This window comes from Carcharhinus amblyrhynchos, chromosome 14, assembly GCF_965287045.1.
Source record: "Carcharhinus amblyrhynchos chromosome 14, sCarAmb.v2.hapA, whole genome shotgun sequence".
Lineage (NCBI taxonomy): Eukaryota > Metazoa > Chordata > Chondrichthyes > Carcharhiniformes > Carcharhinidae > Carcharhinus > Carcharhinus amblyrhynchos.
Window position 1 is genome coordinate 31,261,741 of NC_137337.1, and position 120,215 is coordinate 31,381,955.

At 45.5% G+C, this 120,215-nt stretch overlaps 1 protein-coding gene across 4 annotated transcripts; it reads left to right on the forward strand.

The window, feature by feature from the left end:
- Positions 1-15,086: 15,086 nt before the first annotated feature.
- LOC145352554 (tumor necrosis factor alpha-induced protein 2-like) lies at positions 15,087-79,666 on the forward strand. Of its 4 annotated transcripts, none has more exons than XM_080202557.1 (13): positions 15,087-15,109; positions 47,772-47,877; positions 49,197-49,352; positions 55,933-56,578; positions 58,522-58,633; positions 58,823-58,945; positions 61,038-61,138; positions 67,094-67,192; positions 68,384-68,510; positions 69,249-69,371; positions 70,562-70,717; positions 73,673-73,794; positions 76,615-79,666. In XM_080202557.1, exons 2-13 carry the CDS (start codon positions 47,853-47,855, stop codon positions 76,769-76,771), a joined length of 1,947 nt encoding a protein of 648 aa, XP_080058683.1. In that variant the 5' UTR covers positions 15,087-15,109; positions 47,772-47,852; the 3' UTR covers positions 76,772-79,666. The 4 variants fall into 4 exon arrangements, with proteins under 4 accessions (XP_080058683.1, XP_080058680.1, XP_080058681.1 ...); XM_080202554.1 differs by lacking the exon at positions 15,087-15,109 and adding an exon at positions 45,958-46,153; XM_080202555.1 differs by lacking the exon at positions 15,087-15,109 and adding an exon at positions 45,958-46,094.
- The last annotated feature ends 40,549 nt before the right edge of the window (positions 79,667-120,215 follow it).

The window sequence follows — 120,215 nt, forward strand, 5'->3', positions numbered from 1 at the left end:
TTACAGTAGTTACAAACTTGACATTTTTCTTTAATGCCTAAATAACATACGTTTCTGCTATATCCTCACCATGAAGTTGATAATTGTTCAGACAACTGTGACTAGATTGAGTGATTGTTGCACATCTTTGAACTTGCTGTGAACCAGTATTTTAGCACTTGAAGGCACAACTCAAGAACTCCCTTCCTGGTAGTCTGGCTCAGGCAACTGAAGTTAACTTTTTTAAAAGCAATATCCAAACTCACCAAATGTGCAGGTGCTGTGACTGTATTTAAAGCAACAGTGTAAAGCTCTTGAACATATTTGCAAAGGTTACAACACACCAAGAACATTTAATTCAGAAGATCTTGATAGCAAAATATGAACTTTAACAAAAACAGAAAATGCTGGAAATACCCAGGCTAATCATCTACTAGAAACATGGAATTGCTTTCTCTCTCGCCAGATGCTGCCTGACCTCCTGAGTGCTTCCAGCATTTTCTGTTATTTCAGATTTTCAACACTTATTGTGTTTCAGGTTTTTGCAAGTGTACAAAAGCAAATGACAGCTTTGACAATGGGTCTGGTATCTCTCCTGCTGAAAATTTCCAGTATTACTTGCTTTTATTTTGTAAATATATACTGTATTTCAGGCATGTTATTCAATAGAAGTGTGTCACATGCAAGCTGGGACTCTGCCCTTTTTTTTGTCTGATCAGTTCTGTCCTTCAAATTGCAGTATTTTTAATACAATAATTATAATCCTACAAGAGTGATTGAACTGACTACGTCCACATTAACAACATGGAAGTAGTGTGCTCCTTGTTCTTCTTAATCGGTGCATGGCATGTAGTGTAGTGGGAAATTTTAAGAAAATGCGTTGCCATTTCATTTCTAGACTTAGCAAGCATGTGAACACCACTTGAAACTGCTATCCAGATTTAGCAATTCTTCCAAATTAATCAGCATTGCTGTTTGTTCAGTTTGAATTTGGTCATTCAACTTAAACTATTATGTTGTTTTCCTATATATTAATCATTTTGAGAGCCAAAAATCAATAAAAGCTATGCTTTTTAAGAGAAAAATATTCCAATAGGCAGTGATAGGCACATTATTTTGAACTATGTGGTATTTTGAATCATTAGTCTATGGTGTAGCTAGAATTTTATTATGCAACATTTTGGATAACATCCATTATTCAAATCCACATGCCAATCATTTCTGGGATTTCAGATCATTTAACTTTTTTAATACGGCAAATAGAACTAGACATACTTACATTACTCTTATCCTCGGCTAGCTCTAATCTGAAATAAATAAAATGGTTAGAAAAGTATGATGTTTCACTGAATAATAAATGCAGCATACCTGAAATAAGTTGCATCTCGTGGCACATTGTTCTTCACCAAGAGTTTGTCAGCTGGACGTGCTTGATAATTATCCAAGAGCGACATGATTTTACAGCTTTCTTTCGAGTCCACGGCAGCATGGTGGTTAGCACTGCTGCCTCACAGCACTAGGGACTCGGGTTCAATTCCGGCCTCGAGTAACTGTATGTGTGGAGTTTGCACGTTCTCCCTGTATCTGCATGGGTTTCTTCTAGGTCTCTTGTTACCTTCCGCAGTCCAAAGATGTACGGGTTAGGGTGATTGGTCATGCTCATTGCCCCTTTGTGGCAGGGAGATGAACAGGGGTTGCGAGGATAGGGCCTGTGTGGGATTATTGTCAATGCAAGCTCAATGGGCCAAATGGTCTTTTTCTGCACTATAGGGATTCTATGATTCTATTCTGCGATTCTACCTGAGAATGCGCACGTGGCTCTTGTTCAAAGTGGATGTGAAACCAATCAAAAAACATGCCCCTAGTTACTCAGGCCCTATTAAAATAGCGCTCAGGTAATGTCCAGATACTCTTGAAGCTCCTGGGACATTTTCCCCTCCCAATCACAGCCAACTTTATTTGTGTATGCCAGCTGCATTGAGAAAACCAAGGCCAGTCAAAGTATACTTTGCATCCTTGAGAGCTATTGGTGCACTCTGCTTAACTTAGGGTCAAATCGCCAGAACAGACTCGTTTCATCAGCATTGTAAATTTGTTCAGGTGAAAAGTTTTCATCTGAAGCTAACATAGCAAACTCATAAACTCATTTTCCAGTGGCATTGTGGTCTGCAGAGACTTTATCATCACAAGCTTTCAAAAACCTGATACCATGACACTTTTTGGGTTTCTCCAACCAAGCTTCAGAATAATTTCCACAATGGGTCCGGTTGCAGACTCATGCTGGAGAGAGAGGGGCCAGTCTTGTCCTCAAGTCAAAGAACAAAGAATAGAGAAAAGTACAAAACAGGAACATGCCTTTTGGTCTTCCAAGCCTGTGCTGAGCATGATGCCCTTACTAAACTAAAAAAAAAATTTCTGCCCTTACTCAGTCCATATCCTTCTATTCCCTCCCTATTCATGTATGCATCCAGATGCCTCTTCAATGTTGCTAATGTGCCTGCTTCCTCCACCTCTTCTGGCAGCACATTCGAGGCACCCACTAATCTGCATGAAAAACTTCCCCCGCACATCTCCCTTAAACTTTTCCCCTCCTACTTTGAACCTGTGCCTCCTTGTAATTGACACTTCCATCTGGGAAAAAGCCTCTGCCTATCCATCCTGTCTATGCCTCTACCAGGTCTCCCCTCATGCTCCATCTTTCCAGTGAAAACAATCCTAGTTTACTCAACCTCTCCTCATAGCCAACACCCTCGAAACCAGGCAACTAGCAAGTGTGAGGTTATCCACTTTGGCTGAAATAACAGTAGGAGGGATTATTATTTAAAAGGCGAAAAGCTGCAACATGCTACGGTGCAGAGGAACCTGGGGGTCCTTGTGCACGAGTCGCAGAAACCCAGTCTGCATTGCAGCAGGTGATCAAGAGGGCGAATGGGATGTTGGCCTTTATAGCGAGGGGGATAGAATATAAAAGGGAGGTCTTGCTGCAACTGTACAGGGTACTGGTGAGGCCGCAGCTGGAGTACTGTGTGCAGTTTTGGTCGCTGCACTTGCGCAAGGATATATTGGCCTTGGAGCAAGTGCAGAGGAGGTTCACTAGGCTGATACTGGAGATGAGGGGGTTAGCCTATGAAGAGAGACTAAATAGACTAGGTCTGTACTCATTGGCGTTTAGAAGGATGAGGGGGGATCTTATAGAGACGTTCAAGATAATGAAGGGGATAGATAGCGTAGAGGTAGAGAGATTCTTCCTGCTTAGAAAGGATAGCAGGACTAGAGGGCACAGCCTCAAGATAATGGGGGGAGGGGGGGGGAGGGGTGGCAGTTTAGATCAGAGTTGAGGAGGAACTTCTTCACTCAGAGGGTGGTGAATCTCTGGAATTTTCTGCCCGTTGAAGTGGTGGAGGCTACCTTGCTAAATATATTTGAGTCACGGATAGATAGGTTTCTGATAGACAGGGGAATTAAGGGTTATGGGGAGAAAGTGGGAAAGTGGAGCTGATCCACTTCAGATCAGCCATGATCTCATTGAATGGCGGGGCAGGCTCGAAGGGCTAGATGGCCTACTCCTGCTCCTATTTCTTATGTTCTTAACATCCTGGTGAACTTTTTTTGCACTTTCTCCAAAGCTTCCACATCCTTTTGATAGTGTGGTGACTAGAACAGCACTCAATACTCCAAATGCAGCTGAACCAATATTTTATATAATCCTCTGCTAATCAGTGACATTGCAGCCAGTTTGTGACATTTGCTGTTGGAGCCCAATGCATCAAGAGAGAGGGCTCATGTAGTCTGATAAAGATGCTGACACCCGGATTATGAGAATTCTTGAGCATCTTGATTGAAGTTCATTTGATTGGAGCCTCACTCATACTCTGCAGTGCTGGTTGGAATCAGATGTGTGCAGCTTAGTAATGGTCGTAAATACCAGGCAATGCTTGTTCAGCTTCCTCCACATAATCTCTGAATGCATTGTTTACAGAAGTGGCTGACAATTTAAACGCTTGCAGAGAGAAGCTATTGATGATTCTTAATAAGCTGATGGCATTTCAAATGCCCAACAGCCTTTGTCAAGAAGGTGGAATTAATGAATCAGAGGTAGTTGGATTGGCTTGCAGAGCACCTTTCACTGTCATGGCTCTGAACATTAAATTTTCTAGATCAGTCTGTCTGCATACACAATCTTGCATTTCCCACAAGCACTCTGAGAGCAGGCCAAGTTCATGTAATGTGTCACATACATCAGGGCTAAGTCATAAGAGAAACTGTTTTGAGGAAATTCTTTTCAACAGACTCTCTGTCCAAGTTTCCCTGTCCAAATCCGAATTGTGTTATCTTTAATTACCAATTCAAAATGAGCTCATGATGCTCCATTGTTGAGCCACACGGTTCAAAATTCAGCTTGAAATGAGCTTGCACGGTGGCACAGTGGTCAGCACTGTTGCTTCACAGTGCCAGGGACCTGGATACAATTCCAGCCTTGTGTGACTGTCTGTGCAGAGTTTGTATGTTCTCCCCTTGTCTGCAGGAGGTGGTGGGATGCTCTTTTGGAGAGCCAATATGGGCCAGATGACCTCCTTCTGCACTATGGGGATTCTATGATTCTATCTGGTGTTTAAAATATGGCTTATTTTGAATGTTTGTGAGTATGATACTGATTTAACTTAAAGATAGCAGGGTACTAATATTTGTAAGTTATCAATGGTAAACAGCGTTTGTAAGCACTGATTTAAATAAAGGGGGAATAGGGTTCCGATGTCTGTGGGGTACTGATGTCTCTATGTTTATCAATGTCACAATAAATTATTACAGAGAAGAGCAGTGAGTGTTGACCATTTTTTCCACTAGGACATGTCCAGGCCGAAGCTTAGAGTTAGGAGTATCGGCAGGGGTTCACCTCCATACAAACTAACATAATGGAATCAATTAGTAATCTATTTTATCAAGGTCATAATGTGAAATATTAAGGGGTTGGGGGGGTTGCAAAATAAGGGTAAAAACTATTGGGACTGTTAAACTCCCTACTCAATACAACAGACACTTAACTAAAGATAAGAGGCAGAAATCTTCATCCACAAAGCTGCATGTGCATTAGGTAACATCAGAAAATTGAGTATATTATCCTTGGTTTTCCATCTATTAAATTGAGTTTGCAATTACCACGTGCAAGGTTTTACTGATGGAGCAAGGGCTTAAAAAATTCCACACATGCAAAGCATAACCTGTATGCTCAAATCATACAATGGTTACAGCACGGAAGGAGGCCTTTCAGCCTGTTGTGTCCATTGAGTCTGCACAGACCACAATCCCACCCAGGCCCTACCCCCACTACTCCCTCTAACCTACACATCTCAGGACACTAAGGGGCAACTTAAGCATGACCAGTCAACCTAACTCACACATCTTTGGACTGTGGGAGAAAACTGGAGCACCCGGAGGAAACTCACACAGCCACAAGGAGAATGTGCAAACTCCACACAGACAGTGACCCAAGCTGGGAATCAAACCCAGGTTCCTGGAGCTGTGAAGCAGCAGTGCTAACCACTGTGCTACTGTGCTGCCCACATGTCTAAATGGAACCTCTCACAAAAGAGCAGTTCCCTCTTACATCAGTACTGGTAGCAGTACCAGTAGCCCACGCAACAAAACCCTGCTTCTCACACTACTCCTTTGGCTGTACATTTAACCTCTATTTACCACTATGCCAATTCATTCTTGATTCAAATAGTCCAGAGACTGAGGTTCTCATTTTTAATTTGGAAAAAATTCCTCAAGCTTTCTCAGCATGCCTGCTAATACTGCCAATGTAGTTGGTTCCTACTCAGACCATGACCACTGAATTCTCCATCTCCCACTCCAAGTTCACCTCCAGTGGAACATTCTCTCACCCTCGCAGGTGGCAGGCAGCACAACTTCAGAACTGCCGGTCGGATAATCACATTCCTTTTCACTCCCCCCATTTGGATAGCCGACTTCACCTTGATGCTTGGTCAGTTTACCCAATCAGCCTGCAGCCCTTGTTTCACCCACACCCACAATACAAGGTAGTATACCTTGTACCTATTGGCCACAGTTAGAAGCCAAGACTCCTCCTTCACTACATCCTGTATCCCTGCATTTGCCTGACTTGGAGCTACACCCACCAGTCCCTGACCATTGACCAACTCTCTAATGTTCTACTCAACCTTAGAAGTGTGACTGTCTCCTGAACAAAGTGTTCAAGTCACCCCACCCCCTCAGTGATGCCATGCAATTTTTGCAGCTCGGACTCCAATTCAATAACTCTGAGTCAAAATCCCCTGAGCTGCACCTGGTATGGGAATGCCAGATTCAGGTTTGCTTTAAAGGTGGAAAAGTAGATTGCTGCATTGGAAATTCTTACAAGATGAACACCAGGCCACACAGAGGAATCAACACTACCAGGTACATCGCTGGAGCCATTGATGATGCAGGTGGGCTGGAGTAGAGATGCCACGATCTCTAGAAGTGATGAAATGTGACAGGAGACCATTAATCATCAGCAGGAGGGAGTGGGAGCAGGTGAACAGGATGTTATACAGCTGGAGTCTGGACCCAAGTACCTGACAGCAATGCCATTAGTGTGTGATGACTTCACAAGAGTGGTCGATGTCTGTAAGCATATCTTCACATGACATCTCCTTCTCATTACTACATCAGCCTTTCTTATGTTCGATACATCATCCTACACATCTTACACCATCTTGCACTTCCTGGCAATCAAGAGTCACTCCTAACATCCATATACTCCACTTTTCCCTCATGCATCTACTAATCTTCTCTTCCACTCATGCACGTTATGCTTGTACGTACCTCCAGCCTTCAGCAATGGCATGCACCTCATCCAGATACAGGACACGTAATCACTGACATTTTGCCCTCTCTGGAGGGACGAAGTGATACACGAATAGAATGGGGCTGAGCAAAGCTGGCAGTGGACAAAGATGTCTGCATTTCCTGAACCTTATGGAAGAGGTAGATATCCGCATTACAGAACTGACTGTGATAGTGCCCATAGGGTGAGCACATTGAAGGCAATTTATTGATGTCAGACACACAAGAACTGTCATACAGGAGTCCAAGCAAGAAAAGACGGAAAAGCACAGCACTAATGAAGAAAGCCTCATCACTTAATCTGGCATTTACAGCCACTAGCTCAGATACAGACATTGCACACACTTTGGAGATTGGTATAAAATTGGGATCAACATGTGGTGAGTCATCTGGCACCAGTTGATTGAGGAAGCATTAATGCCCTCAGCAAATGGACCAGAACAATTACAAAACACACCAGTGTACTTTCATTTCCTAGTAAAAAAATTCCATATATATAACTTAACCACTGTCTCGATACCTGGCCCTTTAAGCAACATCACTGTGAGACCTATCTTGTTGTTTTGCCTTTAACAACATTATTGAATATTAGTATTCAGGTGTTACATCAACCAGTTAGGCTGCATGATCAGAATAGCACCATTTCAACAAGGGACATATCTGCATGTTAACCCATATCAATGATTAGAAACATGAGGAACACACAGGTAGGCCCCGCCAAGCTTTTGTGAAGCGAAGGTTAGCCTTGATTTAATCTGCAGTGATGAACTTTGTGTGTTTGAATTCATGTGGGGGACCAAATATGAAGTCAAATATTGTTTCAAGCGTCATAAAACATCAAAATGAAATATAAAAATGTCAGTATTTGGTAACCTTGAGAGGAATTGAGGCTGGCCAGGCAAAAATGAAGCAAAATTCACCTCATGGTAGAGAATCAAAATGGATTCCGAGAAGAAAGGTTAAGTAGTATAGTATCCTATTAACATGCAATATTTCCCTTGTCCACTGTTTCACTGGCTGGTAAAGTGGATGTACAGTTATATGAAACCTGCATGAGGCCTGTGAGAGATTTTAGGGCACCAACCCCAAAGGACGAGAATTACTAAATTCCAGGTGTCAAATAGTGAACAGATTCAGTGTACACAGTCTACAGAGACCAGGAACAGTTGCACAACAAGACTGCAGAGTTTAAAGAATTTTGCCTGTTAATGCTATCCAATTGTACCATATATGAGGTACAACCCAAGACTACATCCCACGTGATATTGCGTGTCAAACTTGTGTAGTTACTTCTCACCCATGCCATATCATCACACAAACCAACAGATCTTGTCTTGTATCTCATACAAATGCAGACTTAAGTAGGCACACCTCTTATACAATTGAAAGCCTTACTACACTTCCAAGGACACCACAGTTCGATTTTAACACAAGCTCAACTGTTGGCTGCATGTTGCTGATCAAGAGTTCCTGCCATGGTTCAGTGGTAGGTAGTGCTTGCTACACAAGGTTGTGGATTTAAATCTTACTTGAGACTTGAGATATATTCTAAGCTGGTCTTTCAGTGCAGTACTGAAGGGAGTGTTGAACTATTGAGGATGCAGAGTGGAATTTTATTATTCCGTAACTAAGTGTTGACTCAGGTGAGAAAGGCAGTGTGCTGCCTGCCAGCTCCACTGGTGGCTTTTCCCTCCAATTTTTTGACACCTTGGGCGGAATTTTACCGGCACGTCAGCCCAAGTTTTGTGCGTTCCCGCCTGAGGCCAACGGAGAATGCTATTCTCCGAACTGAGCCCGTCCCCGGAATCGGGGCTGGCATGCCGGTAAAATTCCAATACTAGTTAAAAAATATTCTGGATGCAGAATCCAAGACATTACTCTTGTGGGTGGGCTCTGAATAAGCCTGCCTTGCCAGCAATGTTGGCTTTCAAGAGAAAAAGAGTACCCAGATCTACAATATAATTTAAGAAAAGATCCCCCTCATGGATGTAGAAACCCCCTATCGTGGATACAGGAAACCCCCACATGGACATGGCAAATCTCCCCCCACGAACAGAGGCAACCACTTCCCACAGACACTAGGGTTGCCCCATCAAAATGGGGAATCTCCTACACTGAGACGGGGGAATCTCTCCCAATGGACATGGGGTACTACCCAATGGACATTCCCCAATGGAAAACCCCCTCACCAGCAGTGTCCTCAGCACTGCCTCCTGTGCCAGGGGGCTGTGCCAATCGTCAGAATCCAGGCAATACTAGGGTACTGCTGAGTCATAACCCTCTCCCTCCGTTGTACTTACCTGTGCAACCCTGGAGGGGGGGTTCTCTTCACCAGGACCCTGTTTGCCAGGACCTGTTGTAAACCCCACCAGCATGGCATCACATCAGCTCGGGTTGTGGGGATTATCCAGTGAGGGGGTTATACGGTGGGGAAGCCTGCTAATTAGATGTAAAAGTCTGGTAATAGGGTTCCTGGCTTTTCATTGGTGGGGGGTCTGGAACAATTGGAATGGGAAATGTTGCCTACATAAAAGCTCTTTGGGAACTCCCAATGGAATCTCTAATCCAACCGGCTTTCCTGCCTGTCAAAAACAGGAGTGGAGAATCACGACTGCTGTGTTGGATCAGACATCAAGGACAAGGTTTTACTAAAAAATGGTAGAATGTTGTTTCTAGTGAGAAAACTGTGCATTTCTCTCCAGAGGAACAGGCCAATTTTCTCTCCAGATCGTATGACACTCTTCCTAGGAACTATCAAGGGGGTGTGTTTCACACCATCTTGTAAGGACAGAGCCTTAGCACACTGGCAGAACCCGGCTGCACAGAGATCTTTAAATGGCACCCTGATCAGAATCTGAGTAAACCTTCCCACCTTGGAGGTCTCAGGGGCTCTCCAATCTCAATCACTGTCGCCACTTCTCTCCTCCCCCCTCTAATCATAAACATCGGCCCCTTTCTCTCCACCGTTCCATCTGAATCACCACCACACCTTCCCCCCATCCTCCAACACCCATTTCCAGCAGCTCCTGCTCCTCCATCCACTCCAGCCCACATCCAAATCTAACCGATGCCCCTGCCCACCATGAAACCCCCATTGGGCCCCACCCATTGGCACTGCTAGAGTGGTACAGTGCCAACCTGGCAGTACCAACATGTGCCAAGGAGCACTGCCTGACCATGACCCTCTCCGCAGGGGGCTATGCTCATCATTATGTCCCCAGGGAGATCTCACAAATGCTTCATGTCGAGGTGAACCTATTGTAAACTGGGCCAACATGATGTCACATCAGCATGCCATCAATATATGGCAGGAGAGTAAATATATGGCAAGGGGGCAGCTAAATTATATTGAAGTCTATTTAAATTCATGCAAAGCAAGTTCACGATGACTTCGCAGGTGAGGGGCAGGGAAAATCTGAAATCGCAATCTCACCGGCAAGATTCCCGACCTCCAGAGCTTTAGCCACTACTAGTATTCCTGTGGATGGCAGTAGTGGGCTCAAGGTTGACCCCCCCCCCCATCAGCCATTTCAGTTAAGTGTGAAATGACATCTTGGCAATATTTCTCTTGGTGCCCTGACATGTATCCCTCAGTGAATGCTTAAAGAACAGGTTACCAGGCCATTTATTTTATTGCTATTTGTGTGACCTTGTTGTGCAGCAAGTGGTGGTTGTGTTTTGTTTACATTACAGCAGTGACTTCGTGTGGACAAAATATTTCAAGAGCCAAAATGCAATTTGGGCTATCTTACGGTTATGGAAGATACGACATAAATGCAAATCTGTCTTTTATTTTTATGCATGTCTTTTATTATGTACATACCTCTTTAATTTTCGGTATCTCATGTTTTCCTTTTGCCTGTACAAGATGGCATAGGGAGCACAATCCCAACCTACGTCCTAGTAAAGCTTAGGCATTGAAGGCATCTCCTTTAATGTGCCAAAGAAACTCTGCAGGTGTCAAGGAAACTCACCCACTTGAGTTACAACAGCTTTGTGAAGATTGTCCAGTGCAGCAAACATCAAATTTATCATTCTCCTGCATATCATCCTCATTCTTCAGATGGCAAGTGCAGAGGAAAGTCCAATCTACCAGATAAAAGCAAATTACTGTGGATACTGGAATCTACCAGAGTTGAGTGTTTGATTTAACTTTAGAACTTTGCAATGGAGAGAGGTGAAAAAAGAAAATACAACACAATAATACAAATGGTAACAGACCACAAAAAAAATCTAACAAACTAAATGTTGTCCATGTAAAGCCAAGAAGTGGAAAAAGGATTAATGCCACTCAGTCCCAATGCAGCTTAACACCAATTTGGGATTTTTGCCTTTGGTATTCTCTCTGCCAGGGTAATGATGTAAGTCATTCCTGTAAGTGGTCTGAATCTCTTACAATTAAACGGCGTTCCCATACTGTCCAATATCTATGATAATGTAACCCAATATATTACAGAAATATTCCCTTGCCATCTGAACTAGATATTCATTTGAAAGATCATGAGATAAATTCAGCAAACTGTGAAGTAGATTGACTTCATTATACAACCAAGCTTATTTTCATTTCCATTCCACTGAGTTCAATGATTAACTTGACAGTTTTAAATTTTAAACAATTCATTATTTCTTTCAGAGAACAGGTCAGACTGGGACAGAGAACTGAAACAAAAGAGATTGCAGAACTTGCTTGGCAGTACAGAGCTTGAGTCTTACTGAAAAAAAGAGACCAGCTGTCAAAGAATTTCATCTTGCATTCATCTGGACAGATGTCCTGATTTCAAAATTTCGAAAGGAACAGCAATTTGTAGTGCACAAGAAGAGGGATGCTGATAGGTTGGCAAGTCAGTCCTGTTTGGTCAAGATGTTGCCATGGGAAATGCACAAGGGAAATATTATCCTCCATGCCTTTGTTTATTCAATAAAAGTGCAAGGTCTGGACTTCTTTGCCTACGGAGGACAAGTCCCCTGAATAATATATGTAGCTTCCAGCAAGTCTAAGTGAGCTACATTGTAAGCCTGAATGATAATCTTAAATTGAATGGTATCATTCAGTATAGTTTATGTCATTTATTTATCAAGGTTATGTATTTATTATGTACTTGATATAATATTTGTAAAGGGCTAGTATTTTGCTCCCATAGAGTGAAATGGAAATTTATCCATGTGTGTGTTTTTAAGGAGCAGTGAGAAGAGATCAGGTAGAAATTGTTGAAATAGCTTAATTCACAACAAGTAAACAAATAAAGCAAGCATTGTGATTGCAGACAATTGAATTTCATCAGTGTAACTTTTCTTATGTAACAATGAATATGCTACACTCACCCACATTAATGAATCACATTGTTACAAGCCCAGTTGGTATTAACGATCGACAAGTCAAATCCCAGAGATGCTAACTTTTTTTTAGAAACTGTGGAGTAAAGTTACTGAACAAATTCACAGGAGTCTGCTGGTGAACTTTTAACACAAAAATAAAATACGTATTTAAATAAGAAAGGTGAACTAATTTACACCAGACCTAGAAAGGATGAAAAAAAATTGAAATATTCACTATTCTTTCATTCTAGCAATTTCTGTACAGATACAATCAAATTCAGAAAGATAAAACACTTTACAATATCTATCTTATACTCCAATATTCAGGGTAGGTATGAAGAACATATGAACTAGCAGAGTGAACTGTGGTCAGATACACCTTACTCCAAAATAAATCACAGGTACGACAAAAGCAGATTCCATGGATTTCTCAACATCCCACACAGACAGTTGTCACATTGTGAGCCAAATCTGCATCTCGCAGAGTCTCAATCTCGCCTTCTGAGATTTCTTTCCCCTGGATCTCTGAGTATGCTCAAACATCACCTTTCAAGCACAATTTCAGATCCGTGGCCATGTCAAGCAGAACACCACTACTCCAAAATCCCACCAACTTTCAGTTGCCTCCTCTGACCTTCAAGGATACTCTCCACATTGCTTCAAGTTGGCTTCTTGCAGCTATCTTTGTAACTTGGAGCCTATTGCTCTGTTTCTTTCTTGTAACTTGACTTGATGGGCCTTGATTCTTCATTGGAGGGATTCTACAGATCCTTTCTAGGACCTCTCCTTATCCCTCTCCATGCCTTGCTCCTTGGGACACCTTCCTCAGTAATGGCACTTAGGTTCAGGTCAGCAGAACTGACATTTCACCCCAATTCTTTCCTTTCTTGTTTCTGCGCAGATGCACAGGGTCTAAAGATGGTAAAATAAAGCAGAAACTGCGTATGCATAAGAACATAAGAAATAGGAGCAGGAGTAGGCCATCTAGCCCTTCGAGCCTGCCCCGCCATTCAATAAGATCATGGCTGATCTGAAGTGGATCAGTTCCACTTTCCTGCTTTCTCCTCATAACCCTTAATCCCCTTGCCTACCAAAAACCTATCTACTCGCGTCTTAAATATATTTAGCGAGGAATATATATATGCACACCACTTCCCAACCAATACATGCACAGGAGGCCTGAGGCCCACTGTTAATTGGTGATCCCCACCTCCAAGGAGTGTATCTGAGTTTCCTAACAACTTTGCTTGTCAATTGTTAGCTGCATTTTACTTATAGATTCGTACAATTTTACAGCAGAGAAAGGGGTAATTTGGCCAAAATTACCTTTTCGGGCTGAGCTGTTCTGGGCAGCACGGTAGCACAGTGGTTTGCACTGTTGCCTCACCACTGCAGGGATCTGTGTTCGATTCCTGGCTTGGGTCACTGCCTGTGTGGAGTTTGCACATTCTCCCTGTATCTGTGTGGGTTTCCTCTGGGTGTACCAGTTTCCTCCCACAGTCCAAAGATGTGCGGGTTAGGTTGATTGTGTCCCAGGATGCATATCTTAGAGGGATTAGCAGGGTTATGGGGATAGGAGGTGGGTGGGATTGTTGTCAGTGCAAACTCGATGGGCCGAATGACCTTCTTCTGCACTATAGTACTTCTAGGATTTCTCTGGACTCTTCTGCATCAAAGCAGGCCAAACTGAAAAGTACCAAGTAGCTGTCTCAAGATATATTAATGTAACCTTGGTTTTCCCCTGAGTTCCCTAACTACCCTCCCATCTCACTGCTCATGTGCATGTTTTCCCTTCTGTCAAAATAAAGCAATACTTTTGGCAGAATTATACAGTATGGAATTAAATCAATCTTATTTTCTATAACTGGCATCTTCTAAATGTTCCTGTGAACATATTAAGATGACATATTTACATTCTCTAAAGATAATGTTTACCGTATGTAGATGAGGAACATCTGAAGATAACGTTTACTGTCAACTCACAAAGTCACAATGTGTTTACCGTCAACTCACAAAATGTCCCTTCAACTCTCACCGCTCCTTCTCCATTCCATATTTGACTTCCTTTCTGAAAGAAAAACAATAAATTGCTTTTATTTAAATATTCTGTCAAACATAAGCTTTGTACAAAAATTAATTTTGAAATTGCAAGCTGACGTCTTTGTGAAAATCAGTAACAGATTGTTTACAGTTTAAACATGAAACAGCTGCTGAAAAAATGCAAATAATCAACACAGTATCATAGTTTCCTTCTCTCTGTCTCTCACATAGACAAGTAGAGAACCTCATTATTTAAAACACTCAACATAAGCTCAATTTGTACAAATCTTTTAAAATTTGATCTCTATAATTTATTGAAATAATTCCGAGGAAATAAAGTGAGCAAAACTGTTGGAAGTTGACTCGCTACATCTTGTGGTTGTTTTGACTAAATGCCACCAATGCCGCCTGGAAAATATTTCAGATTAAATGGAGTTGTTCTTAAAGTAAAATCTTGCATGTTTCACTTGAGGGAGATACAAAATCAGTCAGCGCTTCTGGTTATAATTTATTCTTCAGCACACAAAGCAATTTACAAAGTATTATCAGCAGATAGAGTACAATTAAACGTCCGTGGAGTGGGAGAGACGGGCTGTTCACTTAATCTTCTGTCTCAGTGAAATCGGGGAATGTGAGACATGCCGTGCTTACAGCGTAATTAATATCTAAAATTTACACACAAAGACTAAAGTATTTCGGACTGTGGAGCTTAGGGCCTCTATTGAGTAAATGGATTATCTGGTACGTTTGTATGTTTTTATTTCCTTTTGGACGAGTGCCATATTAGTCTACAGCCCGGCTTTACTTTTGGTTTTCTTTGGTTGTTTATACCTGTAAAGAATTGTCTGATTATATGGCTGTTGTAACCTGCACCAAGTTTGAGTGGCGGGAGTGAATGAAAGAGAGAATGCACTTGCTGTAACAGGTATTTCAATCACCCTTCTCATTTACCATCTCATTAGAAGTTTTAATTGCTACGGTATTTTGCCGAGCTATTGTAACGAGCCTTCTAATGATTTGGGTGTAAACTCAGCTGAATTTTCTTGAAAACCACAGTTTGTGTAGTAAGCCGTGCCTAGATGGACTGAGTTACTACCTTAAGCTTAAATGTTGGCGACCTTAATCTATTTACGGTCGAAAGTGGTAACAGAGCGCTTCACATTTCGAACTTTGCAATGTGTTCTGTCCCATCTACCTCAAATCTCTGCCTGTATACAAACACGGCAACGTTGTATTGTGTACGATCGTATTGGCTTGTTCCTACAATCCTGTTTTTCTCCCAAAGATCCTGAATACTTCAGAGGAGCTCGAAAGTTGTTCTTATAGGCACAAAATCATGATGAATCTCGTTTCAGGGGTATTTCTTGCCTTTTTAAAAAAATACATTGTGTGGTTAATATATAGACGAAAATATACAGGCTCTGTTGATCTTTAAACGCTTTATAATGTCACGAAAGTCTCATTGCTTTATAAGTCTGACGTGAGGTTAAGTGCAGTTTATTGATTGGCTACGGTGTGTTGAACAATAAAAGGTTTAAAGAAAATCAGTAAACAGGATCCTCACACAATAAATCTTTCAAATTTATTGCTTTTGGCTAAAATGTGAAAAGGAACAGAAGGGTGGTGTTTCTCCTGTAATTGTAACATTTATTTGTTTTTCAAGATGAGAAAATTAGCCTGATGCAGAGAATGTCTCAGTTATTCTTGCATTCATTTAGGTTGTAGGACTACGATCCCTTGTTAGCAAAAATTAAACCGCACGTTAACGTTTTTAACCAAGGTACCAATTTTGAGAATTTCAATCCCTGGCAATTTCAACTCTTAAGATAAGTAGTAAGATTTCTTGAATATCAAGAAGGAATTGTGGAGGAGTAGATTTACATGATGCAAATATATAAACAGAAATTCCTCCAAAGCCTGTGGATAAAATATTAACTTTGGGTTTCAGAACTCATCTTGAAAACAAATCTCCAAAATAAGGTGGCACAGTAGTGAAAAATAATTAGTATTGCTGCCTCACAGCTCCAGGGACCTGGGTTCAATTTCAGCCTTGGGTGGCTGTACATGGAGTATGTTGTCAGACAAACAAACTATGTATCCTGCCTAGCGGATCTAATTTTGAGGGATTAGTGTTGGCAGGTCAGCTGGGCAGGTTGGTTTGGGAGAGGATGGGGCTGTTGGATCTTACTTGCCAGTAGATTTTGAGGATCTTGTGAAAGTGCTGCTCGCGATGTCTCCCTGGTGCTTTTGGTTCCCTGATGGAGGTTGGCCAAGTCGCTTAAAATATATAGGAGTTGGGGATCTGCTGCTTGGTAAACATGACATTAATATGGGTTTGAGATCCTGGTCCTCAATTATTGGTCCTCAGTCAGCTGAAGGCTGATGTGGCACATTACAGGCCTTCTAAATTGTACTCCCTAAGAGGTCTCACAACACCAGGTTAAAGTCCAAAAGGTTTATTTGATAGTGTGAGCTTTTGGAGTGCTGCTCCTTCATCAAGTGAGTGAGCAGTGTGCCTGAATGATTATCGTCTGGTGGCTCTGACATCCATCATTAACAACTGTTTCGAAAGGTTAGCCATGGCATGAATCAATTCCGACCTCTTTGGTTGCCTGGATCCACAACAGTTTGTCCATCGCTGCAACAAGCCCACAGCAGCCTGGTGGGGGAGCAGCGCTCCAAAAGCTTGTGCTACTAAATAGACCTGGTGTTGTGAGACTTCTTACTGTGCCCATTCCAGTCCAACTCCAGTCATCTCTGTTAACGCGCAAATAAGTGCGGCGTGCAGGAATGGAACGGCGATAATTATGGGGGATTTCAATCTACATATTGATTGGTCGACCCATGTTGGACGCGGTGGGCTCGAGGAGGAGTTCTCGGAATGCTGCCGGGATAGTTTCCTTGAACAGTGTGTGTTGGAGCTGATGAGGGAGCGAGCTATCTTGGATCTGGTGCTATGTAACGAGGCGGGTAGAATTAGGGACCTTGTGGTGAAGGATCCTCTTGGGGAGAGTGATCATTGTATGGTGGAGTTTCTGGTGCAGATGGAGGAGGAGAAAGTGGGTTCCCGGACACGCGTCCTTTGTTTGAATAGAGGGGAGTGCGGTAGGATGAGAGAAGAATTGGTGAATGTGGACTGGGGGAGCGCGTTGGAAGGTAGGTCTGCTGAGGAGCAGTGGAGGATCTTTAAGGAGATCTTTCTTGGTGCTCAGCAGAAATTTATTCCGATGGTTAAAAAGGACCGTAGGAGGAGAGGTAATAAGACGTGGATAACGAAGGAGGTGAAGGAAAGTGTTAAATTAAAAGCGGAGGTGTTTAGAGTAGCTAAGAGTAGTGGGCGAGAAGAGGATTGGGAGAGGTTTAAATGTCAACAAAGATTGACAAAGAAGTTGATAAACAAGGGTAGGAGAAACTATGAAGCTGGGCTAGTGCTTAATATAAAAAGGATAGCAAGAGTTTTTATAAATATATAAAAAGGAAGAGGCTGGCTAGGGTGAACGTTGGACCCTTAGAGGATGAGAGGGGGGACTTAGTGGTAGGGGATGGGGAAATGGCTGAGGCCTTGAATAACTTTTTTGTTTCGGTCTTCACGGAGGAGGACGTAAATAATTTGCCGGGTGTTAGAGATGGAAAGGTGGTAGGACTGGAGGGCCTGAATGATATTATTGTTACTAGAGAGGCGCTGCTCGACAGACTAGAGGGACTGATTGTGGACAAGTCCCCAGGACCGGATGGAATGCATCCAAGGGTTCTGAAAGAAATGGCGGAGGTGATAGTGGATGCCTTGGTGGTTATTTTCCAAACGTTGCTGGATTCCGGGGAAGTGCCGGAAGATTGGAAAATGGCTAATGTTACGCCGTTGTTTAAGAAGGGTGGTAGGCAAAAGGCAGGGAATTATAGGCCGGTTAGTTTAACGTCTGTTGTAGGTAAAATGTTAGAATCCGTCATCAAGGAGGAAATAGCGAGGCATCTTGAGGGGAATTGCTTGATAGAGCAGACGCAGCACGGTTTCGTTAAGGGGAAGTCGTGTCTGACGAATTTATTGGAGTTCTATGAGGATGTGTCTAGGGCGGTGGATAGAGGAGAGCCGGTGGATGTGGTCTTTCTTGATTTTCAGAAGGCGTTTGACAAGGTACCTCACAAGAGGTTATTGCAGAAGGTAAGGGGGCATGGAGTTGGGGGTAGGGTGTTAGCGTGGATAGAGGATTGGTTGTCAAATAGGAGGCAAAGAGTGGGGGTTAATGGATGCTATTCGGATTGGAGATTGGTGACTACTGGAGTGCCCCAGGGGTCGGTGCTGGGGCCTCAGCTATTTACCATTTATATAGATGATCTGGAGGAGGGAACCGAGTGTATGGTGTCGAAATTTGCTGATGACACCAAGATTGGAGGAACGGCAAATTGCACAGAGGGTGTGGAGAGTCTGCAGAAGGATCTAGATAGGCTGGGCGAATGGGCCAGGAAATGGCAAATGGAATTTAATGTTGGCAAGTGCGAGGTGGTCCACTTTGGTAGGAATAATGGTAGGAAGGACTATTACTTACGGGGCGAAAAACTGCAGCAGGCGACGGTGCAGAGGGACCTCGGGGTCCTTGTGCATGAGTTGCAAAAACCCAGCCTGCAGGTGCAGCAGGTGGTCAGGAAGGCTAATGGGATGCTGGCCTTCATAGCGAGGGGGATTGAATATAAAAGTAGGGAGGTCTTGCTGCAGCTCTATAGGGCATTGGTGAGGCCGCAGCTGGAGTACTGTGTGCAGTTTTGGTCGCCACACTTGCGCAAGGATATTTTGGCCTTGGAGGGAGTGCAGAGGAGGTTTACTAGGCTGATACCAGAGTTGAGGGGGTTGAGCTATGAGGAGAGGCTGAATAAACTAGGCTTGTACTCATTAGAGTTTAGAAGAATGAGGGGAGATCTCATTGAGACGTATAAGATGATGAATGGGATGGATAGGATAGAGGTGGAGAGACTCTTCCCGCTCAGAAAGGACAGTAGGACTAGGGGGCACAGCCTCAAGATAAAGGGGGGGCGGTTTAGAACGGAGTTGAGGAGGAACTTCTTCACTCAAAGGGTGGTGAATCTCTGGAATTCTCTGCCCGTTGAAGTGGTGGAGGCTGCCTCGATAAATATTTTTAAGACGCAGGTTGATGGGTTTTTGATAAGCGAGGGGATTAAGGGTTATGGGGAGAGGGCGGGAATGTGGAACTGAGCCAAGACAGATCAGCCATGATCTTATTGAATGGCGGGGCAGGCTCGAAGGGCTGGATGGCCTACTCCTGCTCCTATTTATTATGTTATTATGTAAGAGAACATTATTCTCATTGTACTGACTAAAAGGATTTTTCTTCTCATGTAGTATTTTTATCTCAGCAGGGTAGAACTTTCTTTTCTCTTTGCTGTTTGGCTACTTTACCGTGCATTGCTTTATATGGTAATCTCTAGCCTAAGCCTTTCTGATGTAGCAACTGTTTACAGCTTTGACAAAGGGTCATCTGAACTCGAAACATCACCTCTTTCTTCTCCTTACAGATGCTGCCAGACCTGTTGAGATCTTCCAGTATTTTCTCTTTTGGTTGCAACTGTTTACATTGTGAATCATTCTATCAATTAGCTCTGAATAAGCTAACTGATCATACTAATTTTACCTTTCCACTAGGCTAATCTTTTACTCACCCTGCTTCTCTCCACAACTGGGCTCTGGGCAAAAATAACATCTTAAATTTTCCACTTCAATTACACTGTCTCCCAAGCATAACTTGAAGGGATCTGGTTGCTAAATTTTTTGGGAGCCAAGTTGCATGATTGCTACTGTCCCCTGTCCTTCCTGGGATTGCCACCAGAACTGATGGATATGTGCATGTAACAAAAATACATCATCTGATGTACTTTCAATATTTTACATTTTAGCAATGCCCTGTGCTACAATGTGTAACAGGAGAGGATTTTAAAAGTGCAAAAACCAGAAAGCCTACAATTGCAACTTTATTTATCACACTAACTCTGCTACACTTATTATTAAACTGAAAAATCCCAAATTTGCTATGAACACCATCACAACATTACAACAGATCTTCAAGGCCTGCTGCAGTCAATCGTTTTTTAAGCTTTTATTAATTTATTTGTGTCACAAGTAAGCTTACATTAACACTGCATTACGTGACTGTGAAATCCCCTAGTTGCCATATTCTGACACCGGTTCAGGTACACTGAGGGAGAACTTAGCACGGACAATGCACCTAACCAGCACATCTTTCAGACTCTGAGAGGAAATGGAGCACCCAGAGGAAACCCACACGGACATGGGGAGAAGGGCAGGCTCTGCACAGACAATGACCCAAGCCGGGAATCAAACCTGGGAGCCTGTGAGCTCGGACAGAGCCCCATGTGACCTCCTGCCCACTGAGTAAGTCTGCCCCTGTTCAGCTTGGTTGGGGAGTCTTTGACAGGGCCCTCGTAGTCTGCAAAACAGAGAGGATATCTGTTAAGGCCAGGGTAGCAGAGCAAACAACACACAGTCAGTTCTATTAAAATCATGTGGAAGTGAGAGAAAGCAGAAGAGAAAAACATTTTAATTGCATGGGAGAATTCACTTGAGTGTTTCCTACCATGCCTTTGTTGTTTCGTTTGCGAAATTATATGGGGAAAGTATTTTTTACAGAACTCTCTATTGTCACATTCTCATTTCCCATTCAACAAAAGGACAACTGGGGGAAGTCTACAGCAAGCAGGTGGGTTGTCAATTCAAGTGTTGGGGGCAGGGGGAGGGGGATGAAATTGGGTAGTCAGGGAGTGGAGGAAATGAGGGGCCTGGAGACATTGTGGCGGGGGGATTGGGAGCTATTTGGTTCACTGACTGCTGTGGCTTGGTGGGGGAGGGGCGGGGTGGTGGTGGATGGTAGGGGTCATCATTGAGGTTGCCAATCATGGAAGTTCCTCAAACATGTGGATCAATGCGGGAGGTATAAAGGCAAATCCCTCCAGCATCCACCTTTTAGCTACAGTCAAAGCCAAAGGTAGTTGAATTTGATTCATGTTTCTCAAATTCACCCCAATCTAAACCCCACCTATTTTGTAGATTAATATTGCCCACTTTTGTTGCTGCACTCAGCGGGGATGATCTGCTTGCGATTACCCTGCCATTCTCTTCCATTTTTGCTGACAAAGCTCCACTCAGCCCTCAGGGAACAGAAAAAGGAGTGGACACAATTACAGAACTGAAATTGTTACATGACCTCAGAATTGGGGCACCATGAGACTAGGTGGTAGAGTCATAAAGGTTTACAGCATGGAAACAGGCCCTTCGGCCCAACTTGTTCATGCCACCCTTTTTTTTAAAACCCCTAAACTAATCCGCGTTTGGCCTATATCCCTCTATATCCATCATACCCATATAACTATCTAAATGCTTTTTAAAAGATAAAAACCCACCTCTACTACTACTTCTGGCAGCTTGTTCCAGATACTCACCACCCTCTGAAAAAATTGCCCCTCTGGGCACCTTTGTATCTCTCCCCTCTCACCTTAAACCTATGCCCTCTAGTTTTAGACTCCCCTATCTTTGGGAAAACATATTGACCATCTTACTGGTCTATGCTCCTCATTCTTTGATGGACCTCTATAAGGTCACCCCTCAGCCTCCTACGCTCCAGAGAAAAATGTCCCAGTCTATCCAGCCTCTTCTTATAACTCAATCCATCAAGTCCCTGTAGCATCCTAGTAATTCTTTTCTGCACTCTTTCTAGTTTAATAATATCCTTTCTAGAATAGGGTGACCAGAATTGCAACAGTATTCCAAGTGTGGCCTTACCAATGTCTTGTACAACTTTAACAAGACGTCCCAACTTCCGTATTTAATGTTCTGACCAACGACGCCAAGCATGCCGAATGCCTCCTTCACCACTCTGTCCACCTGTGACTCCACTTTCAAGGAGCTATGAACACATACCCCTAGATCCCTTTGTTCTGTAACTCTCCTCAATGTCCTACCATTAACTGAGTAAGTCCTACCCTGGTTCAACCTACCTTGTATTTGTCTAAATTAAACTGCATCTGCCAATCGTCAGCCCACTGGTCCAATTGATCAAGATGCTGTTACAATTGGAGATAACTTTCTTCACTGTCCGCTATGCCACTAATCTTGGTGTCATCTGCAAACTTACTAATCATGCCCCCTATATTCTCATCCAAATCATTAATATAAATGACAAATAACAGTGGACCCAGCACTGATCCCTGAGGCAACAACTCTCTATAACCACCCTCTGGCTTCTGTCAAGAAGCCAATTTTGTATCCATTTAGATACCTCACCCTGGATCCTGTGAGATTTAACATTATGCAACAACCTACCATGAAGTACTTTGCCAAAGGCCTTGCTGAAGTCCATGTAAACAACATCAACTGCACTGTCCTCATCTACCTTACCCCTTCAAAAAACTCAATCAGATTTGTGAGACGTGATTTTCCACTCACAAGGCAATGCTGACTGGCCCTAATTAGTCCTTGCATCTCTAAATGCCTGTAGATCCTGTCTCTCAAAATACCTTCCAACAATTTACCCACCACAGATGTGAGGCTCACTGGCCTGTAGATCCCAGGCTTTTCGCTGCAGCCCTTGTTTAAAATCCAATCTTCAGTCACCTCACCTGTGACTATCGATGATTCAAATATCTCGGCTAGGGAACCCGCAGTTTCCTCCCTAGCCTTCCACAACGTCCTGGGATACACCTCATCAGGTCCTGCAGATTTATCTACATTGATGCGCTTTAAGATTTCCAGCACCTCCTCCTCTGTAATATGTACACTCCAATATGTATTTCCCCAAGTTCCCTAACATTCATGTTTTTCTCAACAGTAAATACTGATGAGAAACATTCATTTAGGATCTCACCCATTTCTTGTGGATCCACACATAGATGATCTTGTTGATACTTAAGAGGCCCTACTCTTTCCCTTGTTACTCTTTTGCCCTTTATGTAATTGTAGAAGCTCTTTAGATTCTCCTTTGCCTTATCTGCCAAAACAATTTCAGGTACCCTTTTTGGCCTTCTGATTTCTCTCTTAACTCTATTCCTACACCCTCTATACTCTTCAAGAGATTCACTTGATCCCAGCTGCCTATGCATGTCATGTGCCTCTTTCTTCTTCTTGACCAGGGCCTGAATATCCCCGAGTCATCCAGGGTTCCTGACTTCTGTCAGCCTTGCCCTTCGCTCTAAGAGGAATGTGTTTACCCTGAATGCTGGTTAACATACTTTTGAAAGCATGCCACTTACCAGACGTCCCTTTTCCTTCCCATAGATTTTCCCAATTAACTTTTGAAAGTTCCTGCCTGATACCATGAAAATTGGCCTTGCCCCAATTTAGAATTTTAACTTTTGGGACAGACCTATCATTCTCCATAGCTATCTTAAAACTAGTAGAATTATGGTCACTGGTCCCAAAATGATCCCTCACTAACAATGTTACGAAGATATTGCAGAGGCTTCTGTTTTACATTCAGGTTGTTCTCTGTATGGGCAAAAAGCCATGTCAATCTGCTGTTGTTAGCTTGAATCTACACGTGCAAACCACATCCTTTCTCATTGTTTAAAACCCCTAACATAGTTTGAGCATTACAGTTCTAATCTGCTTAAATGCTGCATCACTTTCCTTTGTTCCATGTTCTCCTTCTCCATCTTCTTTTCCTTCTGCATGAAAATTGTATATGGTTATTAACTAATTACAATTCTAATCAATTACAATACTAACAGCACTATGGTTGTACCTCCACAACATGAACTGCAGCAGTTCAAGAAGGCAGCTCATCACCACTTTTTCAAGGGCCATTAGGAATTGGCAATGAATGCTGCTGGACATCACATCCCACGAATGAATATAAAAAAAACTAAGATATTCACAGAAGAGTCATACTCTTCCTTAGTGCATCACAAAGTGGGGAAGAAGAGGATTAAAATTGTTCACTCTCCCACAGGCAATCAGAAACAAATCCAATGTTCTGAAGACTGAATTCCAACATAAAGTGTTCCAACAAACTTTCTCCAGGTACAGTAAGCACTACTTAAACTTCCAGCAATCTTCAGGTTGAAGAAGTAAACCTTATGATGATTTTTAAAATAGCTGGGATTCATATTTCTCATTCTCAATGAGTCGATTGTGAGTCTCGAGCTGCAGCGTGAGTCTTGTTTCAGTCAGTATCACAGGGGCTTAGTGAACAAATAATAGAGTCAAATCACATTGGAAAATTCAGCTGATTAATTTCTGGGTGAAAAACAATGGAAATGGTTTCCCTGCCAACTCACTGTCCAATCGCGATAGCTTTAGATCCCAGAAATGTTGAAGATGTCACGGACATTTTAGGGCTAATAGCAAATGTGTCCCTGAAATTACAGAGTTGTAACGTTGGATTGTGTGTGGTTGTTTGAGCCTAATTTATTTCCGGGGGCAGCAGGGAGAAATCTATTGAGTTGCTTCACTTCAAGGTGTAACTAGTGGCAATCACCCTTAATAAATTAAGCATGTGATGGGAAGTGAGAATTCGTGCAGAAGAATTTGAAAAAAAAGACTAAATTACCAATATAATTTTTTTTTTCATTTTTTTACATGTTCAGTTACAGGAATTTTTAACTAACTGGTAGGCACATGCCAAATATAAAGTAAAAACAGAAGAACCATTTCCTAAACAGCCCTTAAAGTTTCCTAAATGGTCATTGTTACTTATATTTTGAGTTCATAACTTATGAATCTACAGGTTTCATTTCCTTAAAGTGGAAAACATAGTTCCTCAAGAGATTTTTGAAAATTAGAACTTCAAGAGGACCAAAATTTGGGAGGTTGCAAAGTGCCGAATTGAAAGATGTGATGCTGTTCCTTACGCCTATCTTGAGCTTCACCTGAACAGTACATCAGAGTGAGGACAGAGATGTCAGCATGTGTAACCAGGGGGAGAAATGAAATGGCAGCCCCTGGAAGCTACTGGGCATGCCTGTGGACTGAAAGGAAGCCTTCTGCAAAGCGGTCACCCAACCTGTGTTTGGTCTCCCTGGTGTAGAGGGGCCCACATTGTGAACAGTGAATAATACATCAGGCTAAATTGAAAGAAGTGCACGTGAATTGCTTCTTCACCTGGAAGGAGCCTTGGACCGAGAGGACAAAGGACACAAAAGCGCAGGTGTTACATCTCCTGCATTTGCTTGGAATGCTGAAAATAAAGGGGAGGGGAAAATGTGTTTTGTGGTGGTGGAAATGACAGTAAATAATCTGTAAATCATCTCTAATTGAATCCATTCTGTAAGAGTTCAGAAACAGAAAGAGCATGATCAAACTGCAGGTAACATTCTTCCTGTCTCCAAAAGGACTCACCTGATGAAGGAGCAGTGCTCCGAAAGCTCGTGATTCCAAATAAACCTGTTGGACTTTAACTTGGCGTTGTGAGATTTCTTACTGTCTCCAAAAAGGGGCATAGAGGGTCAAATCTGGAGGGAAATTGCAGAGATGTGAAAGAATCATAGAATCCCTACAGTGCGGAAAGAGGCCATTTGGCCCATCGAGTCTGCACTGACCACAATTCCACCCAGGCCCTATTCCTGTAACCCCACTTGTTTACCCTGCTAATCCCTCTGACACTAGAGTCAATTTAGCATGGCCAATCAACCTAACCCACACATCTTTGGACTATGGGAGGAAACCAGAGCACCCAGAGGAAACCCACGCAGACACGGGGAGAATGTGCTAACTCCACACAGACAGTGACTTGAGGACAGAATCGAACCTGGCTCCATGGCACTGAGAGGCAGCAGTGCTAACCACTGTGCCACCTTGCCGCCCAGTACTGTGGAATGGTGATACTGTAAAAAGTCTGACAACACCAGGTTTAAATCCAACCAATTTATTTGATAGTAAACTCACTAGCTTTCGGGATTAGTCCCCTCTTCAGGTGAATGGAGAGTTCTGGCCTCAGACAGAGCATATAAAGCACAGACAGTTTACAGATTACTGATTAGAATGCGAATCTTTACACCTAACCTGCTGTTCAAGTCCTAAAGTGGCCGACAATGTGAGTGGAAGGAGCACTGATCACAGGTTAAAGAGATGTGTATTGTCTCCAGACAGCACAGTGAGTGAGGTTTTGCAAACCCAGGCAAGTCACGGGGGTTACAGATAGTGCAACATGAACCCAAGATCCCTGTTGAGACCGTCCTCATGTGTGCGGAACTTGGCTATCAGTCTCTGCTCAGCGACTCTGCGCTGTCGTGTGTCGTGAAGGTCGCCTTGGAGAATGCTTACCCGAAGGCCAGAGGCTGAATGCCCGTGACCACTGAAGTGTTCGCCAACAGGAAGGGAACAGTCTTGCATGGTGATTGTCGCGCGATGTTCATTCATCCGTTGTCGTAGCGTCTGCATGGTCTCCCCAATGTACCACGCTTCGGGACATCCTTTCTTGCAACGTATCAGGTAGACAATGTTGGCCGAGTTGCAAGAGTATTTACCATGTACCTGGTGGATGGTATTCTCACGTGTGATGATGGTATCCATGTCGATGATCCGGCATGTCTTGCAGAGGTTGCTGTGACAGGGTTGTGTGGTATTGTGGTCACTGTTCTCCTGAGGGCTGGGTAGTTTGCTGCGAACAATGGTCTGTTTGAGGTTGCGTGGTTGTCTGAAAGCAAGAAGTGGGGGTGTGGGGATGGCCCTGGCGAGATGTTCGTCTTCATCAATGATATGTTGAAGACTCCGGAGAAGATGTCGTAGCTTCTCCGCTCTGGGGAAGTACTGGACGACGAAGGGTGCTCTGTCCACCGTGTCCCGTGTTTGTCTTCTGAGGAGATTGGTGCGGTTTTTTGCTGTGGCGCATCGGAACTGTCGATCTATGAGTCGAGCGCCATATCCTGTTCTTATGACGGCATCTTTCAGCGTCTGGAGGTGTCTGTCACAATCCCCCTCATCTGAGCAAATCCTGTGTATACGGAGGGCTTGTCCATAGGGGATGGCTTCTTTAACATGTTTAGGGTGGAAACTGGAGAAGTGGAGCATTGTGAGATTGTCTGTGGGCTTGCGGTACAGTGAGGTGCTGAGGTGACCGTCCTTAATGGAGATGCGTGTGTCCAAGAATGCAACTGATTCTGGGGAATAGTCCATGGTGAGTCTGATGGTGGGGTGGAATTTGTTGACATCATCATATAGTTGTTTCAGTGATTGTTCACCATGAAGCCAAAGGAAGAAAATGTCATCGATGTATCTAGTGTATAGCATCGGTTGAAGATTCTGTGCGGTGAAGAAGTCTTGTTCGAACATGTGCATGAAGATGTTGGCATTTTGAGGTGCGAATTTGGTCCCCATGGCTGTTCCATGTGTCTGGATGAAAAACTGGTTGTTGAAGGTGAAGACATTGTGGTCCAGGATAAAGCGGATGAGTTGTAAAATTGCATCTGGAAACTGGCAGTTGTCAGCATTGAGCACTGAGGCAGTCGCAGCAATGCTATTGTTGTGGGGATGTTGGTGTAGAGCGCTGAGACATCCATTGTGACGAGGAGTGTCCCTGGTTCAACTGCTCCGTGTGTGCTGAGTTTCAGTAGGAAGTCCGTAGTGTCGCGACAAAAGCTGGGGGTTCTTTGTACAATGGGTTTCAGGATGCCCTCGACGTAGCCAGAGAGGTTCTCACACAGAGTCCCATTGCCTGATACGATGGGACGGCCGGGTGTGTTTGCCTTGCATCTTTGGGAGACAGTAGAGATCTCCAATGCGGGGAGTACGTGGAACTATTCCCCAGAATCGGTTGCATTCTTGGACACACACATCTCCATCAAGGACGGTCACCTCAGCACCTCACTGTACCGCAAGCCCACAGACAATCTCACAATGCTCCACTTCGCCAGCTTCCACCCTAAACATGTTAAAGAAGCCATCCCCTATGGACAAGCTCTCCATATACACAGGATTTGCTCAGATGAGGAGGATCATTACAGACACCTCCTGACACTGAAAGATGCCTTCATAAGAACAGGATATGGTGCTCGGCTCATAGATCGACAGTTCCGATGCGCCACAGCAAAAAACCGCACCAACCTCCTCAGAAGACAAACACGGGACACGGTGGACAGAGTACCCTTCGTCGTCCAGTACTTCCCCGGAGCGGAGAAGCTACGACATCTTCTCCGGAGTCTTCAACATATCATTGACGAAGACGAACATCTCACCAGGACCATCCCCACACCCCGACTTCTTGCTTTCAGACAACCACGCAACCTCAAACAGACCATTGTTCGCAGCAAACTACCCAGCCCTCAGGAGAACAGTGACCACAATACCACACAACCCTGCCACAGCAACCTCTGCAAGACATGCAGGATCATCGACATGGATACCATCATCACACGTGAGAATACCATCCACCAGGTACACGGTAAATACTCTTGCAATTCGGCCAACGTTGTCTACCTGATACGTTGCAAGAAAGGATGTCCCGAAGCATGGTACATTGGGGAGACCATGCAAATGCTACGACAACGGATGAATGAACATCGCACAACAATCACCAGGCAAGACTGTTCCCTTCCTGTTGGCGAACACTTCAGTGGTCACGGGCATTCAGCCTCTGACCTTCGGGTAAGCATTCTCCAAGGCGGCCTTCACGACACACGACAGCGCAGAGTCGCTGAACAGAGACTGATAGCCAAGTTCCGCACACATGAGGACGGTCTCAACAGGGATCTTGGGCTCATGTCGCACTATCTGTAACCCCCGTGACTTGCCTGGGTTTGCAAAACCTCACTTACTGTACTGTCTGGAGACAATACACATCTCTTTAATCTGTGATCAGTGCTCCTTCCACTCACATTGTCGGCCACTTTAGGACTTGAACAGCAGATTAGGTATAAAGATTTGCGTTCTAATCAGTAATCTGTAAACTGTGCTTTATATGCTGTCTGAGGCTAGAACTCTCCAATCACCTGACGAAGGGACTAACCCGAAAGCTAGTGAGTTTACTATCAAATAAATCGGTTGGATTTAAACCTGGTGTTGTCAGACTTTTTACTGTGTTTACCCCAGTCCAATGCCAGCATATCCACATCACAAGTGGGGATACTGGCACACTTAAATCACACAATTATCAATTGAAATGATGTTAGAATAATGAGAAAAGGGGGAATGGAATTTCTAAAATGTGTTATGAAGGATTGTGGGGTAAAAGGTCAGGACACAGGGGAGCCTATCGTGGGAAGGAGGATGAGGGGTGAAAGCGGAGATGCAGGAAAAGAAATGAACATGGTTGAGGACATTATCAACCACAATGGAGGGAATCCTCGGGTGAGAAAAAAAGAAATCTAAAAAAGTGCTGGCATGGAAATTTGCAGGTTTGAAATAGATGTGATGGAAACAGAGGAAATGGAAGAATTGAACAGGTGAAGGGTATAAGATGTAAGGAAGTGTAGCCGAGATAGCAATGGGAATTAGAACATAAGAACATAAGAAATAGGAGAAGGAGTAGGCCATCTAGCCCTTCGAGCCTGCCCCGCCATTCAATAAGATCATGGCTGATCTGTCGTGGCTCAGTTCCACATTCCCGCCCTCTCCCCATAACCCTTAATCCCCTCGCTTATCAAAAACCCATCAACCCGTGTCTTAAAAATATTGAGCAAGGCAGCCTCCACCACTTCAATGGGCAGAGAATTCCAGAGATTCACCACCCTTTGAGTGAAGAAGTTCCTCCTCAACTCCGTTCTAAACCACCCCCCCTTTATCTTGAGGCTGTGCCCCCTAGTCCTACTGTCCTTTCTGAGCGGGAAGAGTCTCTCCACCTCTATCCTATCCATCCCATTCATCATCTTATACGTCTCAATGAGATCTCCCCTCATTCTTCTAAACTCTAACGAGTACAAGCCTAGTTTATTCAGCCTCTCCTCATGGCTCAACCCCCTCAACTCCAGTATCAGCCTAGTAAACCTCCTCTGCACTCCCTCCAAGGCCAAAATATCCTTGCGTAAGTGCAGTGACCACAACTGCACACAGTACTCCAGCTGCGGCCTCACCAATGCCCTACACAACTGCAGCAAGACCTCCCTATTTTTATATTCAATCCCCCTCGCTATGAAGGCCAGCATCCCATTAGCCTTCCTGACCACCTGCTGCACCTGCAGGCTGGGTTTTTGCGACTCATGCACAAGGACCCCGAGGTCCCTCTGCACCGTCGCCTGCTGCAGTTTTTTGCCACGTAAGTAATAGTCCTTCCTACCATTATTCCTACCAAAGTGGACCACCTCGCACTTGCCAACATTAAATTCCATTTGCCAGTTCCTGGCCCATTTGCCCAGCCTATCTAGATCCTTCTGCAGACTCTCCACACCCTCCGCGCAATTTGCCGTTCCACCAATCTTGGTGTCATCTGCAAATTTCGACACCATACACTCGGTTCCCTCCTCCAGATCATCTATATAAATGGTAAATAGCTGAGGCCCCAGCACCGACCCCTGGGGCACTCCAGTCGTCACCAACCGCCAATCCGAATAGCACCCATTAACCCCCACTTTCAGTGGGCTTTTAATAAACATTGAGCATGTCTGATAGCCTCTATTGGGAAGAGGGGATATTCTTGAGGAGGCAAGAACAGAATCCATTCAGTTACAGTTCGAAAACAAAAAGGGCATGATCACATTATTGGTTCCTTTGGTCTCCGAAGAGAGAGATAGAGGAGCAAATCTGCAGGGAAATTGCAGAATTATAGAGTTGTGATATGGGGAGACTAAAACTACACAATTAGCAATTGAAATTATGTTAGAATAATGGGAAAGGGGGGGATGGAATTTCTAAAATGGGTTCAGGGGATCATTAAACAGTATGTTTTTAGTGCATCTAATGAGGAGGCATTGCTAGATCTGGTGCTGTGGATCAAGTAGACCAAGGCTGGGATTTAATGAAGCAGGATTGATGATGGGAGAGCTGGGAAAATCAGCAGGAAGTACCCACCTCCAATGCTGGCATCGGGAAAATTGTCCCCAATTTAATGGGGAGGGCAGGAATGGGAATCCCAGCTGCTGGTGGCAGTCTGTCATTTAGGTTCACTAATGAGTCATTTAAAACCAATCAACCTGGAGCTCTTTGGAAGTTAATGGTGGCCTCAGGCATTTAATGGGAGTTGCAAGAATCTCTGGTAGCTCCCAAACGTCGCCCAGCAAACTCCATTGAGCATTCTCTGCCACTCAGTACAATCATGGGCTTCATCCACTTTTCTGTCTACTCCCAGTAACCCTTCATCATCCGACAGACTCAAGATGTGTCTATCTAAGTCTTAAGTGTGTTCAATGATGGCACGTCCAAGATTTTCAGGGGTAGAGAATTCCAAAGAAACAAAATCCTTTGACTGAAATAATTTCTCCTCATCTCAGTCCCTAACAATAGACCCATTATCCTGAGTCTGTGCCCCCATGTTTTAGACTCCCCGACCAGCAGAAATAATTTCTCACCATCAACCCTATCCAATCCCTTCAGAATCTTGTTGGTTTTGACAAGATCACCTTTCATTCGTCTAAAGCCCAGAGATAATAAGCCCCGACTTACTCAGCCCCTCACAGCCCCTTCATCCCAGGGACAAATTTAATGAACCTTCACTGTACTACCTTCAGTGCAAATATATACTTCTTTTAATGCAGTACCATAGTGCAATTGTTAGTGGACTGGTAGTCCAGGAACCCAGGGCAATTCTCTGGGGACCCAAGTTCAAACCCCCCACAACAGACAGTGTAATTTGAATTCAGTGTTTAAAAATCTGGCACTAAAAGCCAGATGACTATGAAACGGCTGTCATAATAACCATCCGGTTCACTTAAGTCCTTTAGGGAAGGAAATTCGCTGTCCTCACATGGTCTAGCCTGCATGTGACTTCAGATCCACAGCAATGTGTCTGACTCTTCAATGTCCTCTGAAATGCCAACCAAACCATCCAATTCAATGAGTGGATAATATATTCAGGATGGGCAATAAATGCAGGCGTAGCCTGTGATGCCCATTTCCTGCAAAGGAATAAAAAAGTAAATTGTCAAACAAGATTTCCCTGTTGTCAAACCATATTAACATATTCTTATCATACTGTACTTCTCCATGTGTATTGTGAAGACTTCCTTAATAATAGATTTCCCAACACATGATGTTGTGCCATCTGGCCTGTAGTTCTCTGTTTTAACTCTTTCTCCTTCCTCAAAAAGCAATGTTACATTTTTTCAAATTCCAATCCTTTGGAGTTTCCTAGTGTATTTCCAGATCTACGCAATTTTGGAAAATCATAGCTAGTGTATGCAGCACCTCACAGCTATGTTTTTTAGAACCACAAGGTGTAGATCACTAGATCCAAGGCATTTGTCAGATTTTAGACCCTTAAATTAATCCAGTTTCACTGCTGATATTAATTTCCTTAATTTCTTTGAAGTTTATTTATTAGTGTCACAAGTAAGCTTACATTAACACAGCAATGAAGTTACTGTGCAAATCTCCTAGTCGCCACACTCCAGTGCCTGTTCGGGTACATTGAGGGAGAATTTATCATGGCCAATGTATTTAACCAGCACATCTTTTGGACTGTGGGAGGAAACTGGAGCACCCAGAGAAAACCCAGGCAGACACAGGGAGAATGTGCAAACTTCGCACAGACAGTGACCCAAGCCAGGAATCGAACCTGGGTCCCTGGTGCTCTGAGGCAGCAGTGATAACCACTATGCCTTCATGCCACCCATGCCGCACTCCTTTTAGCCACTAGGTTATCTTCTTTTTCTGTTTTGCAACTTGTGTCTTCCACTGTGAAAACAATGAATTTTCCATGTTTCAGACTGATGGGTGGGATAGTTGGTCTGTGTGGGATCTTCACATTCTCACCGTATCTGTGTGGGTTTCCTCCGGGTGCTCCAGTTTCCTTCCACATTCTGAAAGACACGCTGGTTAGGCACATTAAGCCAAGGTACTGGGGATTTTCACGGTAACTTCATTGCAATGTTAATGTAACCCTGACTTGTGACTAATAAATAAACTTTTACTTTACTTTTTATTCAGGAAGTGGTAATTCATTGAAATCATAACATGGTCAGATGGATCGGCCGTGCTAAATTCTCCCAAACTAGTGCCAGAGTGTGGTGACAAGGGAATTTTCATAGTAACTTCATTACAGCGTTAATGTAAGCCCACTTGGGACTAATAAGTAAACTTAACAATCAGGCGGATTTGAAACAGTTTTCTAAACAGGAAATCATTTTTGGCAGATGCTTATATTTGGCACAATAAAGGAGAACTGTTTCATGTGCTATATCTCCTTTTTAGGTGACTTGTGGTAGGAAACACAGTTCTCTATCAGATGAAATGGCTCATGAGATTGGGGTTAATATTTTAGAATTGATAGAGGATTGGTTGAAAGAACAGAAGGAATACATAAGTCGTTTTCAGGTTGGCAGGTTGTTAGTTGTGATTTCTCACCACTGCCAAGCGAGAAGATAGTGCCCTCGTTACTCTACCTCCAGCAAAAGCACTTGGTGGTGAATGAATGTCAGATGAATTACTTTCACCTCCTCAGGGCTGTGAAAATTCACCCTAACACTCTGAGAATGGATATAGATAGACAAAGTGAGTGGACAAGAAGATGGCAGATGAGAATAGTGAGGGGAAATCTGAGATTATTGAGGAACTATTAAAATTAGGTTTCTGAGAGATTTGGGTGTCCTCGTACACGAAACGCAATGGATGAGATTTTCCATCTGTTCACATTTGTGGGATCTTCCAATCCCACTGATGGTGACCCCCTACTGTGGGTTCCCCAGTGGCGGAGGGTGCAAACAATGGGAAAGCCCAATAACAGTAAGTGAACTGGAAGATCACGCCACCAGCCGGCTGCCTCCCACACCACAGAACATGCCATACTGATAGGGTTGGTGGGGGTGAGGTGGTGGTTGGGGGAGGGGAATGGGAAATCTGCCCAGTAAGTTGATATACAGGTAGAACAAGCAGGTGGAAAGGCAAAAGGGGTCTGTTGGCCTTTATTGCAAAGCGATTAGGATGCAAGACTAAAGAAGTCTTGCTGCATACGTTCAGAACTTTGGTGAGACCATGCTTAAAGCACAGTGCATATATTTGGTGTCTGGATCAAGGGAAATGTCCGAGCATTCCCCTGTTCGGACGGAATTTCACATTGGCTCGAAGCCGAGACCCCCCTCCCCGGGTCAGGTGCCCCACAGCGTGAGCTGCCTCGCGGAAATGTCCTCCGTGCCTTTTTCCAGCGCGCGGAGGCGTTTCCTGTACGGGCTGCTGCTGCACACCTTCCACTACCGCGTCCTCGCCCATCGCCCGGATACAACTTGGCGGGCCTTGTTGCTGCCGGGCGGTGGAGGTCCCCGATGGAGGTCCCTCTACGGAGGGATCTCCCCCAATTACCTCGGGGACCTGGGGTGGAGGGTGCTACACGCGGCAGTTCCGCACAACAGCAGGATTCACTGGTTCGCGGGCTCCCGAGACTGCTCTTTCTGTGGCCTTGTGGAATCCGTGGACCACGTCTACGTTTTGTGTTATAGACTGCACACCCTTGTTGATTTTCTGAAGAACCTTTTATTGATGTTCTGTTGCATTTCAGTCCCACGCTCCTGATCTACGGACACCCAGTGCGGAGAGGGGAGGTTCGGGATGCCGATCTCCTCGTGAACCTGCTCCTGGGCCTGGCGAAACGCGCCATCAACAGGTCCAGGCAGCGGGCGATCGACGGGGCCGTCCGTCCCGACTGCCTGCCCCTCTACCACGGCTACATTCGCGGCCGGGTGTCCCTGGAGAGGGAGTACGCGGTGTCCGCGAGCACAGTCGAGGCCTTCCGTGCCCGTTGGGCACCGCAGGGGCTGAGGTGCCTTATAGATTCCAATAATCACATTTTGATTTGACTTGTCCTAAGTTTCCTTTGTACTTTTTGTTTCCGTTCGGGCCGTTCCCCCTCCTTTTGGGGAGCCGCCCCTTTTTCTTTATCCGAACGTAATTTAAGTTTGTTTACTTGGTTCGACCCGCAAGAACAAGGGAAAGATATACTTGCCTTATAGGAGGCGCAACAAAAGTTCACTAGATTGATTCCTCTGATGAGAGAGTTGTCCTTTGAGAAGAGATTGAGTAGAATAGGTGTATACTTCCTGGAACTTAGAAGAATGAGAGATGAGCTCAGTGAAACATATAAGATTCTGAAAGACTACTTGGCAGGGTAGATGCTAACAGGCTGTTCCCCTGATTGGTAAGTCTGAAACTAGGGGGAATAACCTTAGGTTAAGGAATGGCCATTTTGGGCTGGCATGAAGACTCTTCAGAGGGTTGTGAATCTTTGGAATTCTCTACCTCTGCAGGCTGTGGATGCTGTACTCGAGAGTGATGCTGATGGATTACTGAATCCTAAAGTAGTCAAGGAGTGTGGTTCTGATGAAAGGTCATTATATCTGAAACATTGGTTGGGATTTTCCATCTGTGTGCATCCCAAAACCAGAAATTCCCGCCTGAGGTCAATGGATTTGACATGGTCCACTGAATTTACTGTCCAGCTGGCTACAATTTCCACAGGGACAGAACTTTTTGCCCATTAACTCTGTTTCTCCCTCCATAGCTGCTGTCTAACCTGCTGAGTGCGTTCAGCATCTTCTGTTCTGTACGCGCAGCACTGATGCCTCACAGTGCCAGAGACCCAGGTTCGATTCCCAGGGCCACTGTCTGTGTGGAGTCTGCACGTTCTCCCTGTGTCTGTGCAAGTTTCCTGCGGGCTTCCTTTCGCAGTCTAAGAGACACGCTGGTTAGGTGCATTGGTCATGCTAAATCCTCCCTCAGTGTACCCAAACAGGCACCGAAATAGGGGATTTTCACTGGCGTCAGTGTTAATGTAAACCTACTTGTGACTAATAAATAAACGTAAACCTATTTTAATGAATATGAGGACTGGGCAGCAAGTGGAGTTGAGGTTGAGGATCAGCAATGAACTTATTAAATGGCAGAACAGGCTCGAGGGACTGTATGTCATATTCCAGCTTCTATGTTTCACATTCTAATGTTCTGATGTCCTAACTGCTCATTTTTGAACAAATATTAATAGAAATTATTATTCATAGAAAATGCAATCATGGGAGCTATAGCAAAGCTAAGGCCTCGCATGCAAAGCCAAGATCAATCTGAATAAACAACACTATTGTCATGAAATTTATCACAGAAATATCAAGGGTAGTTTTCCAGCTCAAAAGAATTGGTGGAGCCTGGGATAGCAGTGAATACAATTAATTTGTGAAGATAACAATCCCAGACTGTCGTAATCTATCAATTCAATCAAATGATTGCTTTTGGAGAAGTGTTACTAAGAATAGTTTCATTATGTCTACTCATCATTGAGGAATTTCCAAGATTACATAATAAACCTAGATTACCATCTCTGGCACTAACAAAACCACAGTATAAATAATTGAATTTTGTGCTCTTGATGTTTTCCTCCAATCTCTCAGTGATTCATTTTGAAATTGCGCCGACTACAGATAAAGAATATTCCAGGTTTGTCTGTGTTGAATCAGCCAAAATTGCTGCCATGGGTTCTACATTTGGCCTCATTGTCCCCAGACAAGGAAATAGTTCATTTTCGAAATCAGCCCAAATTATTATACAATAGGTCAGGTCTCCCACCCTGTGGATCATTGGAAACTGGATGTATGATCCAAGATATCTGCTAGGATCCTGCAGAATTCCTGATGCGCTGACACCTATGGGAATTGAATGGGAAGCTTGAACTTCTGATCGACAACTTCCTTGTTCCCTGGGAACAAAATTGTTTGACTCTGAGTTGGAGTCAGAGACTTTGAGCAGTTCCGATGTACTTTTCCACAGAGTTACACAGTAAATGTGAGACAGAAAGATCGTAGTCCAACGTCTGACCCCTGAAATCACTCATGCTGCCCAGCCAAAACCCTGACTACCCCCATACTTCCAAATAACCACAAAGTTTCCCAACTCCCCCAAGCCAAACACACTCAAAAGCCCATTGTAACTACGTGCCATCCTAACACCTCACCAGTTTGCCATCTAAGCACCTTGGCAACTCACTCAATTGCCACCCTTTTCTACCTGGCACACTATCATCTCATCCACCTACCACTGAACCCACCAGTCACCTTATTCACTGCCACCCTAACACCTCGCCAAACTATCAGCTACCCACCTGCTACCCTAACACCTCACCCATCTACCCACCCTACCCATTCACCCATATATACACTGGACATGCAAACTTATCTTGGCAGCTAGTGTCAAAGGGTACATATCTTCAACACTGATTTTCTTTGTTGCTCCTTATGTGGATTTCTGTGCTGAGAGTGTCTTTCTGCATTATGGATTGGAAGCCTGGTCTTTATACAGGTTTTCAGGTAAGTGGATGGGTTTCTGTCCAATTGCATCAGACATAGTGGTTCCCACTCTAATCGGAAGATTTGGGCCTTTGTCACATGCCAAAAAGACAATGTCTTTACATGTGGGGATCCAATTAGCTTTGACTGTGTTGCCCCCCATGTTATCCTGGCATCATATGCCATAGCGGGTCACATTAAAAGAATAACTGGTGGGCCTGTGCCAGACAGTGGCTGGATCTTTTGGAATGACATCCCAGCATTCCTTCAGGAGCAGAGGCCAGAAAAATTGGAGAGGGAAGCATCTTAAAATCAAAAAAAGTTAACTTTTCATCAGAACTGGGATCATATCTGAGGAGATTAATTTATTTTTCTCTTTCACATACTGAATAACCTGTAATGCATTCCTAACATTCGCTGCTTTTATCTAGATCTCTACATTTGACCTCTGAGTGCTTCAATACAGGGCCAATTATTCATCTGAATGTATTAAATTTCAGTCTACTCTGATGCAATTCAAGGCCCTATGTTTGCTCATTGCATCTTGTTTAGTGTAGTTGGATTAGCTGATAATAAAATTAAATTTAGATTTAGATCATAAAATTATACTTTTAGGATGGAGAATGCAACCACTGTACAGTACTAAAAACAGCAAACACTGGAAATCTCTGGCAGCATCTGTGAAGAGAAAAACATAGTTGACGTTTCAGATCTGTGACTTTTCTTCATCGATTCTAATAGAAGCATTTTCTATTTCAGATTTCCGGTATCCACAGCATTGAGCTTTTGTTCTGTACAATTCTGTTAATCCATTACTAAGAGTGTGTCATTCCCAGAGAAACTTGAAGAGGTATACTCTCATTAGCATTTAGAAAAGCTTTAGGAGGCTTTGGGAAAATTATGAGATTGCATCATATTTGATGAAGCAATCAAATGATGTTAGAACTGTTACAGCAATAACAATATTGTCAGAAAGATACTGAACATACTTGATCATTTCCAATGTGAGACAGATGAAGACAAGACTGATATAAAATTGTTTTACTGGGTTAGGACACAGTTGCGTTGAAGAGGTAAATGAGAACTCTGAACACTATGGCCCTGAACTTCCACAGGCTATAATCCCTGTATTTCCACCAACACTGCACTCCATGGCTTGTGAACAGAACTCCCACTCACCTGATGAAAGAGCAGCGCTCTGAAAGCTTGTGGCTTGTGCTACCAAATAAACCTATTGGACGTTAACCTGATGTTATGAGACTTCTTACTGTGCTTACCCGAGTCCAACGTCGGCATCTCCACATTATGTAGAATCAATGCTTGGTTCAGGTTTCCCTGGTTCAAGTTGATCCTACACTTCATCTTCCACTGAGGCTGGCTTGGCTTTGGGTTCCTATTTTCTTTCAATTCCTTAATTCTGGGACATAGTTCATAGAATCATAGAACCCTACAGTGCAAAGAGAGGCCATTCAGCCCATCGACTCTGCACTGACCACAATCCCACCCAGGCCCTATCCTCATACCCCTACATATTTTACCCACTAATCCCTCTAACCTACACATCTCAAGACATTAAGGGGCAATTTTAGCATGGCCAATCAACCTAACCCACACATTTTTGGACTGTGGGAGGAAACCAGAGTACCTGGAGGAAACCTGTGCAGACACAAGGAGAATGTGCAAACTCCACACAGACAGTGACCAAGCCGGGAATCGAACCCAGGTCTCTGGGGTTGTGAAGCAGCACTGCTAACCCCTGTTCTACGGTACCACCCTATAAAAGTTTCAGTTCTCTGTGTTTCACTTCCTCATTGTCCTTATTGTTGTCCTCTTTAAGCTATTTATTCTCTGGCTCTCCTTCGTCTTGGTTTCGGTTCCGCAACTGCCATTCTCTCGATATGCTCAGTGCTCCTTCCACCTGTGTGCCTCCTCCTGAGGTTTCTCTGCTCCATCCGCCATGTTCCTGCATTGTGTTGACATAAAAGATCCAAAGGCACTAAAAGAGAAAATGCTGGAAAATCTCAGCAGGTCTGGCAGCATCTGCAAGGAAAGGAAAGAGCTGATGTTTTGAGTCCAGGTGACCCTTTGTCAAAGCTTAAGCTTGCTTTGGATCTTGGATGCTGAGTATCGAAAAGGTAAAGGGACAGATGTTACACCTTCTGTGATCGCATGGGGAGGTGCTATAAGTGACAGGAGATGTGTTGAGTATAGTAGAGGAGTGGACTAGGTTATCCCAGAGGGAATGGTTTCTGTGGAGTGCTGACAGAGGGGGTGAAGGGAAGAAATGTTTGGTGGTGGCATCACGCTAGAATTGGCAAAAATGGCGGAGGATTATGCTTTGTATGCCAGGGTTGGTGGGGTGAAATGTGAGAGCGTAGAAATGTCCTTCTATCCTTGTTCTGGGAGGGAGGAGAGGGGATGAGAGTCATGGCGTGGGAGATGGACTGCACACCGTTGAGGGCCCTGTCAACCACTGTAAATGGCAATCAACGATCGAGGAAAAAGGAGCACATATTAGAAGCACCACTTTGGAAAGTGGCATCATTGGAACAAATGCGACGGAGGCGAAGGAGCTGAGAGAAAGGGATGGAGTCCTTACAGGATGTGGGCTGTGAAGAGCTGGATAACTGTGGGAGTCAGCGGGCTTGCAATAGATACTGGTAGATAGTCTATTGCCAGAAATGGAAACAGAAAGGTCAAGGAAGAGAAGGGAAATGTCTGAGATGAACCAAGCGAAGGTGATGGAGGGGTGGAAACTGGAAGCAAATTTGATGAATTTTTCCAGGTCTGGACGAGAGCATGAAGTGGCACCAAAATAGTCATCGATGTACCGGTAAAGGATTTGTGGGAGGGGATCTGGGTAGGCTTGGAACAAGGAATGTTCCACAAACCCTAAAAATACAAGTGTTGTTAGAACCTATGCGGGTACCCTTTGCTACTCTTTTGATTTGGAGAAAGTGGGAGGAGTTAAAGGAGAAGTTGCTGAGAGATAGAACGGGTTCAGCCAGGAGGAGGAGAGTGGTGGTGGATATGAATTGTTCAGGTCTCTTTTCAAGAAAGAAGTGAAGAGCTCTCATGCCATCCTGGTGTGCGATGGAGGTGTAGAGAGATTGCACATCCATAGTGAATAGGAAGTGGTTAGGACCTGCGAACTGGAAGTCAATTTGAGGCAGGGCATCAGAGGAATCCCGGATGTAGATGGGGAGGGAATGGATCAGGGGAGTGAGGATGGAGTCAAGATAAGAGGAAATAAGTTCAGTGGAGCAGGAGCATGCTGACACAATGGGCCTACCAGGGCAGTCCTTTTAGAGGATTTTGAGAAGTAGGTAGAAGCAGACTGATGTGGTTGGGAGATAATGAGGTTCGAAGCTGTGGGGAGAAGGCATCTGGAGGATAGTGTCGGAGATAATGGTGTTCAATGGTGTGGATGGCCCAGCGGAGGTAGGAGGACGTATCTGAGAGTTGGTGCTCAGCCTCTGCAAGATAGAGGTCAGTACGCCAGACAACGACAACTCATTTGTTGGCAGGTTTGATGCCACTGTCAGGGTTGGACCTGAGGGAGCGAAGGGCAGAAGGTTCGGAAGGAGAGAGGTTGGAGTGGGTGAAAATTGAGACGGCCATCGTCCCGTCGACAGTTTCCAATGAAAAGATCGAAGGCAGGTAATTGTCCCGGTGGGGATGTCCATTTGGAGGCAGAATGTTGGAGGCACGTGAAAGGATCTGTGGAAGACGGGGGAGGACTTTTGCCCACAGAAGTGGGCACAGAGACGTAGGCAACAGAAGAAGAGTTCAACATCATGTCGAGCCCATAATTCATTGAGATGGGGATGTTAGGGTACAAAACTGAGTCCTTTGCTGAGAGCAGCACGCTCAACCTCCGAGGGGGGAAGATACTATTTTCAAGGTGAGGTGGAGATGCCGGTGCTGCACTGGGGTGGGGCACAGTAAGAAGTCTCACAATACTAGGTTAAAGTCCATCAGATTTACTTGGAATCACAAGCTTTTGGAGCACTGCTTCTTCCTCAGGTGAGTTTTGTTTCTTTTTACATTCAACAAATAAGAGCAAAACCCTGATAAAACTGAAGAATTATACATGGTAGGCCTCCACACCTTAGCTACAACATGGAGCTTTTAAATAGAGTTTCAATCAGAGACAGGATATCTGGAATATTTATTGAGACAGAAAAGAAAAATCTTTTACACAAACTAAAACTGTCACTGAAAACTTGAAATAACGTATGAGAAATGTGGCATGGTGTTAATGTTACAGTAATCCAGTGGCCCAGAGTCTAATGCTCTAGAGTGATGGGTACAAATATTTCAAGTGACGCAGTTTCCCTTCCCACCTGCCTGTGTGTCTGCCTGTCAGCAAAAGTTGTTTTTTGTTTTGAAAACAGGCTGTGTCACTTATTCCAAAAACCCTTTGTTTTTGTGTAGTCATTTTTTATAAATGACTTACAGCAAATTACCTTAGGGTTAAATTTAATTGGGAGAGGGTGATCACACACAAGTGTACAGTAAGGTGATAAAAAAGTGCTATGTATGACGTATAACCTCAGAAATTCTTATAAATTCTTGTGATTCCAGAGGAGTTCCATCATGGAGAAGTCCCAGTTTGGGTGAACCCCTGTCTAAAGACTAGAGTGCAGGATTTCTTTAAGATGATGGTGCTGCAGTGAGATGAGAGTGTTATTTAGAGGCTTGGACGGTTTTGGCTGGTGATGACCAGTGTCTTCTAGGTAAACAAGCTTAAAGGAGGACTTGTTATGTGCTGCTCAATCAGTCTGTCTGCAGGTTGGAAATAAATCAGCAAGCTGCTCTGTTTCTGCTTTCTCCACTCTACATTGAGATTTCAAAATGGTCACTGGAGTTATGTGACTTCCTTCCAGAATGAATTCATCAAAGAATATTTAACCTGTATCTGACTTTTGTTTGGTGGCTTGCAAGTCCCATCCATTACCCTCTGAAAGTGTACCTATTCATATTGATGACCTTTTTCCAGGTAACTATTGTCTTGGTAGACCCTCAAAACCCACTAGAGAGCTAAGCTTATAAACATATTAAAAATGTCAATTTCCTTTCAATAATTCTTTTTTGGAATGGACGTTGAGTGTCCCAGGTGCAAGATTCCGTGAGCAACAGTCAGGGCATTTCTCCAGTGTAATCCAGATCATTAGTGGTCAACTTATAATTCCAGACATCATGTGATACCATCTTTTAGTTCCATAAAGTTCATTTTCAAATAAGTGAAAAAAAGGTTAATGTATATGGATTATGATTTCTTTCATGTCTTCAGGATATGTCACTGCAAACCCAGGGAAGCTACAACATATGACTAAATGCAGGCTAAACAACAGAAATAGATAAAGCTAAACAATTTCACAACTAATAGAGCAGATCAAAAATCAGCAATCCTACCACATCCATTTATGAACGGTGGTGGACAATTAGGCAACCAGAAATGCCAAGTTATTGATCCATCTTCACCTCAAGAAGTCCCCAGCATCATGGATGCCAGTCTTCAGCCAATTCAATCCATTCCATAATACATCAAGAAACAGCTGAAATCACTGGTTACTGCAAAAGCCATGGGTCCCGACAATATCCCAGCAGTAGTACTGTGCTCCAAACTAGCCACACGCCTATACCAATATAACTACAAAACTAGTACCTACTCAACCATGTAGGAAATAGCCCAGGTATGTCCTGTCCACAAAAAGCAGGGCAAATCACAGCCCCATGAGTCTACTCACAATATTAGCAAAGTGTGGGAAGATGTTGTTGATAGTGCTACTAAGTGCTGCTTACTCAGCAATAAGTGCTCAGTTTGGATTCTGCTTCAGATCGTAATGTAGCCTTGCTCCTAACATGAATTCTGGAGATGGGATGAGAGAAACTCCCTTTGACATTATGACGGCATTTATCCAAGCACGGGATCAAGGATTAAAACCTTGAAATTTTAAGCCAATGCAAATCAGGAAAAAAGTTCCTCACCGGTTGGACTCATACCTAGCAAAAAGGAAGATGGTTGTAGTTGTTGGAGGTGAATCATCTCAGCCTGGAACATCACTGCAGGGGTTTCTCAGGGTATTGTCTGAAACCTAACCATCACCAATTGTTTCATCAGTGACCTTCCCTCCATTGTAAGATCAGAATGATGATTACACAATATTCAGTACCATTCACAACTCATGGAATCATAGAATCCCTACAGTGCAGAAGGAGGTCATTCAGTCCATCGAGCCTGAACCAATAACAATCCCAACCAGGCGCTATCCTGTAACCCCATGTATTTACCCTGCTAGTTCTCCTGATACTAAGAAGCAATTTACCATGGCCAATCACCTAATCTGCACATCTTTGAACTGTTGGAGAAACAAGAGCACCTGGAGGAAACCCACATGGACACAGGAAGAATGTGCTAACTCCACACAGTCATCCAAGGCCAAAATTGAACCCAGGTCCCTGGTGCTGTGAGGCAACAGTGCTCACTACTGTGCCCTTAGTACTCCTTAGGTACGAAAACAGTTACTTGTCACTTATCAGATCCAGGTTAAATATTGTCCAGGTCATGTTGCATGTGACATGAACTGTTTGGAGGAATGATGTTGAATAGGAATAACTGTCATTAAACAAAAAAATGTTATTTTTAATCCATGTTTTTAAACAAAAAAGTTATTAATTTGCCTTGGATTAAAAGGAGGATACAGGTAAAATAGAAATGGTGCTAAGTTTCCAGTGGTGATAGATAGAGATGCAGAGCTCAGGTAGATTAAGGTGGGACCCTGGCAGTGCCCACCAGGCACTCTGGCACTGCCCACTGGGCATCAGGCAGTGCATGGGGAATCACACACTCTACAATTGAGGATCGCTGGCAGGTGGATGGGAGAGGGCGACCGGGGAAGGGGAGAATCTGAGATGGCAATCAGTTGGGATGGGAATAAGGTTCGGCAAATACTCAGGAGTGTCACAATTGGGGAGGCCACCATCAGTGTGGCTGCAATCGGGGGCAATCAGGAGTTGAGGGAAGTGATGTTCATAGGCACTGGGCAATCAGGTGCATTTACAATAGCACCCTCTAAAAATCACCAGCCGAATTCCAAGCTTAAATCGACTCCAACCATTCCCCTGAATGGTTAGAATCATATTTTGCCACATTTCTTTTCTGGAAGCATGATAAGATTTGGATTTTTCACTTGCTGGTTACTGTAAAAGCCATGGATCCCAACAATATCCTAGCAGTAGCACTGTGCTCCAAACTAGCCACACACCTATACCAGAATAGCTACAAAATTAGTATCTACGCAACCATATAGCAAATAGCCCAGGTATGTCCTGTCCACAAAAAGCAGGGCTGAAGACTGGCATCCGTGATGCTGGGGACCTCGAGGTGAAGATGGATCAATAACATCGCATTTCTGGTTATCTAATTGTCCACTACTATTCATAAATGGATGTGGGTGCATTTTTCTCCCATTTTCAGGCTCATTTACTGTTTAAATTTTTTTGGTAAGATCACCTCCAATGTTTTGAGTCTGGGTGACTCTTTTTCAAATCTCCAAGGACTCCAAAACGTTAGCTCTATTCTCTCTTCGCACAGGAGCAATATAATGTTCCCACTTCTCATTCTCTACCCTTAAGGCAGAGGGGCTGTGTAACCCCCACCTATTCACACCGGGAAGGTCATTCAATAATCGGGGCGGAGAGGGAGGGGGGGCTGCTAACTGTGTCACATAACTCTTCCTTTTGTTGGACACATCTGGGCACTTTGCAGTTTGGTTTGTGGCTAATATCACCTTATTAAAACTCTTAAACCGGCCACTCTCCTCTGGCAACAAGCCACCATCCTCTCAAAGAATAAAAGCAAATTACTGCGGATGCTGGAATCTGAAACCAAGAGAGAAAATGCTGGAAAACCTCAGCAGGTCTGGCAGTGTCTGTAAGGAGGGAAAAGAGCTGACTTTCCAATCCGGGGGACCGTTTGTCAAAGCTTTGATGCTGCCAGACCTGCGAAGATTTTCCACCAGCATTTCCTCTTTTGGTGCCACCCTCTCAACCCCATTATAAAACGCACATTTACCGAAGGATTTTGTCAAGACAAATTCACAGCTTTCAGCAATACAGCTTTCAACAGTCACAGCTTTGCCCTGGGGCTCAGTGTGTGTAACATTGTGGATTTTCAGTCTGGGAAGAATTCGCTGCTATACAAAGGATTCCCTGCCGCTGAAATATTTATATTCTTTTATTAACGGGTCCCTGCGAGGTCATATGTTTTGTCGGAATCGCGGTTCCGGATTCCCCGCGTAATTTCCCAATGCAAAGAGATTCACACTCCACCCTTTTGCTGCAGCGTGGCGGGGTATAAATAAAAAATCAGACTGCGGGTAGATTCAGTCTGCGCTCATCTGCCAAAGCCATCTATTTGCCAGGATCTGCGGACGACTTCCGTCTGTTCCGTAAAGCAACAAAATCCCTTCCAGGTGGGAATGAGCGGATTCGTCCTTGTGGGGAGTCGGTGAGAATTAGTGAGCACTTCACCTCCATCGGTTTGTTCAGTGAGCTCTGGATTTGCGGGGGGAGTTGGGGAAACGGCGTCGGTATATCGGTTAGTGATTGCAAGATTTATATATATATAAAGCACACACAGGGACAATGGAAATCCGACCTCAAAATAGGACAATCAGTGTGAAAAAAAAGCAAACCCCTAAACCAGAATTAGAAAATGCTGCAAATACACAGCAGGTCTGGCAGTTATCTGTGGAGAGAGAAACAGGGGGAATGTTCCAGGGCGATATTACTATTATCAGCATTGATAACCCCAAACCATCCAGATGATACCTTCTAACTTCTTACATATTAACAAGAAGCGACAGATAAGAAAAGTTAATTTTGCATAACTGGTCAGTTTTCTTTGTAGTTGGCAGAAAGGTTCTGGCGGCTATATGGTGCAATCGGATTAATAGTAAAGGAACAAGGATTGTTATATACAAAAATCAATAATCAATATCAGCAACCCGATATTCCTTTGGATTCTGGATTCAGAGTTCTGTCCATCGACTGAAGGATTACTGACGTGGGGGTGGGGGGAGGTGGTCGCTGGGTAAGGGAATGAGTTTGAGCGTAGATGAGTGAATATGGAAGCGAGTACGTGACTGTGAGAATAAGGCAATGAGACTGTAAAAAGCGCTGTTCAGTTTCTGAGTGAAAGTGTGAGGAAGTGATTGCGAGATTGTGTTAGAGAATGATTAAGAGTGAAAGTGTGATCATGGGCTCTTAAATGAAAGACTGCTGGAGTGAAAGATTGTTGCGAGTGGGTTTGGAGTAAGTATCTGTGCGAGTAGAAATGTAAGTGAGAATGAGCGAACGTATGTGACTGAATGAGAAATTGAGTGAGAAAGTACAGTAAGAGTACCCGAGGAGCCAGTGAGAGTGAGAGCGTCTGTGAGAGTCCAGTTGAATGTGTGTGGGTCAGTGAATTAGTGGGAGTCTCGGGGGACATGTACCTACCTAAAACATACTGGAGCCCCAGCACTCACTTTCTCACCTGCCCCACACCCTCCCGCAGGCATGCTTGAGGCGAGAGAAAGAGAAAACAAGATTGAGTTCTTAAAAACTGTGAAGTGCTGCCAAAACTACTATCTCCTAATTTCACCTGATTACTCATGTGAAGAACCTTGCGTGTTTGACCATGTGGAAGCAGATATGCGTGGTGTAAACTGTGGTTAGAAATACTTACAGTACTTGAAATATGATCGGAATTTACCAGATAATAAAAAAATCATGGGATATTTAAATAATTATTCATATAATTACACAGGGAGGCTGCACATTCTCCCCGTGTGGGTTGCCTCCTGGTACTCCAGTGTCCTCCCACGGTCCAAAGATGTGCGGGTTAGGTGGATTGGCCATGTTAAATTGCTCCCTAGTGTCAACAGGACTCGCTAGGGCGAAATGCATGGGGTTATAGGGCTTGGGTGGGATTGTGGTTGACTCGATGGGCCGAATGGCCTCCTTCTGCACTGTAGGATCCTGTGATTCTGTAAATTGACTGCAATATCGCAGTCGTTATCTTTGTGTTGCTGAACCTCAATGCTGTTCATTTTTAGACATTTTAAACGCTTAAATAAATTGACCAGTTAGAAAAACTGCCAAGAAGCATCTTTCTATAATGATGCTTGAATTTATTCCAGTAAAGTACTTTTTTCTGCGTTCTCGTCAATTAGGCTCACAGCAAAGTACGAATCTTTCGGACTGTAGTTTTCTGGACTGAAGTTGAGCCAAGTTCGCTATCATTGGTTGGAATCATGAAGAAAATTAAGAGGTTCTTAGGTAAGATCACTTTCTCCTCTAACTTTTATGGCTCATTTTCTTATGTTCTTATATTATGTTCATTTTACCAATGTATATTAGACTTTTTAAGTCCTAAATGAGTTTATTATTAACAACCTTCCTGTTCGCTTGGGTAGCAACAAAAATAGTCAATGCTCGGACGCTCCGTTTATTTCTTCCTTCAGCAAGGAAAGCAATTTGATTTGATTTATTATTGTCACATGTATTGGTATGCAGTGAAAAGTATTGTTTCTTGCACGCTATACAGACAAGACCATAGAATACCGCCCATAGAGCACATAGGGGAGAAGGGAACGATAAAGTGCAGAACAAAGTGTGTCAAATTTGTAAGAGACTTCAAAAGAACGTTATTAACAAGTTTAGAAGAGTTAGAATTCAGTTTTTAAAGTGCAGAACGAGAGTAAAAGACGAAATTAGAGGGCATGCTGTGGACAGCTCGCAAGGCGTCACCTCGCTCCGGCAACATTTTCTTTTACAAAATTTGTAAGTTGAATATTGTTGACAGGTAGGGCGCATTTAAATGCGAGCATGTGATCATTCTTGTGTTTGTCAATCAAAGGAAAAATTTTTTTTATGCACTATTCTTATCCAACTGTGAATGGCACTGTCTTAACAGCATTTTCTTGCTTAATTCTAAGTGAACTTTGGTATGTTTATCCATAGCACATAAATTTATAGTTTTTTTGCAACAGAAAATGTAAAACCAAAAGTGTCTGTTGTGGATAAGGTTCAGTTAAAAAGCTTCACAACATCAGGTTAAAGTTTAACAGGTTTATTTGGTACTGGCACTGCTCCTAAAGTTCGTGACATCACATAAACCTGTAGAATTTGAACCTGGTGTTGTGAGACTTTTTACTGTGCCCAACCTAGTCCAACGCCGGTTTCGCCACATTGAGGATAAAATTTGATTGTGTAGAATGTTTGATTGCCAAGATTACAAGTTTTGTCTCCAGTCCTGAATTTTTGAACAAACTTTGTTTTTGCTCGTTCGTTCATCTCTCTCTTTCTCTCTCTCTGATGGTTCTAGGTTAGGATAACTGCTATAATGCCTCAATACAGAGATATAAAAAAGAGATAAATGAGAATAGGCGGCAGTGTTTACCTCAGATTTGGGATGCTAATGATGATTCCAGCTCAAACAAAGTTTGAAAGATACTAAATAGTTATCCCTTTCCTCCTCCCCCCGCTCTCCATTTTATGATCAATTTCTAATTTAATTTGTGTTTTGAAACTTCATGTACTATAAAGACCCACCAGTAGTTTTAATTCATGTCTTACGAAATTTGATCATATTACAGCGAGAGACAACAAGGTTGTTGCCAAGAATGATCTGTCATCACAGAAAGCGAATCCTCCAGGCAAAAGTTCAAAACATGCACTGGATTCAACAGACGACCCTATGGATATTTTAGAAATCAACGGCAAACACTGGCATTCAGTCAAACTGCTATCAGGTAGGCTTTCTTAATTCACATTAAAGGAAGGGTTACTATTGAAAATACCTTTGTGACTATTAAAGCTTTAAAGTTGCGAAGGTTCAGGGTACCACACCAGCTTCTTAAAAAGTTAAAACGGCTGGAATGTATCATTGCTAAGAAATATTTGGAATTTTCCTATATCTTGTTGGAATTATACACTTCCATTATTTTGAAAAATTACCAGTGAGGAGTCTGTTCACATTTGGTTATCCGACTATTAAACTTGATCAAAACTCTATTGGATGAGCATTTGAAATATCATAACATTCAAAGATATGGGACAATTGCAGGAAAATGGGATCAGTGCACCTTTAGTGATAATGTGGCAACTAGGGGATTTTCCCAGTAATTTCATTGCAGCGTTGGTATAAGCCTAGTTGCGACTAATAAATAAACTTTACTTTGTCAGTGCAGACTTGATAAGCTGAAGGACCTTTTCTTCACTGTATGACTCTATGACTACCTCATGGTTTATAATGGACAGCACTGTAGGCATTAATGTTTTGGATTTTCACCACGACAGACAGTTTTTCTGATATGGCGGAAGAGGACAGAATGCGGAAGTTCCACCCCTGAACATGGCACCTATTAGTTTCACGGGGACAGGAATGGGTCCATGTCAGGATTTGCACGTGAGCATTTCACAGTGTGAATAGTGTCTGAAACCCCACATGTGAAGCTTAGATCTGGTAGGAGCAGGTCTGAACTTTGTAGATTCATTTGGATAGCCAGTGTTCCTGTGGCGAGGTAAGGTACCCCTTTAGATATGGATCAGGGTCATCTTTGGGGGAAATAAATTGTTGTTTGAGTGAGGTAAGCTGCACTTTGAAATTGACAAAATTAGGCATGAATATGTGTAAAAAGTGCTTAAACTCATCGGAACAATCAAAAACAATTGTCAAGATAAACTGCCAAGTGGAGCTGTCAAAACACTTGTCAAAAGTGTCAAAAGGAACTGTTAAAGGGAGCTTTCATGATGTCAAAATAGTTAAAACTCCTGCCCTTTAATTCTTTGAACATATTGCCTGGACTGTTAAAAAAAAAGATTGCTTGCTATTTTACTCTGCTGACATGAATCTTGGGGTTACTATTACTGAATTAGTGCTGCACTATTTCACAGTTTGATTGACAGGCCCCAATCATTATGGATTCTTTGAAATGGGACTATGAAATGCAATGCTTGTTGTTAGTGTTTGTGTAATGGAATGAAAATTTTGTTCTTATCAAGGATGACGTGATTGAAGGAACATAAAAGTATTAAATGTTTTTTATAAATGAGTGCATTTTAAAAAGGATAAAGTCTGCAATAGACACTTGGTTATATATTTTGTTTAATCTCATCATGGGTCCTGAAGACTGTACATTGTGAGTACTGGGTGCATTGGTACCATAACCATATGGACAAAGGATGGCGGGTGTAAGCCTTCTATCAACATAAGTTGGCAATAAGCTGGCTTGGGGTAATAAAGGGCCATGGGGGTTGGGTGGGGACATAAGTTGGGTCACATAGGTTGGCATGCATGGGGCATGGGGAGTTTGTGGGGGGAATTGTGAGGGGTGAGGGCAGAAAGGGTGTTTTATGCTTTTTCAAAGACTCCAATACAGTGCTGATGCACAGAACTGGTCAAATCTTGCCTCCTCAGGGGCTTCCTCCACACTCACCAGGGTCATCTGGCCCAACCCTTAATATAGTCTGCCACCCCAGAATGAAAATCTGATAATTGGTCAGATATTTTAGGAAGTTGAGTTAGTAGTGCCAGGAATTTTCCCAATTCTGCAAGCTGACACATGGACGGAGATCAAGCCTTTAAAGCATAGGGCCAAAACTTTCCATTATGTTGACTATGTGTCATTTTGAGCAAGGAAATCAGAGAGCAGTCTGCTGGTGGTGTTGGCAAGATATCTCACCTTATTTTCAGTTACTTAGGAAGAAAAAAAATTTCATGAATTTTACGCCATGCCGATGGTGTGCTGATTCTGATTCACCCACCCCATTATCATGTGAGCTCTTCAATCGGGGATTCTCTATTTAAACACCACCCCCACATTCACTCCAAATCCAATCAAGAGGATAACTGCAAGGAAGACAGCACCAAGGTTTTCAGAGGGACCACTGACCAGAATGCTGGATTGGGTGGAACAGAGGCAGGACCTTCTCTACCCTCAAGTGGGCAGAAGACCAACAAATAAGGGCACCAACACGGCTTGGGAGGTTGTGGCAACACTGACAAGTGCAAGATCACTGCACAAGAGGACAGGCATCCAGTGTCAGAATAAGATGAATGATTCCCTTTGTGCAGCCAGGGTAAGTCATTCTTCCCATCTCTCAACACCCACCCACTCATGCACCCATCACTCTTCCATTGGAAGCTCACTCACTGCCACCTCACCAGGCCCCAATACTCGCCTTCCCACACGTCTCCTTATCTTTCCTGTGGCTCTTCTCCTATCGCATCATAGCTCCCACTCACCAATCATGCATGCCAGGCGTCCCTACCATCTGAACCATCACACATCCTGTTTACACTCTTGCCATCTGTCTCCTTACTGGACAAGCTGTCTCACAAAGAAAGGAATGAACACACGTGGGGCTATGCCCAATTTAAAATCTTCATTCCATTTGAGGAGTGAGCCCTGGAGCTTGCTGGGAGGAACAGGACTGTTCCTGCACTGAGGGCAAGATGGGCAGCAGAGGAAAAATTGAGGACCCTCAAGACATTCATCTACCCTGCCAGCCCCACATGAGTTACATCTCTCCTATCCTTATACCCCTGCCATGCACGAATACCATCTCCCTTCCTTTGCAGTTAAATCTGTCCAGCAGCCCAGCTCATCCTCCAGTAGGGTGTTGGAGACCATGGAGCAGAACTTCTCCGACAATGAATTTTCGGTCATCTGCACGGAAGGTGTCACTGCTGTCCCCCACACCCTCCACCAGCACAAAGTCACATCTCAGTGGGCATGAGCAGTAAACATGCTTCTGGGTCACTCACAGATGATGATCCACAGCAGGCAGAGGCAGCTACGTCCCAGGGATCCAACACTCGGAGGAATGCTGGAGCCCCAGACCCTGCTGAACCCCATTCAGATGATATACCTCTGGACCCAGTCATCCCTCAGCTGCCGGAAATACAAAGGCAAAGTCATGAACATCAGGAATGGATGTTAGCTTCACTCCTCAGATTGCAAAGCCAACTGGAAGAGTCCCAGCGCCTTCTGTCGGAGGAGATCATGCTGACAATCGGAGGCAAACTGGCCAGCATTATTATAGTGGCATCCGCAGTGGAGACCTTGATGCAGAACATTCAATCCAAGATGGGGGATGACCACTGCATGTTTCAGACCATGAAATCCATGGTTCAGGGAATCAACTACATGGTGTAGGCACCTTGGGCATCCATGAGTACCAGCATCAGAGGATGGCAGGGTTCCAGGATCTCACTCCAGCTGCTCCTCCATCCCATGGACTGGGATGGAGGAGCAGGGGCCCACGAGCACTCAAATGGGAAGAGGATCAGTGGGTGCACAGTCCAAGGTCTTACACCCAGGAGAGCTTGAGGGTGTCCAGCCCATCTAACTCCCTCTGGCTGTTGCTGTCACAGCTCCAGCCTCGCACACTGCGGAAGGTGGAAAGACTACAGCTGTGCTGCCTGAAAGTTGGTCGGGGCCTTCCAGGCCCCGGTCCCCCAGAGGATGACGGCCAAAGTCATCTCAGGAAGCAGCAGACAGCAGGCCACCTCGACTCAGCGGCTTGGCAGTGTCAGGCTGATCCTGCATCAGGTGGCTCAAAAGCTGCTGAGTTACAAACACAGTTCCGTTAAATGAGGCTGGGAGTGGAGTTTGGGAGATGATGTTGAAATTGCTGGTGTGGCAGCTGTAGTAATTGGAAGGATAGGCAACCAATCAACTTAATGAACTATAATGGGTTTTTAACAAGCAGATAAATATACAGAGTACTTCCATAATGTTATCACTAAAGCTCACACTTTGCAGCACACTTGTTCTCCATTGGGTGATCAGATCACATGACCCTCTTGGTGTACGCCCCCTAAAGTGGCCAGCTACTATCTGTGCAATGAACCACATTATTTTTGTAGCACGCACAGCAGATCTTCTGTCCCTGCTGCCTCCACGAGAATAATTTAGCCTGGACTTGTTTACGGGGGTGGGTGAGGGGAAATCCTGCTTTAACTTTGGCAAGTTACAAAAATAGAGGTAAGGGGTGGAACTTTTCCAAAAATAAGCAGAGTAATACAACGGGTGGGAAAAATAGCGAGGAAGCTTCCCGCCCCAAATCCCCAACCCCCACTGTATCTTCAAAAGAAAATGAAGGGCGGGTTGGTTTTGAAGATCACAGCATGTCTTACAAGGAATTAAAAATAGAAACTCCGCCCTAAACACCGACCCCCCACCCCCCAATTGAACTCCTCCACGGAACATCCACCCCACAGAACACCACCCCATGGAACATCTCCCCGTCCCCCTTCAAGGAACACACCTCTGCCCACTGGCACTGCCCCCCTGCCCGAACAGTGCCCATGCATGACATCTCCCCCACCACCCCCCGAACTCCTCCGGTGGGTTCTGTTGGTTAGGTGCACACCCTGGGAGACCTGTCTTGATTCAGGTCATTGTGAACTCACATTGTGGATAATTTGGATATGGGGGGGGGCGAGGGGATTATCAGGCTAAAGGCTTGATGATGACATTTAAATATATCCTGACATTGAACATCGGGATTCCCCTTACTTCGTTAGCAAAGGGCAAAGACAACGGCAAGCAGGAAATTCCACCAGCATAAACTCCCACACCCCCGTCACTGACCCTGCCCCCATGGGCGGAAAATCCACCCCCCCCCCCCCCCCCCAGGCTTCTCAAAAATCCATCTCTTCCTCCTAAACCTTTACACTGTTCATTTTCAAAATGATTAATAGATGTCGCCGTAGTATTAAGAACATTGCTGAAAGTTTGTAACAGCGCATTTATTTCAGTTTTAGCGGTATTAAAACAGGTTAAAATCGAATTAGCAACATAGATAAGTTACATTTTCCAAGCTTAATGTTATTGAGATTCAATCCTTAATAATTGAGTATGTTTCTTGTCAGCGAAGGAATATTGCTGTCTCCACCAATGAACTGATGGTATAAGTCTACTTTTAAAAATGAAGAATATATTTTTTAAGTGTATTTATTAATGACACAAAGAGACTGACATTAACACTGCAATGAATATACTGTAAAAATCCCCTGGTCTCCACATTCTGATGTCTGTTCGGGTACACTGAGGGAGAATTTAGCACAGCCAATGCACCTAACCAGCACGTCTTTCAGACTGTGGGAGGAAATCAGAGCACCCAGAGGAATCCCACCAAACATGGGGAGAATGTGCAAACTCCACACAGACAGCAACCCAAGCTGGAAATTGAACCCAGGTCCCTGGCGCTGTGCCACTGTGAATATGTTTAGTTAAACTTTGTGACTTTGAAGAGCTTTGAAGTGTAAAACCCTTTTAAATTAAATTATCTAGATTCCACATTCTTATTTTTAACGGGGTCCTCAGTAGTACTTGATACGGTTGATTAATCTCAACATTAGCAAATTTAAGTTCAGTTCAAAGACATGGTTTCCTGTTTGACAGATGTGAAGGTAAAGAATCCACGGCAAACTCAAACTGTTGCATTCCAAACTTTTGTTTATTTCTTTCAAGCCCATAGAGAAACCTCGAATTGTGATGACTTTTAAAACAAGGGGAATACTGTAACCTCTCAATCTAGCTAACACCAGGTCTTTATCAACACATTCTCCTCATAAGACTAGCAATTTGAGCTACCACAGCCTATATTTAACTGTCTCACTCAGCAGACAGATATGCAGACTGAACCATGTACAAAAGATGGCAATGGTAAAATGCTAAAATGTTGATTCAGGCTGACATAGAACTCTAAAATTTGGTAGTGTTTAAAGTTGATGAATATTTGTGCAGGTATGGTTCTGCTAACAGGCAAAACATTGACTGGAAGCTAATTTTAATTCACAATTTTTTTATTATTGAGCCACTTACTGCTTAGCTCTGCTGCCTCACAGTGCCAGGGACATGGGTTCAATACTATCCTTAGATGACATTCTTCCTGTGCCAGCGTGGGTTTCCTCCATAAGACTATAAAACATAGGAGCAGAATTAGGTCACTCGACCAATGGAGTCTGCTCCATTATTCAATCATGGCTGATACTTTTCTCATCTTCATTCTCCTGCCTTTTCCCCATAACCCCTGATCCCCATACTAATCAAGAATGGTCTGGATGCTTCAGTTTCCTCACGCTGTCCAAGGATGTGTGAGTTAAGGTGACTGGCCATGCTAAATTTCAGCAAGGTAAATATGTGGGGTTATGGGGATAGGGCTGGGGTGAGATTGTTGTCAGTGCAGGCTCAATGGGCTGATTCCCTCCTTCTGCATGATAGGGATTCAATGATTTTTCTATGACACTTCCAATTGTCATCCAGGCAGAAATCCTGGTCTTTCTTAGCTGATTACTAACAACAACTTTCTTCCACTCAGAGAAAGACATCAAAGAACTTATTGAACAAAAAAGATATTTTAAGGCTGATCAGCACCTCCTCAAGTTGGAATATGAGCGATACACCAATGATGCAAAGGGCACAAATGAGGAAAGCACCAACAAGGGAAAAAAAGAGATTGATTCTCTGTATGAGCTGCTCAGTGCTGAGATCTTCACAGTGGTGAAAGAATCAATGAACATTTCCAAAGAACAACCAAATCGCTTGAAAATGGCGGTGCAAGTGAAACTCCAGGAAGAAAAAGCAGATCAAACATACCTAGAGGAAAAGGAAAAATTGGGAAGCATTCCAGAGATTAGACCAAGACAGTGGGGCACGAAATGGCTGAGTGTTCTGCAGGACTCTGTGAATGAAAGAATAGGCGAACTTCCCAGCGGATCTGATGACAACAAAGCTGAGTGGCTCACACAGTGTTTAACGCAGCTTCGTAGCCAGCTCACAGCAGATTTAGACACTGTTGTGAACCTCATTAAACCATGTTATCCCCAGGAATATAACATATGTGCAAAATACGCTGAATGCTATCATAAAAAGCTTTCTTCTCACTTTGCATCATTCGCAGAAAGTGGGCTTAAAGGAAAAGAAGTTTATCCACTTCTCTACTGGATTTACAATTATTATCCACAGTAAGTTACTATGGTTTTGTGTTTACAATATTATTATCTTAAGCCCCTTGGCAAACCTATATTTCTGTTAAGGTCAGAAAATTCTTATTTGTCTATCTCTTTTTACACCAAAGAAGTATAAAGGAAAGGCGTTATCAACAAACAACGTTTCCTCTATCATTGTGCTTGAGCAAGGTCAATGACCTTGATTATTCATTTTGATGTTTTTAATTACCTTGATTTATTATTACACAATTTCAGTAAATTCTCTTCCCTTCAATTTCATTCTCCTTATATACACAGAGTTGGCTATCCATATAACTTGTGTAAGCACCCCTGTATAAAAGTATATAAAATATAAATAAAATATATATAAAATATAAAGAATATAAAAGTAGGGAGGTCTTGCTGCAGCTGTATAGGGCATTGGTGAGGCCGCAGCTGGAGTACTGTGTGCAGTTTTGGGCGCCGCACCTGCGCAAGGATATTTTGGCCTTGGAGGGAGTGCAGAGGAGGTTTACTAGGCTGATACCGGAGTTGAGGGGGTTGAGCTATGAGGAGAGGCTGAATAAACTAGGCTTGTACTCGTTAGAGTTTAGAAGAATGAGGGGAGATCTCATTGAGACGTATAAGATGATGAATGGGATGGATAGGATAGAGGTGGAAAGACTCTTCCCGCTCAAAAAAGACAGTAGGACTAGGGGGCACAGCCTCAAGATAAAGGGGGGGCAGTTCAGAACGGAGTTGAGGAGGAACTTCTTCACTCAAAGGGTGGTGAATCTCTGGAATTCTCTGCCCGTTGAAGTGGTGGAGGCTGCCTCGCTAAATATTTTTAAGAAGCGGGTTGATTGGTTTTTGATAAGAGAGGGGATTAAGGGTTATGGGGAGAGGGCGGGAAAGTGGAACTGAGCCACGACAGATCAGCCATGATCTTATTGAATGGCGGGGCAGGCTCGAAGGGCCAGATGGCCTACTCCTGCTCCTATTTCTTATGTTCTTATGTTCTTATAACCAGCATTTTACATGTGCTTACATTAATCTGGATGCCTGTCCTTTTGTTTACCTGCCTTTCTTATGAAGAAGCAACTTACACTGTGCAGCATTCCAAACTGCCTGTAACTCTGAACAAAGAATCATAGAATCATGGAATCAGTGAATCCCTACAGTGCAGAAAGAGGCCATTCATCCCATCGAGCCTGCACCAGCAACAACCCCAGCCAGGCCCTATCCCTGTAAACCCACGTATTTACCCTGCTAATCCCCAGACACCAAGGGGCAATTTAGCACAACCAATCACCCTAACCCGCACATCCTTGGACTGTGGGAGGAAACTGGAGCACCCGGAGAGAACCCACACAGACAGGGGGAGAACGTGCAAACTCCACACAAATAGTGAGCCACGATGGCAATTGAACCGAGGTCCCTGGTGTTGGGAGGCAGCAGTGTTAACCTCTGTGCCACCCTGCCACCAAGAATTGTAAGTCAGAGTGAAAAACTGACAATTCCATTACACAAAATACTGCTGCATTATTGCCTGTGCCACCAGATTACCATCTCACCCCAGAAGCCCTCAAAAAACCTTAAACTTTTTTTTTGTTGTCAAGCTCCTTACATGGTGGTTTCCCTGTCCACACTGGTTGAATACTTGCATCAGGAGGAAGAGGCTCTTAAGTGGGCATTACTTTCTCACTCAAGGACTCAACTGGCGATGTGATAGGAAGGCTATCCATCATGAACTAAACCTGGATTGAGATCCCCACCCAATTAAATGTCCCCTGCCACCAAGCACATTACAGGACAGGGCTTTAAATTCCACCCCGTATGCTTGCTAGCATTATTTCTTTCAACAGTGTTTTAGGGTATAAAAACAATAGAAAGCAAGAATTGAAAGATGGACTTAATTTCATGTTTATCACAACTCATATCAGATGAGTAAAATCAATCATTTCTCTTTACTTGTTTAGCTTAATGAATGCTGTCATGCCATCTGAGGATGCAAGGCAGCAACTGTTAAACAGCCTGCTCCCAGAAAGTACAGTCAGTCAGTTGAAAAATGAGTACTTCTCTGTTTTACAGGTAAGCGATTGTCACTTACTTACTTTTGAAACCTATTCAAAAATATTCTTGAGTAACATCATGATGACTTTTAGGCCTTAGTGGCCATTCCATCACAAACATTTTTTGCAGCAGTATTCTGTGGATGACTTTTGTACAAACTGCGTATTTTATGGGTAATGCTCTTCTTCATTTATCTTTGCATTTTAGTCGGATGCCAGAAAACACATGATTAAAAGTTTGCATATAGAAGAGGAGAGCTGGAAGAGTGAAGAAGAGCCTTTGGTGCTGAATGATTGTTACCACAGCGAGTTACCTATTGACATAATTCAGGTACCTACAACAGAACTCATTTCCAAAACAGAACATGCCTATTTCTGTTACATTTCATTGTTGCAACAATATTTGTTGTCCCAAGCAAGATTAAAGAGGAGAGCAGAAATCTTATAGCTAAGTTACAAAATATAGTGGCATTTTCAAATATTTTCCCTCACAGCGACAGTGAATCAAACAAAAAGCAAAGGAATTGTGGAATTTTAAGCATGAGTCACTTCATACCCATATAGCTGTGATCTCTTACACTTCTACAAGCACAGTAAGAAGTCTCACAACACCAGGTTGAAGTCCAACAGGTGAGTGATGAAGGAGCAGTGCTCCGATAGCTTGTGATTCTAAATAAACCTGTTGGACTTTAACCCAGTGTGGTGAGACTTCTTGCTGTGCCCACCCCATTCCAACATTGGCATCATGACTACCTTCTATGAGCATTACACAGGTACATGGTCTTAAATTTCCTTTCTACCATCTAATTTTGTAAAATAACCAAAGTGGAACTGGAGAGTCTTAGAATCTCTTGCTTCATTGTTATTTTGTGATTCGTTGAAATGGAGACCGATGCATTGGGTAGTGGAAATTTTATAAGAATCAAATGAGTTAAATAATTTCTAAATTAATTATAATTGATTGTGTTAAACCTCGCAAGCAGTGAATATTAGCAGTTTGTCTATGTTGGAAATGGAGACAGAGAGTCAAGGAAAGAAAGGGGAATGTTGGCGATAGACCATGTGAAGGGGAAGTGAGAGCCAGGTGGTATTCTCGCTAGACTATTAATCCAGAAACTCAATTAATGTTCTGGGAACCTGGGATCAAATCCTGCCATGGCAGGTGGTAGAGTTTGAATTCAATAAAAAAAAATCTGGAATTAAGAATCTACTGATAACCATGAAATGATTGTTGATTGTCGGAAAAAACAATCTGGTTCACTGATGTTCTACAGGGATGGAAATCTATCATCCTTACCTGATCTGGCCTACAGGTGACTCCAGAGCCACAGCAGGTTGACTCTCAACTCCCCTTCAAGGGAGACTAGGAATGGGCAAAATAATGCTGGTCAGCCAGCATGTCCCATGGATGAATTTTAAAAGATAAAAACATGGGTGGAATGGAATCAATGGGCATGAACCCCTTTTTGCTGCAATTAAATTCCACCATTGTTTCAGTAGATGCAATGTGTTCTTTTAATGTTGTCAGAATGATAAATCTGTAATAATTTACCTGTCAGCCTGTTTTGTTTGGTATGGGGGGTGGTGGGGGGTGGTATATTGCCCTAGTGAGGAATGTCAGGGCTGGAGAATGAAACACTTTCTGCCAAGCAATCCCATGCCAAGCACAATATGAGCAGAAGCAGAACAAAACTCCCACTGAGATAAAAGCCAAATACTGTGGATTCTGGAATCTGTAACAAAAATGAAGGGTCATTTAGACTTGAAACATTGACTCTATTCTCTCCCCACAGATGCTATCAGACCTGCTGAGATTTTCCAGCATTTTCTGTTTTTGTTTCAAACCCCCCACTGTCCTTTCCGAATGACATGACCTAACTTCATAATGCTGCCTCCTACTCAATGTGACATTTTTTATTTGCCATGGCAAATTGAGGTAACTGTAAGCATGATTGTCGCTTTGGTGCCAGTCGGTGCTGTGGATTGGGGTGCTATAAACAATATTCTCCTGCATGTCAGGAAGTCAGTTGAGGTAACTATTCAAACTAATCTCAGTCAGCACAATAGTCAGCAATGAGGCCATAAAATTGTTTTTGGATAGGTGTCAACTTTCTTCCCAGCATGAAAGAAAAGCTTTGTGATTCAGTAATCTGAAAATCGGGAAAATTGGTATTAAATCACTTTCTTTCCATTTACAGATGCCATTTATAGCAATAAAAAAGCATTAACAAATTAGTATTTTGTGTAACTTTCACCTTTATTCCTTTGACATTTATCTATCCCCAAACTGCATCACCTTTCTGTTTAAATTTCATCAACCCATGACAATTTTACCACGTTGATTTACTGCTTCTGTGGGATTAAAACTTTTGCTACGTTTTACTTACCAAGAGTTTGCTAAATATTTTTCTCTTATCTGTCAGATAATTAATGGAGCAGTTCAAGACACCACAAGTCTCACTTGTGAACTGGGTGAACAAGCACTAAACATCATGCTCGAGGAGACAAATTATTTCCTGGAAAGGTAGTGTAAATCCCATGAAATGTAAATGTTCCAAGCTATTAACTCAATACTACTCAGATCAAAGGTGGCACGGTGACAGTGGTTAGCACCGCTGCCTCACAGCGCCAGGGAACCCGGGTTCAATTCCCAGTTTGGGTCACTGCCTGTGCAGAGTCTGCACATTCTCCCTATGTCTGCGTGGGTTTCCTCCAGGTACTCCGGTTTCCTCCCACAATCTGAAAACCTGGTTAGATGCATTAACATGAACAGACACAGAGTGTGGCAACTAGGGAATTTTCACAGTAACTTCATTGTAGTGTTAATGTAAGCCTTACTTATGACTAATAAATACATGTTTTAAACTTTAAAATCCTGACATGGAGGCAGTCCCAAAATCCCACATGGTTACAGAGAGTTATGCCAATTAAGAGATTTTTTGTAATTTCAGTACTTCTGAGCAGAAGTTTATGTATAAACCTCAAACCAGTCTGAGATCACATACCAACGGATTCAAAAACATCTTCTTCCCTGCTGCCATCAGACTTTTAAACAGGCATACCATATACTAAGTTGATCTTTCTCTACACCCTAGCTATGACTGTAACACAACACTCTTTCCTTCTCTCCTATGTACTCTATGAATGGCATGCTTTATCTATATACCACACAAGAAACACTACTTTTCACTGTATCCCAATTAATGTGACAATAATAAATCAAATCAAATAAAACCAGTAAATATCTATCACATATTGGGACGATGAGTTGTATCATTTCCTGGTTGCAGCAAGTAAGTAGCATTCCAAGTCTTAGCTTTGGAAGTTATTTTCCTTCCAATTCTCCAAATGTGTACATGCTTTTTCCTGACCAAATGAAGAGCTTTTAATGCATATAGTTATCTAAATGCACTAGACACCAGATACCCATCTGCTCCTTCCTTGGAGAGGGACGGGGGGGAAGGGGGGAGGTGGGCAAGGAGGCACGAGCATTGATTCTTATAGCCATAGAAGAGAGTGAACTATCCATCAATTATTTTTATCCCAGACCATGTCATCATCATTGGCTGTTCCTTGATTCAAGGATAATCTGTACTCATCAACTCAGGCGTTTTTGTCTTATGCCTTCATGTAACTGAACAGGACAATTCTCACACCGTAGATTTTTAGATACATGAGGCAGGATGTCCCACATGGTACTGGGATCCGCTTGCAGGATTTGCCTTTTCTTTCATTCTCTGATGCCTCAGTGCCTCAGCTTTAAGGTGTCTTGAGACACTGCCTGTGCAGAGTCTGCACATGCAAGTGTGATTGCTGCTTAATAGACAGATCATCACCATTTTGAACAATTGGTAACGAGTTCCTACCAGTCATTAATATCAAAGCAACCATGCCATGCTTCAAGGAGAGCTTCAGAGTATCTCTGAAGCATTTTCTTTGTCATCTGTGGAAGACTGGCCATTTCAGAATTGAGAAAACAGGATGTATATACATGGTGGTCAGAGTAGCTTGGTCAGTGTGGTCAGCTGAGGCAACTGAGGTTATGGAGTTTTCCATTTAGACTGTATTTCACCGGAGGGTGTTGATCATTGATGGGTTGAGTGTGCACTGTCAGGTAGATCTCCCACTCAAGACAATTGCAGCATGAAGCAATTGCAAGATTGTAAAGAGGTTTCTTGGATTTCCAAATCTTTGGAGTGTAACCCACAGAGCGTGGTGATTTAAAGATCCAATGCTTTGGTCACACCGATGAATGCAATGGAGAGTTCCCGGTGCTGTTCCTTAGATTTGTCTGACAACAGGCAGTTGGAAGTTGCCTTAAAAGACCTAAAGACACATGGCCTCTGGGAGGATCTCTTCAGCTATTGGAAGTAGGCAATTCAGGAGAATGTGACACACGCTTTTCCCTGATATAGTCAGCAGGAAAATATCTCAATAATATCCCTTCTTGAATTGTTGTATTCTTGAAGTCGGGGATGGGGAAGTTTTCTTTCCTCCCAGATTCAGAGATTAAAAGCATTGGGCCTTGATGTGAACAAAAGTCTGCCAATGGTAGTTATTGTGGGTGCAGAGTCAATGGGCCGAAGGGCCTTTCCTGCATTGTATGACTCTATGTCTATGACTCTAGCTTTGAAGACCTCCAGTAGAATACAATCAGGGCCGCAAGCCTTGTGGTTTTTCAAACTTCTGATTGCTTGTCTCAGCTTTCCCATCAATGGTAGCTCAGCCATGGATTGTACCACAGGTTACTGGGGGATAGCCTGGAGAATATCATCTGTCAATCTGGAGTTAGTCAAAATGCTCCTTCCAACATTGCCAGAACACCACCCTGTGAGTGAAGAGGATTCTGTCCATTTGACTTCAGTGACTTTCAAAATAGCTTTACCTGTCATGATCATCAGCATATTGTTGGATCTGTTGGCTTTTTCTTCCCAACACCAATCCTTTATCTTTTCACATCTTTGGCTTCAAATTTGAGCCATTGCCTTCTTGATTTGCAACCTTGGGTTGTTCTGCCAGGAAATGAGGGCTATTCATTTTCCTTCCTGGAGGTCACACATTTGTACATCATTTTCATCAAACCAGCCTTGATGATGGCATTTCCACAGCCAATAACCTGGATACAGGAGACTAGACATGATGCGGCGATGCCAGCGTTGGACTGGGGTAAACACGGTAAGAAGTCTCTCAACACCAGGTTAAAGTTCAACCAGTTTATTTGATAGTAAACACACAAACTTTCGGGGTTTGCCCCTTTGTCAGGGGCTCTGTTTGAGACCAGAACTCTCCACTCACCTGACAAAAGGGCAAACCCCGAAAGCTTGTGGGATTACTATCAAATAAACTGGTTGGACTTTAACCTGGTGTTGTGAGACTTCTTACTGGGTCTACAGGAGACTAGTACAGTTGATTTTCTTTGATCACATTGTTCTGGAATTTAGTTGGATGTGTGAAGGTTTTCCAGATTTGTCATGGGATTTCTTCTTTTGGTCAGGCTGCTTTATGAGTGAGACATTGATCTTTTACCGCTTGGAATTTTGGGTCTTGCAATGTCTTAGTGTTAGTTGGATGTTCACTGTCAGTTGAGCAAGTCGATGATCTGCCCACAGGATCTGCCTGCATGGATTAAGTGATATGGACATTTTCTGTTGATGGCTACCTTGACCAGGCCCAAGAGTAGATCCATGAGGAGGTCCATTGATTTGTCCGCCCGCATTCTGCTCTGGGTGGCCAAAGATCAGGAATGTAGGACAGAAAAGCTGCCAGAAATATGGTGAAGGTCCTTTCAATAATGGAAGAATATCTCTTAAAACTCAGTCGGTTGGTGCTTGCTGTTCCCCCTCTCTGCTTTCAGCCATTGTCTCTCTCTTTCTGTCCCCTTCCTGCTCGCTGATGCCAGCCATTTTACATATGTGGAACGTAGACTTAGCCAGGCTGGAGAAATTGCAAGTGGCCTGTTGGTTCTCAAAATGACTTTAAAAACCTATTTGAAGGAACCACTCATCTTGATGTGCCATCTCTCCAAATTTTTAAACCTTAAAATTGATAAATGGATTCTGCAACTGGGCCACCATTTCATTCCAGTGAAGGAAAAATAAACAGATTTTCCTGCTCAGTGTTATCCAGCCAAGAATTGTTGGACAGAAACTGTTGGAATAAAATGTTGTTTTTCTTAGCTCCCTATAATAGAAAACACATGAGTTTAAGAGAAAAGTGATGGCAAAGCTAATGCTTAGTTTCCGCTGCAAAGCTACAGAGCTAAATCTTACCAAATATGACAAAGTGTTGACTCCGGTGAGAAAATTGGTATGTTTCTCTCCTTAGAAACCGGTCGGTTTTCTCTCCTGATCTTACCACACTCTGCCAAAACAAAATCAAGGGGGCATGTCTTATGCTATCATACAGAGGGGCTGTGCCTCAACACACCAACAAAAGCCAGGTGCTCAGAGATCGGGGTGCCCTCTTTAAGGGGGTCCCTGATCATAACCCCAGTAAACCTCCCTCCCCAGCCCACAACTGAGGTCTCAGGGACTTCCCTCCCCAGCCCCAATCGGAGTCAGCATTTTTCTTTGCACCCCCCACCCTCAATCATCACTTTCACCCCCGATAATCGGCCTCCTCCATAATCCCCACCCCTATCCCCCTCCCTGACAATTGGCTTCTTCTCCCACCCTCCCCTCAACAGACTGAGCTGGCACACACAACTCTTCCATCCACTCCTGGTCCTCACCACATCTAAATGGATTCCCACCACCCCCCTCTCCCCCCCAGCCCCCAGTCTCCCACCCCATCCCACTATGAAACTCCCATGAGGGCCCATCCCATGGCACAGGTTGGCATCTACCAGGCCTCTCTCTGGCCATGTCAATCTTCCCCTGGCGCAATACATACCTTTTGCGTCTCCCAGGAGACCATTATAACAGTTTCACATTTAGGTGAACCTGTTGTAAACCACACCGATGCTGTGTCATGGTGTCAATATACAGCGGGGAGGTCAATACCTGTTGAGGGGACATGTTATTTAGGGTAAAATCTATTTAAATGCTTGTAAAGCAGGTTCACGTTCACAATGGGCATTAACCTGATGAGGTCAATGGCGAGGGGTGGAGAAGATCCAAAATCACAAACTCGCTGGTGAAATTTGCAGCTTCCAGATCTTGAGCCCCACCGGCAAGCGTGGGCTCAGGGTCACCACCCACCCCCCGCCCCCCCGGCCAATTGCTTTGTAAAATCTGTGGTAAAGTCACAGCATGTGGCCAGCTTCAAAGCCGCTTCATTGTCTTGCATCAGAACTGCTGCTGGAATGCCTGAAGATTGCGGTTAACAGGAAAGAGATGGTTTATTCATTATTGTGTGGTTAACTGTTGTCAAAGAATAAAATCCCACACAATATTATAAGCTAGAGGGGTGCCAATCCACATCAAGCATGGTTGACCAGAAGTCTCTCTTGCTCTTACCACCAGCCGTTGGTGTGTTAGGAAGGATTTGCAGGTGGACTCTCAACTTGTTTGTGATGTGAACACACCTTACTTGGTCATCAAGTCCTGGGATGGGACTTGAACTCAGAGCTTCTGACTCAGAGGCAGGGATTCTACCCACTGCACCACAAGACCTTCAGTAACTACAGTAATGCTTAGTTCCAAAGCAATAATTTTCTGAAAACTGTGCTAAAGTCACAGCATGTACCCAGCTTCAGAACGTTTGATTGTGTCACATCAGAACTGCTGGTGGGTTGTCTGAAGATTGCAGTTAACAGGAAGGAGGCAGATAAAGATGCAAGAAGGATGTTCATGAAGGATGATATATTTTATGCTTAGGAGGAAGAGGGTGACATATTCAGAGAAATAGTAACTATAATACATTGTAAAATTGGAACATTTAGCCCGTGAGCTTTTACCCACATTTAACCCAAGCATGGCTGATCTGTCCCTCACACCCATTAACCCTCTGTTTCTCCGTATTCTTTGATGTCCTTACCTTACACAAATCTTTCCATATTAACCTTGAAAATTTCAATTGACACAATATTCACATTCTGTTTGGGAAAGATTTCCATGACCCTCTGTGTAAAAAAAGTACAGTCTGATTTCACTCCTAAATGACCTTTTGCCAATTTTACAATTATGCTCCCTTGTTCTTGATTAACTAAACATTACAATGGTTACTGACTGTTCTTGTGGTGCAGTGGGTAGCGTCCCTGTCTCTGTGTCAGAAGTTCTGAGTTCAAGTCCAATTCCCACGACTTGATCACCACGAAAATAGATGATTCCTTATAATATTTTGAACATCTCAGTTATGCTAGCTCCAATCTTCTAGGATCAATGATATTGATAAAATGGAGAAAACCTAGAAAACTCAATGACCTAATTGATAAATTAGAATTATTCTGAATTACATCGTGTAGTGATACAAATATGTTGACACTTTGTTTATAGCTCTTGTGGTACAAATGATGAATAAAATATAAAATGTCTTTCAGCTTCCAGAATTCAGCAGAAAATTTTGAAAAAAGCCATTTCAACCACCCTAATTTCATTCCGAATATAATCACAATTATCAACAGTTGTGAATCTATCAGGTAGGTTTGGTGAGCTGAATGGTATAACATCTCTCATATTGGAAATGTGTCTAATATCTTGCAATACTAAGCATAAACAATGTTGTATGGAAGTGTAGACAAAGTTGCTACAAAATAATTTAAAATATTTCTGTTTGGACAATAATTAGTTCGAGGACTTTAGTTAGATTTCTCAGTCTGAGTTTTAGATCAATAGAATGTTAGTTACATAAAAATATCTTTGCAGCCATAAATAGACCACATGGTGATACGGTGGTTAGCATTGCTGCCTCCCGGCGCCAGTGACCTGGATTCAATTCCAGCCTCGGATGACTGTCTTTGTGGCGTTTGCACATTCTCCTCACAGAATCATAGAATCCTACTGTGCAGAAGGAGGCCATTCGCCCCATTAAGTCTGCACTGGCCACAATCCCACCCAGGTCCTATCCCCATAACCCCATGCATTTACTGTACCTAATCCCCCTGACACTAAGGGGCAATTTAGCAAGGACAATCCACCTAACCCACACATCTTTGGACCAGGGGAGGAAACCCACACAGACACAGGGAGAATGTGCAAACTCCACACAGCCAGTCACCAAAGGCCAGAATTGTGTCAGGGGGACTAGCAGGGTAAATATGTGGGGTTACAGGAATAGGGCTCGGGTGTGATTGCTTTCAGTGAAGGCTCGATGGGCCGAATGGTCTCCTTCTGCACTGTAGTGATCCTATTCTATGAAATTTCCAAGATTGATTTTTCGATCAATAAAATGTGAGCTGTATAAAAAAATCTCTTTAAGAGGCATAATTGACATAAGGGATAGATATCAGTCTTCAATACACCCATTATCAGGGTGAAAACAAAACCAAAAGTCAACATTCTCACAGGGCTGTACCTGGTGCCCCAAAAAATATATTCAGTGCTAACAAGTGACTTTTTAAAAAATTTAGGTCACTTTCCTGTGGAGTTGGGAGGAGTGTCTTGGTTCTACAGCAATGTTGAGGGTTATCGATGTTCCATGACTGACCTTTCTTCCATGTGCTTTCCCCAGCACCACCACACCCTCCCACCCCAACTCTTACCCTAACACCTTCCAGGATTTGCCCAACAAGGCGGCAAATATTCACTAGATTGACTGCTGCAGCTCTCTTTCACAAGGCTCTTCTGGGTTTAAACATGTGCAATTTCTGAACCTTCCTTTCTGTTTACAGGAATTACCTTAATAAAAATGAGAAAATCACAAATGCCGCGCAGAAAAGTGAAATCCTTTCAATTCTGAATGAAATGGAAAAAAAGAGAAAAGACAGCTTGATAAAAACCTTGTTTCGTAAATTAAAGGTATGGTATGAGCAAAGTAAACATGTACCCCAAAAGTGAATTTTAAAAGCCTGTAGAAGCAACTTCTTATAAAATTGAGAAAGCACAGAATGCTTACAGTGCAAAAAGAGGCCATTTGGCCCATACAGGTCTGCACAGATTCTCTTACGGACTACCTTAACCAGGCCCACTCTGCTGCCCTATCCCTACAACCCATTGCACTCAACATGGCTAATCCACCTAACCTACACAACTTGGGACAATGTAGCATGTCCAATCCAATTAACATGCACACATCTTTGGACATGTGAGAGGAAACCCACACAGACATGGGAGACAACATGCAAACTCCACATAGTCACCCAAGGACAGAATTGAACCCAGGTCTCTGCCACTCTGAGGTAGCAGTGCTAACCACTGTGCCACCTAGCACTGAGTTATACGAAGTCCCAGAATCATGTTGAGAAAAATGTTGAGAAAGATTCTTCATTTTCTTTATACATGATGACTGATACTTATGTATACTGTGCTCAATCCCTACCATTTTCCACCATTTTTACTCAACCTTATTAAAGGAAAATTCCCATTGCTCTTGACAATGTGCAAATCTGTATTAGGAAATATCCAAATAACATTTGGAAATATCTGGCTTAACAAATTGTTAACATTTGTTTGGGGGTCAAGTTTTGAAAAGAAGAATTATTTTCCATTTATATAATTTGAGTTATTGTGAATTAAATCCTTCACTTTCTTCCTTAGCCTCACTGCAAAATGCTGGTGACAGCAAAATGGCTTGACTGTCCGGAGCCCATAGACAATATTTATGATATTACAGAGGAATATCTCACAAAGCTAAAGAAATTGAAAGCACTACAGTATCAGGTATGTCACAGGATTGAGAAAAACCTCCTCATAATCAATAGCTTTCTCTAATGCACAGTAATAACACTGCAAAGATGATAATCCACAGTTGTGCCAACATTCTGCTAACCATTTTGAAGAGAATGTTAGAATACTGCCAATAGATCGATATGTAAATGTCTTTGTGGCGGGACACTGAGCTGTACAAAGACCCAGAATCATTCCATGCTATCTTAACCAACTTCCACAGATGGGGCATGCAATTAGCCTTCTTAACCTTGGGCTGGGGAAGGAAGAACAGTTAGACTGAACTCTCACTTGTGGTCATGTCCCAGAGCAGTGACTCATGTTGGAATCACACATGGGTGTGGACAGAATTAAGTGTGATTGCTAAAGTTCACAATCACTGCTAACCCTCAGAAACTGAAATTGCAGCACTCACAGGGACATGGGATGGAGGAGACGTTTTCAAAAGACTCAGACTTTTGGAGATAGTGGGGTGGGAGCAATAGTGACAAATTTGTAGCAGAGGATGGGTGCTGGTTTGCCAACAGGCTGACACCTCCTGATAATTTGTCCAGGGATAGCTTCAAGGATTTGGCAGTAGCTCATCCAGCATTGGCAGGAAACCATTTAAAGAATATATTGAGGTAATTTAGCAAGGCATTATTGAGGCAGAATGGATTTTTACCAGAGCACACGGGAGATCTGCCTTGTCTGCAGCTCATCAACTCGTGAACCTCCATCTGATCCCTCTTCATTCACCTCAGCAGCATTCACAGTGGGGTTACCAATCACCCTTCACTTTGGCTGCTCTGTATGGCTCTCTGTATGGTGTCCTCGGGCCAGGGTCCTCAGTTGGACCGTGAATAGGGAGGGGCAGCCTCCTGTGGAACTAAGCATGGTTGAGAGTGAGCATGGTCAGGGCCAGAAAATGGTTCTTCCTCCTAATCATTTTCTACCTTGGAAAAATTCAATCCACAAAGAACACTGGCAGTTGGTGGGAAGTGCTCAGTATGAAAGCAAACCTTTCGAAAATAAGTAACAGCAGAAAACTGGAGGATGGAGGGAGCCTCAATTTCCAAAAAGCTCTTTGATAAACATTTAACTTGGAAACATTTCATAAAAAAATGTAGATGTTTGCTTTTAAAGGAATAAAATATTCCATATCCACACCCTGCTATAATTCTTATCTTGTTTTTTTTAAACAGGATCTACTGAGAGAAATCCATAAGCAGCTCATTACAGAATATATTCTAAGAATTATGAAGAAAAGGCTGAATTGCAAAACAGAAAATCAACAGAAACAAGTAGCAAACCAGATAGAGAATGAAGCTGACCAATTACAGAAATTATTCAGTTTCTTTGTAAGTAAACCAAATGAGTTCTGAAAATGATGGGAGGCGGGATATGGCATTGGAACGGGAAAGCAAGTTGCACAAAGGATTGGGAGAAACAGACAGCACTAGAATGAAAAACAGTGATGTGATAGGTCGACATTAGGTTTACAGTGCATATATGTAACCACACAAAGCTTGGCGGATAAGACTGGTCAGCTGCAGTAAAATGCTGAAAAATCTCCACAGGTTTGAGAGCATCTGTGGAGAAAAGCTAAGCTTTTGAGTCTGGATGACCCTTCATCAGAGCTGAAGACAACTGTAAATAGGACGAGATTGACACTGTTGTGGTGAGGTGGGAGGAGGGGGGAGTGTGAGGTGGGCGCTGTGGCTACTGGATAGAGGGCCAGCAGTTGGTGGAGACAGGGAAGATTGACAGCAATGTCATGGGCAAAAAAATACAAAGGGATTGTAAATGGTGGTGGTCATGGCTAAGAAGGGTGCTAATAGCAGCCATTAAGAGATCAGAACATGGAAATGGCAGAACAAAAGTAAGCAGAATGTCAAAAAACAACCTGAAACAGATAATCAATGGCCCTGGGTGGGAGAAGAAGAGACAGCAATATGGGAAAAATGATGGAAAGCAGGATTTAATAAAGAAGGGGAAGTTTTTGAGTTGGGCTTCACTGGAACATTGCAACTGGCCAAGGATGGACATATGGACATTAGAGCAGGATGGTGTGTTTAAATGGCAATCAACAAAAAGGTCTGGGTCATGTTTGGAGACAGAGTAGTGTTCTGCAAAGCAGTCATCCAGTCTGTATTTAGCCTGTCAACATAACTAGACAACATTGGGAACAGAGGATGCAATAGACCAAATTAGAGTGAACATAAAGTCATGCTTCACCTGAATAGAGTGTTTAAGCCTTTGGAAGATGAGCAGATGCAGGTTCTCTGATTGCATTGGAAGGTTCTGTGGGTGGTGGGTGAGGTGTTGGGTGTGATGGAGGACTGGACCAAGGGGGTGTAAGGGGAAATGTATTTAGTGGTGACATCATGCTGGAGTTGGTGGAAATAGCTGAGGATGATCTTCTGAATGCGGAGACTGGTGGGGTGAAAAATGAGGAGAAGGGAGCTCCAATCCTGGTCTGGAAGGGAGGGGAAAGGGTGAGAACAGGGTCATGGGAGACGGGTCGGACACAGTTGAGAACCCACAGTGGGTGGGAAATCACGATTAAGGAAAAAGGACGACTTATCGGCAGTGCTGTTTTGGAGACTGGCATCATCAGAACAAATGGGATGGAAGTGAAGGAACTGAGAGAATAAGATGGAGTCCTTACAGGAAGTGGGGTGTGAAAAGCTGTAGCCAAGATAGCTGTGGGAGTCAGTGAACTTGTAGTGGATATTAATGGACAGTCCATCAGATGCGCAGAGAAAGAGGTCAAGGAAGGGAAGGGAAGGGAAGTGTTGGAGATGGATCATGTGGAAATGATAGAAGGATGGAAATTAGAAGTGAAATTGATGCATTTTTTCAAGTCCAGACGAGAGCTTGATGCAGCACCGAAATAGTCAGTGATATACCAATAAAGAAGTTGTGGGAGGGGGCCAAAATAGAATTGAAACAAGGAATGTTCGAATACTTTGACAGTTTAACTCATTAAGTGCACGTGCACTATTATAGCAGTGGAATCCCTTCTTTCTGCTGCCTGTACTTGTAAAATCCACCCAGGTACATGTCCAGGCCTTTATTGAGGTTGTGTAATGAAACAGATAGGTACGTGTACAAACAAGCATTGCTTGATTCAACAACCATTGGAATTGTGTTTAGCAACAGCCAACTTGCAGTAGATTCTAAGAGCTGCATTTCCAAGTTTAGAGGATAATTTGGGAAATGGGAATAAGATCATTTCTACTTCTTCTGAACTTGCTGGTGTAGAGGAAAAAAAATTCATGGCAAGTGAAATATAATCAAAGTAGTATTTATAACAGGAATGATCAGAATTAGAAATGTGATGGCATAGAATTAACTCCCCCCACCATGCACCAGAGAATGATCCCCCCACCCCACCCCCTCAATCCCACCAGACAGCAATTGGGCCTCCCTCCTCTCTAACCTCCCCCACCACCCCGCCACAGAGATACATCTGACCCACCTCCTCCTCCCCACCAGGGAATGATCAGGCCTGCCTCCCCTCCCCCTGCCCCACCAGACAAAAATCTGGCCTCCCTCTGCACACCCCCTACCATCTGCCATCAACCACCACGCCACCCCCCCCCCCCCCGCCCCCCCGCCCCCCCACCGCCAACTTCCTGCACCAGACAACGATCTGGCTATCCTCCTCCCTCCCCTCCATTCACCAGAGATACATCTGACCCACCTCCTCCTTCCCCCCACCAGAAAATGATCAGGCATCCCTCCTCCCTCCCCCCTCTCCCCCCACCACTGATCTGAGTCAGAGGGCTATTGGAAGCTCTGAACTTACCTCTTCAGAAGCTGGAGTGCCCGAAACAGACTTTTGCGGAGCATGTCTGTTTCTCCCTGAATCTAGACGCGTGTACACGATGGTAAAGGGGGAAATGCTGGTAAAATTGGGCATCCAGCTCATTAAGGCAATTTAAATACATTTAAATTGCTGTTGTGGTTTGGATTGCGGCCATTATTGGGTCTTGGTAAAGTGGGCATCTCTGCGGACGCAGATCGCATTAATGGCCTCATGCTCAACTTTGCTATGTTTTTGCATCCGAAAATGGGTGCGACGTAATGGTAAAATCAGGCCCAGTGACCCAAGCGAGGAATCAAACCCGGGTCTCTGGTGCTGTAAGGCAGCAGTGCCACCGTGCCGGGTAGTTATAAATCACTTGAGGCACCTGTTGCATTTCATTACCTCAGCAATATATACTGATTACTGTTCTGCCACCACACTCGTAGCATTTCTTCTTTAATGTATCTAATAGGAGAATTGTTTTTGTTTCCCACTTAACCAGGGATCTGAAGCTACATATCTAGAGTCTGCACTCCGTGAAATAGCTGAAATCATCCGACTAAGTGATGTCAATGCAATTATAATGGAAGTTGCTGCACTCTTTCAAGACTTCCCGGATGTTGGGTAAGAACAGTTAGAAAAGTATTTCCACATATCTGATGATGTTTCGTGAAGTGACTCATTAGAAATTCACTTACGCTTTGAAAAGAGTCCAATTTTCATTCTGTTCAGATATGTAGGGAATATGTTTAAAGTTTTCTAAGTATTCTTTGCAGTATTTAAATTTCAATGCCCGCATAGATCACTTTGATAAGGCCTTTCCATAATTTGAAAGTTGTACAAACACAAGCATGTAAGGATAGGGATGTTTTTGTGTTTAACAGATGCAATGTTGTTAAAATATTTTTTGGAATATTTTAGGTGCATAGTAAATGGAGCTAAACATAACATCAGGAAAACACAGTTCTTAGAAGTTAAAAGCTGTTATGCATTACACTGTAGTATTAAATAACCTAATTCAAACAGCATTTTATAGCAATTTTCAATTAAACCTGTGTGAAAGTCAAAGATGCAATAACACTGATTGGAGAGAGTTCTGTAATGGAAAATCATCTTCCAAACAAATCCAAGCATTGCCAAATGTCTGAGAAAACATGCAATCTTGCTGGAAATGGGAGCAATTGGATGAAACTGAATTTTAATTGTTCTTAAGAAATGTTTGTGGCATTGTGAGGGAGTTGAGTGTGTGGACTGATCGTGCAACCAATAAAACCCCTACAATGGCGGTAATATATTGACAATGAGAAGAAATCTCTGGAAAGTGGCTGATGCATTATAGGCAATGGTTCCTTTGAGTATGCAGATTGCATGTATGCTGTAATGCTCTGCATTAATTAATGCTCTTCAAACACAGCAGGATAGCGTAAAATAAAGGGTACACTTTCTAAAGGGGGCACAGGAGTAGGGACACTTGGGTTTATTTGTGCTTAAATCATTGACAGTGGCAGGACAATATGAGAGCACAATTGATAAAATGTACAGCATCCTGGGCTTTATTATTAGGGGCATAGAGTATAAGAGCAAGTAAGTTGTGTAAAATGTGTATAGAACACTGGTTCAGCCTCAACTGGAGTACTGCACCCAGTTCTGGCTGTCACACTTTAGGAAAGATGTGAAGACATTAGAGAGTGTAGAAAACATTCACTAGAATGGTTCCAGGGATGAGGAACTTGCATTACAAATGTAGATTGGAAAAATCTCTGTTTTCCTTGGAGCAATGAAGTGGAGATGCCGCTGTTGGACTGGGGTGGACACAGTAAGAAGTCTCACAACACCAGGTTAAAGTCCAACAGCTTTATTTGGTAGCACAAGCTTTCAGAACGCTGCCCCTTCATCAGGTGAGCAAGGCTGAGAGATTTGGTATTCAAAGTCTAGACAAAGTAGGTAGGGAAAAAAATGTTCCCATTGGTGGCAGCGTCAAGAACAAGAGGGCACAAATAAGGTAATTGGCAAAAGAAGCAATATTGACATGAGGAAAAATCTCTTCACACAGATAGCAATTAGGATGTGGAATTCACTGCCTGAATGTGTGGTGAAGGCAGCTTCAATTGAGGCATTTAAAGGGGAATTGGATTGTTATTGTAAAAGGAAGAATGTGCAGGGCTCTGGGGAGAAGGCAAGAGAGTGACAGAATGGTAAAATGCTCCTATGGAGAGCTGGCATAGACACGATGGGCTGAATGCCCCCCTTCTGTCCTGCAACAATTCTGTGATTCTATGAAAACTTTGCCCGATACTGCTATTGATGTACAGTCCTTCACTTTGCATTGAATTTCCTGATTCAATAGTGATGGTGGAATAAATAGTCTGCTGGCACAGATTCCAGACAAAACTCTCTACTGAATGCTCCAAAAATTGACTTGGACTTTCCATATTTACACAACTATGATGCATCACTCACCAGTTGTAGACTTTCTGACCCCAGCCCATTGTCTGGGTGAGGATATTTTGTATATTTGAAAGTGGCTGTGCAGTCTCTGTGAGGGAGTCTGCCCGGAGGTGACTTTAAATGAATGCTTCAAGTATGGATTACTGGTGACCTTGAAAAGTTGCTGAGCGTGTAGCTGGCAGTCCTGTGGCAGGATTCAAACTGTCAGCATCATAATTTTAATTCTAAGTAAACTACTGCAATCAACTGCATAAGCAGTTATTATGCAATCAAATGCATACTTCAATAACCTTAAAGAAATTGCATTAATTAGAACAAAAGCTGCTAAAATCACGTGTGTTATTGGTCAACTCAAGTTTCTGCCCCCAGTCTGCAGCCAATGGTGTTCTGAAAAAGCAGCTGATATTATTGACTCCTATCATCTGCTGGTGTAGAAATTTCCAGAGCGTAATATTAAACTTGCCACACACCAGTGTCCAAAACATCCAAAGTGTTGAGAATTCTGATTCATGTTAATGCAGAAAACAGGCATCACTGATTAAGATTTTATTACAATTGGATAATTTCTTTCCAAAGTTGTTATTAGCTAAGCTAGCAATTCACCCCTGCATGCAGATATCCACTGACCAGTGTGCCTGGAGAGAATAATTATTCTAAAGTTAAAATAAAGTTTATTTATTAGTCACAAGTAAGGCTTTCATTAACACTGCGATGAAGTTAGTGTGAAATTCCTCTAGTCGGCACACTCCAGTGCCTGTTTGGGTCAATACGCCTAACCTGCACGTCTTTCAGACTGTGGGAGGAAACCGGAGCACCCGGAGGAAACCCACACTGACACGGGGAGAATGTGCAAACTCTGCACAGACAGTGACCCAAGCTGGGAATCAAACCCAGATCCCTGACGCTATGAGACTTTTATGTAGCTGTAAGCATAGTTCTGTTACAATAGAATTCTTTTGAAACATTCAGCCTCATCCAACATTCCACTCTCTACAGGAAAGAACACATCAAAACCATCTTACACATGAAAGTCAATGTGAAAAAATCAGATGAAAAGAAGATTCTGAATATTCTCAACACTCCTATGAACATTGGAGACTCTTCTGTAAACAGGAAACTCTTTTCCAACACGACCCTTCTTAAAGCTATCTAGAAATCAACTCCTCATTGGGAAACAATGCAGCAAAAGAATGATTTCTTTTTGGTCAACACTGAGCACATCAAAGCCAGATGTAGCACTGTCAAATGGTAACTTATCGCTTGTACTACTATGGAATTTCTCCTTTTCCCACACAGCAGCCACCCTTTGGTTGATTGCCTAATTAAAAAGAAAGCACTTGCATTTTATGGAACATCTATCTATCACGTTCTCAGCTTATCCAAAAGAACTTTACCGCTGTTAGAAATTGCTGATTACATTGTCATGATGTAACATGTGTTATAAATGCTAGTGTCAGCCTGAGTTTATCTCGGGGGGAGAGGGGGGAGATTAAATTCATGGGATAACAAGGTTTAGAACTGTACATTAGGATTCAGATGGCGTGTGGTAGACAAAGGTAAGTCCATTGGCATTCTAGTGTTTGTTCAGATCCTGTTGCTGTCCCGACACCTTTACTTATTTAGATTCAATGGCAGCAGGAGGGGGTCATGATCAAATTATGTTGGTGAATTCTGCTCTTCAGTGGAGGGAGGAGTAATCTGTTTGCGGGAAACAGATAGAGGAAGCAGGCTGATGTAAAATGGAACACCAGACTGCAGCAACATGAGTCTCTGCTCTGGCCTGAAGGTCACACCGTAAGAGGTTCAATTTCTTATGGCCAATATTTGCACAGAATGGAAGTTCATTCTGAAAATGTTATGAAGACAATACACTTGTTTTTAAATTTGTTCTTGGGATGTGAGTGCTATTGGCAAGATCAACATATGTTGCTCATCCATAATGGTCCTTGAACTGAGTGGCTTACTCAGCCATTACGTTGGGCAGTTAAGAGTCAATGATGTTGCCAGAGTTCTGGATTCGCATGCAGGCCAGACTGGGTAAGGACAGCAGATTTCTTCCCCTGGAGGACATTAGTGAACAATCTGGTAGTTTCATGATTCTTATTAATGAGACTAGCGCTATGTAAGCATCCCCTAAACAGGAGCTTACATTTTCTCTATGTTAGAAGTGAAGCTGTGTTGAATGAGTGAATGATGATTGTAGCTGGGGTACTCTGTGGTCTCTAGCTCTGCAATAAAGCAGCTCAACGATTCACATCTGGCTTCACCTAATGCTGTTATTGTGGCCTCACTGAACACTGAGCATGCACCTATTGTAAATCTACCCTAATATTTAATCACTATCCATGGATTATGCTTTGAGATGGAGCCATTGTTGTTAAGTAGGGAAACTCAGCAGTCACCTTGAAGTGCCAGCCGCTTTGGCCTGAATGTTCTTGTCCACTGGAATGAGATTTTAAACAGCACACAATGTACAACTTCAATCCCATTATCTTATTCTGGATTTGAATCTGGAGGTGAAAGATGACTTACCACTGTTGAATAGTTTACAAAATTATAAATTCAGATTATAAATTCTTTGACTCCAGATGGTCCTGATGCACATTCTGAGTGTATTTTTAACTCAGAATCACAACATCAATAAGAGGATTCTGTGCCAAGATTCAGCTTTTACTTTAATGTTTTACTTGATATAACATAAGGTACAACAGTCACAAAAAGTTAAAATTTCTCAAGCAATCAATGCTGGACTTTCGGAACTTTGTTTTAATTGGATGAAAAGTGAAACGTTTTGATATGGGTGGATACATAAGACTCATAGCACAGAAAGTATTTTAACAGGCGGAATTTTCCTGTCCAACCACCGTGGCAATAGTCACGGGCCAGACAGAAAATTTGGTGGACCATTCAAAGGTCTTTTGATCTTTGGGCAGGAATTTCTGGCCTTAGGCAGTGCGTGGCTGGAAAATCTCGCCCATTTTCACAATTTGGGTGATGACGTTCTGAGAAATTTCAGGTTATTTTCCATACTAATTTTACATCATACTCAGGCAAGCAAGGTTATCAACTGTCTCATGAGCAGAAGAATAAGAGAGGGATAGCTATAGGGATGCAAACAAATGTACTGGGCGGGGTTTTCTGGTCATGCTCGCCCTGAAACCGGCAAATCCTGCCCGAGGTCAATGGACCTTTCCATGGTCCGCCTTCCGCCCAGCATGATTCCCATGGCGGGCAGAACGGAAAATTCGCCCACTACCTCTTTATTACATTTTAAGCCAATAACATTCTTTGGAAACAGTAGCCTAGAAATTATAGTTGACAATAATAGAGAGTAAACTGTGAACACTTTTATTGGGCATTCTCCGTCCAGTATTGTAACAGGCTGAATGGGCCGAAGGGCCTTTTTCCCGGGCTTTTTTTTGTCTTTGTATTTGTGCTTATATCAAAATACCAGGGCAAGAGAGTCAAATCAACAACGTAAGCATTTGTTGATGTTGCGAATAGTTACTTCTAGGCTATCCTATTTAAAACTTGTGTTTAATAGACACAATATTCAGCATTAGAACAATTACATTTTAATACCTAGTCATCAGCTGAGGGCATTAAATAATTTCAATATTAGAAATCATGTTAATTTTCTTCAAAAGCCATTCTGGTGCATTATGTAGATACTGCTGCATACATGTATCTGCCCAGTATTTTACAGAATTAAAAAAATGTTTGCATAGTTTTACAATATACCTAAAAATGAAATGAGCCAGGTAATGTACTTACAATTACAAAAAGTATTATGACTCTTATTGCTACTCCTATGTTTCTATGTTAAATACAAATGCACTATGTAATTATATAAGTCTGTTTCCTAATAGGACTTCCGCAGTATTAAAAAAAATCTGCATTTTTGTTTATGAATGTACATGCAAAATGATTTGTGTTTTATAACAATTTTATGCATTATTCTCTGTTGGAGACAGTGACGTAACTGAGGTTTACTCACACAATCTCTGGCTTTACTCCGGTGCTTCACAAATAAAAAGTACAATTGTTATTTGGCTTGTTATTGTTTGCGTTTTCTAAAACAATCTGATCTCTGAGCAGGCACTCTGTATAACACAATTTCTGGTTTGCAAGTCTGACATATTCCTTTTTTCCTATGAAAAATGTTAAGTTTAATGCATTATAACAAACCCATGGGTTGACAATGTTTAGTGTAATACAATCTCTTCAAGATCTCATCAATTTGGGTGTAGGATTTCTGCTCAGCTATTCAGAACATCTGGAATAAATTTGTCCAGCTGGTTGTCAAGTTGATAATCAGTTGAAATCTGTAAAACTTTGCAAATGGTGCTGTACAACGTTCACTGGCAGTTCCCGTTGTTTGATAACAATGGCTGCCGGTTGAGGACTAAATGGTGTCCATGGCATGCCTACACTTCTGTGAATTGTGCTGTCCGGCAGGTTGGTGAAGGACGGATGTGTCTGCAGCTAACATCTGCCAGACATATGGAGAGCAGGCAGATTACATCAGTCAGTGTGCCAAGCTGATGTCGTGCCATTGCAGCTGTTTTGGAGCTCCAAGTTCCAACTGATGTTCCCCGCAGTTGGGTATCCCATCTCCAGCTCACAGAACTGAACACGCATTAAGCAGCATGAAAGGTCACATCCCAATCCGAGCATCATCAGTAGGAACATTAGAAATAGGAGCAGAAGGAAGGCATAGTCTCTTCAAACCTGTGGCTGATCTTTGACTTCATCAGCACTTTCTCACCTAATCCCATCCAGGAATCCATTAATCTCAGCCTTGAATATACTCAATAATTGAACATCCTTTTGGTACCGAGAATTCCAAAGATTCACCGGCCTCATTTCAGTCTTCACTTGCCTGGATTAGTCCAGCTCCAACAATACTCAAGAAGCTCCACATTATCCCAGTGTTACAGTCCCCATAGAGACCAATGACATTTAAAACTGTGATGAATGCCCCAGGGACCAAATAACTGCAGGACAAGATTTCCTGTGTTCAGACTTTTACTGCAAAAAACAACTTAAGTCAACATAGATTAAACATTACTTAACAGGCAACTGACACAGCAAACCAAAGAAAATGTACTTATGCATTAAATAATTAACTCAATCAAAATTCTTCTTTCAGCTCATTTTGTTATGCACCACACTCCTGGCAGATGGGCAGCAATACAAAATCATGTCCCAGGTATTCCCAGTTTCCTGAAGACTCATTTTCCCTACAATGCCGAGTCAAATCATTCCACTTGGAACATCCTGGCACCAACTTTCACCAGCAAAGGCTAATCTTGGTGAATTATTTTCCTGAGATCCTGACAAGTCCCATTAGTTCAGTATTAGTTCAGTTCCTTTTCTTTCAAATGGAAAATTAACTTTTAAAAGCATTTTGCTTAATTATTTACTGAAAAGCAGTTAAACTCTGCTCTGAAAAATGGCAACTGCTATTTCTCCACACAGCAGTAACTCCTTTTCTCTCCCTTTCTTCATCTCTGTGTCTTCATAAAGCAGCAGTTCATTTTCCCATTACATAATGTAAAAACTGTAATTCGATTTTCAATAATTTTTGTTCAGGGTTCTTTCCCCATGACATGACAACCAGACCAGATGGGTCTGTCCCCAGTCAGAGGTTGAGTAGAATGATCACCATCCACCAATTCAGAGCATTCTATTTTACCTTAAGTTAAAAGAGACATTTTAAAACATAACCATCCACTAAAATGCTGCATTTGTAACACCAGGACAAAGCAGCCCACTTGGCTGGCAGCTCATCCACTGGCTTAAATATTCACCCCCTCCAACACCAGCACACTATATTTGTAATGTATACTGTATTCAAGATAGAAGTCACAGAACCCCTATAATATGGAAGGAGGCCATTCTGCCCATCGAGTCTGCACTGACCACAATCCCACCCAGGCCCTATTCCCATTTTTACTCTGCTAATCCACTGACACGAGGGTCAATTTAGCATGGCTAATCAATCTAACCTGTACAGCTTTGCATGGTAGAAGGAAAACTAGAGCATCTGGAGGAAACCCATTCAGGCACAGAGAGAATGTGCAAACTCCATACAGACAGTGAACCAAGACTGGAACTGAACTCCGAACCCTAGTGTTGTGAGGCAGCAGTGCTAACCACCATGCCACTGTGCCCACAATAGAAATTGCCACGGCTCATAAAATATCATCTTATAAATCAGTGAACTCTATCACCTAGAAGAGCAAGGGCAACGGAAGCAATGGGAACACCTGAAAGTTCCCCTCCAAACTGCACAATATCCTGGTTTGGTACTAGATCACCATTCCTCCACTGTCTCAAAAACCTGGAATTCCTTCCCTAACAGCATTGTAGGCATGCTTAGACCCATCAATCTGTAGCAGTTTTAAGAAGATGACTTATTACCACCTTCTCAAGGGCATTAAGGGGTGAACATTAAATTCTGGCCCTGTCAGCAACTCTCAGATTCAGTGAACAAATAAAAAAACTTTCTCATTGATTAGTTCTGGCTTTTTCTACAAGTTGCTGCTTTTTGGTGCATTTGTATTTTTCAAGTTGCAAAAATCTACAATGAATGTGGCAGCTGCTGAGGACTTCCTGCTAATCCCTTCCACAAACATTCACTCCCACCACCACCAACAAACAGTGGCATCACTGTATACCATCTACAAGATTCACTGCAGGAACTCAACAAGGCTTCTTAGCCAGCAACTTCCAAACCCACAATTACTACCATCGGGAAGGACAAAGATAGCAAATACATGGGAACACCATCGTCTGAAGGTTCCCCTCCAAGCCACCTACCATCCTGGCTTGGAAAAATATTGCTGTTCCTTCAGTGTCTGGGGTTGGAGTCCTCTAATTCCCTCCCGAACATCACTGTGGTTGTACATACACCACGTGGACTGCAGCAATTCAAGGAGGCAGTTCACCATCACCTTCTCAAGGAAAACTGAGGATGGGCAATAAATGCCGGCCTAGCCAGCAACACCCATATCCCATAAATTAATAAAATAAAAATAATTTTAAGGCTTCTACGAGAATTAGTATCTCCCAGACATGGGTGCACTCATATGCCTTCTCCTTGGAATAGGGCATGACTAGGAGAATAAGCAGAGATTATGCAGAGTAGGACAAGTTGCTGGAAGAGGGTTTGAGGGCTGTTGTGGAGGCCACTCCTGCTCAGAGTGCTCAGGGAGCTCTTATCTGAGCCTAAGTGACAATTGATGTGTGAGATACTTAAACTTCATTCACCAAAGAGTTGCCCACTGAAATCCCCCAACTGCTGCAGCTGCAACTTGAGTCCTAGAGCAGGGAAACATGGACAGTGGCTGTAAAAATGACAAGGCAGTGGAGTTATATGTGAATGGTTTCTTGCAAGTTGAAGCTTGGCTATATTTGAAAATTTCCAGTTCTTCATTCACTTGCATAAAGGAAGTCATTGAGTCGCTGAAGTATACATGCAGATTCATTAGATGGTAAAGAAGGCAAATGATACAGGAAAAACACTCTTGTATTGCTGCCCTTGCTGTTGCTTTTCAGTCAGTTCTAACTGCCATTGCATGTGCCAAGGGGGTGCAGTCTGAAGCCTGGCCTTTTTTGATCACTGATTATCGAGAGGGTGGAATCTTTTCTGCTGCTGGCACTTGGAGGAGTTGAAGACGCAATCCTCTAAAGAACCTGCAGTCTGCAACATGGGGAAACCTGAAAAACTCACTAACCTTGTGCTTGCTTTACTCCTTGTCCCTGGCAAAAAGAAAAAAAAACACGTGGTCAGTCATCTCTCTTCAAAAAGAGGAGCAAAGAAACATAGGCGAGAGATTTCGAGTACAGGAGCAGGAATGTGTTGTTACAATTATACAGGGCCTTGGTGAGGCCACAAGTAGAATATTATGTGCAGTTTTAGTTTCCTTTTCTGAGAAAGAATGTTCTTGCGCCCGAGGGAGTGCAGCAAAAGTTTACCAGGCTGATTCCAGCGATGGCGAGACTGATGTATGAGGAGAGATTGACTAGGTTAGGATTGTTTTCACTGGAATTCAGATGAACGAGGAGGGATCTCATTGAAACTTATAAAACTCTAACAGGACTAGACAGGGTAGACGCAGGGAGGATGCACCCAATGGTGGGGGAATCCAGAACCAGGGGTCACAGTCTGAGGATTCAGGGTAAACCGTTTAGGACGGAGATGAAGATATGTTTCTTCACCCAAAGAATGGTGAGCCTGTGGAATTCATTACCACAGAAAGTAGTTGATGCCAAAACATTGAATGTATTTAAGAGGCAACTAGATATAGCACTTGGGGCAAATGGGATAAAAGGTTATGAGGAGAAAGCAGATCAGGCTATTGAGTATGGATGATCAGCCATGATCATGATGAATGGCGGGGTAGGCTTAAAGGACCGAAGGGCCTCCTGCTGCTCCGATCTTCTATGTTTCTTTGCTTCTCTTTTCTAAGAAAGATGACTGACTACATGTTTCTTTTCCTTTTTGCCAGGGACAAGGAGTAAAGCAAGCACAGGATTAGTGAGTTTTTCAGGTTTCCCCATGTTGCAGACTGCAGGTTCTTTGCACGATTGCATTTTCAACTCCTCCAAGTGCCAGCAGCAGAAAAGATTCCACTCTCTTGAAAATCAATGATCAAAAAAAAGCCAGGCTTCAGACTGCACCCTCTTGGCACACACAATGGCAGTTAGAACTGACTGAAAAGCAACAGCAAGGACAGCAGGAGAGGGTGTTTTCTCTAAAACGTGAATATCCATCCAATTTAGAACTGTCAGTACTCTCTAACTTGTGCCCTTAGCTTTCATGTGGCCTTTGATCTCTTGGCTTCTATATTCATATTTATATTTCTTATGATTAAACCTGGTATAAGAACATAAGAACATAAGAAATAGGAGCAGGAGTAGGCCATCTAGCCCTTCGAGCCTGCCCCGCCATTCAATAAGATCATGGCTGATCTGTCGTGGCTCAGTTCCACATTCCCGCCCTCTCCCCATAACCCTTAATCCCCTCTCTTATCAAAAACTCATCAACCCGCGTCTTAAAAATATTTAGCGAGGTAGCCTCCACCACGGGCAGAGAATTCCAGAGATTCACCACCCTTTGAGTGAAGAAATTCTTGCTCAACTCCGTTCTAAACTGCCCCCCCTTTTATCTTGAGGCTGTGCCCCCTAGTCCTACTGTCCTTTCTGAGCGGGAAGAGTCTCTCCACCTCTATCCTATCCATCCCATTCATCATCTTACACGTCTCAATGAGATCTCCCCTCATTCTTCTAAACTCTAACGAGTACAAGCCTAGTTTATTCAGCCTCTCCTCATAGCTCAACCCCCTCAACTCTGGCATCAGCCTAGTAAACCTCCTCTGCACTCCCTCCAAGGCCAAAATAACCTTGTGTAAGTACAGCGCCCAAAATTGCACACAGTACTCCAGCTGCGGCCTCACCAATGCCCTATACAGCCGCAGCAAGACCTCCCTACTTTTATATTCAATCCCCCTCGCTATGAAGGCCAGCATCCCATTCGCCTTCCTGACCACCTGCTGCACCTGCAAGCTGGGTTTTTGCGACTCATGCACAAGGACCCCAAGGTCCGTCTGCACCGTCGCCTGCTGCAGTTTTTCGCCACGTAAGTAATAGTCCTTCCTACCATTATTCCTACCAAAGTGGACCACCTCGCACTTGCCAACATTAAATTCCATTTGCCAGTTCCTGGCCCATTCGCCCAGCCTATCTAGATCCTTCTGCAGACTCTCCACACCCTCCGCGCAATTTGCCGTTCCACCAATCTTGGTGTCATCAGCAAATTTCAACACCATACACTCGGTTCCCTCCTCCAGATCATCTATATAAATGGTAAATAGCTGAGGCCCCAGCACCGACCCCTGGGGCACTCCACTAGTCACCAACCGCCAATCTGAATAGCACCCATTGACCCCCACTCTCTGCCTCCTATTTGACAACCAATCCTCTTTCCACGCTAACACCCTACCCCCAACTCCATGTCCCCTGACCTTCTGCAATAACCTCTTGTGAGGTACCTTGTCGAACGCCTTCTGAAAATCAAGAAAGACCACATCCACCGGCTCTCCTCTATCCACCGCCCTAGACACATCCTCATAGAACTCCGGCACCCCTCTTAAACAACGGCGTAACATTAGCCATTTTCCAATCTTCCGGCACTTCCCCGGAATCCAGCGACGTTTGGAAAATAACCACCAAGGCATCCACTATCACCTCCGCCATTTCTTTCAGAACCCTCGGATGCATTCCATCCGGTCCTGGGGACTTGTCCACAATCAGCCCCTCCAGTCTGTCGAGCACCGCCTCTCTAGTAACAGTAATGTCATCGAGACCCTCCAGTCCTACCACCTTTCCATCTCTAACACCCGGCAAATTATTCACGTCCTCCTCCGTGAAGACCGAAACAAAAAAGTTATTCAAGACCTCAGCCATTTCCCCATCCCCTACCACTAAGTCCCCCTTCTCATCCTTTAAGGGTCCAACGTTCACCCTAGCCAGCCTCTTCCTTTTTATATATTTATAAAAACTCTTGCTATCCTTTTTTACGTTAAGCGCTAGCCCAGCTTCATAGTTTCTCCTACCCTTCTTTATCAAATTCTTTGTCAATCTTTGTTGACATTTAAACCTCTCCCAATCCTCTTCTCGCCCACTACCCTTAACGCCTCCGCTTTTAATTTAACACTTTCCTTCACCTCCTTCGTTATCCACGGCTTATTACCTCTCCTCCTACGGTCCTTTTTGACCATCGGAATAAATTTCTGCTGAGCACCAAGAAAGATCTCCTTAAAGATCCTCCACTGCTCCTCAGCAGACCCTCCCTCCAACGCGCTCCCCCAGTCCACATTCGCCAATTCTTCTCTCATCCTACCATACTCCCCTCCCGAACAGGTCCCACCTACCCCAATACTGATGCCAATGCCCCATAAATTCAAACCCATTCCTCCCACACCAATCCCTGAGCCACCCATTCACTTCCTTAATCCTATCAACCTTACGCCTGTCTGCACTCGGTTCAGGCAGTAGCCCAGAGATAACCACCTTGTCGGTTCTACTTTTTAATTCCATTCCCAGCTTTTCATATTCCCTCCCCAGATCCTCAGTTCGCATTTTGCCTACGTCGTTGGCACCCACATGTACCACAACGACCGGATTCTCACCCTCCCACTCCAGGTTCCTCTGCAGCCCAGATGCGACATCCCGGACCCGAGCACCAGGCAGACAACACACCCTTCTGTGCACTTTGTCATTGTGACAAAGGACAGTGTCAATACCCTTAACCCCACTGTCCCCAATTACTACTACGTTCCTTTTCACCTTCTCCTTGCCTATATCCTGCTGCATCACTGTACCGTGTGCAGTTTGCTCACCCACCTCACCTCTCTCGTCCTCGTCCACACTGGAAGCAAGAACCTCAAACCTGTTATGCAGATTGAGAGGCTGAGGCCTCCGCTCCCCACCCCCCTTCCTCCTCTCCCCACCCCCCTTCCTCCTCTCCGCAGCCCCCTCTTGTTCCTAACCCTTAGAGTTAGCCAGTCTGGCACCCTCTCTCCCCCTGATGAGCCTCAGTGTCTGTAGCTCAGAGGCCAGCTCATCTACCTTGAGCTGGAGCTCCTCCAGCAACCTGCACTTACTGCAGACATGGTCACTGGGAAGGACCCTGGGGTCCACCAGCTCCCACATCATACAGAAACAACACGTCACATGCCCCTCCATTATTCACTGTAGTAATATTGAAAATTTCCACACGAACTTACCTGGCCCTTTTTCCCCCAAGCCCTTTTGTTCCTAAGCCCTAATAGCTCACTCTACTTCCCTCTCACTCCGCTGCCCGCTCCAACGCTATTCCATTAGTTATTTTTAAAATCCTTATCAGTCATATGTATGGCCTTTGATGTCCTGACAACATACCTCCAAATCTCTCTGCCCTCTGTAATACCATGTCTACTTTTATGCAGCATATAATTAATCATATTCTTAATCCCCACACCTACCAATATTGAATTTCATCCATCCATTTTATGCATATTTGACTTTCTTATCCGCATCCCTGTGCAACTTCCTACTGCCCCCTTTGGAATGAAATATTCTTCCTACAAAGTTAAAGTTATTAGCCACAAGTAAAGCTTATATTAACACTGAAATGAAGTTATTGTGAAATTCCTGTAGTCGCCACACTCCGGAGCTTGTTCTGGTCAATGCAGCTAACCAGTACGTCTTTCAGAATGTGGGAGGAGACTGGAGCACCTGGAGGAAACCCACGTAGACACGGTGAGAACGTGCAAACTCCACACAAATACTGATCCAAATCAGGAATCAAACCTGGGTCCCTAGCACTGTGAGGCAGCAGTGCTAACCACTGTGCCACCGTGCCACCTGGTATCTTCTAGATGGCATCTTCTGAAAATCTCAACACAACTTCCTCTGGGCCTTAATCCAAATCATTGACATGATGGGTGAACAGAAGTGTCTCCAGAGCTGAAGCCTGTGGGACATCGCTACCCATTTCCTATCAGACCAATACACAATTAGTTGATATAGTTGCCACTTGAGAAGTGCTCTGGGATCACACTTGAGGTGGATATGCTGGCATTGGACTGGGGTAAACATAGTAAAAAGTCTGACAACACCAGGTTTCAGTCCAACCGATTTATTTGATAGTAAATTCACTAGCTTTTGGGTTAGCCCCTTCGTCAGGTGAATGGGGAGTTCTGGCCTCAGACAGAGCATATAAAGCACAGACAGTTTAGAGATTACTGATTAGAATGCGAATCTTTACACCTAACCTGCTGTTCAAGTCCTAAAGTGGCCGACAATGTGTGTGGAAGGAGCACTGATCACAGGTTACAGAGATGTGTATTGTCTCCAGACAGTACAGTAAGTGAGGTTTTGCAAACCCAGGCAAGTCACAGGGGTTATAGATAATGCGACATGAACCCAAGATCCCTGTTGAAGCGGAACTTGGCTATCAGTCTCTGCTCAGCGACTCTGCGCTGTCGTGTGTCGTGAAGGCCGCCTTGGAGAATGCTTACCCGAAGGTCAGAGGCTGAATGCCCCCTTCCTGAATGTTCCCTTCCTGTTGGCGAACTGTCTGTGCTTTATATGCTCTGTCTGAGGCCAGAACTCTTGATTCACCTGACGAAGGGGCTAACCTGAAAGCTAGTGAATTTACTATCAAATAAATCGGTCGGACTAAAACCTGGTGTTGTCAGACTTTTTACTGTGATCACACTTGAGGGTCAGTTGTGAGTGTTTTATTTCCACATTCCAACTGCATGCTCATAAATTTCAACGAAAAATGGCGATGACTTCCTTTTTCACTGCAAGAGGGCGAACGGGGACATTAATGCAAAAAAAAATATTGTTTTAAAGATGTGAAATCACTTTCGCAACTTGGATGTTTCTTAAAGTATGTTCTGAGGAGAGTGCTGAGGAGAAACGTGATCCAGCAGATTTTCCAGAAATCCATGAAAGTGTTTCCACAGCTTATTTTGAAAGGCCATCTGTGATTATAATCTGAAAAATCAAAACAAAGTCCCAGGCAGATCATTTTTCAAATATTTTGCAAAGTTTTTTTGGAATGTTTAAGCTCAAAACTGGGTCATAAATTGGACCCAGGAATCAAAATGGTGGAGCTATTGGTCTCACTGACATACTGCTGCTTTGACAGCCTGTCCAAGCTTCTGGTTGTATTGAATCCTGGTTTCCACACTCCCACTGGAAACAGGAAGAGTCTCATTAAAATAGGGGTCAATAATGTCATTTAAATCTCAGTCCCATTTTTTGCCAATCACCATCTGGATACAGCTTGCTGGTGGTGTTTTCTGGGAGGGAGCCGCTTCCAGTGACATTGAAGTGATATTCACCCCTGTCAGATGAAGCTCATAGAATCATAGAACTCTACAGTGGAGAAAGCGGCCCTTCGGCCCATCGAGTCTGCACTGAATACAATCCCACCCAGGCCCTACCCCGATATCCCTGCATATTATAACCTCTAATCCCTCTAACCTACACATCCCTGGATACTAAGGGGCAATTTCTTAGCGTGGCCAATCAACCTAACCCGCACACCTTTGGACTGTGGAAGGAAACTGGAGTACCTGGAGGAAACCCACGCAGACACGAGGAGAATGTGCAAACTCCACACCAACCTGACCCAGGAATCGAACCCAAAACCCTGGAGCTGGGAAGCAGCAGTGCTAACCACTGTGCTACTCATGATGTGCCGCCCATGATGGGGCTTTGCTGGAACTGTCTGGCCGTTCACACTGGTGGGATCTTCTGGTCCTGCCAATGGCACACTGCCACCATGTGTTTCCCAGCGGTGAGGGGTGCACGCAACAGAAAACTCAATTGACAATGGCAGGGCCAGAAGATTCCACCTCCGCAAACCAGCAAGACACGTGGTGCCGACTGGCCAGGGTTTGCCAGCCCCACAGTGCCAGGATCTATGGAGGGGGATACAACAAGCCAACCAAAATTCCATTGACTTTCAACGGGACTGGACAATCCCGGTAGTGAGCATGGCCAGAAAATCCTGCCCTTTATCTTGGCAATTGCTTTTGGCGTTTTCACCGTAAAGGGTTTGAAAGCTTGTATTTTTTCCAGCCCCCTCAGGCCGTGTTTTCCAGTGACGGAGCGGCTCACCATTGGCTGGCAGCGGGATCATCCAGTCCGCAGTGTTTTCATGGAATCCCATAGAATCCCTACAATACAGAAGGAGGCTATTCAGCCCATCAAGTCTGCACTGACCACAATACCACCCAGGCCCTATCCCCGTAGCCCCACACATTTACCCTGCTAATCCCGCTGACACCAAGGAGCAATTTAGCATGGCCAATCCACCTAACCCACGCATCTTTGGAGTGTGGCAGGAAATCGGAGCACCCAGAGGAAACCCACACAGGCACAGGGAGAAAGCGCAAACTCCACAAAGACAGTGAGCCAAGACCGGAATCGAATCTGGGTCCCTGGCGCTGTGAAGCAGCAGTGCCCATCCAGTCCCATTGCCAGAGAACCCACCACGGGGATCACCTTTGGTAGGACTAGAAGATTCCACTGATGGGAAGGGCTAGAAAATCCCACCCTAACTATTGCTGCTGCCATTTGCTCATGTCCCCTGCTCTACTCCACTGTTTCTTCCTAATCCTAATAATATTCCTGCTCTTCAAGTTACGGATACAAGTACTTGGCAATTAGTCATATTCCCCACTTTCCCAGCTCCCTTTCAGTAAACTGTCTACTGGAAATACCCTATGATGGTGAAAACCAATAGGAAAGCTCAGATAGGTCCCACACTGATTCTTCCAGGCAGCTACCACACTTAACCCATCAATTCCCTCCTTGTTTATCACACACAGATAAAAAGTACCCCATAGAAATTTATCAAAGCAGCATGGGTGACAATCTTCTCTTGCTAGTTGTTGATACCAGTTGAGTGATTTGCCATCTGTTCTGGAAAATAACATGATGATGGTCTTAGTACTGCACTTCGGAAATAAAATCACAGCTTGACAATATTAGTATGGATTTTAAAAGAGCATTATCAATTAAAATGGGTATTTATGATATCAGATTGGAAGGACATTAAGCCTGGTTATTTAGTTAAGCCCATTTTTGGGTCTAATATTGTCAGCACTAGGAACACACACTAAAGGTTACAGATCTGAGACGGGCACAGAATTGGGCCTTAGGACTTTGGAAGCTGCGTTTGCCTCCAGCATCTTTCTAATGTGCCCAAAATATCCCACAGCATTTACAACAATAAAGTAATTCTGATTTGTCCAACTACCTGCCCCAACCACAAATCTATGTGGTCATTTAAGAACCATTTCCCACTTCTCTGAGATTTCACAGGTAACAATGGGCTGGTACCAGCAATAGGTGGGAAACTGAGTGTATTAACACTGCTCAGGTTTTAGGCAGGAAAGGGGGGAATTCCTTTTTTATGGGTTCCCTGTTTTGACTGAAGGCTCCCCTCCAAATTTCTGACACCAGCGCGTTTCTCTCCCTCTCTGATCTTGTCCACTTAGCACCTCCCCCACCCATCCCCCTGTGACCATCACCTCCTTGTTACATTTACAAGCAGCAGCTTGTGAGGTGCCACAAAAATCACCCACGGAGCCCTAAAAAGAGCCACATGCACAAAGGTTGAGGGTGGCTGTGACTTTCAAAGGCTTAGGCAGTGGATGCCCTCCAATCCATGCAGTGCCAACTCCTGAAAAAGCTTGCATAGATGAGCCACCGTGTCCCTGGACAGGTAAAGTCATCCCTGACATCTTGCTCATCCTGGGCCATAGAAGGCACCTCCAAGCAGCCACTCACTGTGGTGTCTCCGGTGGCAGTGGAGCAGACTCTGCCACCCCTTCCCTCACAGGGCTCTGCTCCTGCCTCTAGAAAACCAAATATCTCCATTGACATCTTCTCTCCTTTCAATGCACTGGAAAAATGAGAGCCAGTTCCAAAGGCTCCACCTCCATCTCGCACCACTCACTGTGAGTAAAGAAAGAAAGAGGGCAAACATTGAGGCAGCGCCTCTATGTATTGACCCTTTGTCCATCTCAATAGTAACAGACTACTGTGCTAGCCATCACATTAAGGACCATTTCCTTACAGTCCCCCAGCATGGACAAGATCCTACAGCACCCTTTCCTCACTCAGCCTGTCTGAATGGCTGCAGCTTTGGAACCCAGAGCAGGACGATATGGGACCCACACCTGATGGAGCAGGGTGCTTTTTGAGCTTTTACCCTTTGCCCTTTGTCAGCGAGGATGTATGTGCTCAGCAAATGATGCAGGAAAACTATGGACTCACAAAATGGGGAGGTCAGAGCGCTAAGGGTTAACTGCTGAGTGGTAATCAGTGGCACTCACACCAGTAATGAATATGTGGGCATAATTAGCTCAGCTCTCAAATAAAGGAATGTTAATAGACTATATAAAAAAAAGACTACTGTTAGATAAAGTTATGCTCATTAATGTCATGTCTCTCTATTCGAGTTAACGTGCTCAGTCATGAACTCACAGGTACCTCTCCTCACATCTTAGTGAATCCTTCAGGCCTTGTCTTCAGGACACCCACTCAACTCACTAGCCCAGGCTTCCTTTTCCAGTGTTAGGGGCCTTCAAGAAGAAGATGGCCATCAGCTGAAGATCTAAGCCACAGAATGAGTGTGCTTTAGTAACGGCTTTCTCCCCTCTCGGTGATGAGTCCTTTCCCTCTTCAGAGGCCAGACCATGGGCGGGACTTTATGAGATTCTTTCAGCTAGTGTGAAAACAGGAGTTCCTGATCCATTTTTTGGGCGAGCTTTCACTCCCAATCTCATGGATTTACACATTGAAAATATGGGCTAGACCATTTCTAGCCACTAGAAGTAGTGGGTGTGGCTCAACTCAACCTGCAGCTCAGATTGGAGCCACTAAACTGCATATGTGCAGAAAAAGCTAAAAAATAGCAGCTCTCCTGACAGAACCGCCACCCCCAAACCACCCCCCCCCCCCCCCCAACACCCCACTGGACCAGGTACATCCTCCCCATCTCCCCCACAGACTTCAGGGATTCCCCCAACGTTACCAATTTCCTTTCCCCACACCTCACCCTTGCCCCCAGCATCCCCTTGCACATGGCCTCCACTTCACCCCTCTGGCCCCGATTGCTGAGTGAAATGACCTTCTCTCTCCCCTGTCCCAGATCATCACAGAGGCACATTTCACCAACATCCTCCCCATCCTCTCCATCAGCACACCCGCAAGCATTGACTTGAATTCTCCTTCATGGTAACAAGAGAAACTGCATTAAATTTGCTGGAAAACTCTAATGGATGCGTGACTTGCCCAAACAAGGAGCAGCTCTATAAAAACCCCAAGAATGGACAAATGGGCAAGCAGTGCAGTAAGTACTGGTCTCAAGGATTTAGCCCCTCAGAGTTGGTCAGGTTGCTGGAGGCGATGAGAGCAAAACAGGACACCCTCTTCCCCCCAGCAGGACAGCGCCACAGGGGAAGGGATGGCAATGCATCCTGGGAGGCGGTGGCAGCATGTGTTAGTGCCAGGGTACTGGCCAGGAGAACCGGGAAGCAGTGCCGCAACAAATTGAATAACCTAATCCGGGCAAAAAAGGGTGGGTGTTTTACCTCATCTAGCATCTTTCCCCAAAATGACTTCCAGATCCCTCCACCATCAGCTCCCTGCGTGACTCCAGCTCTTGACCCCTTAGTACCTCCCTCAAATCCCAAGAGTCTCACAACTCTTGCCCTCTGAGGCCCACCTCCTAAAACCCTGCTATCAGATCAGACATGGCTCCTTCTGCCCCACAGGTAAAGAATGCCCATAACCACAGGGAGAGGACAAAGACAAGGGATAGTGCGATCTTGAGGAGAAGCCACTGGAGCTTGCGGGAGAGGAGGGAATCTGCACAATTAGCAACAGCCAGGTCGAGCTGCAGCACAGAAGTGAGCACCTGCCTACCCTCCACTAGTTGGAGATATCTGAAGTAAGTTGCATGTAGCCCAGATTCCTGTCCCTCCCTTGCACTTAACCTTGTGTCCTGTGTTGCAGGAAGGGACTCAGATGTGCCTGGGACACCTGGCACCATGGCCCTCCCCTCCAGCTGCTCTCATCCATCCTCCCCATGACAGCTCAGAAGATTCCTCACAGGAAGGCAATGATGGGACCTCCAACACCAGTTTTGCGACAGCTTCCACCTCACAATTCACATCCCAGGGAGTCTCACATCAGTGGGTCAAATTAATGGTGAGACGTCTGGGTCAACCCCAAGATTGGCAGGACCAGTTGACAGCAGACCTTCTGGAGCTCACTGCAGAAGCACCACTGTCCCATGGAGTGATCCAGAGACTCTCAGGAACCCCGAGGGAGGAGGACAGGTTTGGGTCCGTACCAGGGCCTTCCACCCAGAAGACATCTTTTGACTCCCCCCTTCCTGACACCAGGGCATCTCAGGGGCAGTGAGATGAACAGGGTGCCATGGATATGTCCATGATACCTGGAAACCAGCCAGGACCCTCAAGGTCCAGGCGTTCCAGAGAACGATCACCAAGGGCATCACAGGCCACAGGGTGCGGTAGACATCCGGCCACACCTATCTGGGAGGGTGTACATAAAATTAAAGTAAAGTTTAGAAGTTGCAGCGGCACTAAGATAGCATGGATGAAGGAGTACACCAGTTAGATAGAATATTTAGGCACATTAAATCTCACTTTCACTTGTTACGTATTAGCACTTAATTGGATGGCATTAATAAACCCCACAGCTGTGACTAATATGTCTCTGATAAGCCTCCAATAAGAATGTACTTAGCCAACCTTCACTGGAGGGAACCTGTATGTTGATGTCAATGCGGGAGGTCCCTCAGCACATAGCTACTGTGAAGATCAAGGCACTCAAATCATTCACTGGCAACAGTCGGTGGCATGTAATGGCAGCACTTCACAGCGTCTGTAATGGCATCTGCAGAACCAAGGAGTTATTTCCTCCCCCACTCACCCCAAGGCCCTGCATGGGTGTTTAGTACTCCGTTACCACCCACCCAGATGTGGGCCCAGATGCTAGCGTGCATGTGGAGCTCAGGTAGAGTCAGACTAGTTTGCACCAGGGTGTCACCATAATGGAACATAGCGAGTCATCATCACCCTGCTGCCTGCCACAGAAACTCGCTAACACAGCGTACTCAGGCCCACCACTCTGGTGTTAGAATGAGAAAGGAGATGGCAGGGGTGCACAAGGAGCCAGTACGGGGGAGGGGGTGGGTGTTGGAACCCACATGTGGCAACACAGGGCCCTAGTTCCCAAAACGCCTGGTGATCAGGGTCTCCCTTGCCATCCTTGCATGCTTGACTCTTGCTGCCGCCAGCCCTCCAGCGCCTGGATGGTGCTGCTCCTCGTCATCATCCTCCCCCTCCTCCTCTTCTTCCCTCTCTTCCTTCTCCTCTTGGGTGGCCTCCACCCCAGCATTGCCCAGCCAGTGGACCTCCTCCTCCTGCTCCAAAAGGCCTCCCCACTGTTGCACCAGGTTGTGGAGGGCACAGCACACCACCACAATGCAAACAGTGCCAGGGGCTTATACTGGCAGGCCCCGCCAGAGCAGTCCAGGCACCTGCTTCAATTTGAGGAGCCCTATGCAGTGCTCCACAAGTGACCAGGTGGCAATGTGGGCGTCATGATATCGGGCTCCTGCTTCCGTCTCAGGCCTCTGCACAGGTGTCATCAGCCATGTGCGAAGTGGGTACCCCATGTCCCCCACAAGCCATCAGGCTCCTCTTCAAAAACCTGTGGGACATCAGATCTCCTCAATACGAAGCTGTCATGCACGTTGCCGGGGTGTCTGCACAGACGTCCATGATATTCAGCTGATGGTCACACACCAATTGCACATTAATTGAATGGAAGCCCTTTCTGTTTATGAATCTTCCTGAATTTTTCTCCAGGGCCTTGAGGGCGACATGGGTGCAGTCTATAGCCCTCTGCACATTTGGCATCCCCTCAATAGCCACGAATCCTGGCTTCCTGCTGGGCATTGTCCAGGTCAAATTTCTTATACTGGCCAGCCTGGGCATACAGGGCTCCGGTGACCTCCTTCACACACTTGTGGACAGATGATTGGGAAATGCCACAAAGGTCTCCACTGGCGGCCTGGAAGGACCCGGTGGCATAAAAGTTTAAGGCAGCCGTCACTCGCTCAGCCACCGGGATTGGGTGCCCCCCATCCCGAAGTGCCAGGCGCTGCAGCAAATGGCGCAAGGGTCGCACTGTCTCCTTTCAGAGCTGGAGCCATCGGCAGAATGCGATGTCCGACACTTGCTCAAAGGACATTTGCGTGCAGAACTGCCAGGGTCTCTGCTTCTTCCTTCTCCTGCCCCCCATTCAATCCCCAATCCCACCCCTCCCAGCAACCCACACTCCCCAATCCCACCCCTCCCAGCAACCCACACTCCCCAATCCCACCCCTCCCAGCAACCCACACTCCCCAATCCCACCCCTCCCAGCAACCCACACTCCCCAATCCCACCCCTCCCAGCAACCCACACTCCCCAATCCCACCCCTCCCAGCAACCCACACTCCCCAATCCCACCCCTCCCAGCAACCCACACTCCCCAATCCCACCCCTCCCAGCAACCCACACTCCCCAATCCCACCCCTCCCAGCAACCCACACTCCCCAATCCCACCCCTCCCAGCAACCCACACTCCCCAATCCCACCCCTCCCAGCAACCCACACTCCCCAATCCCACCCCTCCCAGCAACCCACACTCCCCAATCCCACCCCTCCCAGCAACCCACACTCCCCAATCCCACCCCTCCCAGCAACCCACACTCCCCAATCCCACCCCTCCCAGCAACCCACACTCCCCAATCCCACCCCTCCCAGCAACCCACACTCCCCAATCCCACCCCTCCCAGCAACCCACACTCCCCAATCCCACCCCTCCCAGCAACCCACACTCCCCAATCCCACCCCTCCCAGCAACCCACACTCCCCAATCCCACCCCTCCCAGCAACCCACACTCCCCAATCCCACCCCTCCCAGCAACCCACACTCCCCAATCCCACCCCTCCCAGCAACCCACACTCCCCAATCCCACCCCTCCCAGCAACCCACACTCCCCAATCCCACCCCTCCCAGCAACCCACACTCCCCAATCCCACCCCTCCCAGCAACCCACACTCCCCAATCCCACCCCTCCCAGCAACCCACACTCCCCAATCCCACCCCTCCCAGCAACCCACACTCCCCAATCCCACCCCTCCCAGCAACCCACACTCCCCAATCCCACCCCTCCCAGCAACCCACACTCCCCAATCCCACCCCTCCCAGCAACCCACACTCCCCAATCCCACCCCTCCCAGCAACCCACACTCCCCAATCCCACCCCTCCCAGCAACCCACACTCCCCAATCCCACCCCTCCCAGCAACCCACACTCCCCAATCCCACCCCTCCCAGCAACCCACACTCCCCAATCCCACCCCTCCCAGCAACCCACACTCCCCAATCCCACCCCTCCCAGCAACCCACACTCCCCAATCCCACCCCTCCCAGCAACCCACACTCCCCAATCCCACCCCTCCCAGCAACCCACACTCCCCAATCCCACCCCTCCCAGCAACCCACACTCCCCAATCCCACCCCTCCCAGCAACCCACACTCCCCAATCCCACCCCTCCCAGCAACCCACACTCCCCAATCCCACCCCTCCCAGCAACCCACACTCCCCAATCCCACCCCTCCCAGCAACCCACACTCCCCAATCCCACCCCTCCCAGCAACCCACACTCCCCAATCCCACCCCTCCCAGCAACCCACACTCCCCAATCCCACCCCTCCCAGCAACCCACACTCCCCAATCCCACCCCTCCCAGCAACCCACACTCCCCAATCCCACCCCTCCCAGCAACCCACACTCCCCAATCCCACCCCTCCCAGCAACCCACACTCCCCAATCCCACCCCTCCCAGCAACCCACACTCCCCAATCCCACCCCTCCCAGCAACCCACACTCCCCAATCCCACCCCTCCCAGCAACCACACTCCCCAATCCCACCCCTCCCAGCAACCCACACTCCCCAATCCCACCCCTCCCAGCAACCCACACTCCCCAATCCCACCCCTCCCAGCAACCCACACTCCCCAATCCCACCCCTCCCAGCAACCCACACTCCCCAATCCCACCCCTCCCAGCAACCCACACTCCCCAATCCCACCCCTCCCAGCAACCCACACTCCCCAATCCCACCCCTCCCAGCAACCCACACTCCCCAATCCCACCCCTCCCAGCAACCCACACTCCCCAATCCCACCCCTCCCAGCAACCCACACTCCCCAATCCCACCCCTCCCAGCAACCCACACTCCCCAATCCCACCCCTCCCAGCAACCCACACTCCCCAATCCCACCCCTCCCAGCAACCCACACTCCCCAATCCCACCCCTCCCAGCAACCCACACTCCCCAATCCCACCCTCCCAGCAACCCACACTCCCCAATCCCACCCCTCCCAGCAACCCACACTCCCCAATCCCACCCCTCCCAGCAACCCACACTCCCCAATCCCACCCCTCCCAGCAACCCACACTCCCCAATCCCACCCCTCCCAGCAACCCACACTCCCCAATCCCACCCCTCCCAGCAACCCACACTCCCCAATCCCACCCCTCCCAGCAACCCACACTCCCCAATCCCACCCCTCCCAGCAACCCACACTCCCCAATCCCACCCCTCCCAGCAACCCACACTCCCCAATCCCACCCCTCCCAGCAACCCACACTCCCCAACCCCACCCCTCCCAGCAACCCACACTCCCCAATCCCACCCCTCCCAGCAACCCACACTCCCCAACCCCACCCCTCCCAGCAACCCACACTCCCCAATCCCACCCCTCCCAGCAACCCACACTCCCCAATCCCACCCCTCCCAGCAACCCACACTCCCCAATCCCACCCCTCCCAGCAACCCACACTCCCCAATCCCACCCCTCCCAGCAACCCACACTCCCCAATCCCACCCCTCCCAGCAACCCACACTCCCCAATCCCACCCCTCCCAGCAACCCACACTCCCCAATCCCACCCCTCCCAGCAACCCACACTCCCCAATCCCACCCCTCCCAGCAACCCACACTCCCCAATCCCACCCCTCCCAGCAACCCACACTCCCCAATCCCACCCCTCCCAGCAACCCACACTCCCCAATCCCACCCCTCCCAGCAACACACACTCCCCAATCCCACCCCTCCCAGCAACACACACTCCCCAATCCCACCCCTCCCAGCAACACACACTCCCCAATCCCACCCCTCCCAGCAACACACACTCCCCAATCCCACCCCTCCCAGCAACACACACTCCCCAATCCCACCCCTCCCAGCAACACACACTCCCCAATCCCACCCCTCCCAGCAACACACACTCCCAATCCCACCCCTCCCAGCAACACACACTCCCCAATCCCACCCTCCCAGCAACACACACTCCCCAATCCCACCCCTCCCAGCAACACACACTCCCCCAATCCCACCCCTCCCAGCAACACACACTCCCCAATCCCACCCCTCCCAGCAACACACACTCCCCAATCCCACCCCTCCCAGCAACACACACTCCCCAATCCCACCCCTCCCAGCAACACACACTCCCCAATCCCACCCCTCCCAGCAACACACACTCCCCAATCCCACCCCTCCCAGCAACACACACTCCCCAATCCCACCCCTCCCAGCAACACACACTCCCCAATCCCACCCCTCCCAGCAACACACACTCCCCAATCCCACCCCTCCCAGCAACACACACTCCCCAATCCCACCCCTCCCAGCAACACACACTCCCCAATCCCACCCCTCCCAGCAACACACACTCCCCAATCCCACCCCTCCCAGCAACACACACTCCCCAATCCCACCCCTCCCAGCAACACACACTCCCCAATCCCACCCCTCCCAGCAACACACACTCCCCAATCCCACCCCTCCCAGCAACACACACTCCCCAATCCCACCCCTCCCAGCAACACACACTCCCCAAACCCCCCCCTCCCAGCAACACACACTCCCCAAACCCCCCCCTCCCAGCAACACACACTCCCCAATCCCCCCCTCCCAGCAACCCACACTCCCCAATCCCCCCCCTCCCAGCAACACACACTCCCCAATCCCCCCCCTCCCAGCAACACACACTCCCCAATCCCCCCCTCCCAGCAACACACACTCCCCAATCCCCCCCCTCCCAGCAACACACACTCCCCAATCCCCCCCTCCCAGCAACACACACTCCCCAATCCCCCCCCTCCCAGCAACACACACTCCCCAATCCCCCCCCTCCCAGCAACACACACTCCCCAATCCCCCCCTCCCAGCAACACACACTCCCCAATCCCCCCCCTCCCAGCAACACACACTCCCCAATCCCCCCCTCCCAGCAACACACACTCCCCAATCCCCCCCCTCCCAGCAACACACACTCCCCAATCCCCCCCCTCCCAGCAACACACACTCCCCAATCCCCTTCCCAGCAACACACACTCCCCAATCCCCTTCCCAGCAACACACACTCCCCAATCCCCTTCCCAGCAACACACACTCCCCAATCCCCTTCCCAGCAACACACACTCCCCAATCCCCTTCCCAGCAACACACACTCCCCAATCCCCTTCCCAGCAACACACACTCCCCAATCCCCTTCCCAGCAACACACACTCCCCAATCCCCTTCCCAGCAACACACACTCCCCAATCCCCTTCCCAGCAACACACACTCCCCAATCCCCTTCCCAGCAACACACACTCCCCAATCCCCTTCCCAGCAACACACACTCCCCAATCCCCTTCCCAGCAACACACACTCCCCAATCCCCTTCCCAGCAACACACACTCCCCAATCCCAGTCCCCCCCGGCAACACACACTCCCCAAACACCCCCAGCAACACACACTCCCCAATCCCACTCCCCCCCGGCAACACACACTCCCCAAACACCCCCAGCAACATATACTCCCCAATCCCACCCCCCCCCGGCAACACACACTCCCCAAACACCCCCAGCAACATATACTCCCCAATCCCACCCCCCCAACGATACACACTCCCCAATCCCCCCCCCCAGCAACACACACTCCCCAATCCCACCCCCCCAACAATATACACTCCTCAATCCCCCCCAGCAATTTATACTCCCCAATCCAGACCCCCCAACAATACACACTCCCCAATCCCTTCCCCCCAGCAACACACACTCCCCAATCCCCCCCAGCAACACACACTCCCCAATCCCCCCCAGCAACCCACACTCCCCAATCCCCCCCAGCAACACACACTCCCCAAACCCCCCAACAACCCACACTCCCCAATCCCCCCAACAACCCACACTCCCCAATCCCCCCAACAACCCACACTCCCCAATCCCCCCCAACAACCCACACTCCCCAATCCCCCCCAACAACCCACACTCCCCAATCCCCCCCAACAACCCACACTCCCCAATCCCCCCCAGCAACACACACTCCCCAATCCCCCCCAGCAACACACACTCCCCAATCCCCCCCAGCAACACACACTCCCCAAACCCCCCAACAACCCACACTCCCCAATCCCCCCCAGCAACACACACTCCCCAAACCCCCCAACAACCCACACTCCCCAAACCCCCCAACAACACACACTCCCCAATCCCCCCCAGCAACACACACTCCCCAATCCCACTCCCCCCTGGCAACACACACTCCCCAAACACCCCCAGCAACATATACTCCCCAATCCCACCCCCCCAACGATACACACTCCCCAATCCCCCCCCAGCAACACACACTCCCCAATCCCCCCCCCAGCAACACACACTCCCCAATCCCACCCCCCCAACAATATACACTCCTCAATCCCCCCCAGCAATTTATACTCCCCAATCCCGACCCCCCAACAATACACACTCCCCAATGCCCCCCTCCAGCAACACACACTCCCCAATCCCCCCCAGCAACACACACTCTCCAATCCTGCCCCCCCCAATAACACACTCCCCAATCCCTTCCCCCCAGCAACACACACTCCCCAAACCCCCCAACAACCCACACTCCCCAATCCCCCCAACAACCCACACTCCCCAATCCCCCCAACAACCCACACTCCCCAATCCCCCCAACAACCCACACTCCCCAAACCCCCCCAACAACACACACTCCCCAAACCCCCCAACAACACACACTCCCCAATCCCCCCCAACAACACACACTCCCCAAACCCCCCAACAACCCACACTCCCCAATCCCCCCCAACAACACACACTCCCCAAACCCCCCAACAACCCACACTCCCCAAACCCCCCAACAACCCACACTCCCCAATCCCCCCCAACAACACACACTCCCCAAACCCCCCAACAACCCACACTCCCCAAACCCCCCAACAACCCACACTCCCCAAACCCCCCAACAACCCACACTCCCCAATCCCCCCAACAACCCACACTCCCCAATCCCCCCAACAACCCACACTCCCCAATCCCCCCAACAACCCACACTCCCCAATCCCCCCAACAACCCACACTCCCCAAACCCCCCAACAACCCACACTCCCCAAACCCCCCCAACAACCCACACTCCCCAAACCCCCCCAACAACACACACTCCCCAACAACCCACACTCCCCAAACCCCCCAACAACCCACACTCCCCAATCCCCCCCAGCAACACACACTCCCCAATCCCCCCCAGCAACACACACTCCCCAATCCCCCCCAGCAACACACACTCCCCAATCCCCTTCCCAGCAACACACACTCCCCAATCCCACTCCCCCCTGGCAACACACGCTCCCCAAACACCCCCAGCAACATATACTCCCCAATCCCACCCCCCCAACGATACACACTCCCCAATCCCCCCCCCCAGCAACACACACTCCCCAATCCCCTTCCCAGCAACACACACTCCCCAATCCCCCCCCCAGCAACACACACTCCCCAATCCCACCCCCCCAACAATATACACTCCTCAATCCCCCCCAGCAATTTATACTCCCCAATCCCGACCCCCCAACAATACACACTCCTCAATGCCCCCCTCCAGCAACACACACTCCCCAATCCCCCCCAGCAACACACACTCCCCAATCCCCCCCAGCAACACACACTCCCCAATCCCCCCAGCAACACACACTCCCCAATCCCCCCCAACAACCCACACTCCCCAATCCCCCCCAACAACCCACACTCCCCAAACCCCCCCAACAACACACACTCCCCAAACCCCCCAACAACACACACTCCCCAAACCCCCCAACAACACACACTCCCCAAACCCCCCAACAACCCACACTCCCCAATCCCCCCCAGCAACACACACTCCCCAATCCCCCCCAGCAACACACACTCCCCAATCCCCCCCAGCAACACACACTCCCCAATCCCCTTCCCAGCAACACACACTCCCCAATCCCACTCCCCCCTGGCAACACACACTCCCCAAACACCCCCAGCAACATATACTCCCCAATCCCACCCCCCCAACGATACACACTCCCCAATCCCCCCCCAGCAACACACACTCCCCAATCCCCTTCCCAGCAACACACACTCCCCAAACCCCCCAACAACACACACTCCCCAAACCCCCCAACAACCCACACTCCCCAATCCCCCCCAGCAACACACACTCCCCAATCCCCCCCAGCAACACACACTCCCCAATCCCCCCCAGCAACACACACTCCCCAATCCCCCCCAGCAACACACACTCCCCAATCCCCCCCAGCAACACACACTCCCCAATCCCCCCCAGCAACACACACTCCCCAATCCCCCCCAGCAACACACACTCCCCAATCCCCCCCAGCAACACACACTCCCCAATCCCCTTCCCAGCAACACACACTCCCCAATCCCCTTCCCAGCAACACACACTCCCCAATCCCACTCCCCCCTGGCAACACACACTCCCCAAACACCCCCAGCAACATATACTCCCCAATCCCACCCCCCCAACAATATACACTCCTCAATCCCCCCCAGCAATTTATACTCCCCAATCCCGACCCCCCAACAATACACACTCCCCAATGCCCCCCTCCAGCAACACACACTCCCCAATCCCCCCCAGCAACACACACTCCCCAATCCCCCCCAGCAACACACACTCCCCAATCCCCCCCAGCAACCCACACTCCCCAATCCCCCCCAACAACCCACACTCCCCAATCCCCCCCAGCAACACACACTCCCCAACACCCCCCAACAACCCACACTCCCCAATCCCCCCCAGCAACACACACTCCCCAACACCCCCCAACAACACACACTCCCCAATCCCCCCCAGCAACCCACACTCCCCAATCCCCCCCAACAACCCACACTCCCCAATCCCCCCCAGCAACACACACTCCCCAATCCCCCCCAGCAACACACACTCCCCAATCCCCCCCAGCAACCCACACTCCCCAATCCCCCCCAGCAACCCACACTCCCCAATCCCCCCCAACAACCCACACTCCCCAATCCCCCCCAACAACCCACACTCCCCAATCCCCCCCAACAACACACACTCCCCAACACCCCCCAACAACACACACTCCCCAATCCCCCCCAGCAACACACACTCCCCAATCCCCCCCCAACAACCCACACTCCCCAATCCCCCCCAACAACCCACACTCCCCAATCCCCCCCAGCAACACACACTCCCCAATCCCCCCCAGCAACCCACACTCCCCAATCCCCCCGCAACAACCCACACTCCCCAATCCCCCCCAGCAACACACACTCCCCAATCCCCCCCAGCAACCCACACTCCCCAATCCCCCCCAGCAACCCACACTCCCCAATCCCCCCCAACAACCCACACTCCCCAATCCCCCCCAACAACCCACACTCCCCAATCCCCCCCAACAACACACACTCCCCAACACCCCCCAACAACACACACTCCCCAATCCCCCCCAGCAACACACACTCCCCAATCCCCCCCAACAACCCACACTCCCCAATCCCCCCCAACAACCCACACTCCCCAATCCCCCCCAGCAACACACACTCCCCAATCCCCCCCAGCAACCCACACTCCCCAATCCCCCCGCAACAACCCACACTCCCCAATCCCCCCCAGCAACACACACTCCCCAATCCCCCCCAGCAACCCACACTCCCCAATCCCCCCCAGCAACACACACTCCCCAACACCCCCCAACAACACACACTCCCTAAACCCCCCCAGCAACACACACTCCCCAACACCCCCCCACGGCAATGCACACTTCCCAATTCACCTCCGCAGAATGGCAACACAGCCTCCCATACATCCCCACCACAGCTCCCTAGAATGGCAGCACAACACCTCCCCTTCCCCCCTGTCTCACACACACCCAGAACCAATGCAGTGGTGGCCCCAGACAGTACTGCTTTTCAAGTCCTAAGGTTGCACTTCTGAGAGTTTCCAGCCCATCCTCCACTTCCGACATTGTTTGCTGCTGCTAGCGGGGTCCAATTATTTTTGATAACATGGGAATGAGCGTGAAAACGGACGCCATTCCCACTAGTTGGCTCGGTCCCGATTTTCATGCCAAATATCAGACGCAATGAGGTTGTAAAATTCCGCCCCATGTCTTGAAAAGGCCATTGCACCTCCAATACCCCTGCCATGTCTCTGACCGCCCCCCCACACCCACCTCCCACTGCTCTCCCTGTCTGAGTTAACAACCCTGCCATCTCAACCTTCCAAAGCACCCCCTCTCCCCCTCAACACTCTTTGCCCGAGATGCATGAACGGCTGCCCCCATCTCTCTCTCCAACACACATCAGTTCAGGTATGGTTTCCCACGCTCAATGGCCTGGCGGATGTGAAGTATGATCCCAGCTTAAGTCTTTATTGACTCTTAGAATTACATTGCTGCAGTGAAGAATGCAAGCTAGTCTGTATACTTGCTGGTACATATGACTCTGTCCAACACTACACTGACCCTGAATGCATATCCTATGCTGTCTCACATCCTGGTGTGGGCGTACTGGAAAGTCCCACACTTCATAAATGCATACCAACTTAATTGATTTTGTGAAATACCAGCATGTTTTTATTCTGACTGATTTGTTTCCTCATGGGATTGCCATTAGCTTTGTAATTATTTTCCTATGTGCTTTGTTGTTCTGTGCATGTGAGCTGGTTATTAGTGTTTAAATGAAGGGTTTGTATCTTCAGCGGAGAAGAGTGTAATTGATGATCACAGTTCTACTCCTGTCAGCATTATTTCATATAAAAGGCAACATTGACAAAAGGCGGAGTTGCAGAAAGAAAACAGTTTCGAACTGCATTGAGACTTGATCAAAGTAAAACTTCCAGTGTTTATTTTCCCATCAACCCAATCAAGGCCTCTTTGGCACCAATTCAAGTGATGACAGCAACTGACGGAATTGGGAATTTTAATGAAACAAGAGCCTGTTAACTCAAAGCAAAATGGTATGAGATGTTAACTCCCCAGTATGGAAAGTGTTTCAGGATTGGTTGCACTGATGATCGTTGACTCATTGGGTGGCCCTGTATTCTATGACATCTGATTAGGTGGAGCGATTAAAAGTCTTTCGGTTTTCCGTAAATGACATACACTGAGTATTCATAATACATCAGGGCGAACCTCAATTCAAAACACCCTTCAGAAGAGTCAAAATGTCCATTTGGCTGCCTTGCTAGTTAGACAGTTTTTTTAGACACCTATTTGACATTTGTATAACTAAGAAGATGGCACAGCGGCAGCTTTACTTATGACTAACAGGATCTAGGAGTTGGGTTTGGAGATGGTGAATCTGAGTCATGCGGACTCGAATTCCGGAATTTTACCGCCTTGCCCGCCCGAGGCTCGTAAGATCCCGTCCAAGGCCAACAGAGAATGTTGTTCTGAGAGCCTCGCCTGACCCAGTTCCAATAAAATTCCAGCAGAAAAGTCACTTTTTGTTTCTCTCTCCACAGATGCTGCCGGACCTGCTGAGTTTTTCCGATATTTTTCATCTCTATTTCAGATTTCCAGCATCCAGCTTTTATATTATGACCTGTTGTTGTTGTTAGATTGTCTTGGAAGATGTTTGGTCTCTCACTCTGAGAAAGGGGCACAGCTGGAGGAAAAGGTTCTTTTTCAAAGTAATATTTATTCATACACTTAACTGTGTACAGGATTACAAAATACCAGAACATAGCCAAAGTTCACCTTTCAGAGTCTCCCCAATTTCTTCTTTGTGACATAGTGATTATATATCGCATTTTGTACAAGTTTAGTATCTATTGTTGGAGTAATGTTAGAGTTAACCTTTAATTCTACATCTCCCCTCAATCTATGGATGGAATTCTCCCATTTTGAGACTGTGTAGTGGCTCCAGTCATGCCGGTCTGCCGGAATAGCAGAATCCCACACCAGATTCTGCACTTGGAAGCTCATCCATTATTCACAGGCGAGTCTCCTGCCTGAGGTGGGGGGTTGGGACGATGGGAGGAGGTGGGGTGGATTTGAAGGTCCCAGCACCATATTTAAACACCAGTCCAGCACACTCACATCGCGCTCTCTCCAGTGTCTTTATCAGATCGTGCAGGATGTCAGCAACCCAGAGGGAAGAGGTTAGCAGTCTCAAGAGGGAGTCTGTTCCTCAATCCAACCACCCTCTCCCCAGGACCATCACCTGTCCCTGCCCCACTTTGACTTCTACCCAACACATCTGGAGGTGTCATCCATCCCCTGCCAGTAAACAAAGTGGTAGCCATTTGACCCCTTTGTTTGTGAGCTTTTCATGCAGCCTCATCGGAGTCAAGAGCCCCCCCCGCCGACCCCGATCCTCCCTCTGCCTTCCATTGTTCATATTCTTCAGCAACCTCCTTGCCCCGCTGTCAGCCATGGTGAGCCCTTGCCCTCCCCCTGCCCTTGCACAGCCCTGCTTTCATATTGCCCCCATTGCCTTCACCAGGCCTCTTCACAGACACCCCTCCCCAAAAACCATCTGCCCAACCCACTGCGTTACCTTGCATTCCAACCCTAATCAAAATTTGGACCTTTGTTGCAATGGCTGCACATCAGTGGGACACAGTACTGTCCAGGTAGACACCATTGTGTGGCACCAGGGGAAAGGAGACCCCTGTACTCCCTGAGCCCCAGGCATTGTACTGATCCAAGGCAGTGACACAGGAGGATCCATAGGCCCGGCAGCACGGTGCTGTCCATGAGGACCAGTGCAGCATGGTAATGGAGGGCAAGAACAGGTTTGCTCTGGCAGTGGGGTGAACAGCACATCAGGAGTGGTGCAGCACGATGGCAGAAAGTTGTGGCACTCAACCCAAAATCTCTGTTGAACTGAGGGCCGTCTTGTGCATGCCCGCTCATTAGCATCTGGGCTTGACACCACTGTAAATTCCCACTGGTGTGACACAAGGCACGGTGCTGGCAGGCAGCTGTTCTAATGAATATTCATCAGGTGCAGATGACTGCAAACAGCATTGTGCCACCTGCCAGTGGGAGGAGTGATCTGCCATTACCCTGCCACTGGCCGAATTGCAATGGGATTTTACATCAATGGGATTCGGACATTTTGGCTCTGGCCGGATTCACCGAGCCCGCACATCACCAAAGCTGCCACGAGCGGGCTGGGAGAATTCCACCCTAGCTCAACGTGCAATGTACACACCCTCCCTCCTGCAGCAGAACATGCAAATTCACAGATAAATACATCATCCCTGTTCCCAACCCAATCCCAACACTTCCCACTTTTCCCAGAGCTGTGCAGTGCTGGTAACCCGCTCAGCAGCAGTGGGAGGCCAATTCTGCATGTACACTGGGCCACTGTAAGTAGATTCCAAGGGCAATGCAACTCTGATCGCATCACACAGTCTCCAGAAGCTCAGATACTCAGAGGGAGTGGCTGCACAGGGATGTTGGAGCGACATGTCTGTTTACCGCTGATTTTTATAGGAATTGGAATGAGAAAAGGTCACTTTTCACCGTTTGAATAAGGGTTGTGGCAAAGTGCTCCAAATCATCTGGGAAATTTTGAAGTGAAGTTAAAACTAACGAATGCCTCATACTCTGGCATTTCTGTTGCAGGGCAATGATGTTTGCTACGTATGGTATATAATCTCAGGAAATACTGGGCCATTATAAACCAGTCTGAGTCATATCCTATGTCTGCAGCAATTGATGCTAGGTCTTTTTAATTGAGGGTTTGCAAAACTGTTTGTTGGTCTGTATACAATAGGGAATTTATAAAGTTTATAGTAAGAATATATTTTTGTCGTTGTCAATGACACAGAGTGGCAGCAGGATGTGATCTATCTGGATTTTCCAAATTGAGTCCTGTGATCACCATCACAAGGCTCCACCTGGAATATCCACACAATGGAGCGAATTTTACAAGAGGGACTCAGGACTCCAATGTCAAGGTCCAAAGCAAGTCCTGAGCCCTCATTTACTGGCAGCAGGACCTGCTTGGCAATTTACCACAAGAGGCCTCCCAGCTGACCACCTGCCGCCCACATCCAATTAAGGATGGTGGGTTGGGGTTAGTCCCCTCCTGTTGCTGCCAGCCCAATCAGAGGGATGGCAGCTCTGCAGACTCAGCAGTGCCAATGGGTGAAGTGGCTGCTGCTGAGGAGTGCAGGAGATGTGTGGTCTACAACAGGTAAGTTAAAGGAATACCTTTTAAGTTCACAGGGTCCAATGTCGGAGAGGGAAGTCCCTCCAGGGAAATTGCTGGGGCCACAAAGGCCGACCTTCCTGCCAGCAACGCTCTCTTTATTTCGTTAGATCATTACCAAACCCAACAGCCGCCTGCATTTAGTTAGCGCCCATCCCATGTGACAGTGGGTTTGCCCCACTTGGAAAATGTCAATGGCATCATGAAAATGGCTCTTCATTCAGCCTTTGATAATGGGAATTTTTCCCCTGCCTCCTTGGAGCAGGAAGCTTCTTCACATCTGATCCCACGGCCAGTAAAATGTCCTAACAGCCGGACTGTGCCATGGCCTGATCCAACCCGAACTCCGCAAGATTTTACTGACTCCCTGCCCTCACAGCTTCCTGGAGACTGGGGAACCCTTGGCCCAGGACTCCTTCTGGTCAGTAATTCTCTCAGCGTTCTTTCTGCAGACGGCATCTTTTTCATCTTTCTCTTGTTTTCCAATTTCCAAAATATGTTAAAATGTTTTTTTTATTCCAACAGCTGCAGATAGTTAAATGGAAATTATCCACTAACATAGTTGGTGCATTCCATATGGAGTGAAATTGGCTGCAAGGAAAATAGTTTCGTTTCAAATTTCACGAGCTTAAAATTCCATTTTATTAATGTGCGGCTTCTTCCTAGGTCTTTTTTGTCCACCATTTTGAACTCTTAGCCAACAGCACACCAAGTTCTGTCATTTCGATACGGACACAACATTTGCATTCTGCTACCCCCAGTTTGAAATAAAACATTGTTCTATCCATCATGCCCTTTGTTTGAGATTTGAGTTGAGAAATTCTGCAACATTTCATTGGTCTCCATAAATTAGCCTTCTTTACACCATATCAAACCTCCTGCACCAATTGTTAGGTAAATTTTTGATGTGTTAGCTTGATTCCTAACGGTTCTATGAGTGGTTTCTGCAGTAGAGTGTGATACAGTTGTGCTTTGAAGTCTGGAGATACTCCATATTTGGTTACTGTATAAGTGAGGAATAAGGGTTTAATATTGTTCTTGGATATCTCCTGCAAGACATGCCTTAAGACGGCCAACTCTAATTACAGAAACCGGCTTAATTTCCAGGCCATCCACCATTTAAAGTCTGTGGGTGTCCTCCAAATAGGCAGTCCAGGCGGTTGAATGAAGAGAGCAAATAACTTAATTAAATATTTAAATCAAAGTCTTATGAAATCAAAACAAACTATTGGAATTTTGGTTTTAAATTCAAAGGAACATTTCAGTTATAAACAACATTAGTCCATCTGGAGTTTGGAACGCAAGGTTTCGTCAAGGGGTCTAGCTGGGATTTATTGGGGTTTATCTATTCTCCCAAACTACATTGCTTAAGGCTGTAGCTTGTTAAAACCATTATTATTTATTTACAGCTCTATGCACATCCTAGGAATTCTACATGAGATTGGAACCTCTCCTCCCTTCAGATCTCTGTTACTCAGTTGTATAACATGTCATAGTTCCACCAGCATGAGTACTCCCGATGTTAACCCTTTATACACTGCAGATAAGAAAGAACATAATGGCCTTGAAGAGAGTACAACACAGATTCACCAGAATGAAACATTATGAGAACAAGCAGCATGGTGACACAGTGGTTAGCACCGCTGCCTCACAGCACCACGGACCCACGTTCAATTGCCAGCTTGGGTAACTGCCTGTGTGGAGTTTCCATCTTCTCCCCATGTCTACGTGGGTTTCCTCCGAGTGCTCCAGTTTCCTCCAAAGGTGTGTGGGTTAGGTGGATTGGCCATGCTAAATTGTCCCTTAGTGTCAGGGAATCTTACCAGGGTAAATGCATGAGTGAGTTTAGTGGGGTTTTTTTTGATTGTTTTTTTTTAAGTTTGACCCCGGAAGTAGTTGCGAGGGCACTCGGGTCACGTTTTTTTTTCACCCAACTATAAATTAGACCGGAGGGGTTTCCCGATACTCTACACGGGTAGAGTATCCCAGCCCTCCCCCCTCCCCTAACCTAAAAAAAAGAGAGAGAGAGAGAGGGGCTCTGTCTGAGAGCTGGTAAGACTGCTTTTGTATTTGTGTGTGCTGTAAGTGCTTTGGCTCACAGGGCCAAAGAGATAAGGTAAGTTGTAAGTTTTTTTTTCCTTTTTTCCTTTGGGTTGCTCTAAGGGGTAAATATGAGTGTGAGACCTGTATGTTGTTGCCAATGCAACATGTGGGAGGTCTTGGAGGCTCCTGGCCTGCCAGACATCCACACCTGTGCTCGGTGTGTGGAGTTGCAGGCCCTACGAAACCAGGTTAAGGAGCTGCAAATGCAGCTCGAGGACCTTCGGCTAGTTAGGGAGAGTGAGGAGGTTATAGAAAGGAGCTACCAGCAGGTAGTCACACCAGGGCAACGGGATGAGGGCACTTGGGTTACCATTAGGAAGGGGAAAACGCGGGTGATGGGGAGCACTCCGGTGGATGTCCCCCTTCAAAATAAGTACTCCGGCCTGAGTACTACTGGGGGGGACAGCTCATCTGAGGGAGGAAGCGATGGCCAGCTCTCTGGAGCTGAGCCAGTGAGCCAAAAAATCAAAAAGGGAAGCAGAAAGGTAGTATTAATAGGGGACTCCACAGTGAGGGGCGCGGACAGGCGTTTTTGTGGACGTAGAAGGGAGTCGCGGATGGTGGTTTGTCTCCCTGGGGCTGGGATCCGGGATGTCTCTGGGCGGGTCCCAGACATCCTGAAAGGGGAGGGTGAGGAACCGGAGGTAGTAGTACATATAGGTACTACTGATGTAGGTAAGAAGAGGGAGGCACTTGTGAAAAAGGACTATAGGGAACTGGGTAGGCAGCTGAGGAAGAGAAAAGCAAAGGTAGTAATCTCAGGATTGCTGCCTGTGCCAAGGGAGAATGAGGGAAGAAATGAAATGAGGTGGAGGGTGAATGCGTGGCTGAGGGACTGGTGTAGAGGGCAGGGATTTCAGTTCCTAGATCACTGGGACCTCTTTAGGGGTAGGTGGGACCTCTATAGTAGGGACGGGTGGCACTTAAATACCAGGGGGACTAGTATCTTGGCGGGAAGACTGGCTAAGGCTACCGGGGGGACTTTAAACTAGAAAGGATGGGGGGAGGGAACTGTGATGGGGAAACTGGGACGGAGGAGGTTCGCTCCCAGGTAGGGGAGGACCGCAGGCAGTATGGGTGGGAGGTTAGACAGGTGGTGGAGATGGGAAATGCCCAGACTGAGGGGCTGAAGTGTATATATTTTAATGCAAGGAGTATAGTGAATAAGGTAGATGAGCTTAGGGCGTGGATAGCTGTTTGGGATTGTGATGTGGTGGCCATTACGGAGACTTGGATGTCTCAGGGACAGGACTGGGTACTTCAGGTGCCAGGCTTCAGGTGCTTCAGGAAGGACAGGGAGGGTGGCAGAAGGGGTGGTGGCGTGGCACTGTTGATCAGGGATAGTGTCATGGCTACAGAGAAAGAGGATGTCGTGGAGGGATTGTCTACAGAATCTCTGTGGGTGGAAGTTAGGAACAGCAAAGGGTCAAAAACTTTGCTGGGTGTAATCTATAGGCCGCCCAATAGTGACAGGGAAGTTGAAGTGCAAATAGGGAAACAGATTCTGGAGAGATGTTTTAATAACAGAGTTGTCGTGATGGGAGACTTCAATTTCCCAAACATCGACTGGAATATCCCTAGGGTAAGGGGTATAGATGGGGAGGAGTTTGTTAGGTGTGTTCAGGAAGGTTTCCTGACGCAGTATGTGGACAAGCCTACGAGGGGAGAGGCTGTACTTGACCTGGTACTGGCAAATGAACCAGGGCAGGTGATGGATCTTTCGGTAGGAGAGCATCTTGGATATGGTGACCATAATTCTATCTCCTTCACAATTGCGTTGGAACGAGATAGGATCAGGCAGGCTAGGAAGGTGTTTGTCTGGGGTAAGGGGAGATACGAAGAAGTCAGGAAGTTACTTGGACAAATAAACTGGAAGGAGGCGTTCTTAGGGAAAAGTACCGAAGGAAGGTGGCAGATATTCAAGGAATGTGTGTCTGGAGCTCTGAATGACAACGTTCCGATGAGACGAGGGGGTTTTGGTGGGTCGAGGGAACCGTGGTGCACAAAGGATGTGTTGAACCTAGTCAGGAAGAAAAGGAAGGTGTACAAGAGGTTCAGGGAATTAGGAGATGTTAAAGATCTTGAGGAGTATAAGGACTGTAGGAGGGAACTTAAAAGGGAAATTAGGAGAGCCAGAAGGGGTCATGAGAAGACCTTGGCGGGTAAGATTAAGGAGAATCCCAAGGCCTTCTATAAATATGTGAAAGGTAAAAGGATAAGAAGAGATGGGATAGGACCTATAAAAGGTGAGGGGGGAAAGGTTTGTGTGGAACCAGAAGAAATGGCGGAGGTGCTTAACGAGTACTTCGCCTCAGTATTCACGGTGGAAGCCGATCTGGGAGATTTTGTTATGGATTTGCAGCAGATGGAAAGGATTGAGTACGTGAATATTAAGGAGGAGGATGTGTTGGAACTTTTGAATTCTATCATGGTAGATAAGTCGCCGGGACCAGATGGGATGTACCCCAGGATACTGTGGGAGGCGAGGGAAGAGATTGCAGAGCCCCTGGCGATGATCTTTGCGTCATCAATGGAGACGGGAGAGGTTCCAGAGGATTGGAGGATTGCGGATGTAGTTCCTATTTTTAAGAAAGGGAACAGAGATAGCCCGGGAAATTACCGACCGGTGAGTCTGACCTCAGTGGTTGGTAAGCTGATGGAGAGGCTTCTGAGGGACAAGATTTACGAACATTTGGAGAGGTTTGACATGATCAGGAATAGTCAGCATGGATTTGTCAAGGGCAGGTCGTGCCTTACAAGCCTAGTTGAGTTCTTCGATAATGTGACTGAACACATTGACGAAGGAAGTGCCGTGGACGTAGTGTACATGGACTTCAGCAAGGCGTTTGATAAGGTCCCCCATGCAAGACTTCTTGAGAAGGTGAGAGGGCATGGGGTCCAAGGGCCTTTGGCCTTGTGGATCCAGAACTGGCTTGCCTGCAGAAGGCAGAGAGTGGTTGTGGATGGGGCTTTTTCTGAATGGAGGTCAGTCACCAGCGGAGTGCCTCAAGGATCTGTTCTGGGACCCTTGTTGTTTGTCATTTTCATAAATGACCTGGATGAGGAAGTGGAGGGATGGGTAAGTAAGTTCGCTGATGACACGAAGGTCGGTGGTGTTGTGGATGATCTGGAAGGATGGCAAAAGTTGCAGCAGGACATAGATAGGATGCAGGACTGGGCGGAGAAGTGGCAGATGGACTTCAACGCGGATAAATGTGTAGTCGTCCATTTTGGCAGAACCAACGGGATGAACGAGTACACTATCAAGGGCAGAAGTCTGAGTAGTGTTGAGGAGCAGAAGGATCTTGGGGTCCGGGTCCACAGGACTCTTAAATCGGCCTCGCAGGTGGAGGAGGTGGTCAAGAAGGCGTATGGTGTACTGGCCTTCATTGATCGAGGGATTGAGTTTAGGAGTCGGGAGGTAATGATGGAACTTTATAAGACCCTTGTCAGGCCTCATTTGGAGTATTGTGCGCAGTTCTGGTCGCCTCACTATAGGAAGGATGTAGAAGCTATTGAAAGGGTGCAGAGGAGATTTACAAGGATGTTGCCTGGACTGGGAGGCATGCCTTATGAAGTTAGGTTGAGGGAGCTGGGACTCTTTTCCCTGGAGAGACGAAGGTTGAGAGGCGACCTGATAGAAGTTTACAAAATGTTGAGAGGAATAGATAGGGTGGACTCTCAGAGGCTATTTCCCTGGTTTGAAATGGTCGCAACGAGAGGACACAGATTTAAGGTGCGGGGAGAGAGGTTCAGAAGTGATGTTAGGGGTAAGTTTTTCACTCAGAGGGTGGTGAGTGAATGGAATCGGCTGCCGTCAGTGGTGGTGGAGGCGAACTCGCTGGGGTCTTTTAAAAGACTTCTGGATGAGTATATGGGGTTTAATGAGATTGAGGGTTATAGATAGGTCTGTAGGTTGGTAGGTGATGATGTGATCAGCGCAACTTGTGGGCCGAAGGGCCTGTTTGTGCTGTAGTGTTCTATGTTCTATGTTCTATGTTCTAAATGCATGGGGTTATGGGAATAGGGCCTGGATGGGATTATGGTCAATGCAGACTTCATGAGTCGAATGGTCCCCTTCTGCAATGTAGGATTCTATGATAAATGGCATAAAATTGGCTATTATTCCCTTGAGTACATGAGTTTGAGATATATTCCTGCTTTATCAAGGCCCATCCTTCCTCAGATATGGGGTCCAAAACTGCTCACAATACTCCAAATGGAGTCTGACCAGAGCCTTATACAGCCTCAGAAGTACATCCCTGCTCTTGTATTCTAGTCCTCTCATCATGAATGCTAACATTACATTTGCCTTTCTAACTGCCAACTGAACCTGTATATTAACCTTAAGAGAATCTCATGTCCCTTTGTGTTTCTGATTTCCTAAGCATTTCCCCATTTAAAAAATAGTCTATACCTCCATTCCTCCTTCCAAAGTGCATAACCTCACACTTTCCCACATTGTATTCCATCTGTCACTTCTTTGCCCATTCTCCTAACCTGTCCAAATTCTTCTGCAGCCCCTCTACTTGCCCAATACTACCTGTCCCTTTACCTATCTTTGTATCATCTGCAAACTTAGCAACAGTGCCCTCAGTTCCTTCCTCTAAATCGTTAATGTATATTGTGAAAATTTGTGATCCCAGCACTGACCTCTGGGGCACACTACTGGTCACTGGCTGCCATCTTGAGAAAGACCCCTTTATCCCCACTCTTTGCCTTCTGCCAGTCAATGAATTCTCTATCCATGCCTGGGTCTGACCCTAATCACCATGTGCACCTAACATATTTAATAGTCCCCTATGCGGTACCTTATCAAGATGTTTTGTGTTCATGTGTGCTCCTAGTTGGGACAAGTTCTCTTTAAATGTTTGATCACATGATGCACTGATGACATCACCAGCAGTTGGGCCAGGCTTACAGTCAGTCTAATCTAAGGGCCTGTAAGAGCAACATCTTCCCCAATACAAACTCTTGTTTGCTTCATACCGATATGGGCTGCAGCTTCTCTTTTATAATACCAAAACAAAAACTGGCGACGAGCTGGTTGAATCTCAACTGCAAGCACTTGAAAAAAAGAACTGCAGAAATTTGGTGAAGTAAGACAAACCATTGATCAATGCTGCCTTTCAAAGGAAATTATGAAGGTACAAACAGCTCTGAACCAAAATTGACCTCATCAAAATATTCTGGAACAGTACCTGGAACAGTGCTCCCTCTAATGTGAGTAACAAGTACTGTGAGCTAGGGGAAGGAACAGGTGAACTCAGGGGACCTTGTTCGAAAGAAGGAAAAAAACAAGGTAGTGCTAAACATTTCATGGCACATTTGTGCTTACAAAGCCTTCCCATAGTTAAAACAATAAGGGTTTTTGGCACTGTGGAACAGTATGATAGGAGTTCTGAACAATGGAACATTATCTGAAAGATTTGAATACTTTGTCCAGGTGAACAAAATTTCAGAGGTCATTTTAGTCCCAACCTATCTGAGCATGATGGGGGGATAACATTCAACCTCCTGTGAAGTCTGGTGCAACCAGAAACATCAGGTCCAAAAGTCTATTGTGAGATTCTGGAAATATTGCATTGTCACTTCTCTCCTAAATCGTTGGTCTTCACTGAGGGTTCAAGTTCCATAAACATAACCAGCCAGAAGATAAATCAATCACAAAATTGAGGAGACTTTAAAGAAATTGGCTGAATTCTGTGAACTTGGAGATGTCTTGAATGACACCAATAGAGACAGATATGTGTGTGGGTAAATAAGTGAAGCTATTGGACAAGGCCATTAACAGAAAACAACTTAGACCTAAAGAAGGCTATAGAAGTCATGATCTCTGTGGACCTAGTAGCTAAAGAAGTGTAACAATTAAGCTCGAGCACTACAGTCCACAAGATATCAGCTGAAACACAAGTTCAAAATTGCCACCAATGTTCAGAAACTGGACAGACAGCAGCAGATTGCTGGAGTAAAGATGCAAAATGCAAGAATTGTCAATTAAAAAGGGGCACATAGAATTTGTATGTTAAAGAAATAAGTTTCAAACAATAATTATAAAAAGTATGATCCAAATGCACCAAGTGAAAACCTGAATAGAGGGAAGAGTATCCATGGGATACACAAAGGGCACGATAAAGGATCCAGAACACAGTCAGATAACAAGCTGCCATTGAACATATTGGCAATTGCTGGTGTAACCAGCCATTACTGAGTTAATTTCTTACTGGATGGTAAACCAATAAAAATGGTGGTGAACACTGGAGCTGGAAACTGTTTACCAAGAGAAATTATATCATCTTAAAAGCTTCAAAGATAATGTTCAAACCTATACCGGAAACTCGTTCCGTTGAGAAGTTGTATCGATATAAATGTATAGCTAAAAGGACAGATTGCAGACTTGTCCCTGCACATCGTTAAGTTTAACTATCCAGCCCTAATGGAGAGAACCTGGCTGGAGAGAATCAAGTCAAGCTTGGCCAAAGTTAATCTCATGTCTGAGTCCAAAGTAGGTCTACTGAAAATTTTACAGAAATATGCCATTGTCTTCAATGGCGAGCTGGGAAACATGAAAGAGACCTCATTCAAAGTAAAGATTAAGGACGATAGTTAAGCTGAATGTTTAAAGGCTGGGTCAGTACCTTAAACCACCAGGCCAAAGGTTGAGACAGAATTAGAGAGGATAGTCAAGATGGGAGTCCTCAAACCCGTCAATGTAAATGATTTGGCCATGCCAAAAGTACCAGTGATGAAGAAAGATGGTTCAGTATGCATATATGGCAATTTTAAAATGATCATTATTCCAGTACTGTTTGCATAGCAGTACCCTCTGCCTTTAATTGATGATTTGCTTTCTGGGTTGGCTGGATTTCAGTAACCTTAGTCAAGCTTATCTCCAGATAAATGTGGACCTAGATTCACAACAATATTTGACAATTGTGATACAAAAGGGCTATTCTGATACAAAAGGCTTCCATTTGGCATCACATCTGCACCTGCATTGTTCCAACGTTCCATGGATCAAATCTAGGCTGACCTGAAACTTAACTCCAATATATTGGCAATTGTCCTATATCCCTTTACATCTTTAGTTCATAAAAATATATCCATCTGAGTTTTATAATCAACAATTTATCTATCACTAATTGCCATTTATGGGAGAGATTTCCCAACTTCAAGCATCTTTTGCATTTGGAACTGTTTCTAAATTACATTCCTGAAAGGTCAGTCTCTGATCTGTGGACTATGCCCTCTCATCTAAGACCTCCTAAGGTGCAGAGAGCACATTGTAGGGAAATGCAGGTATGCAATGTACATTTTTCTGTCCAATCATCCAAAAACATAGAAACCATGAGCCATATACATCAGGGTGGCATGGTGGCACAGTGGTTGGCACTGCTGTCTCACAACACTAGGTTTGATTCCCGGCTTGGGCTGCTGTCTGCACTGCCCTCTTTCTGCGTGTGTTTCCTCTGGTTGCTCCGGTTTCCTCCCACAGTCCAAAAGGCGTGCTGGTTAGGTGCATTGGCCATGCTAAATTCTCCCTCAATGTACCCAAACAGGCCTCGGAATGTGGCGACTGAGGGGATTTTCACAGTAACTTCATTACAGCGTTAATGTAAGCCGACTTGTGACTGATAAGTAAACTTTAAACTTTACTTTTATATTCCTGTGACTTGTCTGCAATACTCCCTGTGAGTATTGCCTGTTTGGCAGTGCCTGTAATCATGATAACAGCCCTTAATATGGGTTAGCGCTGAATGAACTGACCCCGTTTACTGGACACTCGTCACTATCTGTTAATCTCGCAACCCATGCTGGAAAGTGATTTGCGGGACAGTCGGAAAAACACAGCTTGATTATGATCCCAAGGGAATCAAACAGCTAGCAGGAGGAGTTCCCACATAGTGGAACCTCGCTTCAACCTTCAGCATTGAGGCAAAAGAGGAAGAAGATTAAGTAGAATGGTTTATATTAACCATTAAGAGAAATATATCAAGGAAGGGAATGACTTGGAACCGCTGCATTAACTACCCCAGAAAATTACTATATTTAACAATGTGGCTTCGCTGAAAATAATGACTTGATTGAGCAAGAGGCTTGTAAATCACATCGTTAAGTTTTTGATCGCAAACGGCTAAAGTCACACGCAAAAGATATGACAGTTCTTTTTATGAGAGGCTGCGATGATTTGAAACAACTTTAGTGAATTGGCAGCATGTCGTCTCTGCATCTTCCGGGAAATAACGGGAATTATTCTTGCGTTTGGAAATCCCCACAAGTCACGCTTACATGACCAGGGTTGTGG

Excerpts from the sequence above, each read along its gene's own strand:
- LOC145352554 (XM_080202557.1), top strand. The coding sequence starts at position 47,853 with ATGAAGAAAATTAAGAGGTTCTTAG. Across the intron at positions 67,193-68,383 it reads AACAGTTGTGAATCTATCAG|GAATTACCTTAATAAAAATG; the intron begins GTAGGTTTGGTG and ends TTCTGTTTACAG. Across the intron at positions 68,511-69,248 it reads CCTTGTTTCGTAAATTAAAG|CCTCACTGCAAAATGCTGGT; the intron begins GTATGGTATGAG and ends TTTCTTCCTTAG.